Raw genomic sequence first — 143,236 nt, forward strand, 5'->3', positions numbered from 1 at the left:
GGGGGCTTTGCCCACATAGTAGGCATTAAGTCACCAAGCAGCCTAACTTAGGCAACTAAAAACCCCAATAGAAACCCTGACATCTTCCTGCCTGGAAGAAAGAGAGAAAGGATTCTTGGCAACCATGGCCACCACTAGAATGAGTAGAGAATTCCAGAAGGGAGAAACAAGAAAAGGATGCCTTAATTTTGTGAGTGAACATCAAGTATCTCATACTGATCTCTCCCTGGATGATACCCATGGAGAACAGACTCAGAGCAGTATAGAAAAGCCTGAAAGAACTGAACTGAAACATGAAGTACAACCCACACGTAGCACAGCTTACAGGTAAGTGTATCACAGGACTCAGGGCCTAGACAATGCAACATTCACCATATTCAGGATATAATCCAAATTACTCACTGTACAAAGAATCAGGAGGATATGACCCATTTTCAAGGGAAAAGACTCTCAACAGAAAATAGTCTCAAATTAACAAAAATATTGAAGTATTCAGACATAACCAACAGAATACAGAAATAGAACCACACATACATGTTCAACTGATTTTCAACAATAAAGCCAAAGTATTTCAATGGGGAAAAGATACTTCTTTTCAACACAGGCTGCTGGATATTCAAATGGGGGAAAAAAACCCTTGACCCTTATATCATACAGTATTGATACAAGAATCAACTTTGAATTGGTCCCAGACCTAAATATAAGAGTGAAAACTATGATGCAGTCACTTTGGCGCAAAGTCTGGCATTTTCTCAAAAGGTTAAACATAAGAGTTACCATATGACCTGGTAATTCCATTTCCACGTAATATCCAAGAGAAATGAAAATACATATCCACATAAAAAACTGTACATACGGGCTCAAAACAGCATTATTCTTACAGCCAAAACGTAGAAATAAGCCAAACGTCTCTCAACTGAAGAACAGATAAGTTAAATATGGCATATCCGGACAATGGAATGTTATTTGGCTGATATGCACCACAACACGGATAAACCCTGGGAACATATCTGATTTCATTTACATGGAGTGTCCAGAAGAAGCAAATCCAGAGAGACAGAAAATAGAGCAGATGGCCAGTTTGGAGGATGGTGGCTAAAAGGTAGAGGGTTTCTTTCTGAGGTGAGGAAAATGTTCCAGAACTGTGGTGATGGCTGCATGGCTCTGTGGTCATACTGTGAACCATTGCATTATATACACTGAAGGTGTACAACTGAGGTATGGGAATCATACTTCAATAAAGTTATTACAGAAACAGAGAGCTAAAACTATAAGACTTTTTCAAGAAAACATAAAAGATATATATCATCCTTGGGTTAGGCAGATTACTAATAACATGATCCGTAAATGAAAAAAAAAGACAAACTGGACTTCATCAAAATGTAAAACTTCTGTTCTTTGAAAGACACTGTTAAAAATAAAATAAAAAGGCAAGCCATAGCCTCGGCGCAATATTTCACAAATATCTGATAAAGGAGTCCGAATACATAAAGAATATTAACAACAAAAGAAGATAATCCAAGTTTTAAAATGGGAAAAAAAGTTGAACTCTTCACCAGTGAAAATATAAGAATAGCCACTTAAATACATGAAAATAAAGTTTCCATCATGAGTCATTAGGCAAATGCAATTAAAACCAGATAGAGATACCCCTAGTATGCCTAGAATTTTAAAAACTGATAATACCAAGTGCTGAAGAGATTATGGAGCAACTGGAACTCTCCGCTGCAGATGAGAATGCAAAAACGGTACATCCTCTTTGGAAAACAGTTAGACAATTATTTATAAGGTTAAACTTTTACCATATGGCCCTGCAATTCCACTTCTAGTTACTCAAGAGAAATGAAAACATGTATCTCCATGAAGCCCTGGACATTAATGTTATTTCATGGCAGCTTTAGTCATAATGCCCCCAAAATGGAAGCAACCCAAACGTGTACCAAGTCACTGGATAAACACATTGCAATGAATTTATCCAATTAAAAAGTAATTGCAATTAAAAGAAACAAACTAATGGGGCGCCTGGGTGGTTCAGTCGGTTGGGCATCTGGCTTCGGCTCAGGTCATGATCTCACGGTTCATGGGTTCAAGCCCCACGCTGGGTTCTGTGCTGACAGCTAGCTCAGAGCCTGGAGCCTGCTTCAGATTCTGTGTCTCCCTCTGTCTCTGACCCTCCCCTGCTCATGCTCTCTCTCTCTGTCTCTCAAAAATAAATAAAAAATATTAAAAAAAAAAAGGAACAAACTACTGACATACACAACAACATGCATAAATCTTAAAAGCACTACACTAAGTGAACAAAGCCAGACATAAAAAAACTAATTATATGATTCTGTTGATTTGACATTCTAGAAATGGCAAAACAGACTAACAGAAGGATGATCAGTGGTCCACCGGGGTGGTGCTACAAGGAAGGGACTGACTGCAAAAGGTCACGAGGGACCTTTCTGGCGTGCTGAAAGTGTTCCTCTACCTTGATTGTGACGGTGGTGATTATAAAACTATGTACATTTATACAAACTTATGAAACTGGATATTTAACATGGGTGAACGTTAATGCAGGTAAATTATGCTCATAATGTTGATTTTCTTAAAAGGGACAATTAGTTTCATTCCTTTCCTCAAGTCTACAAAGGTTCTCAAGGTCTAAGGTAATTCCCAAAAGGTTTCAACCTCCATTCTGCTCTAATTTTATGACCTGACCTTGATTTCTACTTTTTACATGCATTATGATTCAATGTATAGCACCTATGAAACACAAACTCTAAACTCTGTGTATATGGCTCTGCAATTCCATAGACCAGGCCAACCTAAACCGTGCTATATGCTATCATTACCAGCTAAATTACAGACGCCGTCGAACATTATTTGATCCTTCTCAACTTTTCTGGCTTACTTGCTTGCTTTTCTCATCTCCTCACTAAAAAGAATTTACCACAAGTGTCTTGCAGTTCATTCCTACATGGGGGATAAATCTCAGTTTCAGAGACTTCGACTTAAGTCAGTAGTTCCCAGCTTGAAACGCGTGTAGTCTATCTGCTGAGTCTACCAGAACTCACTGCACTTTCTACAAAGAATAATGAATTTCTCATTATATCAATACTCCCCAAATAATCGAAGGCAAATAAAGCATACCACAATCAAAAGAAAAAGTAAGGAGACTGGGCTATCAGCAGCAACTGGGTTTTGAGGAACAAGCAAAGGCACTCAGAAGAGCGGGGGGACCCAGAACTCAAGGTGGACTCTCCCACACATCTACAACGGCAGTCCACTGGAAATGTGATAGAGCAGTTCATGTGAACTGTATTCAGAAGATAATTAGGACCTTGGGAAAAGCCCATGTTAATCATTCACACAGACAGCTCCAAAGAAAAAGAACAAGGTATGGAGAGGAGGGCAGGCCAGGGCAGCTGCAGGTTCCAATGTGGACAAACCCTGTATCACCCAAATGTTTCAGAAGACGCCACCTTTTAAAATCAGTCTGGCTCTATAGCTCAGCAGAGTCAACGAGAGACTGCTAGTAGCAGAGAGAGATGGCAACTAATTAGAGAACAAACAAAACCAACTCACAAGTGTTTACAACAGACCACAATACAAATGTAAAACTGTCTGGAAATAAAATGGAATTGCACTTAAGCAGAAATAGAAATCTTCTTCATTACAGTAGCTCACCTTCTGCAAAACCATCATGGTCAGTGTCTTTTACTTATATGTGAACCCATCTTCCTGGCAGGCAAACTGACCTGGTTGCAGCGATTACTTCTAGTGCTCTAGTATAAATATAAATGGTAAGACCGGGGGAAACAAAAGCTGCATGTGTTGAGGATTCAGTTGGGCCGACACTCACCACAAACTTCTCACCATTCTGCTCCACATGTTTGTATGTGGGGACCGATATGGGCACTGCTTGCTTTTCTGTGTAATCATAAAACGATTGTCCCAACGAGTCGTCACTGGGATCTAGGTTATCTGCCTCATGTGGAGGCACAGATAACACTGTCAAGATCAACTCCTTCTCGCCTGCTCGGATCAGGTCCACCACCTGCTTGTGTGTCGCCCCCTCAACATTCACGCCGTTCCTAAGGGGAAAAAGGGAAAAAGACAATCCCATAAACGAGAAGGGTCCACACACCTTGCATCTCCACCCTCTTGCCCCACTCCAGGGTCATGCAGTATGAACCATAAAAACAAATTTTATTTGGCTCCAGGAAGGCTGTTTATATGTTTATAGATCATAATGTGAAACACTGTTTGTGAACTTATGGCAGGGAGCAAAAATGGAAGCACCTGAGAGGACCTGCCCCTCCTCTAGGCTTCAAGGAAGCACATGGCAAAGAGGACAAAGCTGGGGAGGAAACAAAAGCTAATTTCCTCATCCTAACCAAGCACGTACACTATACAGTCAACAGAGCCTTGAACAATCCTGCCATTTGATCTTTACTTATCCTTTTGGGTTTTTTTTTTAATTAAAAAAAATGTTTATGTCTTTATTTTGAGAGACAGAGAGTGAGCAGGGGAGGGGCAGAGAGCGAGGGAGACACAAAATCTGAAGCAGGCCCAGGCTCTGAGCTGTCAGCACAGAGCCCAACGCGGGGCTCAAACCCACGAACCGTGAGGCCGAAGTCGGACACTTAACCGAATAAGCCACCCCAGTGTCCCTACTTAACCCTTCTGCAACCTTTTGAAATTTCTGTTATCAGAATTTTTTTTACAAAATGCATTCCTTTAATTTGTAGAGACTCGAAAAGGATGACTTAGGATAATCTGTATATGTATACTTGTTTTCACCCCATATCTTCAAATCAGTCAACTAATTTTCCTTTATACGGAGTTTCATCACCTTGAGAGTTAAATGGTATAGATCTTTGCACACACTAGCCTCTTCTACCACTTCGTTTTTAAAAAAGGCAAGGAGATGGGGTGCCTGGGTGACTCAGCTGGTTAAGTGTCCAACTATGGATTCCAGTTCAGGTCGTGATCGCATGGTTTGAGATGGAGCCCCATGTTGGGCTCTGCGCTGCCAGCATGGAGCCTTCCTGGGACTCTCTCTCTCTGTCTCTCTACCCCTCCCCCGCTCACACTCTCTCTCAAAGTAGAAAAATAACACTAAAATAAAGGGAAGGAGATAACCTAAATTTTCATTATCTTAACCAAGTTCTTTGTCCTCCCAATCATGTCCATTAATGTCTTAGCACTCTTCTTTCTGTGCTATCTCACTTAAAGTTCTATATAATCGATTCAAACTAAAAAAAATGTATAGCTAAAGTTATACAGCAAATCAACCTACTCATTCTACTCCCCGTTTCACTGTACATAAAAAGGCTGCAACTAGGAAAAGTACAAGGTTTGGAAGAACAATAATTTTGTCAAGAAAGATGCTGAGCCTCACAAAACTCACTCAGCAAACTGAACTATCTTCCCAGGATGCTGACTGTGCCTGCCATCTCTGCAAAAACCAAGAGGCGGCTCGCTGACCAAAGGGTCCCTCCATGGATGTCCCATGGGAGTTAGAGAGACACACCTGGCCTTCAGTCAATTTGATAAAAGCTTATCTACCCTTTAAGGTTAAGCTCTTTTTCAGTTCCAAGCCATTAGGATTTTTCCTTCCTGAAAATGACGCTAAGTTTGGTAACAAGCCTTCCACAAATGTTTCAGTCCCTGGAATGGTCTGTCAAGACTCTGGTATCTGAAACATCCATTTACATAAACAGAAAAGGCAGATCTTCCAGCTAAGGCTCTTTCCTTTTGGGTCTAACAATCTAGTCAGTAAATCAGCACGCTACACATTTCACAACCTGAAGTCTAACTTATACACACAAACTTCAATAATTTTACAATTGGCTACCTATAGAAGAAAATAAAAGCACCCTTACCACTGATGGGGATTTGGGCTTTTAAAATCTGTATCAGGTCAAACTAGTAATCAGGAAAAAATGATCAACCCTGATCCCAGAGCCAGATGGTAAAACAGAGAGAAAATGGACATTGACGCTAGATCTACATGGGTTCAAATCCGAGCCTTGCCTCTCGTACAGACACTGGTCTTACAACGTCATTTAACCTTTCTTAGCATTGTTTTCTGCACCTGTAAAGTGGGGATAATAATAAGTCCCAAACAAGGTTATTGTGAGGATTCATGTAATGAAACATGTAACCTGCTGGGGACAATACCAAAACACTCGTGTCAGAAGGTATAAGGAAAATACTGTGTTTTGGTTGGTCACCAAGAAATTCTGGTTGAAAAAGAAATGGAAACCTAAAGTTGGGAATTGCCAAAGGATTTCACCTAAATCTTAGCCTTATTAGTAGTTCTGAGAAAACGTTTTGCAGGTAGAAGAAAAATAAAATGGCAAAAGCAAAAGTTAGAAATCAACAGAAGTCTTCATTTGCCCTTAGGAGTTGTAGCTTACTTATGAACGACCTTAATTTTTATTGTTGTTGTTATTTTGTTTTTTAATAAAGTTTATTTATTTTGAGAGAGAGGGAGAGTGTGCGTGTATGGGGGAGGGGCAGAGAGAGAGGGAGAGAGAGTGAGTCCACACAGAGAGCACGGAGCCTGATGTGGGGCTCGAACTCACGAAGGAGATCTTGACCTGAGCCCAAATCAAGAATTAGACAATTAACTGAGCCACCCAGGTGCCCCATCCTTAATTTTTTTTTTAACAAAATGGGAAAAACTTGCAACTTAGAGACTGAATAAAACATCTTAGATACTAAGACAAGATTTTTATGTTAGTAAAATCAATCTTATGAGATGCACATTTATGAAAAAACATTTAACAACTATGCTCAAATCTTATTTTTCCACTCTCTCATTTTTTTCCCTTAATGGATCTTTAACCTGGGGTAGAGCTGTCTATACAGACTTTGGGGTCAGTGAACACTATAGCACTTGTATGTAAAACTGTATTTGTGTGCATATATGCATTTTTCCCAGAGGAAAGGGTCCACAGCTTCCCTAGGCTTCAAAAGGGAGCAATGTGACGTCCAGAAAGGTTAAGAACTACTGCTCTCAATACACGCTTGCTCTACCCGTTCAGTTTTCAAGTTAGAATACATTTTCTGGGTCACTCACAAAACAAGCCCCCAAAGTCATCAAAGAAACTGAAGTAAGGCTTACTCCAAGAGCCAGGGAGCTTGCTTATTTTCACTTCTTTATCAGAAAGACCAAGCTTCAAACTGGCTATCATCCCAAAAACCTCATTAAAAATAAATAAAAAAATAAAGACAGGAACGAACTACCAGTCTCACACTCTAAACACACTTGCTAATGTTTATTTGGTTCAACTATAAAAGGAATGCTATACATTCCACAATTTAATACAAGGCTGGAAATTCCTTCATTCTTCAGAGAATGAAATGAAGTTAATAAAAATGCTAGACAGCTAATTTCAAAAAGGGCCCTCCTTCCTCAAGAATTAAGAGGCCTTTACAATCATGAAAAACTTTATATGCTATCCTCTTTTCCAAGAGAACGCCACTATAACCAAGCTCAAATTAAGTGTGGCCCATTTTGGACAATTCTAAAGGCATAAATGAATGTAAACTATATATTCTGCAATAAAGGGAACTTTCAGCAGGAGGCTCTGGTCCGCAGCCCAAGTTTTAGAATCAGACTTAAGCCTGAGTATCACCTGTGCCATTTAACAGTTGAGAAATTAAGTTATTCAATTTCCCTAAACCTCAGTTCCCTAATTCATAAGATAGCACTAATAATACCTATAGCTAAGAGTGAGAACTAAAATGAGATAAAGCCTTAGCACACGGTAACCACTCAATAAATGATAGTTATTAATGTGATAGTGTTTGTGTCAGTTGGGTAAACAGCTTAGTAGCATGGTGGCCTCCCGATGACACAACAACCCTTTCCACTGCCAATTTCCCTTGCCTTTCTTCTGTCTTTAAAACATAATCTAGGGGCACCTGGATAGCTCAGCAGTTGAGTGTCTGACTTCGACTCAGGTCATGATCTCGCAGTTCTCGAGTTTGAGCCGTGCATCAGGCTCACTGCTGTGAGCACAGAGCCTGCTGTATCACAGAGATCTGTCTCCCTCTCTCTCTGCCCCTACCCCACTAGAACGCTAAAAAATAAATAAATAAATAAATAAAAAATAAAAAAAACTATTATAATCCAGCTGGAATTCATTTGAAAATAAATGACTGAGCTCTCAACCTATGCTGGTGCTTGATTCACAAGAAGAGAATCATCTTCCTAAGACCACTGCATCAGAGAACCACCTAGTCCTACACCACACAGAAGTAACTGCCCAATGGGGTCTTACTCATCTCTGTTCTTCCTCAGAGAGAGGCAATGGCTTAAACACACTATCAAAACGTTTCCAACAGATAGTGATTAAACAAATATAGCTAAATGTTAATTATAAAATCTAGGTGGTCCATATGCAGAGGTATTCACTGTGCATTGCCTTCAACTTTTCTGTTTGAAATTTTTCAGAATGTGAGGGAACAAAAGGCTACCAAAAAACTCCCAACAATCCACAAATAAGACCAAATTTTGTTTCCTTAGGTAACTAGGTGATACTCAAAATTTCCTGTGTCTTTAGCACTATAAAGATATACTTACTAATTTTATTTTTTTATGATTTTTATTATTTTTGAGAGACATAGAGAGCACTAGTGGGGGAGAAGCACAGAGAGGGAGACACAGAATCCCAAGCAGGCTCCAAGCGGTCAGTACAGAGCCCAACACAGGGTTCAAACTCACAATCTGTGAGATCATGACCTGAGCTGAAGTTGGCGCTCAACCAACTGAGACACCAGGTGCCCCAATTACACAAAGGTTTTTAAACAACCTCCCTATTTTCTCTACAATATATCTTCTTGGAAACTGGGCGAAGACTCACAAGTTGGAGAAAAACAGACTCCTCACACAGGAGATGAGGGACACTTCCTTTGACTTTTGACTGCTTAATTGCCCAGTTAGTGGGTACAGCAATACTAGACACTAGACTATAAAAACAAGGAACTACTCTACTGAAATTTGAAGATCTGTCCTAATTTTGCAGTTCAGTCATTTGATTGGCTATGTTTTTTAAAATTACTTAATTAATTTTGAGAGAGACAGAGAAATAGAAAGGGAGCAGAGAGAAAGAGGGAGAGAGAATCCCAAGCAGTTTCAGTGCTGTCAGTGCAGAGCTAGGTGCGGGGCTCACGAACCGTGAGATCATGACCTGAGTCAGAGTCAAAGTCAAGTCAGACGCCTAACCAACTGGGCCACCCAGGCGTGCCTCTTTTTTTTTTTTTTTTTTTTTTTTTTTTTAGTGACCTCTACACCCAATGTGGGGCTGGAACTTATAACCCTGTGATCATCTGACACCCGACTGAGCCAGCGAGGCTCCCTAATTGGCTCTTTTTCATTGAACTCTGCCTCCTTACTATCTTAGGCCAGAAATATTTTTATTGACTATCTTTAACAATCATGCTGTACTTTGCCTTTAAACTCTTGAGATAAGAGATTCAAACACGCATAAGCCATGAACATAGCCACCGGAAGTGTAGCTTGGATGTGTCTACACAAAATTACTATTCTGAATGACTAAGTATCAAGAAATTTTTGGAATTTTGTTTCAGAAATAAGTTTTCACCTTATATTTTATTATAATTTATTTATCCTAATTTATTGATTGGAAAAGAAAAGTATAACTAAGGAAAGTAAACGGCCAAAGGTTTCTAAAATGTTTGAGCTTTTTCTGTTTTATTTTTTATTTTATAAAGAGAAGGAATGCGAGCTGGGGAGAGGTGCAAAGGGAGACAAAGAATCTTAAGCAGGAGCCCAATGTGGGGCTTGATCCATGATCTTGGGATCATGACCTAAACAGAAATCAAGTCAGATGCTCAACTGACTGAGCCACCAGGTGTCCATAGATTTTTCTAACAGTAAATCTTGTCAACAACTTAAAAAGTGCAAAATTATTATTTCAATTACTTTTAATGTTAACTGGCATGGAAAATGAGATAATGACTATGTAAATAGGTAAAATCCTGCTGGAAAGAAATTTCACTGGTAATATGCATCTAAAGTGATAAAAATGCTCTATTTTTTCAACTAAAATGGCATTACTAAAAATTTATCCTAAGGAAAACATCAGAATGAGAGCTCCAAGAGGGCAAGAACTTTACCATGGCATGCAGACCACTCTCAAGTCTATGTTGAAAGAAAGAAGTGCAATAATCCTGAACAATGAAAAAGGATGTTTCCAAATTTCTGTTCTTATAAAAAGTTCTTATAAAAAGAGGGATGGATGATTAAGAAAATTATAGCACAAATTAAATATAAATGTTATTTAAAATTACAGATAGGAAGAAAATAATCTAGAAACATGTTTGAGCTGATGTTAAAAAGTAGATTATAAAATGCAATTTCTAAAAGGTAAAAGGAGAAAATCTCGGGTATGGCAAAGAGATTTTAAATAAAACAACAAAAACATGATCCACGAAAGAAAAAATTATAGGCTGACCTTTATTAAAATTAAAAACTTTGGGGGCACTGGGTGGCTTAGTCAGTTAAATGTCTGACTTCTGCTCAGGTCATGATCTTGCCATAGACAAGTTCGAGCCGCATGTTGGGCTCCATGCTGACACCTCAGAGCCTGGAGCCTGCTTCAGATTCTGTGTCTCCCTCTCTCTGCCCCTCTCCCACTCACATTGTGTGTGTGTGTGTGTGTGCGCGCGCGCGTGTGTCTGTCTTAAAAAAAGCTAAACATAGTCTTAACCATAAGATCCAGCAATCACACTACCAGGTATCCACCCAACTGAATTGAAAGCTTATATTTACACAAGAAACCTGCAAATAAGTGTTTATCCCAGCTTTATTCATAACTGCCCAAAACTGAAAGCGACCAAGATATCCTTTATAAGTGAGTGGATAAACAAAACTGTGGTACATCTAGGCGGCGCCTGGGTGGCTCAGTCGGTTAAGCGGCCGGCTTCGGCTCAGGTCATGATCTCGCAGTTTGTGGGTTCGATCCCCGCATCGGGCTCTGTGCTGACAGCTAGCTCAGAGCCTGGAGCCTGCTTCAGATTCTGTGTCTCCCTCTCTCTCTGACCCTCCCCTGCTCACACTGTCTCTCTCTGTTTCTCAAAAATAAATAAAAGACATAAAAAATTTTTTTTTTTTTAAACTGTGGTACATCTAGACAATGGAATATTATTCAGGTATAAAACGAAAGGAACTATCAAGTCACAGAAAGACATGGTGTGGGAGGAGAGGCCTTAAATGTATATTGCTAAGGGAATAAAGGCAATCTGAGAAGGCTACTTTTAATGATAACTTAATCATATATATAGGATTCCAATTACATGACATTCTGGAAAAAGCAAAGATCAGTGTGTTACCAAGGGCTGCGGGTAGGGGGGAGAATGAATAAGTGAAGTGCAGGGGATACTCAGGGCAGTAAAACTGTTTTGCAAGACACTGTAACAGCACATACATGACACTATACATTTGTCAAAACCTATGGAACTTCACAACACAAAGAGTAAACCTTAGCGCATGCAATTTTTTTTTGCAGAAATCAGCTAGTAAGGTGGGAGAATCCCAAATGGTGACAAGAGAATCTAATTGTATCTCAAATATATTTCAAACAACCTCACCGAAGCGGGTAGGGGATGAATGAATTCTATAAGATAAAGTCTAGTCAGTCAAACTGCTTCCCCAGGGTAGAAGTTAACAACTGCTATACATATATACAGAAGTTGAGCAATTAAGTAAATGAATGGTGAATGTGGGGGAGCCAAATTTCTCACAGTTGTGGAAATGTACAGATCTGCAAGGGGAGGGTAACAAAAGATCCATATGGTAATGAAATAAAGCTAGAGGCATCAGTAAGAACTCACGTTGAACTTAATATAGATAAAGACGGTTACATACAGAAATACTTATAGACGAGTATGTATATACAAGAGTTAATATACACAGCTTTTTTTTTTTTTTGGCTGCTTTCAGCTGACAGGAAACAAGAAGCTGAGAAAAGCCACACCCAGCACAACGACCATATCTACTGCCCAGATCTTGGTTTCTCACACCATTCCCCAATAAAAAGAACTAGGACCCACTTGGAGAAATGGTTGATTCAGGACTGAGGCAGGAAATAGCAGATGAGCTAGAGCCTTTGGTAGCAAGAGAAAGTAAAGAAGTACTCAAATACAAAACAAAAAACACTGCACATTAATGGGGGTAGGGAAGAGTGCAAAGGACTCAAGTGAAAGAGCTATCAATGGCCAAAGCTGGAACAATTAGAATGACAAAACAGAGAAGTATGGGATTCTATAACCCATTTTTTATAAAGTAAGTCTCCAGGAGCCCATAATGATATAAATGAGTGAATAAATACATGGCGGAGAACAGATATCCTTCTCCTGTGCAGGAGGATTCTAAATACATTATATAGACACTATACTATAAAGGAGGGAAGCATCACCCCCGCTTATGCGTAGACTGCACATAGTGTGACTGCTACCCAAAGAGTACAGTAGGGCAGAGGGGATAAGAATACGTTACAGTATAGAAACTGAACACAATTTTAGCCAGATGATCAACATCACAAATCATTATGACAGTACGTACTTTTTTTTAAATAAAAAATATTTTTAATGCTTTATTTATTTTTGAGAGAGAGAGACAGTCTGAGCAGGGGAGGGTCAGAGAGAGGGAGACAGACTCTGAAGACAGGCTCCAGGCTCTGAGCTAGCCGTCAGCACAGAGTCTGATGCAGGGCTGGAACCCACGAACCACGAGATCATGACCTGAGCCGCCGCCGGATGTTCAACCAACTGAGCCACCCAGGTGCCCCAACAGTATGTACTCTTAATGTGAACTGATGAAAATGGTACTTTACCTCTGTAATATTCCTCCCCCAAAAAACAAAACCCCAGTCTAATGGTGAAAAAATTAAAAAATCAGACAAATTCCAAGTCAGGCATTCTATAATATACCTCACCAATACTCCTCAAAACTGTCAAGGTCACCAAAAACAGAAAAACTGAGAAACTGTTGCAGCTATAACAATCCTAAAAAGACATGATGACTAAATATAATAGATGGATCCTGGAAAAGAAAGACATTCAGTAAAAACTAAAGAAATCTGAATAAACTACGAGCTCCAGTTAGCAATAACATATCAACATTGGTTCATTAACTTAAACAAATGGACCATACTCATGTAAGATGTTCATAAAAGGAGAAACTATATGCCGGGGGTGGGGAAGGATACTGTTTGATTTTTCTGTAAATAACACTGTCTCGAAAATACAGTATTGGGGGCGCCTGGGTGGCTCAGTCGGTTAAGCCTTCGACCTCGGCTCAGGTCAGATCTCACGTTCGTGGGTTCGAGCCCCGCGTCAGGCTCTGTGCTGACAGCTAGCTCAGAGCCTGGAGCCTGCTTCTGGTTCTGTGTCTCCTTCTCTCTCTGCCCCTCCCCCTCTCATGTTCTGTCTCTCTCTGTATCAAAAATAAATAAAACATTTAAAAAAATTAAAAAAAAAAAAAGAATCCCTATTTCTTTCCCTGCCCACCAATCAGGACAACAAACAAACAGCTCCTACTTCCTTGCCTCTCCACAGTTATGATTTAATGTAACCACTTTCCAGCCTAAACAACTGCTGAATGTAACTGAGCAGAAACCCACATCAGGGTCTCAAAATTACAATCAATTTGCATTTTCCTCTTGACTTTTAAGACCATTATCATGTAATGCAATAATTCTGACAAATTATCCGTTACTAAGAAAAGAAAATATAAAAGTAAAATGTCTGGACTCAAACTATAGCCAAAACAACAACGACAACAACAACAACCCAAAAACAAACAAACAAAAAACCTCACCACTGGGGCACCTGGGTGGCTCAGTCAGTTGAGCATCCAGACTCTTGATTCTGGATCAGGTCATCTCATGGTTCATGGGATGGAGCCCCTTGTCGGGTTCCATACTGGCAGCAGGAAGCCTGCTTGCGATTCTCTCTCTCCCTCTCTCTTTTGCTCCTGCCTCCCTCCCTCTCTCTTCTCTCTCCCTCAATAAATAAATAAACATTAAAAACAAACACAACAAAAAACCTCTCATCTTGTTCTAAGCTTATCTTTGTTTAGTGAGGGGAAAAGCAAAAAATGTCAACTACATGTAAACCAAATTAAATAATTTCCAATATTCTGTGCAAAGTCCTAGCTCACAAATTCTTTGGTGTATTTTTTAAGTATCAAAAGCAAAAGTCAATATTTTTACCAACATTCTAAAGCACCTATATCCAGGAATTTAACACTGGGCAAAAGAGAGTATGAATAACAATAAAATATGGCTCTGGCAGAGTTGAGAAACTGAGAAGTGTGTCAATTATCACCTGATCTCCCCAAAGAGAAAAAAAATAACTTGTCCAATAAAGCTGCTTAACATCAATCGAACTCCTCCTCACCCTTAGCTGGGTGTTCTACTCACAGAGAGGACTGCCTGAGGCAGGAAAGGTACAAATAAGGCTTACCTGTATTTCAACCTTAATACCTCCTGCCAGAAGTAACTAGGGCTTATTACTTGAGAAGTTAATTGATTCCTCAAACTTTCTAATTCGAGGCAATTCCACATATACAAATATTATCTATTCAGGTAGATTTATTTCTGAAAAAAGTATAGAAAGGTTTTAAGATATTTTTTAAATAAATATAAAATTACAATCAAGCTACTTGAAAAAAGCTCATTGTTATTCGATAATTACAGGTAAGGCCAATGTAACCACTAGTCTCCCAGAATACAAACAAACTTGTTCATTTCCCTCCTTAACAGAATACAAAATCCTAGTCTAAGAATTTTAAAGCAGCCTTCCAGGGGTGCCTGAGTGGCTCAGTCAGTTAAGCATCGATCTCACAGTTTGTGAGTTCAAGCCCCATGTAGGGCTCTCTGCTGTGAATGCAGAGTCTGCTTCAGATCCTCTGTCTCCCTCTCCCTACTCCTCCACCCTATCCTCTCTCTTTCTCTCTCTCAAAAACAAACCAACCAACCAACGAGCCTCCTATATTTAAAGCATTTAGGCCATTAAACCTGTGTTCTAGGTTGCTAAGACACACGTAGTTTATGTCAGTTGTCCTGGCATAATTAAGTTCCCTTCTATTTTCAAGTGTTTTGGTTTCGGTGATAAATTATACAATCCTTGCAGTTTTAGTACATTTTGTCTAGGAGACTTTTGCTGAAATGCACGTGGTTGCAGGGCACTCACATTTACTAATTTAGGTAACTACGGGAAGAAAAGTACCTATGTAGATTCAAGGAAACAGGGTTGTTCATCCCATTGGGAAACCCAGAGAGGAGAAGAGGGCTGAGACTTCGGTCAACTGGGCTTAAGAAATGACCTGAGGCTTCTATCCTTCGTCCCCTGCCAAACCCAGTCCAGGCAGGTGCCATCTTTACTTCTTTGACCTCCTCATGGTTTATTCCAAAAACAAACTGTCTATTACTCTTCCCATTCCCCACCATACCACACATCTCCTATGGGCAAGGACAACATGTTATTCAGCTTTCTTTTTTTTTTTTTAACTTTTTTTTTAATGTCTCATTTATTTTGATACAAAGAGAGACAGAGCATGAGAGGGGGAGGGGCAGAGAGAGAGAAGGAAACACAGAACCGGAAGCAGGCTCCAGGCTCTGAGCTAGCTGTCAGCACAGAGCCTGATGCAGAGCTCGAACCCACGAACGTGAGATCTGACCTGAGCCGAAGTCGGAGGCTTAACCGACTGAGCCACCCAGGCGCCCCTGTTATTCAGTTTTCTATCCCCAGTGTCTAATCCCATGTTCATGAGATAGTAAGCACTCATTAACATTTTTCCCCTGAATGAATGAAAAACAATTAAGGCTAGCGCGCACACGTGCGCACATACATACACACACACACACACACACACACACACACACACAAAACAAACATTCAATAATGGTTTTACTTCATGCACTCCTTATTTTCAACTTTTACATTGATTTCACTATTCGGGGGGAAGTACTAAAACCATTATGAAAGCTCTATATTTTTCAAATTTTAGTGTAAGTGATCATTTTGCTTTCTATTACAGGAAGTAATAAAAATAATGCTTACAAGTAAAATATGGCATTCAATTATGTAAACAATTTCAAAGTGCAGCTATGTTTTCTTTTATTCAAATATGTTGAAAATAAAAGTAACTAAATTGTTCTTATTTTTTAAAATATAAACACTGACTCTAAGGATAGCAAATGAGGTAAGGAGTAAGAAATAAACATGTTGACATTTAAAAAGCAAGTCTTTATTTCTTATGAATTCTGGGAATAATCTATTGTAATTACACTGTTTCATCTCATGAAAACTAAATGCATGACACTTGGTATGAGAAAATTTAAGCACAATGGGTTCCTTCACATGACAGATGTGAATTACCAATAAGGAATTGAAGAAAGTTCTGATGCTAAAACTATATACAACACTGACTTGTTTTGATAGGATTTTGTTTTCAATTTTTCTCTTTAAACATATGATCAGCATGTAGCAATTCATGGTTCTCTTGAAATGTAAGGCTGGATGTGAAAATGGGCTACTTTACACAGTGGGATGGTGAATGTTAGGGTAAGAGAGCTGCTCATTCCTCTAGCCTGACAGCCTCCTGGGCACACTGTTGCTGAGACCTCCTTCCTCCCTCAGTTATTCATCAGAAAACAAACATAATCAGTCCTAAATCATTTCCAACACCAACTCAAGAGTTTGAGATCTGCTATATTTTGAACCATTGCCTACATGGCCAATTTAAATGTGCCCTCAGATGTTTTTAATTTGGTATACTGGTCACAATGAAAGTTAATTAAAGAATAAAATCCACCAGCTTTATCAACAACCTTAGCTTGCAAGTAACATAAATTACCAAAGAAGAAATCTTAATTTTCTTAAAGTTCTATTTCACTACTACGTCTGGATTTCTATGTAATGTGTTTAAAAGCATGATTCGGGGCACCTGGGTGGCTGTTGGTTAAGCGTCTGACTTCGGCTCAAGTGATGATCTCACGGTTCGTGGGTTCAAGCCCCGCGTCAGGCTCTGTGCTGACAGCTAGCTCAGAGCCTGGAGACTGCTTCAGATTCTGTGTCTCCCTCTCTCTCTGACCGCACTCCCCCCACTCGCACGGCCTCTCTCCATCTCTCAAAAATAAATAAAAACATAAATAAATAAATAAAAGCAAGATTCCTCCCGTAATCTGTTCTAGGATAATAGCCTGCACCCTGAATCCCAATTCTTATCTCCTAATATTCAATTACTCTCAAGAGGTACTATCTATACATAAGTGTACACACAAAGGTGTAAACCTATCACTATTGGGAAAAAAAAGCTCAAAATACCTTCATCTATGACAGACTTTAAAAATTAGTAACAACGGGGTGGGGGGGAAAATTAGTACAACAGCACAACAACAAAATTTAGTTAACAAAAGATATATTTTTGAAGGGATATAACCCTTTAGCAGTCAAATACCACTCTTAAATTCAAATTAAATGTGGGCAATTTCTTTTCGAAGCTGAGGAACAGAGACTACAGCTTCTGTAAATTGTGGTCTATTTCAACACATTGAACAAGAAGAAAGATGCAGTAAGACCCTTCCTGAATCAGCAATATAAAGGACAACTGGGTATGGCAGATGAATCTAAAATAAACTATCAGCACCTAATTCCTAAAAGTGTCACATTTCCTTGGATTCAAAATACCAGCTACAGAACAAAACTCACTGCTGTTTCCAAGTAAAGACAGAGACAGGTTACATACACTGAGAAAACAGATCCAGAAAGTAGTTTTTAATCCTCCCAAAATACTGGGTGAAACACATTCCGGTAACCCATGGTGCATTCAGCAGACGAACTACACACTTTGCAAGTTACAAACTGTATAGATGATTAAGCTGATCAGCAAAAGAAGCAGAAGTTTCCAAAACTTTTACATTTTCCAAGATCACCAGCAATTAACTTAATCAATCTCCCAATGAAAATAGTTTTAATAGACCTAAAAATATAAAAGCACTGCAGCCCTGGCGGGGCGGCGGGGAGACAACTTCCTGGTTTGTCTTGGTGAACGGTTCTCTAGGAGTAATCAGCTGCTTGCGCACAGCTGGGAGGATATCCACGCGCAGCTGACTCTCTGCAGACATTCTGTACTTTTCCGAAGAGAAGTAAACTCATTCCTTGTGTTTCAAGTCCACAGAATACATAGATCTGTCATTCTAGTTTTGCTCTAACGTCTGATGGTTTGAGCAAAAATAAATCATTTTTTAAAAGATGCTTTCATAACAACGGAAGTTCGTAGAAGGAAGTACACATAAGAATACGCAAATACAGCTCCTTACTCTGCAACTTTGATACCTTGTAAACGTGTGTATTTTCTCAACTATCTCAACCCTTACTTGGTTAGCCAGCAGCACTGAGTAATAAACAAGAGACTGCACACATACTACCTAGCATTTGACTAATACAGTATCACACAATTTAATCCTGAAGTACCCCTCACATCACTGACAGAAAGCAAAAAGGCACTTTGTGCTCATCACCAATTCTTATTTTCTCCCCCACCCCCCTTACCCACTGCTTAAAAATAAACTTTAAAAAAAGATCTTTGTATCACTTTTCATTCTGAAGGTAGACAACAGGTATAAGCCTTAGTATCATATTAAGTTGCCTGTCTGTCTTCAGTCCCCTCAACTCCCAACGATCTGCTGTAAGCAGAAACAAAAGACTCAAAGGAGGTATCTTCCAATCAGAGAAACAGACTTGAAGGCAACAGTGAAAGCAGAACAGCACAGATAGGGCAGAGCACATTGGACCCGCAGCATATAAGGCTCACTAATCACTATAAACACAACAGTATGTATACTCACTTAAAACTTAGAGGTGGATATCTGAGAAGCTAGCTTGTGAGGTAAAAACATGCACAAATTAAAGGCAGCCCGCTCCTCACCAGCTGTTCCAGCTCTGAGTGTTAAGAGCTTAGTTGTTCTTTGTTCCCTTCTTTATATAGTAAAGACAGCCCAAGAGACTAGATGCTCTGAAATTCTTCTAATTCTAACAATAATTTTCCTCTTTGGCCTTGGAAAAGTTAGTCAACCTCTTCAGGTATATAATTAAATAAAAAGTAAATTCACAGGGAGTCCTAAATACTAACACACGTTATATTCTGACCTCAAAAATGGAACAGAATCCAAACTTCGTAGCATTGCATTCAAAGCCCTTTTTATTTTTTAAATTTTTTCTTAATGTTTATTCATTTTTGAGATGGAGAGAGAAAGAGCATGAGTGGGGGAGGGTCAGAGAGTGATGGAGACACAGAATCCCAAGCAGACTCCAGGCTCTGAGCTGTCAGCACACGGCCCAATAAGAGGCCCGAACCTACAGACGTCAAGATCATGACCTGAGCTGAAGTCAGATGCTTAACGGAGTGAGCCATGCAGGTGTCCCTCAAAGCCCTTTTTATAGGTTTATTAGAGAGGGAGAAAAAACACACATGCACAAAGATGGGCACAGAGAGGAGACAGAGAATTCCAAGCAGGCTCCCCACTGTCAACACAGCGCCTGACTTGGGGCTCGAACTCATGAACACAAGACCATGACCCAAGTGGAAATCAAGAGTGAGACGCTCAACTGACTCAGCCATCCAGGCACCCCCAAAGCCCTTTTTTTTGTTTTTAACATTTATTTAGGAGCGCCTGGGTGGCATCCGGCTTCGGCTCAGGTCAGATCTCACGGTTCGTGGGTTCGAGCCCCGCGTCGGGCTCTGTGCTGACAGCTAGCTCAGAGCCTGGAGCCTGTTTCGGATTCTGTGTCTCCCTCTCTCTCTGACCCTCCCCTGCTCCAGCTGTCTCTCTCTGTCTCTCAAAAATAAAATAAAAAGCAATAAAAAAAAATTAAAAAAAAAATAAATAAAACATTTATTTATTTTTGAGAGACAGATCACGATCAGGGGAGAGGCAGAGAGAAAGGGACACACAGAATCGGAAGCAGGCTCCACGCTCTGAGCTAGCTGTCAGCACAGAGCTTGACGTGGGGCTCGAACCCACGAACCGTGAGATCATGACCTGGGCCGAAATCAGACACTCAACGTACTGAGCCACCCAGGTGCCCCCCAAAGCCCTTTTTGATCTAACTTCAAGCATAACTGCCTATAGATAAACAACTTATCTTATTATCCAAAGAACTTCTCGTATCTTCCTCCCTTTGGTCACAGTTTCCTCAGCCTATGAAATCCTTCCCCATTTTCTGCCTACTGAAATTATACTTGTCCTTCAATCGCCATTTAAAAGGCTCCTATGACCTATCTATCCACCAATCATCTCAAGCATATTCACTTTTTCCTTTAAACTACCATTGTGTTTTTCCTTTATCTCCATTAGTTCATTTTGCTTTACACACAGTAAATTGTTTATATATACCTTCTCCACTGCAGGGAACTCAGGGACTCTGCAACTCATACATACAAGTCTAATGGTAATTTACACATAGTTTGTGCTCTATTATGGAACCAGACTGAATATAAGCTGGTATTAGTGGGCCAACACCAGAAAAATGGTGCCCAAATGATTGTTTTTCAAACAGTGGATCATAACCTAATAGTCATGAAATTCATGTAGATCACCATCAGCATTCAAAAATAAAAAATTCCAGGGGGGGCATGATACCAGTAAATACAGTTTGTTTCATATGGATTTTTTTTTTATTATTTAAATTGGGTTCTAATATAAAACGTATCTCTTACAGAGTTCCAAGTTATTAAATATAATATATAGTTATTATTATAACAATATATTACTATATATTATATATATTGTCTTATATATTAAATATAATGTTATTTTTTAAAGAGGGGGGGGCGCCTGGGTGGCTCAGCCAGTTAAGCCTCCGACTTTGGCTCAGGTCAGATCTCACGTTCGTGGGTTCAAGCCCTGCTCTGTGCTGACAGCTAGCTCAGATCATGGGTTCAAGCCCTGCATCAGGCTCTGTGCTGACAGCTAGCTCAGAGCCTGGAGCCTGCTTCTGGTTCTGTGTCTCCTTCTCTCTCTGCCCCTCCCCCGCTCATGCTCTGTATCAAAAATAAATAAAACATTTAAAAAAATTTTTTAAGAGAGAGAGAGAAAGAGCATGAGCAAGGGATGGGCAGAGAAAGAGGGAGACAAAGAATCTGAAGCAGGTTCCATCCAGCCTCCAGCCTCCAGGCTCTGAGCTGTCAGCACAGAGCCTGACATGGGGCTTGAACCCACGAACCATGAGATCATGATCTGAGCTGAAGTCAGATGCTTAATTATACTAAGCCACCCAGGCACTCCAAAAAAGTTCCAAGTTTTTAAAACAAACATTTTAAAACTGTGGGTTAAGCGTCCAAATCTTGCTTTTGGCTCAGGTCACCATCTCACAGCCCTTCAGTTCATACAGAGCCTGCTGGGGATTCTCTCCCTGTCTCTCTCACCCTTTTTCTCAAAATAAATTAAGTTAAGAAAAACTGCCTATACATTTTTCCCACACATGAAGCTAAAATCATACCACCTGTACACAGGTTTTTTACAGGACGGCCCGAGAAGCACAGAAATTGTCTACCTAGCTGAGAGTCAAAAAGAACGATCCTAACCGCCTCTAACCTTAAACCACCACAATATCCAGTGTGTCAGGAATGCCATCACGTGACAAACTCACCGCAGATCATGCCCCCAAAGCATCGTGCAGTGATCATAAATTGCAAGTGTCTGCTTGTCAAGTGAGCCTCTGCTTATCCTAAGAATTACTCCCAACGGAACTTATCTTAAAAAATAATTACCCCTGAGAGAGGGCACAGTAACAAACCCTCACCCGGACCAAACTAGTCAGTGGGGGATGAAGAGCACCCTTCTGCACAATAATTTATGTGACCGAGACACATCTTCATGGTATTAGACAACAGATCTGCTCCTGGTGACAGCAATGCTGTGGAAGCGACTCCGAGGGGAAGATGATAGTTTTTTCAAATTTAGTGTTTTTGTTTGCCGCCTCAACTACCTAGGGAATTAAAAGCATTTCCTGGGACTGCAATTACGATTATGTCAGGCTCTCCTCACTGATTACCAATAAAGACAGTAACAAACAAGGACAAAGAACAACCACTTGGTTCCCGTCACCCACCCAATTTAACAACCAGACAGATGGTAAATAAAGATATAAGACAGTTACATTTCATAATAGAACCAAGTTCAAGTTACTACCCAAGTTTATAAGGATGTGACTGAATTTTAAGAATTTTAAGTGACTATTCAGTCAAGAATAGTTGACTATTAAGAACCAAAAATAGCTCAGAAAACAGGGATGCCTTGGTGGCTCAGTTGTTTTAAGCGGCCAACTCTTAATTTCAGCTCCAGTCATGATCTCACAGTTGTGAGACCAAGTCTCTGGTTGGGCCCCACACTGAGCATGGAACCTGCTTGGGATTCTCTCCCCACCGCCCCTCACCCACTCACACTTGCTCTCAAAATAAATAAGCTTAAAAAAAAAACTTTTAAAAACTTGCTGAGAGGGGCGCCTGGGTGGCTCAGTCGGTTGAGCAGCCAGCTTCGGCTCAGGTCATGATCTCATGGTTGTGGGTTCGAGCCCCGCTTCGGGCTCTGTGCTGACAGTTCAGAGCCTGGAGCCTGTTTCTGATTCTGTCTCCCTCTCTCTCTGACCCTCCTCTGCTCGCGCGCTCTCTCTCTCTCTGTCCCTCAAAAACAAATAAAAGACATAAAAAAAAATTGCTGAGAAAACAAAGAAATGAAAATATACTGGATTTAAAATCCAAAGACCTGGGTTTAACTCTGGTTAACATCCATTAGTGCAACACCCAGTTTCCTCTCATAAAAAAAGTACAAATAATGCTCATACATTCATTCAGCAAGTATTTATTGAACACTACCCTCTATGTGGCACTAGACGTTTGGCTGGGGAAACAACACAGATGAATGTAGTCCTCATCCTCAAGGAATTTCTATTTTTCCTATCTCACAAGGATATTGTTAAGATACAATGTACACACACTATGCAAACCGTAACACACCACATAATGTGCAAAGTGATATAATGATTTTATTAACTTGTTTTACCTCTTCACCACCCATCTTTATTATGACATTTAGAAAGATTCAATAAAGTCTAGATGAGCAGATGTAATAGCCCAGTCTCTTGCTGAATTGATTTTCTAAGGGCTGTAATTCAGGAGCCTAACAAATCACTATTAGTACAGTCTTAGTTCATAACTCTCAATATAACCACGAAAATAAAGTGAACTGAGAATTCATTCTGGGCCTAGAACCTGCAGTGTCACTCCAAGCATGGGCTGGCAATGTGGGTTGTATTACCCACACCTGCCTGGCAAAGGGAGTAAAAAAAACTTCTAGGCCCCATGGAAGACTTACTGAATCATACATAACCCTTAAAGGTGAGCCCGAGAATCAATGCTTTTGACAAGCACACCTAGGGACTCCTATGCTCACTAGAGCTTAAGAACCACTACCACATTTTCCTTCCATTAGTAACCATGATTTCAGGGGCGCCTGGGTGGTTCAGTCAGCTGAGCATCTGACTTCGGCTCAAGTCATGATCTCGTGGTTGATGAGTTCGAGCTCCGCATTCAGACTCTGTGCTGACAGCTCAGAGCCTGGAGCCTGTTTCGGATTCTGTGTCTCCGTCTCTCTCTGACCCTCCCCCGCTCATGCTCTGTCTCTCTCTGTCTCAAAAATAAAAAATAAACATTCAAAAAAATTAAAAAATAACCATCATTTCAAATATCATTTCCAAAATCTACCCAGAAGCTCTGGGCCAAACAGAAGTCAGATATAGATAAGAAAGCAGCTCCTGAGAAGGCACTTAGCAGTCAACGTTAAATGACTCACACTTAACTCATAAAAAATACTTCTGGTGGCACTAACCTCTTTTCATTCCAAACTTTCACATAAATGAAGTCCCCGCCCACCAAAAAAAAAAGGAAAAAGAATGCCCATGAGATATTCCTATATTATTAAAATGAACTCCAAATAAACAAATTTATATAGATTAATACAGCTTCATTTTTTTATCTTTTTTTTTTTTGAGAGGGGAGGGGTAGAGGAAGCAGGAGAGAGAATCTTAAGCAAGCTCCACCCCCAGCCTGGACTCCTACTCAGGGCTTGATCCCAGGACCCTAGGATCACAACCCAAGCTGAAATCAGGAGTCAGACGCTCAAGCAACCAAGCCACCCAGGCGCCCCTATAGCTTCAATTTTTCTTACAGTTTACCTTTAACAAGGGAAAGGTGATGGGCATATTATCTTGTAGCTATCAAGAAGGAAGACCTATACTCTACCCAGCATGAATATAATCACGACTTTGAACGCGTGCAAACCAATCTTAGGGGTCCATGCTTATTAAAGAGCACACTACCTAAATACCAAACTAGCCAAAAGACAAACGTTAATTCCTCAAAAATATGAAGGTACCACAACCATATCCACTTAAACTCTCTTAAGGACAGCTCTCAAGAAATCAATCAGGAGTCTTTGGAAGTACTCTAATGTTAAGAAAATTAACCTGAAGTCAAATGTTACTTCACATAACTATATAATTAGTGCAAAGATGTATTTATTTTGGTTCTATTTATTGAAAGCATCCCTCCAGGTATATACAGATCAAAGGGAAGACATTCAATATATGTTACACAGGGGAAAATTACAAGGTGGATACATTGCTGGTAGAAATCTTTCCATCTGCAATAAAGTTTAGAGCCCACAGGGCTTGTTCATACTCTAGTACCAAGACTTGCAACAGGACTCCTTCCAAAACCAGTTAGAATCCAGTCAGTTTTGAAGGGAGAAAGGACAAACTGAACCATACTGAACTTAGTTTAATGACTGTTCCAAGATTCACTGAGGAAAGGGCCTCAGGAAGCAGTCTTTAAAAGAAATAGAAAGAAATTGATATTCTTACTTTTGTCCAAGCTCTTAGTCCCTTAAATCTCAAAGTTACTCTTTTTTCACACCTCTATCCGTTGTCCAAACAACTGTAACATATGAAAATTAGAATAATCTATGTGTAGGAGGAAAACACCTAAAATAGGGACAAATCTTAAACAGCAATTATCAAGATCCAGACGTGCACCGATGACTTCTTACAAACGACGTCTACACAATAATAATCTACCTGTACCTAACCCAGCCCGGAACTTCAACATGCAAACTTTCCAGGAAAACAAAAGAGGTTAACTGAACGAACTTGTGTGAGAGACAAGAGAAAAGCTCTAAAAAGTGTTGCTGCCTAAAGAACGAGTTAGGAAAATTAGCATCAACCTAACCAAAATCAAAACAAAAGCAGGCACACATATCCCTCAAGAATCATGTCTGTTTGCTCTCTGCTTTTTTCTTCTCACCTGAAAACCTAAGGAGATAACGCAGACTGGAGAAGGGATTAGCTGAGATCTCAGAGAACTTGCTACCTTGTGTGACTCCCTGTCGAAACTCTTACCCTTTCCACTACAGTAGGAGAGAAGCTTCACTGAATTTGGACGTCAAAATACAGGTGGAAGATTAGAAACCTCGGCCAGGAAAAGGTCTGGCTGTCACCATCTTCCAAAGAAAGGTTCTCTAAGCAAAGCAGATTATTTGGCCCTGCCCACTTTCTTGTCTCTTTTAAGACAAAGTTCTCTTGTCACCACCACGATGTGCCAAAATTTAATGTTTTCTCCCTAGAAGGAGGGATGGGCCTGAACAGGAACCTGGGCCTGAGGCAAGTCCTTCTTCCTGTCCGAGCGGATCTTCCGAGGTGTCCCTGACATTACTCACTTAGACCCAGACTCTGCTACGGACTCATCATAAAGGCACAGAGCTACACATGACTGACCACATGAGCTGTAGCCTTCCTCAGATTTATTTATTTTGGTTTAGGGTAAATACAAATAAATATATATTTATATATAATAAATTCTATTTATAAAGAGTAAATGACTTTGAACTGTAGAAAAAAATTTATAATCTTGAATAAAATCTTCAACTTTAAATTTAAAAATAAACAAACAGCTGAATCCAAAGTTAGCTTCCAAAGGGAAATGAAATTGACAATTTCAAGAGCTTCTATCAGAAGGAAACATCAGCCACAGACTTTGAGTTATTTAGAAAGAAAAGAATAAGATGCCTGAGTATAAAGCAAAAGGTCACCACCGCATTCTATGTCCGAACGCCCGGAACCCCGAAGATTAAGGATATACTCCCAGAGAATAAGATCAGGTAGCTCGCTGATGGAAAAAGGAGGCATAAACAGAAGCTCCCAATACTTACTTCAGTGAGCTGCTCTGTCTTCAGAAGAGGAAACAATGACCGTAAGAATGTCAAGGATATGGGCAGGGGGCACAAGGTAAATACAAAGGGGTGGATTCCTCTTTAGTCCAGATCTTCAAGATATTAACCTCTTGGAAATCCTAACTGAGCAAACCGATGATTTTACGGGAGGAGGGGCTGAAGGTTGTAGAGATTGTAACTAAAATAACAGTTATAAAAAAATGAGACGGGCTTCAGGAGGGCGAACCCAAGCCCGGGGGGAGGAGGGCCAAAGTCTGAAAAAAACAAGGTTCAGTAAAAAGGCCAGAGAGATTGAGGCCTGTGACTGCGGAGGGGAATGGAGATACGGCGAGTGGACACCACCCACCAGGCAGGCAGCGATCACTATACACGTTTTAGGGCGAAGTGCGAAGGGAACCTGGATAAAGGGGCGGCAAGACCAGGAAGCAGCACCCTGCTAGTGCTCCAAAGGGATGCAGGGGAGAAGTGAAGCCGGAGTGTGGCGGGGGAGGGACTGCAGCGGCGAAGAGAAGGGGCTGCAGCAGCAGAAGGGGCCTAAAAAGAGAAGGGGCAGAACAGGATAAGGTCCAGCGCGGGATCACTGGAGGGCGGAGCAGGAGGGAGGCTGCACAGGGCAGGCCAGGGCAAAGTGAGGAGCTCGAAGAGCCCGGAGAAGGGTTCAGCCTGGGGGAAGTGAGAAGGAAGGAAAGCTCCACCTAAACCTGGCTGAAAGGAAGCCGGAGCACGGTGCAGGGGTGAAGGGACGCTCTCGGAGCGACGGGGGGGTGGGGGGGTGGACTCCAGATTCGAAATCCTGGTGTAAGACGGAAAAGAAACTACCGTGTCCAAGACACCCTCCCCCACAACCACAACCACGACCACGAAAAAGACATGCGAGCCAGGGTCAGGAGGGAAGGTACACTCTTGGGAGCATGACTCCCAAAGGAGGGGAGGAAAAGGACACACAGCAGGCAGAAAAATGCAGGGGTGCTTAACCAAAGGAGAGGGTAACTAAGGAAGGAAACAGGATTGCAGTGGAGGGAGGATGTTCCCGGGGGGTAGAGAGAGGGGAGTGGGAGCCGATTAGAGGTCCTGCCTACTGGCTCTAGGGGACAGAGGGGAGGTCCACAGGGGCGGACGGCAGCACTGGAGAACAAGAAACTATGATGCTAGAAAACTTGGGGAGGACACGACGAGGAGCCGGGTCAGACAAGGCGATGCAGGCAGCGAGGGGCCGAGAGCAGCATGCCTAGGGAGGGGGAAGCAAAGGGGCAGAAAAGAAGGCAGAAGAATCGGGGGGGGGGGCCGCAGGGACGGAGGTGGGGGTCGCGGGAACCCAGGGTGCGGGGAGATGAGAGGGTCAACTCCCAAGGAGGTGCGGTGTCTGAGGGGGACGGGGTGGCGAAGGCCGATGCAGGGGCTGGGGGGACGGTGCGGCCTGAGGGCAGGAGTAAAGGGAGATGCAGGGACTGGCGGAGACGGGGCGGGGTGGGGCGGCGGGCAGCCAGGATACTCACACCTCCAGGATGCGGTCCCCCTTGCGCACCCCGGCCCGGTCGGCCGCCCCCCCGGGCAGCACGGCGCTCACATGCTGCAGCGGCGCGTACAGCTCCCCGTTGATGCTCCGCAGTTGCCCGCCCTCGCTCACTTGGCCCCGCACGTTGAAGCCGTAGCCGGACTCCGACTTGACGATGCGCACGACCCGCGGGCCGCCGCCTCCCCCGCCGCCGTTCCCCGCGCAGTGGAGCCCGGAGCCCCCACCGCCGCCGCCGCCACCTCCGTTCCTATGAGGGGCTGAGGGGTGAATCCCTTCCCCGTCCTCGTCCGCCATCTTGCAAGCGAGCAAGCTGTACCCCCGCCCCCCTACGCCTCCACTCCCTCCCCGCGCGCACTCGCCCTTCTCAGCAGCCGCGCGACCCCCGGCGCGCGCGCCCGCCCCGCCACTCGCGGGACCCGAGTCGGCCACAGAGCTGCCGGCGGAGGTAAAGGGGAGGCCGGGGGCGGGAGGGAAAAACGGACGATTGAGACCCGTGGAGCCTCCTGGGAGTTGTAGTTTCTGGGCAGTGGGGGTGGCGGAGGGGAGAGCAGGGGCCCGACGCGAGCGGAGATTATGTGACGCAGTTGGGGAACAAAGCCTACCGGGAGTTGTAGTTTGAACAGCTCACCCAGCGCGGAGTCTGGCGGACTGAGCTGTTCACGTGGGGCGGGCTTTTTCTTTCATTTCGTAATTCATTTTGTAGTCTTTAAAGCAGTAATATTATGATGGACGTTTGTGATTCAATAGGCTTAAGTTACCGTCTTAAATGATAATGACTTATTTTTTCAGTGCCATCTATATTCACTTAACGCTATTTTATTCCACGGCCCCAACAAACTTGTGAGCTGACTAGATCAGGAATTCGTTTGTCTATTTCACTTATTAGGAAGCTGAACCATAGAGAGCCCAAAGTCATCCAGCTAGTAGGTAATTGGAACTAAGGCCCGGTTATTTTTCGCAACTTTTTTTTCATGTGTTGCAACTGCATAAAAACAATGCCCCAACTGCACCAATGGCATATGTAGAGGAAACTGTCTCGCGATTTACAACTGGGTATCAGAGGGGCCGAGTAATAATTTAAGTTGCCAATGATTTTGAAGTTACTGTAATTTCTAGTTCATTTTGTTCCCTCCAACAGCACAGTAGAATTCTTTGCAATTAAGGCAAATAAGAGGAGCAAGAGAAAAAATAATGAAAATAGCTTACTCAAGCAGTTAGTACTCAAGACTCTTACTTGGTTTTACCGTTCTGATGGGGCTAAGTCTGTTACTGTTTCCGGATGCTAACATGAGACACAGAATTCCTGGGTAGGAGACAAACGACTTAATAGGAAACAGGAAGTAACAGGAGCTTCAGCATGTTAGTGTCAAACCCTCTTCCCCCATTCTTACTGGGATGGCATGAATGGCTCAGGTGTTCATTTATTCGGAGGAACACTGAACTTGGGGAACCTGTCATTTTATAGGAAGCAGTGAGTAAAACCTATTCTTTATGCCGGAGGGAGACATTATTTCATTCCTTACAATTGCTCGTTATAAACACAGCCCTGAGAAATGACCCTGGTAAAGAGCAGAGTCTTGCATTTTTGGCATACCCAGGAAGATGGGTAGAAGCATGACAGACTCCTGAAGGCCAGTCTCTCTCAACATTACTGTTTCAGACACTTCTAAGCACTTTACACCTGTACTATAATTTGATCTTCACAACCGTGTTATGTGCCCTATTTTATAAATGACTAAACAGGCATAGAGAGGCCACACAGCTAATGAACAATCCAGGAGAGAGGGGCACCTGGGTGGCTCAGTCAGTTGTGTGTCTGACTCTTGGTTTCAACTCAGGTCATGATCTGATGGTTGGTGGGATGGAGCCCCACTGGGATCAGCCCTGTGCTGACATGTGGAACCTGCTTGGGATTCTCTCCCCCCAACCCTCTGCCCCTCTCCCACTCTCTCGCTGTCTCTCCCTCCCTCTCTCAAAAATAAATGAATAAACTAAAAAAAAAAAGAAAAAAAGAAAGAAAAACCCAAGAGAAGCAAAAGAGATGCATAGTTTAAAGAAAACACAGTAAGGGACACCTGGGTGGCTTAGCCGGTTAAGCATCTGACTTTGGCTCAGGTCATGATCTCACGGTTGGTGGAATCAGGCCCTGCGTCAGGCTGACAGCTCAGACGCTGGAGCTGTTGTGCCCAAGTTTGTAAAATCGCCCCAAATCACCCCAAAACAAGCACCAGAGACTGCTAGGGAGACCTAGTCACGCCTGCAAAAGCAAAGGGCCTTTATTACAAGCTTAAGCTCGGGCTCACGGTCTCCAGCCAACCCGCTGGCCACGTGGAGAGAGCCCTGAACAAAGGCAGGGCAGGGCCTTTTATGCCTTTGGGAGGGGGCGTTACAGGAAATGATGACAGGAGTACAGTGATCCAGTCCCTGCCCTTCCCATCAACCCTGGCAGTTGTGGGAGCCAATCACACCATCCGGAGCAGTGACCAATCAGGGTGGGCCCAGGATGCCCCACGTGGGGCATGTGACTAGGCCCGCCTCTAGAAAGGTCAAAGGTATCAGCGGGCCTCCCCCGATTGGGCTCCGCAGGAGTTGTCCCTCCTTAAGGTGCCCCCTTTCAGGAGAAGCCAGCGCCTTCCCCTTTAAGTACAGGGGAAGGCTGGATCGGACCTGAGGCGGTCGGGGGAACGCCCCCCTCCAGGCCATCTCCACCGCGGAGGTGTGCTAAGGCTCCGGGAAGGCTGGGATGGCCCGGTGGTGAGGGCCGAATCTGACCTGCATCCTTACAGAGCCTGCTTCAGATTCTATGTCTCCCGCTCTCTCAAAAATAAATAAATGTAAAAAATAAAAATAAAAACAACAACACAGTAAAAGTTAACTTGCGGAGATAGGTCTGACAACTCATAAAAGCAACAGGTGGACGCCTGGGTGGCTCAATCAGTTAAGTGTCCAAGTTTAGCCCAGGTCATGATCTCCTAGTTTGTGGGTTTGAGCCCCTCGACAGGCTCTGTGCTGATAGTGCAGAATCTGGAGCCTGCTTCAAATTCTGTGTCTCCCTCCCTCTGTCCCTCCGCCTCCCCGGCTTACGCGCTCTCTCTCTCTTCCTCAAAAATAAGTAAACATTTAAAAAGATTTAAAAAAAAAAAAAGCAACAGGCAACCCCCTGAAAGAATTTGTGTACAGGTTTCCAGTAATTGCTCAGGATATGGGGGAGGGGAATACCAGAATAATTAAGACTCCACAAAAATGTAGGATGAGGATTCAGTTATTAGAACATAGAAGTTAGTATGACCTTATTTTATGACCAAGCTAATGAAGAAGGGTCTCAATAGTTACACGAATAGGGAAATTAATAAAAGTTGGAATAAGAATTTTTCTCTACAATAATTATGGCATTTGGATTGAACAGGAATCATTTGGTTTGACCTAAGCTGTGGATGGGAAGGAATTTATCTGCTTAAATGCATCAGAGAAAGGGAAAAGGGAGCTTCCGCTAAAAGAGCTGTTTTTTTATTTGTTTATTTGATGAAAAATGTACTGAACACCTGTTCTGTTCTAGACTCTGTAATAGTGGGGAGGGATACAAAAATAAATAAGATGGTATCTATAAACTCCATGAAGGGCAAGATGACATGGTGAAACTCTCAAATGCACATATGCCTTGATCAGCAGCTCCACTTCTAGGAATTCATTCTACTGTCAAACTTCTACGTGTGTCAAGTGACATTTTTGTAAAGATGGTCATTGCACTATTATCTGTATTTGCAAAAGACTGGAAATAACCTAATGTTCGTGTGTTAACTTAGGATACAACCACCAATGGAAAACTGAAAACTGTAAATAAAGAATAAGGAAGTTCTAGGTAGTGAAAGGATCGCATGGATACAGTACATGAGTGGAAACAAGCTACAACACAGTCTGTAGAACACGATGCCATTTTGGCATACAAGGGGAACTATAGGTGTGTTTTTATCTCGGGAAGCATTTATATCTCTAGAAATATTCACCAGAAACTGCTAATATTGATTGCCTCTGGGGAGGGGGACTGGGCAGCTGGGGTGGAAACCTCTGGGGAGGGAGACTTTTCATTATATAGTTTTTCTTTGTAACTTCTGAATTTTTAGATTAATTTGTTGCCTCTTCAAAAAATAAAGACATGAAATATGTAGAAAGGATGAGATCGGAAGAAAAGGTGATCAGAGCATTGTAAGGATGCAGGTCTAAACCAAACAGACTCCATTGACAAGCTTTAAGTTTCCCCTCTAAACTGGAAGGACTAGGTTTCAGTTCCCCGAAACTATCAGGCAGTTAGTTACACATTGCCCAAGGCAGGAGAGACCACCCTGGTAACACCCAATCAGGAAAGGCCAGCTAACACCCTTAACCTTCCTAAGGACAGGCCTGTAGATGGAAATCTTAGATGGTTACCTGTTGTTTAATACAAGATTAACCAGTTACTCACCCCACGTGGGGGTCCTCGGCCCACCCTGTAATTGGTTATTTTCAAGGAAACACTAAATATTGTGATTGGATCCCGCTAAAAGTAACAAATACTCTAGACAATGTGAATGGTTAAACTCATTGTCAATAATGTTGTATAATTATGATTGGATCACTGTACCTATGTCTCAATTTCCTGTAACTCCCGCTTCCCAAACTCCATAGAAACCCTGCTCAGCCCCCGTTCGGGGCTCTCAGCACAGGTCCACTGCGCTGGTGAGGTCAGAGAGCCCGAGCTCGAGACTGTAATAAAGCCCTTTGCCTTTGCATGCGTGCCTCGGTCTCCCTGGTGGTCTCTGGTCGTTGAGGATGCTGCGTTCTGGGCACAACAGCATCAAAACAAGAACTGAAGACACCATTACTGCTCTCAAGAACTCACCCTCTAGCAAGAGAGACAACTAAAGAAAAAATTACAACCCAGGGTTTGGGTGTCCGGAGTAATGAGAGCTGTTCTAGAGACCTGCACAAGCTGGCAAGCAGGGCTTTCCAAATGGAGCAGCTGAACCGAGTAATCATTGAGAAGAAGGGTTAGTAAGGCAGAGGAGGGTGGCGTGGAAGGGCACCTCTGACCAGGGGAACAGTGCGTTCCAACCCAGGGATTTGAAAGAACACCATGCAGCGTGAGAGTCACAGCAGTTCAGTAGGACAGGGGTGGAGGGCACAGGGGCGGTGGGTGAGAATCAGATACGGGAGGAACTCAGATATTAAATATCGTGTCCAAGAGTTTGAATTTCACTCCCAAGTATTTAAGGGGCCTCTGAATACTTTTAAGCAGAGCAGACATCTTACTAACTTTGGGCTTCAGAAAGTTCCTCCTGCCGGAGCGTGGAAAACAAAGGGAGACAGCATCAACCAGGAAGTTGGTGCCTTGGCTCCAGAGAGAATTGACGAGATTAGGGCTTGGGCAGTGGCGATGGGAGGGGCCTCCCAGGGTGGAGGGCTCTTGGCTACACTTGGTTGTGAGGGTGGGGCAGGAAAGAATGGCCCCAGGGCCTTGGCTTGGTGGTGTGATTGTGCAAGACCAGACGGAAGAGGAAGAGGCTGTGGGGAGGACAATGCGTTTAGTTCCGGGTGTGGATTTGAGGGGTTTGGGGCAGAGCCAGGGGGATGGATGCGTGGACCTGGCACCTGGGAAGGGGTCTGGACTGACTGTGGATTGGTGAGCGTGGGTGTCAGGTGGTAGGTGTTGGTGGATGAGCTCACCAAGATAGAGCGGGTAACAAAGTGAGAGGGGTGCCAAGTCCCAGACCTGGAATAGTGCCCTCTAGCCGAGCAGAAGACTTAAAGAGGAAAGAGACAGAAAGAGGCTTCCCAGAGTAGGGGGTAGGGGGTTCAGGGGAGTGAGGTCTTGGAACTCACCTTTGGAAATGGGACCCAGGCGATTTGCAGAGCACTTCCAACCCAAGAGCATGTGTGGCCCTGACAGGAGCAACGTAAATAGTAGTGCCCAGTGGACACTAGGCTCAGCCAACCAGCAGGGGCCAGTCACACTGCGAGAGTTTATAGCAGAACTGAACCACCAACCCACATTTTCTCAGACTGGGCCTGGATGCTCTTCACTACCCAGCTTTCTTTTGATTAAAGGGAAAAAAAGTTTATCCTACCCTTTGTGATGGACAGCAGGTTTCCCTTAGGTTTATTGTTGGCATTAACTTAAGTGAGAACCCCACCTACAAACCGTTGCTGGTGTATCGTCCTTGGATCCTAGATCCACCTCTTTTCCTCTTTGCTGGTCTAAATTCTACTCGTCCTTCAATCTCTTGCTTAAGTCCCTCCCTAAAGCCTCCCCTGAGGATTCCAGTTCACTCTGACTTCTCTTTTTTAAAATTCTTGTGGCAGATACACCTTCCAGTGACACCACACACACACACCCCTTCCAGTGAGTCACACGCTTGTATAAACTCCCATTGCTGGCAGGCAGGACCTGTGGCTTGCTTCTAGGCAATGGAACATGACAAAGGTGATACGTATCACTCCCATGATGACAGTTACATTATATAACACTTCTTAGCAGACGGGTCAGAGAGTCTCGTGCTGGCTCTGAGGAAGAAAGTGGCCGTGTTCCGATCTGCTTATGGAGAAGGCTGAGGGCAGGGAGCTGAGGAGCCTATAAGAGCCGAGACTCGACCCTAGCTGACAGAAAGGAAACAGGACCGTCAGTCCAGGGTCAGCAAGCTGTAATGACGCAGGTCTGAATCAAACTGACTCCATGACAGGCTTCAAGTTTCCCCTCTGACCTTGGAGGCCTAGGTGTCCGTTTCTCAGAATCATTAGACAATAAAAGGGCACACATTGCCCAAGGCAGGAGGGACCACCCTTGTAACACCCAATCAGGAAAGGCCAGCTGACACCTTTAACATTTCTAAGGGCAGGCCTAGAGACAGAAACTATAGATAATCACTTATTGCTTAAGGCTAGCTACACCCTACGTGAGGGTCCTGGGTCCTGGGTCCACTCTAATTGGTTAACACTCTAAATGTTGTGATTGGGTCCCGCCAAAAGTAACGAACACTATGTGTATGGTTAAAGTGTCACAATTTCCTGTAACTCCCCCTTTCCCAAGCCCATAAAGGCCCTGCCCCGCCTTTGTTCGGGGCTCTCAGCACGGATCCACTGCGCTGGTGAAGTCTGTGAGCCCGAGCTTAGGTCCGGCCAGCCTAAGCCCGTAATAAAGCCCTTTGCTTTTGCATGCGTGACTCGTCTCCCTGGCGGTCTCTGGCTTTTGGGGACGATGTTGAAATCTTGGGCTTAACAAAGCAATTCTGCCAATGCCCACGTACACTTGGAGGAGTGTCCTGGGCTGCACTAAGAAACACGACCAAGCCAGCACCTTGACTGCAGGCTTGTGAGACGCCACAGAGGACTCGGCTACAATGTGCCCAGACGCCTAACCCACAAAAACTAGGAACTAACAAATGTGTGTTGTTTTAAGCTGCCAAAGTTGCTGTCATTTGCTACATGGCCGTTAGCAACAAACGACGCCCCTGTCGCATTACAGTGCGCCCCTCAGTTTAGACCACAGTAATTTAATGTCTGGTCTAGCTTTACCTTCTTTTCCGATCTGAACAGAAGCTTCTTGAAAACAAGGAACTTGTCCCACGTGACTTGTGTTCTCAGAGGGTAGGAGAGAGGCACAAGAGAAAGTATTGATGGACTCTTAGTCCAGGAAAGGGCCATATGGTGGCTGATAACATCTGCTGCATAGGGATGTGGTGGGGCAAAATGAGGGATATGTGGGAGATACCTCAGTCATGGCTCCTACCGGGTAATCATTAGATATATTAACAAATACCGCATCTAGCCCCATTCCCTCTTGTGCTCGTGAAGGAATAGCCCCTCACTGCCTCCCTCCAAAAAAAGAAAAAAAGACTCAGCCACCTGCCATGACTTGTCAAAGGTCACTCAGCAGATCAGTGCCCAGAACTTACCACTCAGAAGAAATATTAAATGGCATAAATGAGGCACTAAGCCATGTTATTACCCATGAATTCATGGGCTGAGGAAAGAAAATAAAAAGAGGGCTCATTTTCTTAGACCCTTTCCCTAATTCTGACCCTTCTATCCTCCTCACTATTCTTCCTGTCCTTTTTCCATGAAGACCACATGAAAAATTACTTTTTGTGGTCGATTGAGTAACTGATACACACTAGTTGATAATATGTACAGACTAGAGGTCTTGATCAAGATTCCTTTAGTTGCAAGTGACAGAAACTCCATTCAAACTAGCTTGAGCGAAAAGGAGAATCTGTTCACATAGCTCAGAATGACACTGCATATCCATGTTAACTATAGCCATGTAACAAATCATCCCAAAACTTAGCAGCATGAAACAATCATTTTATTACATTTACAGACCCTACAGGTCAGGAATGCAGACAGGACACTCAGAGATGACTGATCTCTGTCCTGCGGTACCTAGGGCCTCAGTTGGGAAGACTCGAAAGCTAAGGGTGACTTGGTGGCTGAGGGCATCTAGGAACATCTTAGTCCTGGCAGTTGAGGCGGGTCGTCTGCTGAGTCTTCAGCCGGGGCTTTTGGCTTGATCTCCATACGTGGCCTCCATGAAACTGCTTCAAGCATGGCCAAGGTTACCAGGACGTTTCTCCCTAGTCCTCTTTTGCTACAGCTGGAACTCCCCACATCCATGCCAAGAGCCTTTGAGAAAAGGAGGCTGAGAGGAAGACTCGGAGCCAAAGAGAAGCACGAGCACTTAGCACCAGCAGGTGTTGGCAGCTCTCACAAAGTCTATTTACTGACAACACGTATCTACTAATATTTACTAATCCCTTGATGTTTGCAAATGAGGCAAAGCTGTGAGGAGCTGTGTGGAGAAGTGGCAGCTGTGTGGCCGACCCTAGCACCGTTCACGGAGGGCCACATCTTCCACCAGAAGCTACTGAAGCCCGGGCCCCATGTCCAATGTCCAGAGCTGAGCAGTTCTTTTACATAACTTGGAATCAGCAGTCTCCGTTCATACTTAATCTACTCCCTTCCATCTTTTCAAAAAAAAATATACAGAGATTATGAAGATCTTTAACAGGGAGCACCCACCATTCCCTTAAACTCATGTCCCGGGGCTCAATCACATGATCAGAACATTTCTCCTTACATGTCATCTTCCGTAATTAACATAGATTCTAAGCAAATGGCCTCCATCAAGCTTGGAATGCTGCGTGCCCTTCACAGCACAGACATGGAGCATTAGCCATCAGTTTTCTGCATTTAGCTCCTGATACCCGGCCAGTGGCTCCACGGCTCCCTTCAGGAACGATTTTCTTTTCTCCCGTGATCCTAGTCAGTCACCTCGCAAAGCACTCTGTTCATTACAGGAATGAGAATACATGTCTGTTCAGCTGGCATTGACTGAGTATCCACAATGTGCCAGGCACTGGGCCAGGGCTGGGGACACAGAGAGCAGTCATCAGCCCTGCCCTTTAGGAATTCTCAGGTCAGGTGGGAGAGGCAGACATGAAAACAAGCAATTACTGCAGAGTGCAGGAAGTGGTGTACCAGCTGCTATGGGGACACTGATGAGGGATGATTAATTGTCTGGGGATTCTCTGTGAAGTCAGGGAAGACTTCACCAGTGTCATTGGAGTGGGGTTTTGAAGGGTGAATAAAAGCTTATTAGGATAAGGCCAGTGAAAGAATGCCAGGCAGAGGGAGCCACATATGCAAAAGCACAGAGGTGGGGAAGGACATGGAGTGCTTTGGAAACTCATGAGATAGCAGAGGTCCAGAAAGGAGGCAGCAGGCAGCTTAATCCCTCCCCTCACCCCTCCGTGGCCCCGAGGTGGGGGCAACAAGAAATTGAAGCACTGGCTCTGTTGCTGGTAAGTAAGCAAGATTTTCTTTTTTCTTTATTTAAATTTTTTTAAAAAGTTTTAAGTTTATTTATGAGAGAGAGAGAGAGAGAGAGAGAGAGAGAGACAGCATAGTGGGGGAAGGGCAGAGAGAGGGGGAGACACAGAATCCCAAACAGGCTCCAGGCTCTGTGCTGCCAGCCAGAGCCTGATGCAGAGCTCAGACTCACTATCTGTGAGGTCATGACCTGAGCTGAAGTCAGATGCTTAACCGACTGAGCCACCCAGACACCCCATTATCTTTCTATATAAAGCTCATATGTCTCAAAGTTTAAAGTCTTGCTTCTGTGAGTGTTCTAGAACTTTTGCAAGATTATAATCGACTATTGGGAACTGGCTTCTCAAGGAATCAAGGTCCCATATATTTTTTAAAATTTTTTTCATGTTTTATTTATTTTTGATACAGAGAGAGACAGAGCATGAGAGGGGGAGGGGCAGAGAGAGAAGGAGACACAGAACTGGAAGCAGGCTCCAGGCTCTGAGCTAGCCGTCAGCCCAGAGCCTGATGTGGGGCTCGAACCCACGAACCTGAGATCTGACCTAGGCCAAAGCCGGAGACTTAACCAATGAGCCACCCGGGCGCCCCAAGGTCTCATATATTTGAAAAGCCCTTGGACACATCATCTGGACTCTTGTGGGCTTTTGTGATGATCGGAAGTGTGATTATTGCCGATTGGAACTCTGGAGAGGGTGAGCCAGGCCGGCGCCCAGCTCTCCTCACCGCCCTCACCCAGCTGCCTCTCCTTGCTGGTACTCTTCATGCTATAGACACACGATCCTTTGGGTTCTTTTAACCTCTCAAAACAAAACAAAATAGTGTTGGCATTTTGGAAACTTCCAGAACCAATTCTTTCCTGAGTAAGGGCTTGCTCAGCATAAGCAAAATAAACTGACACTTCTTAAGCAGCTCTAGGAAATCCTGGTCTAACACATAGCCTTACAAATGAGTTTCTAAAATCACCTTTTAACCTGCCGAACTGTTTACCCGCCTGTCAAATGCTCCCGGCTCGTCTCAAAGTTCTGCCTCTGATAATGTGAGCTGTAGGCAACTTAAACGCGGACAGGGATGCATTTTCAGTTTCTCATAAAAGTTTACCTTCCTAGGCTTGGTCTTTTATCTTTTTGGTGCTAGACTTAATTTGCCACACTGCTTCCTCGTCTCACCCCAATCTGGCTGGCTGCCTTTTGCTAAAGAAGTGTTTGGCATTCACAACAGGAAAACCCCAGGGCCCCAGGCGAGGTTTGAGGAGAAAGGCTGCTTCTCTTCCTGTGCCCCGCCCCCCGCCATGGCCACCTGCCCAGGTGCTCAAGGTGCTGCTGCTGCCCTCTTGTGGCCGCAACGTAGGGAGTGGCGGGACCTCATTTGGCAAATAAAAAATCCTCTAATTATCAGGTTTGCTAGTTGAGTAGAGAGAGCATTCCCAAGGCCCATGTCATTAAATTTTTTTTAATGTTTATTTTTGAGAGAGCATGTCCGCCCACGCTGAGTGGGAGACGGGCAGAGTGAGCAAGAGACAGAGACTCTGAAGTAGGCTCTGGGCTGTCAGCGCAAAGGCGGCCGTGGGGCTCGAACCCATGAATGGTGAGACCATGACCTGAGCTGGAGTCAGATGTTCAACCAACTGAGCCACCCACGTGTCCCAGATCCATGTCATTTTAGAGCTGAAAGGGACCTTAGTCCAACCCCCATTTTTTTGGCTTTTTTTTTTTTTTTTTAAGAAAAGGACCCCCAAAATGAGAGAGATTCCATCATTTAGCCAAGGACACGTCCATCCTAGTGAGAAAAGTAGCTTGGAATGGAACCTCCATCCTCCCTGGAAGTCAAGGAGGGAAGAGGAAGTTGCCATCTGAAGTTGAGAAAGACACAATGATACTGAAGAGTTGCAGACTTGGGGAGCCAGAGGAGCAGAGAAAATGTGTTGGGCTTCTCTCCACCTGCCAGTGACCCCCCCACACCCCATCTGCTGCTCCCCGAGGAAAGCTGCTTTGTAAGTACACACAGGCCTTGGATAAGGACCATCTCCTGACTTTTTGGAGCACTTTCTTACACCTAGGACACAGCATTCCAGTGTAGGAGATCTAGATTCTGGGTTTTTATTTTTTTAATGTTTATATTTTGAGAGAGAGAGTGACAGGGATAGAGCGTGAGTGGGGGAGAGTCAGAGAGGGAGGGAGACATGGGATCTGAAGCAGGCTCCAGGCTCTGAGCTGTCAGCACAGAGCTCGACACTGGGCTCAAACCCACAGACCACGAGATCACGACTTTATGACTTTAGCTGAAGCCCAGCCGACAGAGCCCCCGGCACCCCCAGATCTGGATTCTCGTCCAAGCCTCCACCTTGAGTCACTCACCCCCACCCCCACCTTTGGGCCCCGATTTTCTCACTCGTAAAGTGAGGGGGTGCTCTGCTCTCTGTGGTTTCTTTTAGCAGTGCTACTTTCTGATTGTCTGTTTGCCTCTTGGCCCAAAATATCTGGTGGGACTAATGGACTGGGAGCAACTTGTGGGCAGAGTCTGTATCTTTTTCTGTTCATCCCCAAAGCTTAACTCTTATACTTTTGACATTTTAGATTTTCAAAAATATTTGTAATAATTAGCGTGTTCAGGGACTGCTGGGTACCAGACACACCACATGTGATCCTTGCGTATGGCTTCGTGCTGACGGTCACTGTGAGGTCAGGAAGCAGCTCTAAGCCAAGAGCCATGGGATCAGATTGCTTATGACTGCCTCCTGGTTCTATACTTCCTGCCTTACGCACCCCTACTCTCTGTATCCATTTCCTCATCTGTAAAATGGGATTTAAATGGCAATGCCTGGCACATTGTAAACACTAGGCAAATGTTAGTAGGTAGGCATTATCATCTTCATTTTATGGATGAGCGAATTAAAACTAAGAGATTAAATAACTTTTCCAAACCAGCATGGCCAGTGACTGATCTAAGATTATAAACAAGATCCAAAGCCCATGCTGAGTTTAGGCTCTATGCTGGACTATTGCCCTCTGACTAACCGACCTCAGAACAAATGAATGAATGAAAGCCTTCATTGCTCGTGGCCGTGCCAATAGTTGGCACTTGAATTTTCCATGGGGAAGGTATTCGTACTAGGGGTGTGTCTCCTCCTCACTCCCTGTAACCAATGAAGACAGAAGATGAAAACAATTAAACAAAACAGAAGTAAAGCGCCCTCTTCAGCACAGAAGAGAATACAGATTTCTTCTATGTCAGTGAGGACTTACTGAGCATGTACTACGTGGCCGTAGTAGGGCCAGGTCTGTGGGCATTGGAGACACCTCTGACGTTCAAAAACTTGCAGTCTAGTTGGGGAAACAAACCTATGCAAAGTTTGGATTATCCTGTTTACACCCCAAAATGGGGTAATACAGATTATTTGTGTGGAGTTCAGAAAGGGAACAGAGAATTCTGGGAAGACTTTCTGGAAGAGGAACTCAGGCTGCATCTTGAAGCATGAGTGACTTTCCCTGATGTTATCTCAGATTCCTTTCTATGTCTTGTGTTCAGTTGGTCGGTCACCAAGACATATGTGTTCTTTCCAAAGTGACTCATACCAGTCCCTTACCTTTCAGTTCTGTGGCCGCATCCCCAGGTCAGTAGCTCATTACTTCGTGCCTGGAGGTGCCCTAACAGTCGGCTAACCTGTCTCTTTGCCGCCAGCCTTTACCTTTTCAATCTGCATCATCTACCTCTTTGGGATTGGCCTTCATTCCAAGTTCCCTTGAACCAATATTTTTTGAGCAGCTACTGGGTCAGGTGCCACTCCTCTCGCACTAGGGATTCCGTGTAGAACCAGACAGGCAAGAAGGTCCCTGCCCCCACAAGAACCCACATGCTAGTTTAAAAAAAAACAACTCCTGGAGTGTGGGGAGCGGCAAAGACTCCGGGGCGGGACACGGCACTGGAGAACTGTGGCTGTAAAGATGAGAGCCCAGACCCTCGGGGCAGGGCCCAGCCTGTTGGTTTCCCCTCCCCCTCCTCCCCCATTACTTTCCAACCACCAGCCCCACACCGGCTGATTATTTCCAGCTCAGGCTTTCTTCTCGCCCTTTCTCCTACTTGCCCAGATCCTTTAGGGCCTGCTTCTAAGCCCACATCCCCCACCCTTCTCTCACAGCACTACTCCTCTCTTGGGAGAGCCCTCCACATGATTATAAGCTTCTGGAAGCTACAGTTCTGTTGTGGATGTATCCGTTCTGCTCTGCCTTAGCCCCTGCAAATAATAGGGATTTTATTCTTCCCCCTCCTCTTCTTTTTAACTCCTAACAGTAAAAACTAACATCTGTAAAGCACTTTACAAAGTGTTGTCATGTAGGGCATCTGGGTGGCTCAGTCGGTTAGGCGTCCGACTTCAGCTTGTCGTGGTCTCGCGGTTCCTGAGTTCGAGCCCCGAGTCGGGCCTGACAGCCTGCCACCTGCTTCAGATTCTGTGTCTTCTTCTCTTTCTGCTCCTCCCCCACTTGGGCAGTCTTTCTCCTTCTCAAAAATAAACGTTAAAAAACAAAGTGTTTTCATGTACATCATCTTCTATGAACTGCACAATATCTTTGTAGCAATTATCAGCCAATATCAAATGGGTTAATAGGTCAAAAGAGAAAGGCACTCTGGGTGACAGAAATAACAACAACAATGTACAAGGACAGGAATGATCCCCGCCTGAGTGGAAGGCAGTGTGGGAAGCAGCCTTGCTGGAAAGAAAAGAACGAAAACCAGAGGAGACTTGGGAAATGAAGGGTCAAGGTAACAAAAAACAAAAACCAATTGCATGGCACTGGCATGGTAAGTGGTGCAGAGTATTTATTTCTAGCCTTTTTAGGGACATTTTTTTCTTTTGCAAAGCTGTCGCAAGTGTCCATATAATTTTGTGTCCTAGTTTTTGTCACTTAACATTCTAAGCACTGTTCCCTGATGCGACATCATCTTCGTAAAGGCCATTTGTAGTGAATACAGAATGTTCCAAGGTAGCTGCACCCTCACGTCCTTAACCTGTCTCTCTGTTGTTGGCCACGTTGCTTCCTATTCTGCACAGTTTCTTTCTTTTTTTTTTTTTAATTTTTTTTTAATGTTGTATTTATTTTTGATACAGAGAGAGACAGAGCATGAGAGGGGGAGGGGCAGAGAGAGAGGGAGACACAGAACCGGAAGCAGGCTCCAGGCTCTGAGCTAGCTGTCTGCACAGAGCCCGACGCGGGGCTCGAACCCACAAACGTGAGATGTGACCTGAGCCGAAGCCGGAGGCTTAACCGACTGAGCCACCCAGGCGCTCCTGCACAGTTTCAAGAATGGCCGCAACACAACTTGTGCAGAGAGAAGAAACAGAGTGAAGTCGGAAAGACTGACCTGTGTTACCCCATTTTCAGTGCTCACCCCTGTCACCACTCCTGAATCTGCAGCCCAGGGCTCCGGGCTTACACACAGTAGGAGCTCAATACGTACATGGCGGGGGGCGTCTGGGTGGCTTAGTCAGTTAAGCGACCAACTTTGGCTCAGATCATGATCTCATGGTTCATGAGTTCGAGCCCCACATGGGGATCTCTGCTGTCTCCCCCTCTCACTGAACCTCCCCTGCTCACCCTCTCTCGCTCTCAAAAATAAACATTTTTTTTAAAGTTTTACATTTTTGTGAATTAAATTTTTTATTGAGGGACAGTTGACATATTCCTTCATGACCTAGAGTACTAAAATTCTAAATTGATATCTTAGAGTTGATATTAAATTCTATTTTTTCTAGCTTTTCTACAGTTAACTTATCATCTTTAATTCACTTGGAATTTATTTAGGTGTACCATTTAAGGAGAGAGCCCTTCCACCCCAAATTTTAACCAGCTGTTCAAATGCCTTTCTCCCCATTGTCCTTTTTTTGGGCAGGGGTGAAGGGGGGTAGAGGGAGAGAGAGAGAATCTTAAGCAGGCTCCATGCTCAGTGGGGAGTCCAACACAGGGCTCAATCCCACGATCCTCCTAGGATTGTGGCCTGAGCCAAAATCAAGAGTCAGGAGGCTGAATCAACTAAGCCACCCAAGGGCCTCTCCCAATTGTCCTTTTTAAATGCTAACCTAAAATTGGGTCTATTTTTGCCTAGCCAGTCTGTTAAATTGATGTACGAGATATAGAATGATTTACTGTCTGCCAAGGCTAATACTCTTCCCAATTAAACACTGTCTTCAACGTTTTCTTTGCCATCTCCCCTGTTTATTCTTCCAGATAATTTGTAAAATAAGTATATCCAATTCTAAAAGTACTCTTGGGATTCTCACTGTAATTACACAAAGCCCAAAAATACATTAAGAGAGAATTGACATCTTTACCATTTTACTTTTGCCATCCAGGGAGGTTTTTCTTCGTTACCTTTTCCCATATTTTTCTCAACAAAATTTGGTCATTGTCTTTACGTCGATCACTGACATTTCCAAAAAAGGTGATTCCTAGGCTGTTACCAGTGTCTACAGGGGAAATTTGCTGACAGGATCTAACAATCCAGTCAACTCTCTCCTCGTCAATACATTCTCTCTGTTCCTTGGCTGTCCGCCCATCAAAGCTACCCACATATTTGAGTTCTGTCTGCCCTTTGGAGCCAGATGGAGAAAAACTGCCCCTCCTCCAGGACAGATTTTACTGTCTGGAGACTGTCCTGTTTCCCACCAGCCTTTTTTTGGGGGGTGGGGTGGGGAGCTGGCCAAATAACCCCAGCTGATAGGATAAAACTAGTATTTGGGAAAGATTCAAATGATGGTGGTCAGGAGGACAGGCTTGGGGTAGATTAGACTAGAAGGTAGGGAAGCAGCAGGCGCTGCCCTCTGCAGAGACCCAGACTTCAAGACTGGCTGAGACAAGGTTGTGGACACGGCAAGGGGGAAGTCTGAGGGATTTTTCAAACAAGGGAACATCAGGACACGTTGACCAACAGGACACAAGGGACAAATGGAAACAAAGAGTCAAACATGGCTTTCAAGCCTCGAGCTTGAATCACCTAAGAGAGGGACGCTCTTTACAAAGAGAAAGTGAATAAGGGAGAGATTTTGGAAGGGAGTCTATTTCCGTCCTCCTGACCCCGAGATTACAATATATCCAAGGAAAGAGGTCTGTGCTTTAGATTGGTTGTGACACACACACACCCCAGTTCTTGGCACAGAGCTCCTAAAACCCTTGTAATTTCTTTTTAATTTTTTTGTTATGTCTTAAGTAAAAATATTTTTAAAAACATTTTAAAAAGTGGGGGTGCCTGGGTGGCTCAGTTAGTTAAGTATCTGACTGGCTCAGGTCACGATCTCATGTTCATGCGTTCGAGCCCCGCATCGGGTTCTGTGCTGACAGCTGCAGCCTGTCTTCAGATTCTGTGTCTCCCTCTCTCTCTGACCCTCCCCTGCTCATGCTGTCTCTCTCTCTCAAAAATAAAAGTAAACTCATTAAAAAAATTTAAATTTTGTTATGTCATTATTATTTTGTTTTGAGAGACAGCAAGCAGGGGAGGGGCAGAAAGAGAGGGAGACACAGAATCGGAAGCAGGCTCCAGGCTCTGAGCTGTCAGCACAGAGCCTGACACAGGGCTGGAACCCACGGATTGTGAGATCGTGACCTGAGCCGAAGTTGGACGCTGAGCTGACTGAGCCACTAAGGTGCCCCTAAAACTCTTGTAATTTCTTAAGTGATAAGAACATCAGGAACATTTCTTGTTCTAAAATTTGCCTTTGGCCCTGGTTCCTAATGCAGGGCTCCTGAAATGTTTGTGAATTCCTAGGTGATAAAAGAACATCCAGGGCATCTTTGGTCCAGGAAGGCGACTCTGGGCGGGCTTCTGGGTCAGCGCTGGTGCCCAGAAAGTTCCCGCCATGTTTAGAAGATTGGCATTTTCAGCCTCATCCCCCCTTCTGCAGAGAGGGGAGGGCCTGGAAATGGAGTTAATACTTGATCAAGGCTAGGTGAGAGAGCGTCCATGAAATCCCAAGAATATGGCATTCCCAGAGCTGCCGGGCTGACAAATGCAGGCACACCGGAGGGTGACGCACCCCAGCTCCATGGGGACAGATGCTTCTGCACCCAGGGCCTTCCCACACCCCTCCCCAGGTATCTCTTCATCATCTGTATCCTTGACCATGTCCTGTGGTCAACTGGGAAACTTCAATGTTTCCCTGAGTTCTGTGATCCACTCCAGCAAAGTGCTGAAAGACAAGGAAGGGGCTGTGGGAACCTCCAATTTGTATCCAGGCCAGACAGAAGTCGTGGGAGCCTGGGGGCCAGCTCCTTGTGATTGGCATCTGAAGTGGGGGGCGGGCTTGTGGCTGGAGCCCTTACCCGGTCTGCAGGGAGGCGGTGTTGGAATGGAGTTACATCGCAGGACACCCAGCTGGTGCCCTCAGTGGCCTGCTGTGGGGAGGGCTTCACGCTCTGGAGGCCAGCAGCATCAGAGGTGAGGTGTCCTGTCGGCAGCACAGCGGAAACACAGATGGAAAACGGCGTTTTTCCTAAACAGCAGTGTTCTCCAAACTCCCCCCTCCCCAACAATAGTATGTTTTGGATAGGCCAACTCACACAAACACAGAGACATAAAATAGGCATAAGGGTCCCCAAACTACTGCAGACACAGTACCCAGAATACTAATGAGAGGGAGGAAAGGCCTAGGCGTGTAGGCAGCACCGAACAGGTAGATTAAGCGATGAGCATGAATGACTTCTCTGAGATCCTGTGGTCTACAACCCGGCAACCAGCACCCTGTCAGGAAATTAATTATCCTGTCACCATCTTAGCCTCAGCCCCATGTCCCAGAAGGCTCCAGGGAAAGAGAGATTCCAGAAGAAAGGCCAGACTCGTTTTAGAGTTCAAAAAAGGTCTCGCCACCAACCTGCAGAGTGCAGGGAGCTAGAAATGACTCCCCTGTAAAACACATCTCCTTTGTCCTCAGCCCAGAGGAAGGGGGTCTAGAGAATATTTAGGTTTCCAACTTCAAGGCCATGGTGCTTAGAACTGGGACAGGGAAGATAGGACACGATTTCTCCTTGTAAAGCCAGAGTGCTAAATCGAAGCGTGGAAAAGAGGCCAAGGGCCCTAGGCTAACACCTGCTGTTGGGTCAGAGCCTGAACAGGCAGGGCTTGGCTTGGAGGAATGAGGGAGCCCAGGGGCTCATTAGAGGTCCCACACAAAGCAACCCACGCTGAAGGGGTCATTAAAGAGGGAAAGCTGCTTTGGTATTCCAAGGACATCACCCTCTTCAGACAAATCACGTTGCTTTCAGCCATATCATAGCAGAGCATCTTTCCAGGGTAAATGTTAGAGCAGTTTTGTAGGGAAAGATTCTTTTGAAAAACAATTTTTTTTAATTTTTTAATGTTTATTTATTTTTGAGAGAGAGACACAGCGTCTGAGCAGGGGAGGGGGCAGAGAGAGAAAGGGAGACACAGAATCCGAAGCAGGCTCCAGGCTCTGAGCTGTCAGCACAGAGCCTGATGTGGGGCTCAGACTCACAAACCGTGAGATCATGACCTGAGCCGAAGTCGGCCGCCTAACCAACTGAGCTACCCAGACGCCCCTGAAAAAAATTTTTTAATGTTCATTATTTATTTTTGAGAGAGAGAGATGGAGTGCAAGCAGGGGAGGGGCAGAGAGAGAGGGAGACACAGCATTGGACGCTTAACCAATTGAGCCACCCAGGTGCCCCAAAAGATTCTTTTAAAGAGAGACGAAAGTGTGCAATCAAATTTGGTCTTTAGAAATTTAGTTTTAGGGGTGCCTGGGTGTCTTTTTTTTTTTTTTAATTTTATTTGAGAGTGATGAGGGGAGAGGTGGAGAGAGGATCCCAAGCAGGCTCTGTGGTGTCAGCAGAGCCCGATGTGGGGCTCAGTCTCACCAACCGTGAAATCATGACCTTTATTTGACAATCAGCAATCCGTTCTCATCCACGTTAACGGTCTGCAGATTTTTGAAAGTGGTGATAGGTACACAGGTAACCAACGTATAGAGCTTGTTTGGTGACTCTTCATCCTCGTCACGTTTTCTGGACAACCGCACGCGGATACGGATGGAACATTCCTTATTCCTTCGGCCCAGACGGCTTTGTTGAGCCTGGTGTCAGTGCGCACGTCTGGGGTTCCCATCTCCTTCACAGCACATTTCCGGATCTCTTTGAGTGCCCGAGGGGCGCGCTGCTTGAACCCCGCTCCGCGGATGCGCTTGTGAGTGTTGACGGTGGATTCTCTGGTCACCACCTCGCCGATGGCAGAACGGCCCTCTTCTCGCCACCCTTCTTTGCGGGAGCCATTTTGCCCGGCCCGGCTTGGAAAGGCGTGCCTGGGTGTCTTATCGGTTAAGTGTCTGACTCTTGATTTCAGCCCAGGTCAATGATTTCAAGGTTCATGAGTTTGAGCCCCACATTGGGGTCCGCTCTGACATCTTGGAGCCTGCTTGGGATTCTGTCTCCCTCCCTCTGGAAGAATTTTAAAAATAAACTTAGTTATTAAAGTTGCCGTGAGCAGGGGGATAGGGGAAATAGGTGATGGGGATTAAGGAGGGCACTTGTTACGATGAGCACCGGGTGTTGTAGGGAAGTGTTGAATCACTATTGTACACCTGAAACTAATATGACACTGTATGTTCACTAACTAGAATTTCAATAAAAACTATATCTAACTGGGGCACCTGGGTGGCGCAGTCAGTTGAGTGTCTGACTTCAGCCCAGGTCACGATCTCACGGTTGATGAGTTTGAGCCCTGCATTCAGATTCTGTGCTGACAGCTCTGAGCCTGGAAACTGCTTTGGATTCTGTGACTCCCTCTCTCTCTCTCTCTCTCTCTCTCTGCCCCTCCCCTGTTCATGTTCTTGCGCACTCTATCAAAAATAAATAAAAACTTAAAAAAAAAACCCTATAACTATTTAGAGTAGCCATGCACCTCTTGGTGGAAATGCCATGGGCCTCTCAGACTTCTCTGTTTGCAGAAAGGGCACATGAAGAGAGGCAGGAGCAGGGGCCCTGATTTGAGAGGTAGGGAAAGCTCCTACGAGCTTCTTTTCCCGAGATGGGGCCGACACTCCAGGTCTGCAAGAAGCTGGTGCCTAAAGCTGCGTGTCTGGGTGGCTCTAGGCACCCAGCTCAAAGACACAGGCCTTCGTGGTAAAGGTCCCAGGCAGGCTGACTCTATCCTCCTTCCTCAAAACATTCAAGAGGCACAGAGCTGGCTTCCAAGCAGTGGAACAGGCAGTAAACAGGCTCTGGGCTCTGCCTTCTCCTGCAGTCCCTGCTCTTCATCAAAAAGGTTGCTAAGACAAAAATGTTTCCCTCCACTACTTCCTCTTCCCATAGACCCTCCTTAGCCTTGGAACAAGTCCCCCCCACCCTCACCGCTCCTTTCAGAGATGATACTACTCAGACCCTGGCAAACACACAGCAAGGGCATGTTTCCGTCCAAGGACTTAGAGCCCTGCTTTCATCTCCAGACCCACTTCATCATCTCCAACCCGAATCTCTGCTCACCCCACCAAGCCCTCGGGCCCCGGCTGAGAGCCTCCCTTTCCGGTGTGGCAGGGGCACACTCAGCCCTGCCTTCCAGCCGTGCAAGTCTCGGCGCCATGAGCAGCCCCACCCTGCGCTCACCCTCTTCCCAGTCTGGGAACAGGCAGTGTATGTACGGCCCTGCCGCCCTGCCAAGGGAAGCTGCCAAAGACCGATGAGAACCCTGGGCTGCCTTCTGGCAGCCCTGGGCCTGGAATGGAAGGCTTTCAGTGTATTCCGAAACCTGGGGTGTGAATTAGCTGATGAGCAGAAAGGTGAAGGCATGTCCCAAGAGAAAAATGTCCATTCTTCCCATTGAAGGAGAAAGGGAAGCTAGAAGGAAATGGCCAGGGACAGAGGCAGGCTGCATGTCCAGTTGTTTTGGTCTAGAAAAGACTCCTGTAAATTCAGTTCTGCCCCAGGGGTTATACACTCACCTGCATTCTTAGCATAAAGGAAAAAAAAAAAGATTCTTGGACTAATTGAACAGAGCACGCCCAAAGCAAGCCAGCCCTCTGACAGCTGCCATCAGCATTTCCAGCGTGCCTGTCATTTCTGCAAAGGACCTGGACTTGCTCCCTGCCTTCGGCGCCGACTGGTGAAGCTCCAAGCAGTGTCAGGGCCTCTGCTGTGGTCAGCTCTTCTCCAGTCAAGGAGTATACACACTCGCCGAGCCCAGGGGGCCCCATGAGGCCACCGCCCCAGACAGGGCCAAAGTCAGGGGCCACCTCCTACAATGAGGACCCAGACGGTGAAGCTGAACTGCTTAATTAAGGGGGACGTTCTAACTCCTCTGAGAGCTGCAAAGCCCTTCAGTGTTTGCACCGTCCCCACCACACCTTCCGGATGTGGACAACAGGATGCCCATCTTTAACGGGCACTAAAATCATGTTCTTTCACCCTCTGAGAAAGTGTTGGGGTGGGGGGGGATAGACCGGCAGCTCTAAGAGACACATGAACACATTTTATTAAATCCGCCAAACAAAGCATATGCCGTATGGGAAGGAAACGTCAGAACTGGACGGGCCCACAGAGCCCACCTGATCTGACCCCCCTCAGTTTTACACCTGAGGAGAGTGAGAACACGTGCACGGCGCCAGGACACCGGCCTGGTCCTGATGCGCAGAAACACACAGGAGCCCAGGCTTCTGGGTTGGGGCCAGGTCGAACCTAAAGACTTGGTCCATGGTTATCATTCATGTTTCTGTGCCCAAAGCACCAGCTCCCTCGTGAGGCTGCGGGAAGAGCCATGAGGAAGATACGGTGAGTGTCAGGGTCACTCAGGGCCAGGCAAATGGACCAACTGTGGAGCAGAGGATTCAGAGGGTTTTTAGGGGAATAATTCAATCCCTCCCCCAAAAGAGTTCTGATCACCCTTTCTCCCACCCTTTCTCCCAAGCGGCAGGCACAAGACTCTTAACGCCTTAGAGCAAACTCACTTGCCTTTCTGAGATTCGGATCATGTTTGGAGGAAGAAGGGAAAGAAGCAGGTAGAAGAAGAAAGAGGACAAGATGTCATTCTGAAACTAACAAGGCCAGGGGGAACACATTCTTCCCAGCATGGAACAAATCCAAACACTGCAAGAGAAGGCTGTGAACCTCTGGTATTAAATCAATTGTGAGATGTAAAGAGAAAAACACCAATAACTTAGCAAAATAAATACAATAAGAGTTTCGCTGAGATGGATATAACCCAGTGAACACAGTTTGTAGGCTCCTGAGCCCAGAAGGCAGAGGTCACCCTTGCCTGGCGCCTTCGGGAGAAACCCTAAGACATGCTGGACATCTTCCCAGCAGACAGACGTCACTTGCAGCTCTCTGCGGTCCTACAGAATCTTTACACTAAAAGCCACTCCCGGAATGTACATTTCCTTCTCCCAGGAAGATGAGGCTCGCGGACTCTGCCTGGGCCGTGACAGGCCACCCGTGTGCGTCTGTAGGAGGCCCGGGCCAGCAGGGGCTGAAGAGAGAAACCACCAGTGTGTTGCTAAGAATGGAGCCGTGTTTGCAGAGGGAACCGCACTCCCCCGGACCCCCCTCCAGTCTCGGTGACATCGGTGCCTCCGGCTTGGAGGGCTGAGACACATCTGGTCACTCCCCTGAGCCAGTGAGGGCCTGGACTCCAGGGCCAGCCGACCCCCGTCTACGAGAGCAGAGAGGTCCTGCTGCAGAGACATCATAAATACAGGAATAAGGACACTGCCCTGGCTCTCGCCCACAGGCCAGCGGACGTCCTCCAAGGGGCTGCAGGGTCCCGAAGAGGTGCTTATCCTAGGTCCACCCAGCATCCAGGGGTCAGGAGTTTAGAAACAACAGGACACATGAGCCAGCCCCAAGCCTCGAGTGCAGCCGGGGGTCAGTCAGGAAGTCAAGGTTGGGCCTGACAGCCTACAGGGGAGGTGGGCTTGTCCGCAGGTGAGAGGCAACAGCGATGGCAGTGTCCAGCTCCTTCTGCTCATGTTTCCACCACTCGGATAAGGGGCATGGGCTTGCTGGGGGGCTTGGATATCCTCACGCTGAAAGAGAGTAGGAAACACTGAGCCCTCCCTGCCACCTGCCCTGCACACAACCACCCCCCATGTTCGCCCCTCGGGGTCCACACTTCAGTGCCAGCTGATCTCATCCTTCTAGTGCCTTGAAACGTTAACAGTCAGCGACGTCTAAGGGAGAAGAGGAAGGGAGTGGAAAGGCTGCCTGGGGGCAGGGGTGAGGAGAAAACAGGGAGCAGTCAAATGGCTGAGTGGGCACAGCTGAGAGTCTTGCTTTGCCCGAAGTCTGCGATCTTTTTGTGACTCTCTTGGAAACAAAAGTCCCTCTCCCTGGAAATACGTACTTACTACACACCCATGACCTTGACAGTTTCAGGGGGTCCATACACCTCTAGAGGCTGTTCGTGGACCTCCTTGGGGCAGTGCTATCAGGCTCTCCTCTGATCCGGATGGAAGATGGCTCCGGTGAGGTTCCAGCCTGAGAGCTCGAGAAGGATTTGCAAGAGGTTCGCCCTGGCCTCAGCCCTAGAGATCTCCTTCCCACAGCACTGTCCCCACTGGCCTGCTTCCCACAGGGCCCCCCACTGCATGCACGCCTACTCACCTGCCCGGGCTCTCCGTCTTGGCCCAGGTCTGGGTGCTGAAGTTGCCATGACTGACCTGCTTTTCGATCAGGTGCTCCATCCGGTCATGCATCTCTAAATTCTGTAATTTGAGTTGTGCAATCAGAGTTGGCCATTTTCAGGCTTGCACGGGTGACGTTTAACTAGATCATTCTGGTCTCTCCACTTGTTTGTGCTACTGTCTTGGCGGCCCTGACCATGTGTGCCCCCTCCCTGCCAATCTTCACCACTCCCGGATCACCCTCATCCTGCAGTTCCTCAGGGACTGTGTGCAGCATTGAGCGTCCCCTGCTGTCCTCTTATACGTTTCCTGTATAAATCTCTTACGGTCCAGAGAGATAGTCGCTCGCCTTTGTTGATATGCTTTTATATAAATATCCTTAGGTCTTTGTTTTTTCCCTATTGCAGTATAGTTGATACACAAGGCCGCCTTAGTTTTAGGTGTAAAACAGTGATTCCATAACCCTACATGTTACATTATGGTCATCACACAAAACTATCACAGTAACACTGACTACATTCCTTATTCTATAAGGTGTGTGCTTGTTTAACATATTTTATCTCTAAATCTAGAGTGCAAAAACTGGAGAGATACAACCCAGTATCCCATTTCCAGTGCCTGGAAAGCAGCCTTCAGGGGATCCGTGGGCAGGAAGGGCTCTGAGGAAAGGTGGACATTAGATGGAGAACTTAGGAGCTGATCAAGGCTGTCACCCTAGGCATGGAGAAGACCCCTCCTCCGGAAGGCTGTCTTCTTTGCAGCTCAGCTCTGCTAGCAGCCCCTCTGCTCAGCCCTGGGCACAGGACTCAGGCCGTGATGATGTGCCCCTCTGGGGGAGGGACAGGTCTTACCAGTGTAACTCCCTGGCCGTTCTGGGAAAACACTGGACTCAGCTGAACTGAACATCAAGGGTCGTCCCAGATACTCACATCCGAGTGGCAGCCAGACAGGACGAAGACCCCCCAGGGTCCCTCCCTCCCTGGGCACAGTCCTGTCTCCAAGAGCCTGCCCCCTTCCCAGGGCTGCTTGGGGAAAGCACCTCTGCCTCCAGGTAGGCGATTTTCTCCTTGAGCTCCTGGATGGTGTTGTCCTTCGACTGGACCACAGCTTTTGAATTCTGGAGCTGCAAAGAGGGGGAGGACAACGGGGCTCCTTTTGAAATGACTTCATGCACATGCATCACACTTCACACTGCTACTGGGAGCCAGCAGAGACACAGGCTGACTTCTGCACCCTCCCATGACTTGTTTAGCTTTCTTTTTCTTTTTTTAATGTTTATTTTATTTTTGAGAAAGAGAGTACAGGCAGGGAAGGGGCAGAGGGAGGGGACTAGAGGATGTCAGCCGGGCTAGGCACTGACGTCTGAGAGCCCGATGTGGGGCTTGACCTCGTAAACTGCCAAGACCAGGACCCGAGCCGAAGTCGGACGCTTAACTAACCAACTGAATCCCCCAGGTGCCGCTTGTATAAAAGCCTCATTTCAATCAAGCGAGGTCTTGATTACCCCAGGTGTGGGGAGGGGGGTGAGAACACCATTCTGATGATCCAAAATAATAAAGGGCTCAAAACCCACCCCATTTGATGTTGGGAAATACAAATTAATTATTCATTTAAGAAATATTTGGGGGATCCTGGGGGTGGCTCAGTGGGCTAAGAGTCTGACTCTTGATCTCGGCTCAGGTTTTGATCTCAGGGCCGTGAGTTCAAGCCCTGTGTCGGGCTCCACACTGAGCGTGAAGCCTACGTAAGGAAATTTTTTGTTGAGGGCTTACCATGTGACAAGCTCTGTTCTAGACACTGGAAACAGTAATGAACTGACCAGGAAAATCCTGGCCATCATGGAGCTGACACGCAGCAACCACGTCCTCCCAGTTAGGAGGTTTTAAGTTCTCAAAACAATTCTGCAAAATGGCGTGTCCTGACTCTGCTACCCTAATGCTCGGGCAGGGGAAGACAGGAAATCTGCCACGAGGTACAAAGGTGAAGCCACACACAGGTAAGTGAGTATCCTGTGACTTAATTACTCATTTACTGGCACTCTTCAAAGCGTAAGAGAGGCAAACCTCTTCCTTTTTCCCCCATTGGAAAGCAGAAGGCAAATGGCCAAGACAAAAGGGGAACAATGTGAGAAGAGTGAAGCCTGATCACCCAGACCTAGTGATCAGCGGCCTTGAGTGTTTTATGGGTCCCTCGGGAACAGAAGCCAAGCTCCCCAGGAAAGTGAATGGCAAAAGCATGGACATGACAGGAAGGAGGGCTGGGCTCAATGTGGCGGCCCCCCGGGGGGCGGGTCCCACAGACCACCTGGCCCCGCTCACCTGCTCTATCATCTGCCGGACTTTCCGCTGCTGGCTCTTGAGCATGTCATCCAAGTGGTGGATCTTCTCCCGCAAGCCGGCCACCTCCTTCTCCAGGTGAGCCACCCTAGGCATTAAGACCAGAAGCTGAGGCAGAGGGAGAGGGCACTTTCTCTCTATCCAGTCACAGGAAGACCCCTAGGCTGGGGGCTTGCGTGAGCCAGATTCCCTCTGCCCGACTCCCCAGTGGTCTGCCAGGAGGAGGAAGTGCCAGGACAGTGTGGCACAGCCCAGCAGAAGCACCACGAGAGATTAGTGAGCTCAGCGAGGGGGAGTCACACAGGAAAGCTCCAGACAGACCACCTAGAACTGGCAGGAGGCAGTCCTCATGCTAACCCAGGACGGATTTTCTCAGCATGAAAGCTGCCGGAAAGTGGACTGCCTTCTGTGTGATGAGCTCCTCACTCCTGGAAAGATGCAGGTGGGAGCCAGAGTGTGATATCTAATGCCATTTGGCTGTTGGAAAGGACTTTATGTCAACAGAGAGGTAAGATTTGGGTGACTCAGTTGGTTAAGCGTCTGATTTCAACTCAGGTCATGATCTCACAGTTCGTGGGTTTGAACCCTGCATCAGGCTCTGTGCTGACAGCTCAGAACCTGGAGCCTGCTTCAGATTCTGTGTGTGTGTCTCTCTCTCTGCCCCTCCCACTCTCATGCTCTGTCTCTCAAAACTGAATAAACATTAAAAGAGAGAGAGAGAGAGAGAGAGAGAGAGAGAGAGAGAGAGAGAAGATTTAAGGATTCTGAAAGCCCCTTCACATAAGTGTGTTCCTAAGTCCTATGATTCCCAGATAGAGCTATTTGCTCTGCCTCTTCTAAACTGGCCCAAGATGCCCAGGGGTCAGGGTGGCTGAGTGGGGGTGTCCAGGAAGTTCAGATCTCTGAGGGTTGGGGGGTACCATACAATCCGAGCCCCCCAACACCTCCCTATGCCTCAAACAACCTAAGGGTCCACTGTCAGTCAGCCCTCCAGTGCCCTATTTCTCAGGCTCCTTTTATTGATAAAATCAGCCTTTAAGATGCACAGCTATTGCTGCCGTTCCCAAACCTCCGTTTTGGATTATCTGGGTCTTTTTTTAATTCCTGTTTCTTCCCAAACCTCCGTTTTGGATGATCTGGGTCTTTTTTTTTATTCCTGCTGCTTCCTCTCAGCTGCCTGTCACGAGCACCACGGAGAAAGACAGAGTGCTGAATAACTGAAAGCAATTCTATGACGTTGAGCCCAAAAGGAGGCCACTGTAAAACGTCTGGACGTTCCACACCTAGACAGTTAACCTAGAGGTTATGCCAGAGAAGAGAAGATGCCCCCAGCTGGCTGAGGGCCCAAGGTGAGAGTCATGTCTTCACAGACCTGGGGTTCCTTAGAAGGCCTTCCAAATGGCTGTTGAGCTTTCAAAGATGCAACTCATACCAGGGAGAGCAGAGCCGATGTGCTGGCGGTAACTTTGATTTACCATCCAAGATCTTACTTATCAATTGCCAGCAACATCAAGAATTTCCAAATTCTGGAAGGTCCAGAACAACCTAGTCTTTGCTCTGTACATTTCACTGGCCTGGAGCCTCGGATCTCCTGTGATCAGAGGGAATTTGGAAAACCCTCTAACTTGGAGTGGAAGATCCCAGAGACCCCTACAGGGCACTGCTCACAGGCAGATCTCGGTGCAAGCAGCTTCAAGTGACAGGACGTTCTGCCTCTCTTCATGAGGCTGCTCACTGTATTTCTCAATGGAATGCAGAGTGAGGAAGTTATTTGGCTTTTCCCTCCAATAATGTACCCTCATCCTCTAGCCTGGGGGCAGGGAACTATGGCACGGTGACACCACGTCCACATCCAGGTGGAATAATGTGCCATGGCGAACAGCAGGTGCCAGATCAGCTCTCACCTGACCTTGGCTCTGACACTGAAAGCATTTTCTTTGGTTCTAAGTCTATGGAAAGGGAGCTCCCCAGAGGTGGCAGGCTCCCCACCAGCATTGCCCTGGGTGGGGCCGCACCCTTAGCAGTTGCACCATGACTCACAGCTGGAAGGCCTGATGTCAGCGCCAGCTCCCTCCCCGGCTCTGGCTGCATGGCCTGCCCTCCACCACCTGCACCCCTACTTCAAGGTGAATAGGGCCCTTACTTTTCTCGTTCTGCTTGGCAGTCTGTGCTCTTGATCTGAAGTTCCTCCAAGGCCGTCTCCCCTTCCCTAAGCTTCACCAGTAAGGCCTGGTGCTCCTAGATGGCCGGAGGGAAGAAAATCTAGGTTGAGTTGGTGGCAGCGGCTTCTGTTTGGGGTGAGAGGGGCCCAAGGGCTCGAGCTCAGCCCCTGCCGGGCCTGGGACAGCAGCCAAGGAGCAGCAGGCCAAGCTGGTTGGATGGGGTGCCCTCCCCTGTCAGGGACAACCCTTCCCACCCTCAGCGCATGGAAACTTCCCAGCCCCACCCAGCTGCCTGGATAGGGAGCCTGGCTGTGGCCGCCGGTCCCTGGGAACCCAGGCCCCGTGGCTCTGTAACTACAGTCTTCAAAAGCCCATAAAGGGCAACTGTACAAGGACCCAACTGAATGGAAATGAGTTCAACTGTCATTGGCTGGGGCTGAGCTGAGCGTAGAGAAAGACCTCTTGCTCCTTAAAGGCTGAAAGGTTCTTTTTTTTTTTTTTTTTTTTTTTTAGTTTAAAAAAAAATTTTTTTTTAATGCTTTTTATTTATTTTTGAGAGACAGAGAGAGACAGCTGGAGCAGGGGAGGGTCAAAGAGAGAGATACATAATCTGAAACAGGCTCCAGGCTCTGAGCTAGCTGTCAGCACAGAGCCTGACGCGGGGCTCGAACCCACGAACCGTGAGATCTGACCTGAGCCGAAGCCAGAGGCTTAACCGACTGAGCCACCCAGGCGCCCCCTGAAAGCTTCTTGAAGGGACTTGCTGGAGAAACCATGGGCATTTCTGGAGCTAGTTGGTCAGAAAAGGAGCCTGTGGCCACCTCAGTCAATCCCAGGGCCTGCCCCTCCCCTCAGCCCATGGGTGGGGGACCGGGGGCAGTCCCTGAAGAGAAGACTCCCATGGTCACCTCCTGCATGCCTAGCAAGCGCGTCTGCAGCTCCCCAACATCTGCCTCCTTCTGCCGCACTCTGTCCTTGGCTCTCTGAAGGGCCACTTGGTTCTGTTCTGCTTCTCTCTGGTACTGGCTGAGTGTGACCTGAGACAGGATGGGAATGGGGGGGTGGGGGTGGAGGAGAAAGAGCAAACATGAGTAAAAAACCTTAGGAGAGAGCTCAGGACCCCAGGCGCACTGATTGTCATAAGACGTGTGCCAGCCTACCCTAATGGGGGCAACAACCCAAAAGAGTACCTCCCACTGCAGGCAGGTGCTCCGGACCGAGGGCAGCCCCTTCTAAGAAGCTGTGGGTGGGGGCTACAGCCGTCAGGACTTTCTGGCCTCAAGCTTTTACTCAGGACACTTTTCCATTCAAGCTTTGAAACCCAGAGCTAACAAACCCTTCCATGTATGGCCGAGACCAAAAAGTACTTCACAATGGCTCTCAGGGGGAGAAATTTCTTTCCAAAATCTACAGTCTGGTCAGTACTACAGCCTCAACATCCCCTCCCTCCTGCTGTGTACCACGAAGGTAAGAACAGCCGGTCACCAAACTGGTACATCATCCACCAAATCATCCGAAGTGTGGAATCTGAAATCGATGCCGTGAACTCCTTTACCGCATGGCTACTTGGTTCTGAGACCAAACTAACCTGAGCACACCCTTAGTCCCAACCATTTAGGAAAGGAAAACCCACTTACTAAATTGATCACAGAAAAATACAGGGGATCTTATGTTTCTGAAACCCTTTCGAGTAACAAATATACTTACACAGCTTACCTTGCTTAATCCACACACCACACTGATGAGGTATACTCCATGCCCCTTTTTTACAAAAGTTGGAACCGATACTTAGGGAGGTTAAATTAATGGCTCAAATAATTGATCATCTCTAAAAGCAGCTGGTCACTCCCTGTTCTTCCACCTCCCCCTCAATATCTCTCTCAAAAATTCTCTTAGTCCCATGAAAGAGAAGCGTTCAGGCTGGCCTTCCTCCTCCCACCGACTCTTAGCATGCCTGGGCAGGGCATAATCCTATCATTACATATTTATGATACAGAAATGCTTTACATGCGGATGAACAATAGCAGATCATAACAGATGGTTAATTTTACACAGAAGCCTAGTGTTTGCCCACTGTACCTCATTTTATACTTCAAGAATTTTCTAGAAACTATGGCAGACCTCACATACTTTTTTTATTTATTTATTATTTAATTTTGAGAGAGAGAGAGAGAGAGAGAGAGAGAGAACACAAGCAGGGGAGGGGCAAAGAGAGAGAATTTTGTGCAGGCTCCATGCTCAGTGCAGAGCCCAATGCAGGGCTCCATCTCACCACTGTCAGATTGTGACCTGAGCCAAAATCAAGGGTCAGATGCTTCACCGACAGAGCCACCCAGGTGCCCCTTCTCACACTTTTTTTTTTTTTATAGTGGAGGACTTTCACTCTCCACAGACTTCTGTACTTTTTAAATCTTCCATCATAATAATTTAGCATTACTTTTGTAACCATAATTGAGATACTCATTCAAGATGAGTATCAAAATTCTTCAAAGTAAAGTTAAGACTTGACTTCAAGTCCTCTGACTGCATGGGTGCAGATCTTTCTTTTATATATATATATTTTTTTTTTAATTTTTTAATGTTTATTTATTATTGAGACAGAGAGAAACAGAGCATGAGTGGGAGAGGGTCAGAGAGAGAGGGAGACACAGACTCTGAAGCAGGCTCCAGGCTCTGAGCTGTCAGCACAGAGCCCGATGTGGGGTTTGAACCCACAAACCATAAGATCATGACCTGAGCTGAAGTCAAACACTTAACCAACTGAGCCACCCAGGCTCCGTGGGCACAGATCTTTCTACAACCACACTGTTCCATGCACTCCAGTCCACACTTTTTTTTAAAAAAAATTTTATGTTTAATTATTATTGAGACAGAGAGACAGAGCATGGGTGGGGGAGAGGCAGAGAGAGAGAGAGAGGGAGACCCAGAATCCAAAGCAGGCTCCAGGCTCTGAGCTGTCAGCAGCCCAAACCCATGAACTGTGAGATCACGACCTGAGCTGAAGTCAGACGCCCAGCCGACTAAGCCACCATACTTGAGAAGTGCCCACCACTTTATACCAGACATGGGGATGCAGTGTGACCTTGACTGCAACAGTCCTTGCCCACGTGGTCCTGGAGCCCAGGAATTCTTACTGTGGCACTCAGAGAAACGACTGAGTTTCCTGCTACTCCTGACCAGCACCTCCACCCAACTTCAATAGAAAACCAGTGCACAGACTTGAACAGCAAAACCAGTGAATGTCCAGGGACGGCAAAAGCAGACAGGAGAGTGCCCAGGCCTCAAAGCTTAGCCCTTTCCGTTGACGGCACCCAGCCAGAAACACATAAGGCCCATGCTAAGCCACCGGCACCTGTATCTAGTAGCCCAACCCTTGGGGCACCTTCTCCCCAAACCTCAAATCTGACCTCAAAAGCCACACGGTCTGACTGGTGCCGCTGCTCAGCCTCCTGCAGCTTGACAAGCAAGTCCCGCACGGTCTTCCTCAGGCTCTCGACATCTTCATTCACACAGGTGTCAACCTAGAGCCAGAACACGGAAGACAAGGTGAGCCACCGCGTCTGTGTGAGAGAAGACCCTCACGCACATACTGAGGCCTCTGGTTCAGACCAGCATCATATCACTCATTCAAGGGGAGGGTTAGTCTTAGGCACCTGGCGGGGAGTTAATCACACAAAATGCTCTTTCTTCATATTCTAAGGAACTCAACTAGCCTCAAATTATCTGAAGATCTTAGACACACTCAGTAGTTTTAATGCATGTATCAACTGATTAACAGGAATCCTCACATGCGTGTCCTGCTTCTGGCAGACCAGGGCTCTCTTGAGAGCAGGGACCTCCGTCCCCTTTTGATGACAGCACCCCAGGCAGGGACTGTGCCACACCCATCACAAGGGGCACTTCCCAAAGGCACCTCTTTTGCTCTTCTCTGCATCTAGCTTGGAGATCAGCACACGCAGGTCACTGATGAGAGCGCAGGTTTAGAGCAAGAACACCCAGTGAGTCCAGGAATCTCATTCGATATGGGAAACGGTTGCTATGAGTCTCTCCCCAGACACACCCGGTTGTGGGTTGGTGCTTGGCGCTGAGCTGGCATGTGGGGTCTTGCCCCCACCTCTGCCGCACAGGCGCCACACACCTCAGTTACCAGCTCCCGGCAAGTCTGAGGGAAACATCTCTGCCTGCCTCACACAGTGGGAGGCGGCAACCCCTGCAAACCCGGGCACGGAGCTCTCAGCCGGGAGCGGTGACAGGGTCCCAGGGGCTGCGCTATCACGGAGTCCGGGGGCCTTCATTTCTCTGTGCAGCAGGAGAAGACTCCTTACCAGAACCACATCCTGCCTTACAGGCTGCCACAAAAATATGACACTATCCCCAGAGCTTAGAGCTTGAGAGAAGAAAGAGTTGAACAAACAGTACCAGGTGTTATTATGGCCCAGTGCCAGAACACATCTGCCAAATATGGCGATTCAGGACAAGGGAAAAGATCCAAACTGCACATCTAAAGTGAGTGGCTAGCATCACAACCCACCAAAACCTAACCATCAAGTTATCTAGTCATCTCCCCTCTCTCTGTCCCTGAGCTGCTGGGCAGGAGAGAGTGATTTCAAGCCTCCTGGAAACATAACTACTATGTGTTTATTTCAGATGGTGTTCTTGGAAGACTATTTAATGACATGGAAAATGTTCATGGTGTGGTATGAAGAGAAAAAAGACAGTTATTAAAACTGGTAGAAGTTAGAAACCCACTAGATTTAAACTCAGAAATATGGATGGACCCTAGGAACATGGCGATGGCTTAAAAGGAAAAAAATATAGGACAAATCTATTTATGAAAACTGAAAACACACTTATAGGCATACTGAAATCATACACTGAATATATTAGAGTTTGGGAGGGGAGAGGCAAAAAAAAAAAAACAACCAGTGAGAGGCCTTTATGAGATCAAAGATGATAATGTACCCTGGATTTTAATAGATTATTTAGAAAATATAAAATCTTTAAAAAAGCAAGAAAGAAAAATACACTAGAACATTGGTACTCAGCGTTGGCTAAATATTAGAATTACTTGAAGGGTTTTTTTTTGGTTGTTGTTGTTGTTGTTAAGTACTTTCCATACCCAATGTGGGGCTCAAACTCACAACTCTGAGAAGAAAAGTTACAGGCTCTACTCACTGAACCAGCCAGGTGCCCCCTAAAGAGATTTCTAAAGTCCTGATGACCAACCCACATCTCGGATTGATTAAATTACTATCTCTAGGGAGGGCACCAGGCGTGTCTCCTTTAAAACTCTCAAGGCCAGGGAGCCCAGAGGCTTAATCGGTTAAGCGTCCAACTTTGGTTTAGGTCATGATCTTGTGGTTGGTTCGCTCAAGCCCTGCCTCAGGCTCTGTGCTGCTTCGGATCCTCTGTCCCAACCCCCTCTCTCTTGCCCCTCTTCTACTCGTTCTCGCTCTCTCAAAATAAATAAGTAAACTTAATAAAAACAATTTTTTAAAAAAAGCTTTCAAGCCCATTTCTTTTCTTTCTTTTTTTCCTCAATTTTTTTGTTTTATTTATTTTTGAGAGAGAGAGAGAGAGAGAGAGAGAGACAGTGTGAGCAGGAGAGGGTCAGAGAGAGAGGGAGACACAGAATCCGAAGACAGGCTCCAGGCTCTGAGCTGTCAGCACAGAGCCCAATGCAGGGCTCAAACCCGCAAACTGTGAGATCATGACCTGAGCCCAAGTCAGACACTTAACCCACTGAGCCACCCATGCGCGCTTCCAAGCCCATTTGGATCAGCAGTGAAGGCTAACAGCACTGTTCTAAAAGGATTCCACCCACTTCAACCTATTAACAGGGGATCCTTTGAAGGAGAAGGATTTTGATTTGTATGTTTCTGGTACTCTTCTATTTAGCACAAGAGAAAGAAGGATAATAAAGGCATCAGAGAGGACGATACCCTGCCTGGTGGTCAAGGAGCAGTGACCGCCATGTCCGGGTTACCCACCTCACTTCCCTCAGGTGGGCTGCTGTACAGTGCCGTGGGGCTTGGATTTAATCCATTTGGCTTTTCCAGCCCTGTCTGCTCAAAGAAAAAGAAAATTGGTAGTGCTAACAGCCCAAACAACCAACTTCAAAACATCAATTTCCTAAGATCTCCAATCTTTGGAGAAAAAAGAGGTGGGGGGGAGATAGAGCAAGAAGGAAGAAGAGGAGGAAGAGGTGATGTGGGAAGAGAAAGAAGAAAAGGAAGGAAGGAGAAAAGGAAGGCAGGAAGGGAAAGAAGACTTCAAGTGCTCTGTGGGAAGTGGAGAGGAGAGGTGTGGAGAGACGTGTGTGTGGCCACGGAGGGGGGAATGAAGGGAGACCTGGGCTGCAGCTTGCAGCAGACGATGGGAGCGCATGCAGGCGGGCTCTTGCAAGCCCAGATACGAGCCTGCCTGCCACCCGCACAGTCTCCCGGCCCCTTGGGGCGCTGACAGGGTTTGACAAAGTGTCAAGCAACAGGGGCCGCGGCATTTGCTGCACTTCTTTCCAACCTGAAGCCTGATTCTCCACCGTGCGACCACTGGGCTGTGCGAACCGGGCGCTGGACACTTGGGCCAGTCTCCGAGCATACTGGGGTTGAGCCACCTGACCAGGCACCTCCCAGCAGCCAGAGGTGAGCTCGTGGGGGTCCTACCTTCAGCCACAGCAAACTGAATTAGGGGGCTCATCAGAGGAGCCTGGCACATGCTCAACGCCAAAGAGGAACACTGCTGGGGTGCCGGGGGTCTCAGGTGGTTGAGCATCTGGCTTCGGCTCAGGTCATGATCTCACAGTTCGTGGGTTTGAGCCCTGCGTCGGGCTCTGTGCTGACAGCTAGCTCAGAGCCTGGAGCCTGCTTCAGATTCTGTGTCTCCCTCTCTCTCTGACCCTCCCCTGCTCTTAAAACTAAATAAAAAACATTTAAAAAAATTTTTTTAAAAACAGCTACTTATACAGGTAACAGACCAGGACTGAGAACTTCCGATTCCTAGCACGGGTGTCACCCCAATTATGCAAGACCAACTTAGGAGAAGTTTGGATTTATAGCTAACCATCCGCTCTGTAAGACGGCCCTGCAAAAATACTGATCACAGGATCCTTCCAGAGGTTTCGCCATAAAATTTGTTGTATGTGCATAGTTTCCACTTGTACACAGTGTCTGGGGACTAGGGTACCTTATACGTGGGCTGGCATGTCTGGACACCAGTGCCCACCTGCTAGGAGCCCTTGTGTGGCCATGAGCATTCCGAGGAGCCAGCACTGCCTTACTCTCTCCTCTCGGCCCTGCTGGGAGTCTTGGCCGCCACCGCGTGACTGGCGAAGGGGACTGGCCGGCATCCCGCAGACTACTCACTGTTACCTGTATCTCCTGTCCGTGGACGGGGTCCCCTGGATGTCTGTCAAGCTTGCTGCTTATGTCCTCCCGCAGCCTCTGCAGGCAGTTCCGGGCCTGGGAGGGGAGGGTGGGGACCTTAGCGCTGCGGCAAGGAAAGAGAGCATCCCACTCGCCCAGCGTTGTGCCCATCGCTGACCCTGGCTCCTGGGGGCCGTGCGTTGGCTGGGGGACCACAGCACAGTCCCCCCACGCACGGGAAAAACCCTGTCCTGCTGGAGCTGAATCGCTTGCTGTGGAGACACACAACACCAAAGGCAACCAAGGGAAATGTGTCACATAGCATGTGGTGACGAGTGCAGCAGGTAGCGTGAGGGTCAAGACGAGTTGGGGGAAAGAGACGGTCAGTTTTAGAGAGGATGGCTGGGGTACAATGGGTACAGAGGGCCCATGGTAGGGAGGGTCGGAGATGGTATCTGACTCAAGGGGTCACGGTGGCACCTTGGATGTGAAGGAAACAGATGGGAGAAGACCAGGCCCCACTGAAGAAGGGAGCCAAACAATGGGGGCATCCCACCAAGGGGAGGCACCCACCTCCTGGATGTACTGCACCTCACTCTTCAGCTGGTTGATATTCTTCTCATGGATCATCTTCTCTCCAGACCTCCCCTTCAGGTACACCTGCGAGGCGGAGAAGACCACCACCGAGTTAGGAAACCTCCTGTTAAGTTAATTCCGAGTAGGTAGGCTTGCCCACTGCTGGGAGGACAGGAAAACACCACCATCTTCCAGGAGGCACTTCAAGGCTTCAGATCAGAAGGCTCAAAACTCTGCCTACTCTTTGACCTATCAAATAAAACCTACTTCTGGAAATTTATCCTAATGAAATAAAGTTAGCCAAACTGACCTAAGCACTCACATATACATGTAAATTCATGCAAAGGGGGTTGTTAACAAGGGATTTACACATTTTCCTCTACATGTGCTTGAATCTTTTACAACCAAGAATATATTTATTGGGGCACCTGGGTGGCTCAGTTGGTTAAGTGTCAGCTCAGGTCATAAAAATCAAGCCCCACATTGGGCTTCTTACTGACAACATGGAGCCCGCTTGGAATGCTCTCTCCCCCTTTCTCCCTCTCCTTCTGCTCACACCTGCATGTGTGCTCACACGTGTACAGTTGCTCTCTCTCTCTCAAGCTTTAAAAAAGTTAAAAAATATTTATTACTTGTATTATAAAACACATACACAATTTAGTAACAGATGTTCAGCAAAATATTGTTTGACTGCAAAAGTGGAAACACGTATAATGTCCAACAATGAGGGATGACTTGCATAATTTCTGTATGTCTCTAACAGAGCACTGTGGAGTCGTGAGAACACCAGACATTTATATTTATGGACATGGAAGATTTATAAACTGACATTAAAGTATGGGGGACAATAAATTACACAATGGCGGGTATGTAATACAATTTAATTTTTGAAACAATACATATGTGTAGGAATATGTCCGAGAGGATACACAATAAGTATTAATAGCAATGATTACATTGATAGAATTATAGGGTAGTTTTGCTTTCTTTAAGGGCCATGATGAGTAAGAAACAGAAAGTAATTAAAGGCACTGGGTTGAAAAAAAAGAGGAAAAAACTACCTCCATTTGCAGAAGTGACCATGTACATAGAAATACCCTAAGGAATCCACTAAAAAATTATTAGAGGTTGTAGGAAGGATGTAGGTGGGATACAAATTCAATAAACAAAAAATAGCTGTATTTCTATGTACTAGCAATGAACAGTCCAAAATGAAATTTAAAAACATTTCTAATAGCAACGACAAAAAAACATTTAGAAATAAATTTAACAAAGTTCAAGACTTGAATTCTGAAAATTACAGAGCGTTGTTTAAAAAAATGAACAAACATCCTGTTTTTATGGATTGGAAAACTTAATATGTTACGATGGCAATACTCCCCAAATTGACCTATAGATACAACACAATTCCTATCAAAGTCTGTGTAGCTCCTCTATAGAAACTAAAAACTGATCCCAAAATTCATATGGAAATACAAAGGACCCCGAGTCCCTAAAAGAATCTGGAGAAATAAATCTCAACAAAATAGTAATAAAATGTTAACAAAAATAACAAAGCTACAGTCATTAATCAAGTCAGTATGGAACTGGCATAAGGACAGACACATAATTCAACAAGAATACAAATGAGTCCAGAAATAATAACAACACAATAAAAATACACTAATTTTTGACAGGGTGCCACGCCAATTCAATGGGGGAAAGAACAGTCTTTTCAACACATGATATTGGTATAAATGGATATCCACATGCAAAAGAATGAAACTGAATGCCTTCCTTATTCTGTACACAAAAATTAACCCAAAATGGATAATAGATCTATTTGTAAGAGCTAAAACTACAACTCTTTGAAGAAAATATAGATATAAATCTTTGTGACCTTGGGTTAGGCAAAACTCTCTTAGATATGACACTAAAAACACAACAAAAGAAAAAAATATATAAATTGGATTTCATCAAATTAAGAACTTTTGTTTCAAAGGACACTATTTAGAAAGTAAAACGCAAAACACAGAAAGGGCACAATTTAAAAAAATATTTCCAAATCATACATCTAATAGGGGTCTAATTACTATCCATAATATATAAGGAACACTTATATCTCAAAAATTAAAACATTGAATTATTTAACAAAAATGACAAAGTTTTATTCATAGTATTCATATGCCCAAACTCTTTTTGGTAAATTTAATTAATCATTAAGAGTAATTCTTTTGGGGCACCTGGGAGGCTCGGTTGGTTAAGTGTCTAACTTCAGCTCAGATCATGATCTTGTGGTCCGTGGGTTCGAGCCCCGCATTGGGCTCTGTGCTGACAGCTTCTGTGTCTCCCTCTCTCTCTGCCCCTCCCCTGCTCATGCTCAAATTTTTAAAAATACTTTTTAATGTTTTATTTTTGAGAGAGAGACAGCATGAGCAGGGGAGGGTCAGGGAGAGGGAGACACAGAATCTGAAGCAGGCTCCAGGCTCTGAGCTAGCTGTCAGCACATAGCCTGATGTGGGGCCTGAACCCATGAACCATGAGATCATGACCCGAGCCGAAGTCAGACGCTTAACCGACTGAGCCACCCAGGCGCACTGCCCCCCCAAAAAAAAATTTTTTTAAAGAAGAGTAATCCCTTTGGACTATTTACTGGTATTTTAAAATTCAAATATAGGGGTACCTGGGTGGCTCAGTTGGTTGAGCATCCAACTTCAGCTCAGGTCATGATCTCATGGCTTATGAATTCGAGCCCTGCATGGGGCTAGCTACTGTCAGCTCAGAGCCCACTTCAGTCCCCGTCTCACTCTACCCCTCCCCCTGCTTGTACTCTCTGTCTCAAAAATAAACAAATATTAAAAATTTTTTTAATTTTTAATTTTTCAAATATAGCAAAAATAACACCACAGAGAAAGTGTGGTTACATTCTTCCATTATACCTACAGATAAACTCTTAAACACAATTGAATTGAGCCCGACACAAGGCTCAATCTCACAAACCATGAGATCACTACCTAAGGTGAAATCAGGGGTCGGGCGCTTAACTGATTGAGCCACCAGGTGCCTTCCAAGAGCTTTTTAAAAAAGAAATAATGAGCATTCGTTTATTTACAAAAAGCTCCATAAACACACCTCCCACCTGACTCCACAACCTCGAGCAGCTAAACATGGCTAGTGGGACAGGCACCTAGAAAGGTCATCGCATCCGTCCTCCTGCACCAAAGTCACTACAGACTGACTGTGGTCGCGGGGCGCTAATTAAGGTCTCTCCAGGAAATGGGCAGGAGCTGGCATCACAGGTCGGGTTCTTCCAAGTCAAACCACAATCTCCCTGTGGCAGAGTCGGCGGCTGCCTCTCACGTGCCTGAAAGGAGACCGAGGAGAGGGAGGACAGTGGAGGGAGCTGAGCTTACCTTAAGGATCTCCTCGTGTCCATCATTGGACTCCACCAATTCTGATGCCAGCGAATGACTGGTTGAGCGGCCAGACACCATGGCAAAGGTCCTTGTACCTGCCTGTCAGAGAGAGAGAGAGACAGAGAGAAAGAGAGAGAAATGGCTCAGAAATCACGGCAAGCCCAGAACTTCTTCTGTCCCTTGACCAATGCAGAGCACCTGCTCCTCGAAAGCTGTAAAGGGTTAGTCTGCGTTTCCCTCCAAAAATTCATTTTAACCTCTACCAGAAGCCACACAGCAGCAACACCAGATGGGGAAAATCAGCAGAAACTGCAGATTAGTTTTCGTTTGAGTGGGGCCTCCCCGCCCCCAAAGCAGTGCACATGCTGAGGTCAGGTGTGTGTGGCCCTGGGCAGCGGCAGGGACACCCCCAGACAGCACTGGCACGAGGAGTGGGCAGCAAAGGAGGGAGGGCCGGGGGAGGGGAAGAGGCCTCACCCCAGCAGAAACCTCGATACCTGCTGGGCTATGTGTTCAAGTTCGTCTCCTGTCAGTTCACTCTGCAGAGTCAGCCTGAGAATGTCCACGCTCCCCTGGTAATGACAATGACAGTGACAGTCACCCCTTGCCTTTACAGTCTATGGCTGGTGCCGCTGCGCTTTTGCCAGCCCTGTGGAGTAGGCCTTGTGACCGTCACTTAGGACAAGAAAAGTTGACATCTGAAGAGGGGACAGTAGCTTGCCCAATACCAGTCACTCCTGGGTCCGCTAACCGTGTTCGCACTCCACAGAGACACACAGCAGGCAGAGGGGCTGGCTGCCCTGGTCCCCACACCATAGGAGGCTCACTGCATGGACTCCCCTTCCATGGATGCCCCCACCCCCCATCTAGGGTTCCTGCACCACACAGGCAGCCAGGAGTTACTGACGTACTTCACGAGACTAGGATATCCTTCCAAAACCAAACCAGGCCAGTACTTGAACCCAAACCCCTATTTCTATAAGGCCTACAGACATGACCCAAATGAAAAGAGGCAAGACAATAAGTACATACGCATAGATGAGCCTAATTTTGAAGGAAGAAGCACATTTTCTTTCCTAACTCAAAGAAGGGTTAAAAAAAACACATTGTGAGGGGCACCTGGGTGGCTCAGTCAGTTGAGTGTCCAACTTCGGCTCTGATCATGATCTCACAGTTCATTGGTAGAGCCCCACTTCAGGCTCTGTGCTGACAGCTCAGAGCCTGAAGCCTGCTTCGGATTCTGTGTCTCCTCCCACCCCCTACCCCTCTCCCTCTCGTGCTCTGTCTCTCTCTCTCTCAAAAATAAACAAAAAAATTTTAATTAAAATAATAAAAAATATACTGTGAAATGCACACACACAGTGGAAAAATAGAACACATTGAGGGAGAAATCATATGGTAAAAGGAAAAAGTGGGGGCTGGAGATTCGGGGAGACAACAACATTGAAAGAGGCAAATAGGACCAAACCTTGCCAATAACCTGTGTTATGTGTAGAGCCGGACGCGAGGTGTAGCTGCACGGAGCCCCGGGCTTGCACCAGAAGAACAATGGGCTGAACTAAGTGTCTCTAAGGCTCCTTCCAGTTTTAATACTATGAGAGCATGAAAAGGGAATACATGCTTCCCCAGGCAAGGATGGGAGATTGGATGCTGAGCTGCCCAAGGATAAATGTGACCTTGCGGTCCAGGGGTATAAATGCCATCTTACCCTTAACAGGTTTTAAGGAACCCTCCTAATATTCTAAATGCCTGATGGAAGGAAAGGAGGAAGAAAGAATGTGCCCCACCCAGGGAGTTCTGAGAAGATTCTCTGGGCTGGGAACAGTCCTTCCTAAATAAGGAAATGAATCCAGTCTCTGTGGTCAGATACTTAAGGCTCAATGATCGCCCTGTAAAATGGCAGCACTACCATCCAACATAGGGGTTTCCACTGAAGATGAACAGAAAGCGTGTGGAGCTCTCTGCCACATAAAAGAGAGATACTCAAATATTAGCCTCCTCCCACGTCTTGGAATTAACCCAAATTTGAAACAGGTAGAAGACACTCCCACATGGCCCTTCATCCTTCCTAATCCTGGCAATGTAGCTGGTGTTACAAAAACACTTATTTCCAACCAAATACAAGCCAGATCCTCAGCGGGGTCATTCAGACCCTCCAGAGTCTGGGTCAACCCACTTCTGTTACTGCTCCTCACTGCTCCCTGTCCAGTACTTCCTAGTTTTCCCACCTCAGCAACTTTGCTTGCACCATTTCTTTTGCCTTACATGTCCTTTCCTCCCATTGGGCATCTGAAGTTCACATGCAAGCGCCACATTTTCCATGACGTGTCCCTACATCCCCTGGGAAACACACCCTCCCCTCCTTGAGCTCTTGGCATCATGGGGCTTCCTACATCACCTGCCTCTTAGCAACTTAGGTTGTGTAAGGAACTGTCCTTTCTGTGAAGTCATGTGGGCTGCCGTGTGCCACGGCCCTCGACATGCACAAGTATCTTCTGAATGTGTACACATGCTCCGTGACATCTGGGTCAAGAGAACATCACACAAGAAAGAAGAGGAAACGATTTCAAAATAGCCAGAGCGGCTGCCAACGCTTTTCCCCAGGACACAGACATGCACTTTGGTTCAAGCCACATCTCCCCATACCTGGAGGCAGCTGGGAGACGCTGGGGCATCTCTCAGCCAAAACAAAGGACTTATAGCCAACAAAGGTCATCAGGTCTCGTTTATTGTATGGACCCGGGCCGGGCGCGGTGGCGCGCGCCTGTAGTCCCAGCGACTCGGGAGGCTGAGGCAGGAGGATCGCTTGAGCCCAGGAGTTCTGGGCTGTAGTGCGCTATGCCGATCGGGTGTCCGCACTAAGTTCGGCATCAATATGGTGACCTCCCGGGAGCGGGGGACCACCAGGTTGCCTAAGGAGGGGTGAACCGGCCCAGGTCGGAAACGGAGCAGGTCAAAACTCCCGTGCTGATCAGTATTGTATGGACCCAGGCATTCTAATTGGAAAAGCCTGGACACCCAGGCTAGATGGGGGCCATGAGGGGTCATTTCATCCACACATGTCATCAGAACCCCAGATGGAAGGGAGAAAATGGGAAACTTGCAAATGTACTCAAAGAAATAATGTCTGAAAACTTTCCAAATGTTACAAAAGACAAAAACCCACAGATTCAAGGAGCAAATCCCAAATAGGTTAAGCTGCCCAATCATGCCAAGACTCATAATTCAACGTCTGATAACTAAAAACAAAGAGGAAAATCTTTTCAAATCAGAGAAAAATGACACCTTACCTATATGGGGGAAGCACTGTGATTAAAGAGCAGATTTGCATCAGAAGCTAGGATGGCCAAGAGGAAATGGCATATTATTTTCAAGTGCTGGAAAAAACCCTCCTAATCAAGCATCCTATGACCAAAAAAAATTCTCCTTCAGGAATGAGGGGGAAATCAAGATGTTCTCATGTAAAGAAAAACTAAGAATCTCTTACCAATAAGCTACATTAAAAGGGCTGTAAAAGATCTTTAAACAGAAAGGAAACAATATGAAAGGAACCTTGGAACAATAAAAAGATAGAAACAACATGAACAGAGATTCCTGGGTGGCTCAGTCAGTTAAGTTTCTGACTTTTGATCTTGGCTCAGATAATGATCTCGGCTCAAGTCAGGATCTAAGATTTGTGAGAGTGAGCCCTGTGTTGGACTCTGCTCTGATGGCACGGAGCCTGTTTGGGATTCTCTCTCTCTCTCTCTCTCTCTCTCTCTCTCTCTCTCTGCCCCTCACCTGCTCATGCTTTCTCTCACTCTCAAAATAAATAAATAAACTTTAACAAGAAAAAGATAAAACAAAACATGGATAGCAAAAAATATCAATAAATAGGCTTTCCCTCTACTCTTGGGTTATCTAAATTATGTTTGATGGTTGAAGCTAAAATTAATTACTGCCTAATTTAGTTCTAAGTATACACAGAGAAAATTTTTCACTTATTTATTTATTTATTTATTTGTGAGAAAGAGACACTATGTGCCCAAGTGGGGAGGATCAGAGAAAGAAGGAGACACAGAATCTGAAGCAGTTTCCAGGCTCTGAGCTACTACTGCAGAGCCCAATGTGGGGCTCTCACTAACTCTGAGCTGAGCTCATGACTTGAGCCAAAGTCACATACTAACTGACCTGAGCCACCAGGTGCCTTGGAAATATTTAATTATATTATGACTGGGAGAGGATAAAGAGATATAAAGGAAAGTAAGATTTCTATATTTCATTCAAACTGGTAAAATGACAATACTGGAAGACTGTGATAAGTTACATTTATACAAATGTAATACCTAGAGCAATCACTAAAAAGTCTATACAAAGAGATAACATTCAAACAAACAGATGAATCAAAATGGAATCGTAAAAAGCTTTCAAGTAAGTTACAGGAAGACAGAGAAAACAGATTAATGAAAAAATAGAGAAAACCAAAAATAAAATGGCAGACTTACCACACCAATAATCGCATTAAATGTAAGTGGTCTAAATATACTAATTAAAAACCAGATATTGGCAGAGTTGATTAAAGAACATGAATCAGGGGAGCCTGGGCGGCTTAGTCAGTTGAGCATCTGACTGTTGATTTTGGCTCCTGTCATGGGATCATGTTCCAGGCAGGGCATGGAGCCTGCTTAAGATTCATTCTCTTTTTCTCTCCCCGCCCCACCCCCCGCCCCTGTACCTCATTTATGTGCTCTCTTTCTAAAAAAGAAACATATTTAAACATAACCATATAGGCAAGTTCAAAATAAAAGGATGGGAAAAGATACATCATACAAACAATAATTAAAGGAAAGCAAGAGTGGCTATATTAATATCAGATAAAGTAAACTTCAGAACAAAGAGAATTACCAGAGACAGAGAGGGACATTATATAATGTAAAAGGCTCAATCCACAAAGAAGACATAGCAACCCCAAAAGGATATGCTCCAAACAACAGAGCTGCAAAATACGTGAAGCAAAAACTGAAGAACTAGCTGGGAGTGCCTGGCTGGCTCAGTCAGAATAATGTGTAACTCTTGATCTCAGGTGAGTTTGAGCCCCACATCAGGTGTAGAGATTACTTAAAAATAAAATTTTATTAAAAAAAAAACCAAAGAACTGAAAGGCGAATACACAAATCCACAACTAAATATATTTTTTAAATTTTATTACTTTTTTTATTTGAGAGAGAGAGGGAGAGAGTGCACAAGAGCAGAGGGGGCTGGGCGGGGGGGAGAGAGAGAGAGAGAGAGAGAGAGAGAGAGAGAGAGAGACGGAGAGGGAGAGGGAGAGAGAGAGAGAGAGAGACGGAGAGGGAGAGAATCCTAAGCAGGCTCCATGCTCAGCACAGAGCCCAATGTGGGGCTTGATCCCACAACCCTGGGATCATGAACTGAGCTGGAATCAAGAGTCAGACACTCAACTGACTGAGTCTCCCAGGCATTCCCCCTTCTCCTTCCCTTTTTTTTTTTTTTTAATTTAACAAATCCACAATGTTACTTGGAGACTTTTTCAACACCTATCTCTGAGCAATAAATAAAACTAGACAAAAGTCCAGGAGGATCTAATCAAGAGTTAGGAACACCCCCTGGACAGCAGAGTGTACATTCCTTGCATGCACCTATAGAACATAAAGATAGACAATAATTTGCACCATAAAACAAACCAACAAACTTGAAAGAATGGAAATCATTTAGAGCACATTGTCTGACCACAATGTAATCAAAGTAGAAATAATAGAAAGAGGGGCGCCTGGGTGGCTCAGTTGGTTGAACATCTGACTTCACCTCAGGTCGTGATCTGAGGGTTCATAAGTTTGAGCCCCATATTTGGCTCACTGCTGCAGCGAGGAGCCTGCTTCTGATACTCTGTTCCCTCGTCTCTCTGCCCCTCTCCTGTTCACGCACGCATGCGTGCTCTCTCTCTCGCTCTCTTTCAAAACTAAATAAAACATTAAAAAACAGAAATAACAAAGATAAAAGAAAAATTTCTAACCACTAGGAAACTAAACAACATCTAAATAATTCTTGGGTCAACAAGGAAGTATCAAGGGAAATTTTATTTTTATTTTTAATTTTTCTTAAGCTTTTATTTTATTCTTTAATGTTTTATTTATTTTTGAGAGAGAGAGAGAGAGAGACAGACAGACAGACAGCATGAGCAGGGGAGGGTCAGATAGGGAGGGAGATACAGAATCTGAAGACGGGCTCCAGGCTCTGAGCTAGCTGTCAGCACAGAGCCCAATACAGGGCCCAAACCAATGAACTGTGAGATCATGACCTGAGCTGAAGCCGATGCTTAACCGACTGAGCCACCCCGGCACCCCAACATTTTATTTTTTGAGAGAGAAAGAGCACAAGCAGGAGACGGACACAGAGAGAGGGAGACAGGATCTGAAGGAGGCTCCAGGCTCTGAGCTGTCCAAACAGATCCCAACACCAGGCTTGAACCCATAAACTGTGAGATCATGATCTGAGCCGAAGCCAGACACTCAACCAATTGAGCCACCCAGGTGCCCTTCAAGGGAAATTTTATTTATTTATTTATTTTAAAATTTATTTATTTATTTTGAGAGAGAGTGAGCACAAGCTGGAGAGGGGCAGAGAGAATCTCAAGCAGTTTCCGTACCATGGTGCAGAGACTGATGCAGGCTTGAACTCACAAACTGTGAGATTATGAGCTCAAGAGTTGGATGCTTAACCAACTGCGCCACCCAGATGCCCCTAGGGAAAATTTTAAAAAATCACTGAACTGAATAAAAGTGAAAACACAAAAGGTCAAACTTTGTGCAAAAGATCTAAAGCAGTTCTGAGAGGGAAATTCATAACAGCAAATGCATGTATTAAAGGGATGCCTGGCTGGCTCAATTGGTAGAGCCTGTGACTCTTTATTTCAAGGTCAGGAGTTCAAGCCCCTTGGAGCACACAGATTACTTTAAAAAAATAAGACACGTACATTAGAAAAGAAGAAAGTCTCAGACCAACAATTTAGGCTTCTCACTTCTAGAAAAAGAAGAATGAATTAGACCCAAAGTGGGATAGGAGGAAGAAATTAATAAAGAGAAGAAATGAATAAAATTTAACACAGTAAAGTAGAAAAAAAAAAAATCAATGAAATGAAGAGCTGGTTCTTTGAAAAGATCGTTGAAATTGATAAACCTTTAGCATGATATCCAAAGCATAAGATAGCCCTATGAACAACTCTATGAACATAAATTTGACAATTTAGACAAAAGGGTCCAATTCCTCAAAAAACACAAACTACCACAAATTACCTAATATAAAACAGGTAATAGGAGTAGCCTTATAACTTTAAGGAAATTAAATTCACCATTTTACATCTCTCTAAGAAAAAGAAATATCCAGGCCCCGGTGATTCCACTAGAGAATTCTACCAAATGTTTAAAAAATTAGCACGAATTCCACATAATCTCTTTTCAGATTAAAAAAGACGTTTTTATTTAAAAGTGTATTTATCTAGAGCGAGAGTGCACACGCATGTGTAAGAGTGAAAGGAGCAGAGAGACAGAGAGAACCCCAAGCAGGCTCTGTGTTGCCAGCTCACAGCCTGACATGGGGCGCAGCCCCCTGGACTGTAAGATGACCTGAGCCAGAATCAGGGGTTGGATGCTCAACCACCTGAGCCACCCAGGCGCCCAAAATCTCAACCAGAAAACACAAGAGGAGAAAACACTTTCCAATTCATTTCCTGAAGCTAGCCTTACTCTGGTGCCAAAACCAGATGAAGACCATTTTATTATTGTTTCTTTGTTTTATTCAGTTTGAGAGAGACGGAGAGTGTACATGTGAGCAGGGGGAAAGGATGGCGGGGGAGGGAGGAGGAGAGAGAGGGCGAGAGAGAACCTCAAGCAGGCTTCATGCGGAGCCTGGCACAGGGCTTGATTCCAGGACCCCGGGATCATGACCTGAACCAAAATCAAGCGTTGACACTCGACTGACCGACCCACCCAGGCGGTTCAACAATTTTTCTTTTTTTTTTTTAAAGACAGAAAAAAACCCACTACAGACTAATATCTCTCATGAACATAAAAGATTCTAGTTCCTTTTTTTTTAATGTCTATTTCCTTTTGAGAGAGAGAAACCGAATGTGAGCAGACGAGGGGCAGAGGGAGACAGAGACTCTTTTTCCCTTTAATATTTCATCTTTAATTTCCATCACACTAAACAGTCTTCAAAATTGGCTTTTAATGGCCACGAAGCCTGCCACTGAGTAGATTAAATTAATTAAACTTAGGTATTCAACCTAAGCCCCCATCCCTGCCCTCCCCTTTTGTAGATTACTGTCAAATTCTCTTTTTATTTCTTGTATGTTTATTTTTTATTTTAGAAAATGTATTTATTTTGACAGAATGAGAATGATACACAACAGGGCCTAGGTCACCATCACATTTACCGCCTGGTCCCTAACCCTCGAGCCCAGTTGACTGTTTCTCTTCTTTGCAGAAAAAGAATTGCATTTGGAACAGTTAGATCTGAGCTCAAACACTGACTCTGGCTTTTCCTTGTTGTGTGTAGTGATTTATTCTCCCTCAACCTTAGTGTATTAATTGGTAAGATGGGCAGTATGATGCTTAAGTGAAAACCCAGTCACTACAACGTGTAGATAAAAGTGCCAGTTCCTCAAAATTTGACGTGATGCTCCTCTTCAAACTATCTTTCATAAGAATATGCTTAGGGGCGCCTGGGTGGCTCAGTCGGTTAAGCATCCGGCTTCGGCTCAGGGCATGATCTCACGGTTCGTGGGTTCCAGCCCTGCATCGGGCTCTGTGCTGACAGCTAGCTCAGAGCCTGGAGTCTGTCTTTGGGTTCTGTGTCTCCCTCTCTCTCTGACCCTCCCCTGCTCACGCTGTCTCTCTTTCAAAAATAAATAAAACATTAAAAAAACCTGAATATGCTTAGAAGTTCAAGTAAAAATGCCTTGTTGGAAAAAGATGCATAATAACTTCTACCTTGTGCTGTATACAAATACAAGTTTCAAGCGGATTGCGGATTTAAATGTAAAGAGCAAAAGTTTTTAATTTTTTTAAACGTTATTTATTTTGGAGAGAGAGAAGGAAGGAGCATGAGCAGGGGAGGGGCAGAGAGAAAGGGAGACACAGAATCTGAAGCAGGCTCCAGGCTCTGAGCTGTCAGCACAGAGCCCGATGCAGAGCTTGAACCACGAACTGTGAGATCACGACCTGAGCCAAAGTCAGCTGCTTCACCAACTGAGCCACCCAGGCGCCCCCAAGGCAAAACTTTTCTTAAACACAGCATAAAAATATTCTCCCCGTTAAAAATTGATAATTGATATATTTTATTAAAGTTTTGAAGTTTTGTTCATCAAAAGAGAGTACATGGCAATCTACAGAACAGAAGATATTACTCTCTATATATCTGATAAAGGATATTCAGAATACATCAAGAATTCCTATAAAACAAAATGAGTAAATACAGCATGGTATTCTGGACTGGATCCTGGATCAGAAAAAGTACATTAGTGGAAAAACTGGTGAAATCTGAATACAGTCTATATTTTAGTTAACAGTCTTGTATCAACATTAACTTTCTTAGTTATGACAAACATACATGGTTATGTGAGATGTTACCATTGGGGGAAATGGGATGAAGAGTATATGAGTATTCTCTGTAATATCTTTGCAACTTTCCTATAAATCTAAAATTATTCCAAAATAAAAAGTATATATTTTTAAAAGTTTATTTTGAGAGAGACAGAGAGCACACAAGAGGGGCAGGGAGAGAGAGACAGAATTCCAAGCAGGCCCCACACTGTCAATGCAGAGCTTGATGTGGGGCTTGAACTCACAGACCATGCGATCATGACCTGAACCAAAATCAAGAGTTGGTTGCTTAACCAGCTGAGTCACCCAGGCGCCCCAAAAGTATATTAAAAGAGAGAAGAGGGCAAGGAGGAAAAGGGAGGAAAAGAAAGTTGGTGCCCAACGGAAAAATGGGCAAAAGACTTCAACAGACACTGGATAAGAGGATATCCAAATGGTCAATAAACATATGAAAAGGGTCAGTCTCACCAGTCATCAAAAACGAACTAGAAATTAAAATCACAAGGCAGGGGCGCCTGGGTGGCTCAGTCGGTTAAACCTCCGACTTCGGCTCAGGTCAGATCTCACATCCGTGGGTTCGAGCCCTGCATCAGGCTCTGTGCTGACAGCTAGCTCAGAGCCTGGAGCCTGCTTCCGGGTCTGTGTCTCCTTCTCTCTCTGCCCCTCCCCCTCTCATGCTCTGTCTCTCTCTGTATCAAAAATAAATAAAACATTAAAAAATTAAAAAAAAACGCAAGGCAATACTACAAAATACCCATCAGAATGACTACAAATGAAAATAAGAAACAAACAATGTGGGCAAGGAACGGAACTTATACACTGATGGCAGGATTGCTCATTACCATAATCCCTTTGGAAATATCTAGCAAAGATGAACATCAGCAAACCCTATAATTCCTGGTTATCTACCCAACAGAAATGCATACCTGTTTCCCTGGCCCCATCCAAAAATAAAATCTCCTCGTATAAAAATGTTAGAATGTTCACAGTAGCATTTTTCATAATACCCCAAAATTAGAAATCATCCAAATGTTCAAGAATAGAATGGATAGGAGCACCTAGTAAGTAGGGCATGCAACCTTTTTTTTTTTTTTTTGAGAGAGCGCACACAAGCTAGCGAGTGAGAAAAGGGAGCACAGGAGGGGCTGAGTGAGGGAGAGAGAGAGAATCTTAAGCAGTGTCCAGGCTCAGCACAGAGACTAACACACATAGGGCTTCATGGTGGGAGTACAGGGTAGAGGCTCCATCTCACAGCCAAGAGATCATGACCTGAGATGAAATCAAGAGTAAGTCACTCAGGCACCCCAGGGCATACAGCTCTTAATCTGAGGATTGTTGAGTTTAAATCCCATGAAGGTATAGAGATTACATACACACATACGTATATAAAACCACATTTTATTTTTAAGATTTTCTTTTTTTTTTAATTTTTTAAATGTTTTATTTATTTTTGAGAGAGAGAGAGAGAGAGACAGCGTGAATAGGAGAGAGTCAGAGTCTGAAGCAGGCTCCAGGCTAGCTGTCAGCACAGAGCCTGACGCGGGGCTCAAACCCACAAACTGCGAGATCATGACCTGAGCCAAAACCAGACGCTCAACCGACTGAGCCACCCAGGTGCCCCCCTCCTTTTTTTTTTTTTTTTTTTTGAGAGAGAGAGCCCACATGTGCGTAGGGGAAAGGCAGAGAGAAAGGGAGAGAGAAGCTCAGGCAGGCTCCAGGAAGAGCCCAAGGCAGAAATTGATCCCACAACTCTGGAATCATGACCTGAGCAAAAATCAAAAGTCAGATGCTTAATCAACTGAGCCACCCTGGCACCCCTAAAGATTTTAAAGTAATCCCTACACCCAAAGTGGGGCTCAAACTCACAACCCTGAGATCAAGAGTCACATGCTCTTCTGATAAAGTTGGCCAGAGGACCCCTAAAACCATATTTTACAAATTTTTTTAATGTTTTTTATTTATTTTTGAGAGACCCAGAGAGACAGTGCGAGCAGGGGAGGGTCAGAGAGAGGGAGACAGAGAATCTGAAGCAGGCTCCAGGCTCTGAGCTAGCTGTTAGCACAGAGCCTGATGAGGGGCTTGAACCCACGAACCGTGAGATCATGACCTGAGCCAAAGCCGGATGCTTAACCAACGGAGCCACCCAGGCACCCCTAAAATCGTATTTTTTAAAGAAAAGAGGAGAAAGGATAAATTAATTGCAATATAGTGGTGCAATGGAACAGTATACGGCCATTAAAAAGAATGAAACATGCAACATGGATAAACGTCATAAAAATGTTAAGCAAAACAATTCCAACACAAAAGTATACTCAATGATCCCACTTATACATAAAAAAGTATCAAAACAAAATATGTTTTAGAGGCTGCAGCAGTGGCCACCCCCAAAGGACGGGGGTGGGTAACGGCTAGAAGGGGAAAATGACTAGAAGCAGGAACTTCTGCGGTGCTGGTAATGATTTGTTTCTTGATCTGGATGTTGGGTAGAGGAATGTGTCCAGTTTATGAAATTACTTGACTGTATACTTATGATCCATGCACGTTTCTGTACATATGTCATCGTTAAAAAGAATCTATTAAAAAAACTAAAAACTTCTCATGGTATGAAATTCCCTCAGGATCAGGACCATCGTTATCTATACCGCCTAACGTGTGGACATCTCCCACTACCATCCCTGTACCCTACACTCTAAGCATCCCAGACGTTCCTGATCCAGCTGTAGGAAGGTACCCAAATCTACATTTCTTTCATTGATGAGTCTTCATGTAAATACATGTTTCACCTCCCCATAAATGCACGGGTGGTTTTCTCTTTCTAGGTCCCTTGACTTCCCTTTCCCTCTTTGGAGAATTCCCAGCTCTGGTATCCTTTCTCTAAGGGTCTTACCCCAGGATTCCTCAGTCAGAGCCTGCTCCTGCACCCACTGCGTCCTACACTACACTGTAACACTGATCTCATTTCTTTATAACTATTTTATGCAACTTCCCCAGTAAAATCATAAGCTCCTTGAAGGCGACTAGCTTATTTAGCACAATGCCTGGCTTAGAATAGGTTCTCAAAAAATATGCACTGAAGGGTGCCTGGGTGGCTCAGTCAGTTAATCATCTGACTTGATTTCAGCTCAGGTCATGATCTCATGGTTCATGAAATCGAGTCCTGCATCAGGCTCTGTGCTGATGACGTGAAGCCTGCTTGGGATTCTCTCTCTGTCTCTCTGCACACCCCCATCTCTCTCTCTTTCCAAAAATAAATAAACATTAAAAAAAATACACACTGCATCAATTCCAGGTGATGAGATCAAGGATTTCTCCATTCCCATTGTTTTGAGAAACTCATACTTCTCAGTTTAGAGAGGTAGTATGGAATACTGGAAAAAGTATACACAAAAAGAGGGGAAACAAAAAAAATTGAGCAAAGACTGAAAAAGGTAACTCTAAGGAGAAATATAAGTAGCCAAGAGATATATGAACGCAGCTCAGCGTGGAGACGGACGGCAGCTACACTTGTGGTGGGTGCACAGTTTGAAGACTCGTCCAATCACTATGCCGCACTGTGGAGAGCTGCCAGGAGAGCTGCCAGGGGAAGAGATGTGTGCCCTGACCTAAGATCAGCCACCTGCAGGGCTGGACAGTGTTATCACTCCCAGCTCAAGGCCGGAGACAGCTTGGCTGGGCTTTCTTATCGGCTCCTCAGACGCTGTGCTAAAACTGCGGCTTTTGTTTTTTCTTTACCCTAGCCCCTTCACGTGACCCTGTTTCTTAGCAACTGACCTGTGCTTTTGCTCTTTATAAGATGAATGTTTTCTCTCAATAAACTGAGGCTTGATCAGAAACTTCGTCTTGCCTCCATTCTCTGTGCCCCCTGCCCCCCAATTCTCACTCCCTCCCTCAGGACCTGCATTGATTGACCTGCGGGCCGGGTCACCACACACTTAACACTAATGTCACCTTGTGTGTCAACTATACTTCAATTAAAAAATAATAAAATAAAATGTTTAATGCACAAACAAATCAGTTGATAGATGGACATATGGATTGATAGACAATGTAGAGGCTTAATCTGAATATAGGGAGTTGGGTCAGTGAAGGTCAAGTCCTTCACTATCAAGAACTATACTGTCCAATGTGGTAGCCATTACCACATGTGGCTACTGATCGCTTGAAACGTGACCAGTCCAGGGGGACCAGGGTGGCTCAGTCAGTTAAGCATCTGACTCTTGATTTTAGCTCAGGTCATGATTCATGGTTTGAGACTTTGTTTGGGATTCTCTCTCTACCTCTCTCTCTCTGCCCCTTCCCCACTCTCTCTCTCTCTCTCAAAATAAACAAACATTAAAAACATGCACCCAATCCAAATAGAGATGTTCTGTACAAAGATATAGTACAAAAAATCTAATCATTTCTTTTTATGCTGATCATTTGTTGGAAGGATAACCTTTGCATATACTGGGTTAAATAAAATCTATTATTTGGAAAAAAAATTTTTAACATAAAATTTAAAAATATAGGAAAGATGCTCAACCTCACCAATAATCAGGGAAATGCAAGTTAAGACAATGAGTTATCATTTGGAGGGAACTTCATTAAACTTACATATTTAGGAAGTGTAAGAGGAAACATGCAGATGTCTGTTCATACCAGCATTGTTCGTAACGGCTAGCCACTGACAACAGCCCAGACGGTCCGCTGATAACAAAATGGATGAATAAATTCTGGCGTATTAGTACAATCAACTACTGTTCATACGGCTTCATGTTTTGACATGAATGAATGATGCATGAATCTCCAAATTAATGGTAAGTTTTAAAATTAAGCCAAAGAGGGAACACCTGACTGGCTCAGTCAGGAACGCATGAGTCTTGATCTCAGAGTTGTGAGGTCAAGCCCCACGCTGGGTGTAGAGATTACTTAAATAAATAACCTTCAAGGGTGCCTGGGTGGCTCAGGTGGTTAAGCAATCGATTCTTGATTTCGGCTCAGGTCATGATCTCACCGTTGATGAGACTGAGCCCTGTGAGGGGCTCTGTGCTGACAGCGTGGAGCCTGCTTGGGATTCTGTCTCTCTCTCTCTCTGCCCCTCCCCTGCTCACGCTCTTTCTCTCTCAATAAATAAATAAATAAACTTAAAAAATAAACTATAGAACATAGATAATACCATGAATATGAAGTTCAAAACATGCCAGGTCAAGCACTATATCACTTGTGCATGTAGGAAAAGTATAACAAAAGGCAAGGAAATAAATACAAATTCAAGACAGTGATCACTTCTGTGGAGGAAGCTGAGGGTTATGAAGTAGGAGGGGCTTCAAAAATATTGTCAACGTTCTATTTATTGAGTGTTCCCTCCACAGCTGTCCATTTTATTGCTCTTCTTTAAAGCTTCCCATATGTACAAGCCTTCTTTTCTTGCTTTTCAGTAAAGCAATGTACTTTTCTTCGTGTAAATCCTGCAGAAATAGCATATTTAGACCATCAGATTGGCAAATATTAAAGGTCTTCATAATATCCAGGATTGGTGAGGGTACAGGGAAAAAAGTACTCTCATATGTTGTTAGAGAGAACATAAGTTTATACAAGTATTTCTGGAACTTAACTTGGCAATATTAATAAAAAGTGTTTGTATATTTTGCAAACCCCTTGACCCAGTAATTCCACTTGTAGGAATATGCTCTATGAGGGACACCTGGGGGGCTCACTTGGTTAAGCGTCCGGCTCATGATCTCACAGTTCATGGGATCAAATCCCGGGCTCCCGCACTGACATCACAGAGCCTGCTTGCGATTCTCTCCCTCTTCTCTCTCTGCTCTTCCCTCACTTGTTCTCTCTCTCTCCTCAAATCAATACATAATCATTAAAAAAAAAAAGAATATGCTCTATGGAAATCCATGCACATGTGTCCCAAGATATATGTGTAAACCTGCTGACTATGATACTGTTTACAAATAGTTACAAACCGGAAACAGCGTAACTATCCTCTAGTAGGTGAGTGGAAAAAGTATGGAGTCATCCACACTACGGAACACTATGCTGCTAAGCAAACTTCTACGAACTGACAGAAAATGATCTTCAAGATATACAGAAAAAAAGCAAGTCACCGATGCATAAAAAAATGACTTCTTATTTAACTACATAATATGCACGTTCATAGTAATTGCCGATCGCCATATACAGCAACTACGAAGTACTAAGCCCTACTGGGCTCTGTTCTAAGTGCTTGATATATATTAACGCATGTAATCCTCACTATAAAATTATATGGTAAATATTCTTATCAACATTCTCCTTTTATAGACAAGAAAACTGAGAAAACTGAAGCACACATATTAGGTATCTTGCCCAAGACCATCTATCTAGTAAGGGACAGAGCCAGGATCCAAACCCAGGCCCTGTGGCTCTGGACTCCTTTCCCCAGCCACCAGGCCACAGAGCATTCTAGAATACACTGAATTTATACACATTAAACAAGAGAAGGACAGAGGAGTAAAGGGACATTCAGTCCATACTTCCACAGTGTTTTAAATTTTAACAACAAAAATGTATTTGAGCAGCACCAGTCCAATATATAAATAAAGAGATGGCAAGAAAAAGTGCTAAACTTGGAGTTGGACGTGGGGTCTGAGTCCAACTGACACCTATTAATCCTTGAATAAGTCACTTTATCTCTCAGGGCCTCAATTTTCTGTCTGCATAATGGGAGGGATAATGCCCTACGTTCAAGGTGGGGTAGCTAGATAGGTAAGATAGTGTGAAAGTGCTTTCCGAATCATAAATCACTTTGCAAAAGTGAGGCGGCGTTACTTTCCCGAGGAGCTCTGGGAAGACTGCGGGGAGGGGGGGCGGGCAATTGTCTAAATGAAGCCTGCGAACAGATCTAGATTTCTCTGTGGCACCTCAGCCTCCAGAACCAGAGAATCCAGTCTGCGAGGCCACAAACCTCAACCCACAACCCCAGCCCGGAGGTGAGGAGGAAAGCCGGGCCCTCTCTCTGCTTGGCGCCGTTGGCTGTTTTCCGGAGCCGGGGTAATCTCAGGGCCGCGAGCAGGCTCTGGGGGTGTTAGCGGCTCTCCCAAATGTGTAGCAGGGCAGCCCCACTGAGGACCCCCTGAGAGTCCCGATAAGAAGGGGAGCCTTCTTCGCTAGGGGGAAAGAAACAGCTAATCACAGGGTAAGCAGCCATGAACCTCATAAACATTCTTGGGGAGAAGCCCGGCCACCTCCAAATTACAGGCAGCCTCTCGCCTCTGTTCAAACAAATCTCGTGCCGTGAGTCACTCCTCAGCGCGGGGAGGGGGTGAACACAGAGCTGGGGGTTAGAGATCAGGATGCTGAGGAGAAATGGCAGGGGACAGAGAGGGAGGCCCCGGAGGCTCTCACACTCCAGGCTCACATGGAAAGGGGACAGATCTGTGGATCTACGGGGAAGTACGGCTCCCGGCTCCCACTCCCAGGCTGCTCTGACAGCTCTGAGTGAGGGTCAGGGTCTTTCTAGGAGGAAGTGAGCGCAGTGGAGATCGTCTCTGAGCTGGAGACAGGCATCCTTACTCCACCTTCACTCCACAACCCACTCTTCCATCCCTCTGTCCTTCAGTCCTGTCCCCTCTCCTACCTGACATGTGGTCTCTCCAACTGCTGCAGCAGTCACCTCAGGTTTCCCCTCTGAGAAATGGGAACAGCCAGCCACTTGAAACATGGGCTCCCAAGAGGCCGGGACAAAGAAAGACCCAAAATGCCCAAGTGGGCCAGATGGGGTGGTTGGGGCCTCCCCTCTCTCAGCAGAGACTCCCAGGCCACTCCACTCCGAGGTTCTGGGCAGCCGTGGTCCTGCCTTACATAGGGCTCTCAAGCCCAGAGCCGCCCTTCTTTTGAGTGTGACACAAAGAATTATGCCCGCTCCTCCCCACAGATTAGCCAACAAAATAGGTGTCTGCCTTTTGTCTGGCTACCTGCCCAGAGGCATGGGCCGGACAGGCACAGCACAGAGGGCTGATGGGTGATTGCGAGGTGAACCGAGAAAAAGGATTTAGGGTGGTACCTGAACCAGGGCAGCCCTTCTCACCACCTGGAGAACTGGCACAGGGCACCGCGGGGTATACGAGGCCAGACAGGGAGTGTATGCAGGAAGGAGGTGGGCTGCTGAATGCTCAGCTCTGAAAAAGACACCCTTTTCCTCTTTCCAGGAAACCGTGAGGCGCTCAGCCTGCGTGGAATGAAGGGGCAGTTTCTCACGCCCCTTCCCCTCACTTTTTATTTTGTCATTTTTTGCTTTTGTGCCCCCAGACCCAGGGAACCATTTCCTTTCTCTTCCTTCCTCTGCCCATCCTCATCATAGCCCATCTTTTCTTCTCTTCCTGCTATGGATGGCCAGGCTGAAATCTAGGCCACCAGCCTCCCTGGCACATACCTATTCCCCTAACTAAACCTCCCCACCCCTAGCTAGGAGACAAAGGCATTTCACAAGACTCTGCTTTGTGACCAAAGAGGCATGTGCCATAATTACCAGCAGGCGGGGAAGCTCGCCTCAGTGTCTGAGCACATGTGTCGGGAGCCGAAACTATCTGGGTGAACACCCCACCTCCCACCCCAGAAAAATATGGGCAGATGCTGGTGCAAAATGCCAGGTGCCTGGGTAAGCCTCCTATTCCCATCCTCTGGCAGAGTTCTGGATTCCCCAGATTCCTGGCAGGCCTGGAGACATGAGGTACAGTATTCTGGACAGTAAGAATCTAGCAATGAATGGGGGAGATGGAATGGTGTGAGGAAGAATTTATGGGCTGAGCTTGGGGCGGGTGTCAGGAGTGGAAGCAACAGGCAGTCACTAAACTTGAAAGGTTCCTCTGCCCAGGAGTTTCTTCCCCACCCTGGTGTCACAGAGCCAGCTTTCACCATTTTAAAATTTGTTCATTCCTCTGGAGTAAGCATCAATGACTCCAGTGGAATCCTCTTTCAAAATGCAAATATTCTTTTTTTTAAATAATTTTTTATGTGTATTCATTTGCGGGGGGTGGACAGAGAGAGTTAGGAAGACATAGAATCAGAAGCAGGCTCCAAAATCTGAGTTGTCAGCACAGAGCCAGACGCGGGGCTCGAACCCATAAACCACGAGACCATGACCTGGCTGAAGTCAGACACTTAACAGACTGAGCCATCCAGGTACCCCTCAAAATGCAAATACTCTGACCCAGTAATTCCACTCCTAGGTATGTCTCTCCAAAAGAAATTAAAGTATCTGTTCACACAAACACTTGTAAATAAATGTTCATAACAGCATTAGTCATAATAGACAAAAAGTAGAAACTACCCAAATGTCCACCAACACTTATCCATGATGAACATATGTGGTAATATATCCACACACAGGAATATTATTTAGCTATAAAAAGGAAGTACTGAATCATGTTACAACACGGATTGACCATAAAAACATTATGCTAATTGAAAGACACCAGTCACAAAGGATCACACATTATATGATCACATTTACGTAAATACCTAGAATAAGAAATCTCGGACAAAGAAAGTAGACTAGGGATGAGGGGTTGGGAGAAAATGGAGATTGACTGCTAATGGTAACTTCTTCTTTATAGGTAAAGAAAATGTTCCAAACTTGATTGTATTGATGACTGTATAACTCAGTAAATATATGAAAAGTACTGACTTATACATTTTAAATACGTTATGTGTGCAGTCCATGAATTATACCTAGTTAAAGCAGTTACAGAAAAATTGGGCCCATAATAAGCCTTCGATAAATCATAACTTTAATTAAAAAACAAAAAACTTTTTTTTTAAAAGGAACGGAGCTCAGGAAAGACTTTGGTATTAAACTAACTCAGCTTCTGAGATCCTAAAGGAATAACACTTAATCCAGAGTAAAGACAAAGGTTCAGACTGCAGCTGAAGAAAAAGTTCCAAATCCACGCAGGTGTTGAGAAAAACTCTCTGGCCAAGATTGATCAAGACAAAAAACTAGAGAAGATGAAAAAAATGCAAATATTCTAAGAAAGGGGAAAACTGATAGACTACTTAAAGGGAATCATCCTACTAAAGGGCCCACAGCATCATGGGACACCAGCTGCCTGAGCCATGAGTCAGAAAGAGGAAGAGGAAAGGGGCCTAGGGCGAGATGCCTTCATGCAGACCATCAGTCTCGTCTGAGACCTCTCCTGGCTGAGTTGGTACTAGCAAAGGTTACTCTGGGCCCCCACAGGCCCCTTCTCATCCTTAGGACCCTCCACTGGTACAAGAAAGAGGAAAGGAACAGATAAGAATAAATATTAATGTAATCAGAAGAAGTAAACCTTGACCAGACCAGAGAGTTCTCAGACTCTTCCTCCATCCCTTGGGTGGGGGGGTCTCATGAGAGGTTAATACAGTCTCATCTAAGCCAGTAAGTAGAGCCAGCAGAAGATGACAGCCAACATCTGAGCAATTACCATGTGTCATGCATCGTGCTTAAAGTTTCACATGCATTATCTTATTTAAACCTTATAACAAAAAACCTTATGAAGAGGGTGAAATTATTATCCCCATTTTACAGATGAAGAAACTAAGATCCAAAAGATTAAGTAACTTACTGAAGTGACCTTGGACAAAACAAACACGGAAGCCAGCCCACTATAGGGTCAGATTCCCAGGACCAGGCTCTTAAGCACCATGCTAGTAACAGAAATCATAGTTCAGCTGAAATTGATATGTAAATACACTGGGAGGCTGGGAGAAGGGAAAGGGACCGGGTAAGGAGTGGGAGTGTAAACTTTTCTATAATTCCTACGCAGGAAGTCAACAGATGTCTAAAACTGACAAATCAAAAAGTATCACTATAAGCATTTTATTTAGAAACGGGGTAAACACCAACAAAAGAGCTGAGAGTTGAAAGTGGCTACTTCCATGGAGCAGGGCTTGGGGTAGGAAATTGCCTGCTATTTTTTTTAATGGTTTTTTTTTTTTTATTTATTTTTGAGAGAGAGAGAAAGAAAGAGGGAGAGGGAGAGAGAGAGACAGCATGAGCAGGGGAGGGTCAGAAAGAGAAGGAGTTACAGGGTCTGAAGCAGGCTCCAGGCTCTGAGCTGTCAGCACAGACCCTGACTCGGGGCTCAAACCCACAAACTGTGAGATCATGACCTGAGCTGAAGTTGGATGCTTAACCGACTGAGCCACCCAGGTGTCCCTACCTGCTATTTTCTTTTAAAAAGCCTTTTGATATTATTCGATCTTTTAGAAATCATGAATATATACTCCTTTGATTGCAAAATAAGTGAAAAAGGAAAAGAAAGAAACAGAGATCACTTGAACCGAAGTCTAACATGGGGAACATCTGCTGGTTTTGCCACACGGCTTCCATTCTCCTCTACCCGGAACAGCACTTGGGTTTTGCTTCGGGGGGTCTCTCTCCTTTCCTGGGGAATCTGGTGGGCCTGCCAATCAAGGACCTCTGCAATGCCCTTGCCACAGTGGGTGAGCGGCCAGTGACACCCTCTCCTTGGAAGACCTGGAACCATTTCCCCCACATGTAGAAACCCTCCATTAGTTTCTCCCACTTAAACGGATCCAGATCCAAGTTCACATTTTTTTTAATTGAAGTATAGTCGACACACAATGTTATATTAGTTTCGGGTATACAACATCGTGATTTGACAACTCCACAGTTACGCTGTGCTCACCACAAGTGCGGCGGCCATGTCACCATCCAATGCTATCATGATACCACCAGACAATAAACACTTCGCGAATCTGCACGTCACACTTGCACAGGGGCCATGCCAATCTTCTCTGTATCGTCCCAATTTTAGGATGTGTGCTGTCAGTGCGAGCACATTTGGTGCATACTTTTTTAATGTTTGTTTATTTTGCGGGGGGGTGGGAGGGCAGAGAGAGAGGGAGACACAGAATCCAAAGCAGGCTGCAGGCTCCAGGCTCTGATCTGTCCACACAGAGCCTGAGGCGGGGCTCAAACTCACTAACAGTGAGATCATGAGATCAGGACCTGAGCTGAAGTCAGACACTTAACCCACTGAGCCACCCAGGCGCCCCAGTTCGCGCTTTTTAAGCTTTCCTTTAAATTCTGTGAGGTGCCCATTTCCTTTTAATAAATTCCTCTTCTGCTTAAGTGAGTTGAACAGTCTCTGTGGTTTATAACCAAAGGCACTTACTGGAATGTCTAATAAAAATGACTGAGGTCTGTTTGTGCTTCTATTTGTCAGAATAACTAACTTACTATAGTGGCTTGCAAGTTTCTCTGACCTAAAACAAATTTTACCTGAAGATCTCATAGGCAGACACACATACATATATTGTGTATACATACATATAACTGAAACAAAACTTTTGCCAAAAATGTCCACTGTAACACTCACATAGCGCTAATTTTGTTTTTCTTAAGACTTTATTTTGTTTAGAGAATTTTTAGATTTATGACAAAATCAACTGGAACATACAGAGATTTTTCATATACCCCTTGCCCCCACATATGCATAGCTTCCTCCATTATCTGTATCATTCACCAGATGGTTTTTTGGTTTTTGTGTTGTTGTTGTTTTAACAAGGATGAACCTACACTGACATAATGTAATCCCCAAAAGTCCACTGTTCCCCTCAGGGCTCACTCAAGTAAAGTGAATAATGTACATTCCATGGGTTAGGACAAAAGGATTTTGACTTCTTATCACCCAGAGTATTTGCACTGACCCCCCCAAAAAAAAGCCACGCTCTATGCTCTGTCTATTCATCTCCCCTCCATCCTCAACCCTCCTGGCAACAAGAGTGATCTTTTTCTTTTTGTTGTCTCCACTCTTTTGCCTATTCCAGAATGTCACATGATTGGAATCTATTTATTTTCTAAGGCTGGGGTCTAGCCCCCTACGTGGATTTCAGACCCACTAGTAGTAGTGACAATCTGCAGTTTGAAAAACACTGGCTCACTGTACCTGCTCCATCCGCCCCCAACAAAAAAAAACAATCCAGAGAGTGTATGAGCCATGCTTCCAAGCCCAAGTATGATGCGCCAAAGCACATGGCCAGGCTGGTAGGGAAACACCGACAGAGTCCCAAAGTCCAGACTCGCACAAGCACACACCAGGTGGTTAAGTTAGTCTACACTGGTGACACAAGAAGAAACACCTCTTCATTTATATGTTCGTTCACTTTGCACAAGCACTGAACACTCGCTCTATGGTGTGAGTATATATTGCAGCTTCCTGGTACAGAGCTGTAAATTCTGTCCTCCAGCTGGCTCAGAGGAGAGGAATCCCAGACAAAGCCTGACCCTGACCGACTGTTGGCCACCCCCACCCCCTCCTTAAGAAGCTCAGGAATGTCTCCAAGAACAGAAACAGGCAATGCTTGTTTCATTCACACCTTTGAAGTAAAATACCTCTCAAGTCCAGTCTAGAAAAAAGGAATAAAGGGAATTTCTGTCTCCCCTTGTTCTAGAAGTCTCTGATCAGCTTCAAACTAATCCATGGCTGGCACCTGGCTAAATTTCTTGCTCACTGTTTTTTTTTTCCTACTGACTCTTTCTACCCCTCGAGGCAAGCAAGAAAATATCAAAGGACAAAAAGGTGTCAAAATCATTCTCAACTGTACCAATACCTCAGTCTTAAGACCTTTCTGGATCTCTTTTTCACAGCAAGCAAAAAAAAAAAAAAAAAAAAAAAGAAAGAAAGAAAAAAAAGAAAAGCCTTTCCTTTATTTTCCTCATACTCTTTTCTCCTCAACCATTCCAAAACAGTAAGCAAGAGAATGGAGTAGGATCTGGGGCAGACACAATAGATGGATTTCTTCCATATCTTCTGAGCTCCATAGCTGGGGGAGTAAGACTACAGAGAATGAGAGATTGAGGCAGCAGCAAGACCTGCAATGGGGTAGAAATACTAATCGACTGTACAGAAATGGAGAGGGGACTGTGAATGGAACTGATCATCTGTACTTGAGATGAAAACTATTCTTGGTTGTTATTTTGTGAGGAATCCAGGTGCCGCTGCCTCAGCTCCCCCAGGGGGCATGCTGAGAGAGGACAAGGGGAAGGGAATCAGGCACACCATGCAGGGAGGGGAAATGGAGGGTTACAAACTCCCCATCACCTGGGCTCCCATTTCACTCTCATCCACAATAGCTGGAAAAATGGGTGAAACAGTACACACTCTTTCTGGGTCAAGTTCCCTAGCAAAGCCTAGAAACATTCAGCCACAAGTTACCCTCTTCTGCCTCTGAAGAGGAAAAATCACATGGTGGGGTGGGGTGGGGTGGGGGGTGAGGACAAGAATAGGGACCAGGAGACAGCGAGAGCCAAGAGAGTGAGGGGAGCAGGGCAGGTGTGTTAGCCCTGGAGAACACCCCTCTGTCCCCCACCCTCACTTTGTCCGGAAGCTCTCGCGTGGGTCACTACTCTTCCCTTTTCAGCCTAGGTTCTGGGATCCCCTTCATTTCGCGGCTTGGACACTGGACACGGAAACAACGTGAATAAAACAGTCCCAGGAAGCTACCGATCGGCCGATGGGGGATGGGAGCCAGGAGAACCGCAAGGGGAAAGAGAAACCCTAGCAGAGAGGTGACCCCCTCAAGCGGACAGCTCTAAATCCCTCCTAGCGAAACGTGGCGTTCCTGGCCAATCTCGGCGTGCCTGGAGTCCTATCACCCCACCCTCTGGCCCAAGCCCTAGGCTTCACTTTGTCTCCTCACTCATCACCCAAAGCACCAGTAAGTTCTTTGAAGGACCTCTGCGGCCACCAGGACCCACAGAAAAGCCGAACCCCCCTCGTCGGGGATCCAAAGTCCAAAGGGCGCAGAGATCCCGTCCAAGGAGCTCATTTCTCCTCCGACCCAATCTACTGCCCAGAGGACGCCTGAGTAGCGCGCAATGGAAATCCGTGCGGAGTCCCCGGCAGGAGTCGCAGTGTCTGTTCTCCCATAGGGCAGGTACGCCCCGAGTCTCCGAACAGCCTTCCTCCCGAGACCCCTCAGCCCGGACCCCCGCTGCCCGCCACGGGACGGTAGAAAAAAATGAAAAGAGAGAGCGGCGAGGAGCCGACGGCCCCAAGCCGGTCGCAGGTGATGTCAGCGACCTCCGCACGGGGCACGGGAGGGGCGCAACTGGAAACAGAGAATACCGGGCGCGGGGAGGCGGCGCGGCCGCTCTCTCTTACCGCGGTCTGCTCCTCCGGGTGCACGTCCACCAGAGTACACCAGTTCCGGGTCCCGTTCATCTTACTCCCGCGGCGATCCCAGCGCAGAGAGCGACTCCCGCCCGGAGGTCCGGCTCCTACTAGGCAGGCGCGCGCGGAACCGTCCTCTTGTATAGGCGCGTCGGGGGCGGGGACTGCTAGTTGGATACGCCCCTCAGGTGCCGTTCGCCAATGTGAACGAAAGAGCAGGGTGGGCGTTACCGAGAGTCATCGGGACACGCCCATCTGCTCTCGCTCACATTTACATAAAGGTGGGGCTTGGAGGCTACCTGAGGCTGCTTGGCCGAAATTTTGTCCAGCGTTACGTGGCTGTACCTCAAACATTCTTCTTGCTGTTCCTTCCTTTCAACTCCAAGGTCAGTGCTGGTGAAAGAGAATCACCCTGCCTGCCCCTCAGAGGATGAGTTGGAAAAAAGCTTCCCTACATTCTCCTCTCCCCATAAGGCCAGCTTTGGGGAGCTGAGCAAACGTTTCCTCCATCACCGTAGAAATGCAGGCACCAAAAGGCCAACTCACTCAGACTGGCCTAAGCCAGTCTGGCAGGTGCCCTGCCCTGGCAGGAGGCCCAGGCCAAAGTCAAAGCCAGCTTGGCTCTGGGTGGGGCTTGTTTTGTAGAAGCTATTATACTAAAGCTGCCCTTATATGGTCAGGAGAGGCGGGACACATTGCCTTAAAAGAATTTTGTATTCTTGAGAAAGGAAGAACCTCAACTTCTCCAGTGGTATTTGCTCCGAGGCCCAGATTAGCATTTTAAGGACCTAGGGGAGAGGATTGCCAAGGGTGGAGTCTCTTCCAGCCCAACATCTCTCCAGGTTGGCTGCTGTCCACATGGGCTGGGCTGTGGTCTACATGGGAAGCACACAGGTCTGACCCACTCTTGGGTGGGCAGTGCCCCTGAATTTGGCAACAGGCTTTGAAGAGCTCCCTCTTCAAGGCAACACAAAAGCAGGAATGACAGAAACTTTGCTACCTCCCAGGTAAGGACTGAGCCCCATACTAGGTGGGAAGGGATGAATATCTTTGTTCCTGGGAGGTGAATGGTGGGAATATCCCTGGGCCCCAAGGGAATAAAACCCAATCCTAGTCTGTCTCTTTTAACCTTCAGAAATGGCATTTACTGGCTTTCTATTCCCAGAAGGCTGTTAAGGAGAGAAGGGAGGTGCTAGAAACAGGCTCCCTGGGCTCCATCTGACCTGTTGTAAAGGGCCTCTAAAAAGTGAGGTAAAGAAAACCCCAGCTTCAGCTTCTAAGTTCTATAATTAAAATGGTTTCTTCATAAAACAGACTTCCAAATAAACCAGGAAAAATAACAAGAAGTCAGAATTTTGGTATAGATGTATCATTTTAATATTTAATTTAAAATAAAATCAAGGCTGGATTCGTTTGGGGGAAAATAATTTGCAGAATAGAGGATTTTTTTTTAATCATGAAATTACAAGTCATTGGTGAAAACAGCCTTCTCCCTCCCCCAGGCTCCTTACAGAGCCTGCTTAGGAAATAAGAGAGGTGAATCATCTCCCTTACCTATTCCTCACCAGGGGCTGGGCTCTCCCCAAAACCCAAGGGAGGAATAAATCCTCCACTGCCTCTTCCCATTTCTACCAAGAGTCAGTCTTTAGCCCTGGGCAGGAAGCCCTGTATCAGGTTCAAGCTCCTGAGATAATGAGGGTCCCTTGGTTCCCTACTAAGGTTGGCCACATCTGGGTCAGAGAAACCCCAAGGAAGACCTTTGCTTTTCAAACTCGTGTAGGCAGTTAATAGGGTTCCCAGATGCCACCCGCTTATGAACATATCCAGAGTCACAGAGGGAAAGGAGGAAGGACGGAAACCCTGAGCAGAACCAAGCCCAGTGCCTTAGCATGGCCTTCCAAAGTCCCTCCTCCCCCAGGGCTCATCAGAAGAGGACCCCATAGCTCTCTAGACCATTCACTGGGGCAGCAGAGAAGTCTGAGGGCCCTGTTTTGGGAAAGGATGGTCCTTGGAGAGGTATGAATGTGCAGGTGTAGAAGGCAAGGAGAGCATGCTCCTCTCCTCACCCTGGCTAAGGCACCAAAAGGAAAGAAGGAAGGTAGGACTGGGGAATATGGGAAGGGAGAACAGACCCGTGGATCCACTGGCTTAGGGAAGACAAAAATACATAGGAGCAGAGAGAGGTGGGGACTACCATATGGGTCCCACAACTGTGCAAAGAGAAGCATCCAAGAACTGGATAGAGCCACATTAGTATGTACATTATCCAGAACGTGCCTTCCACCCTGCTCCAGAGTTGGAGGGAAACATGTTGCAGGAGTCAAGGGAACAGAATCACAAAGGGTATTTTTCCCTGAGCCTGAAGGTTAAGGGCTTAAGAAATAAAGCTTTACATATATGGCAATATCTGTTCCTTCCTATCCTGCTCAATCCACTTCAGCCTCTATGCTGCCCATCCTATTGCTATGAGGGAGAAGAGGAAGGATCGGCACTTAAGGGAAGGGCTCAGTTGGCCTAAAACAACCCCTCCTCCAGAGGGAAGGGAAAGCCCATCCACAGCTTAGTGCTAACGCCTTTTTTATCACCATCACTCACACCCCTCCCAGTCTTAGGGTTGGATAATTGGGTGTCCCCCTTTCTCCCCCCAGGAATGAGGAATCTGAGGCTTGGCAGGGCAGAGCAGGATGGCCAGGGAGGCCTCAAGTGTGGTGTCTGCTCCCTCGTGGACCCACGCTAACAGGAACTGGTCTGCAGGTTGCTCTCCGTAAGCAATGATGCGATGGAGGAGGGGTCGTAAACGTTGTCAAATTCCTCATCTGAGCTCAGCCCTTCGTGTTGGGTTGACTCAGCAGCTGACCGGGAGGCTTTGCGCCTGACTCGGAGAGAGGAATACTTATAAGGGAGGGAGACAAAGATTGAGACAGCCCCACTTATCATGCTAAGGAAATTCCCAGTTGTGCTAAGGCCTCTAGGTACTCACAAGATCGCCACCAATCTGAGATCTGGAGAGATGGGATTAGACTAGGGGCTAAGATACTAAAGACTAATCATGCAGGCTTCTATCCAGGAAGGCGTGACTGCCAAGTGCCATCTTAGGGACCCTCCTCCCTATCCAGCTCAGGAGAGCCCATCCCCTTCTTGCACAACCATCCCAATCAAGCCGGGTCCAAAGTGCAGCCATTACCAGGCATCCTTCTCTAGGGCTTTGATCCGGGCTTGGAGCTGCTCGTTGACCTCGTGCTGCTCCTCCAGCTCACGCTGGGCCTTCTTCCTTAGGCCATCGAGTCGCTCGATCTCCTCTTCCGCTTCATCTACCTGCCGCTTCAAAGCCTTCACCCTCAGGCTTAGCTGGGCAGGACACCAAGTCCCCACATTAGAAAAGCATCTGCTTCTACGGTGGACTGGGACCCTCCCCTATAGCAATTTCGAGAAGGGATCGTTGCCATAGAGAAACAGGGTGACCAGGGGCCTAACTCCACAGGTTTGTTTCGGGGATTAAATGAGCTCTTACGTGTATAACACTTAGAGAGAGAACCTAGCACATCACAGCCACTCGACGCATGTGCTTGCTCTGGCTGCTCTAACCCCATCCCTCCAGGCTCATCTCCATCCATATACAAGGAAGGTTGAAGCTGGGAAGAGGTCTGAGATAGGTGCTCTGGTGGCCTTCCAGCAAATGCTCAGGACATGCTTACCATGGGGTTGCTTGGCCCCGGCTACCATCCTTACCTGGTCCTTCTGGTCATTGACATGCTGCCGCTCATCATCGATCTGGATGGACAGCTCTTTAACCCTCCGCTCCAGTTTTCGGTTGTTGGACTGCAAAGCTGTCTTCTCCCTAAGAGGGTGTGGAAGGGGGGTGTCTCTAGCTACTGCCATTGCTAAAGGCCCCCTCCAGCCTCCATGAACTCCACTCAGTCACATCACACTGGGAAGGATCCAGGGTAGAACCAAAGAACCAGGGAGAGAAGAAGTCATTCCTGTTTCAGAAGGTCTATAACTCTCTCTGCTCTTTACCAAGAAAAAAGGTCCCCCTAAAAATGAGGCCCTGTTGACCATGTGTGAGGTGCAAGATGGAGGGGACCTCAGAGGAGAAGAGCCCAGAGGGAGTGAGGGAGGGCTCCCGTCACCTCTCTTCAGCTTGTAGCCGCTCCTGCAACTCTCGATTCTGGGACTCAAGCTGCGAGAGGCTGGCGTTGGGCTTCTGGAAACCTTCTGAGCTGGCCAACCGGCTCTTCAAGTCCTTGTTCTGGAAGGGACAGAAAGTCTTCACAGTCACACTCCACTTCCAACCCCTCCTATGGTCCTTTCACCTACCTTCGGGGGTCTGTCCCTAAGACTCTCCACTCAACTCACCTGTCTCTCCAGGGAGATTTTGTCACACTCCAGGTCCTGCCGAGCTGACCTCTCCTGCATGAGCTCTGTCCTCAGCTGGTCCACCTGGTGGGAAGGAGTGAGAGGAGCCAGATTCGGGGAGGGCTGACACTGAACCAGCCAGCTGAACCACACGAGGCAGAGTGAACCGTAAGATGTTCCCTGAATCCCCACAATTTTCAGGCAACTAAGAAATCAGCCTATTCAACTGGGAGGAGCCACAGAATTTAAACTAGGCCTCCTCCATCTCACCAGGAGTTAGCATCCCTTCTGAATAGAAGTAGCCTGGATTCAGGTCTGGGAGTAATCCCAGGCCACCAGGACTCCTTCTTCCACTCAAACCCCTGCTTTCTTTCCACTCGCCCTGAAGCAGAGGGGACCCCAGAGTAATGCCAGCCGTGAATGGATTCTGTAGCACAGGGGGTGGGGGTGTGTCTGAGAGGGCAGCAAGGCCTGGAGTCAGGGTGCAGCAGGACTTGCCTGGTCCCGGCCACGGTTCACACGCTCTGTCAGCAGCTCCACGGTGGTCCTCTCCTCATCCAACTCCACTTCCAGCCGCGAGACCTTTTCCTAGGCAGAAGAGCAACAGGTTCTTTCTGCCCCACGTGCTGGACCCCAGAATGCCAAACCCCAACCAGGGTGCTCTCAAAGCCCCGCCTCCACAGACCTGTCTCACTCATCCCCACAAGCAGCCGGTCCTCACAGCTGCCCGGGGCCACCATGGAGCCACACCCTCTGCTGACCAGGCACAGCATAGAGGGAAAGGGTGAAGGGGCACCTGCTTTCTGCTCTAGCCTTGGTCCCCTGGCAGGATGACAAACCCCAGAACCTATCCCTCACTGGGGCAGCCCTGTTTCCCTAATACAAAAGCAGACAGAAATCAAAGTGCCCGAGCCAAGGCTGGGATAGAAAGAGTCAGAAACCGACGTGCTAGGGCCCAGACCAAGGAAGCACGCTGAGGCCAGGCACTCCCAAGGAGAGACTAAGCATCTCATCTCTGGAGCCACACTGCCTGGCTCAGAAAAGCGGATTCCTAGCAGAGGGGCCATGGCTAAGTTGCTTAACCTCTCAGGGTGTCAGTTTTCCTCAACAATAAAATGGAGAAAACAAGACCACCTTTCCCACAGGATTATTGTCAGGATTAAATAAGCACATGGTGTAATATGTGTTTGCTGCTGTTATCATCTTGTTATCATGATTATGGTCAAATATAGAAGACTGAAGGGCACTGTTGACCCTGAAGAGGAAATGTCACCGCTTATGCCCAGCCAACTGTTGCCATGCAGGTCACTCAGGATTAGAAGCTCGGCATTACCGCATTTTCCAAATGTACAATAGAAGCCAGAAATCAGAACTTTCATGTGACATGTATAAATTCCCAAACACTGGCAATTAATTCAAAGCTATTTAAAACACCACAGTCAGGGGCACCTGGCTGGCCCTTGATCTCAGGAGTTGTGAGGTTGAGCCCCATGTTGGGTGTAGAGACTACTTAAAAATAAAAAAATACTTGGAGCATCTGGGTAGCTCATTTGGTTAGGCATCCAACTTTGGCTCAGGTCGTGATCTCAGGGTTTGTGGGTTTGAGCTCCACATTGGGTTCTGTGCTGACAGCTCAGAGTCTGGAGCCCGCGTCAGATTTTGGGTCTCCCTCTCTTTCTGCCCCTCCCCCATTTGTACTCTGTCTCTCTCTCAAAAATAAATAAACATTAAAAAATAAATTTAAAAAATGTATATGAATATAAAAATATTTAACAAGAACAACAACAAAAAACATAAAACAAAACAAATACCCCTGCAGTCAAACCCCACCAGTACCAGCTTCTGACCCCTAGCACGGTGTGGCCTGGCTCCGCACAGAAGTCCCACCTGGGCCAGGACCTGGACTCCCGTCCCCCTTCCTCCCATCCCCCCATCCCACACCCTCTGAGTCCTTACCTCAAGGCCCTTGAGTTGCCGTGTCCTGTCATCCCGGGAGCGCTTTTTGTTCTCCGCCTCTTGCTCCAGCCCCTGCACTTTCTGGGCCAGCAGCTCTTTGTCTAGCTGGGCCGTGTCTCGGTCAGCCTGGGACGCCTGCAGGGCCTGCCGCAGCCTCTGGGTCTGCGCAGAAGGAAACATGCAGCAGCCTGGGCTGGGGGTGGAGGGCCGCCCCCGTGGGGACAGGTGTTTCATCACTGACGTTTTTTAGAACCACCAGAGCACGGTGATAATAAAAAGCAGGCTGATGTTTAGTTTGTTTTCTTTTCTTTGAAGATCCAGTTAGCTTAATTCAACCATTGGGGCATCCAGGTGGCATCCTATCTACCAGCAGAAAGGAGCTCCCAGTCCATTTTCTTTACTGTTTTAAAATGTCCTACACAAATTAGAATCACCTAAGTAGTTTTCTGAACGCTGCCCCTGGGTCCGGGCCCCAGGGTTATGATTTAAGTGATACGGGCTGCAGCTTGGTATTGGGGGTTCTGGTTTTTTAATAAGGTTTAGTGTAATCACAAAACACAAGTTAATAACACATTGTTACTGGTAAAGACTGTGAAGCATTAAAACTAGCAATCATATTTTTAAAATGTTTTTACTGTTTATTTATGTTTGAGAGAGACAGAGACAGAGCACAAGTGGGGAAGGGGCAGAGAGAGAGGGAGACACAGAATCCAAAGCAGGCTCCAGGCTCTGAGCTGTCCGCACAGAGCCCCATGCAGGGCTCGAACCCACAGACTTGATCATGACCTGAGCTGAAGTTGGACGCTCACCGGCTGAACCACCCAGGCCCCCCTAAAACTAGCATTCGTATTTAAAGCATCTATTGTATGTCAAACATGACTCTGTATTGATACCATACTTGTACTAACAGTGCAGTATTGACATTTTTTTGGTACTGGTATTTTTTTTTTAATCTCCCCAAGTCATTCTAACATGCAGCAGTTTAAATACGGCTCTACAGGGGTGCCCAGGTGGCTGCTGGTTGAGAGTCCGACTCTTGATTTCAGCTCAGGCCATGATCCCAGGGTCATAGGATCAAGTCCCATGTTGGACGCCTCATGGAGCATGGAGCCTGCTTGAGATTCTCTCTCTCCCTCTGCCCCTCTCCCCCCTCACTCTCTCCCTCACACTCTAAAATAAAAAATTTTTTTTTAAAAAGCCACCATTCTACAGACAAGGGACCTCCTGCCATCGGTACCTAGAGTGGACAACTCCCCTACCTTACTGTGTCCTAAGTGGACAGACCTCAATCTGGGTCCCATGATCCCTTGGCCCCAGGTTTAGTTAAGAGGCAATGACCTTCAAACCAAGGACGTTGGGAGGGCTCCCACCCCCCTGCCATTTCTGCTCCTACCTCATCCTGAAGCCGGCTCAGCCCCCCAGAGCTCTTCTCGGCCTCACTGGCCCACTCCTTGGCCTGGCGCTGGGCGTCTGCCACCTCCCGCCGGGCCTTCTCCTTATAATCCTCCAGCTGGGCCTGGAGCTGCTGCAGGGCCTGCTTCGAGTCATTCCCGATCTGCTCCAGCTGGGATACAAAGAGCCTTTTCAGCACTGCACCTCTGTCCCTTCTCTGGGCCTGACACCCCAGACTGTCCTTTGTGCCAAAGCAGCCCTTCATTCTCTCCCCTGGGCCTAGGTCCCCAGTATGGCCAGTTGTAATAGACTCTGGTTTCAAATCCTTACTAGCTGTGTGATCACAGCTTGTCCTCTCTGGGCCTCAGTTCCCCATCTGTAAAATGGGAAAATAACAGTACCTACATCATGGAGCTGTTGTGAGAAATATGATAGTTAATTACATAAAGTACTGAAGACAGTGTCTGATATACAGTAAACCTAACCAAGATGCCAATGACTGCAAGATGTACCACTAAGAAAGAAAAATGTCACTTGAACTGTAACATCCCATCAAAATTATAAGACACAAATCAACTTCAGAGTGCATTTTAGAACTGATGAAATATATAAGGTGTTTGCTCTAGCTTTAGAAAGAGATTAGAAGAACCTTACTTGAAAAAAAGCAATTTACTTCCTTTTTTTCTTTCTTCCCTGCCCTCCCCCAAATACAAAATCCCACCCACAAAAATCCCGTATTTAGGTCTTAACAGACATCTAGGGAGGGATTATAGATCTTTCCTTTCCTTACCCTAAGGAAAATTTGACTAATGAAGATTTTTCTGTTCAGGCCTTATTGATGTCCAAGGGAGAATCCCAGGAGACCTTCTCCAAGGATCAAGACCACAGTGTAATGGGATATAGGGCAGGGGCCGGGAGCACGGAGGAGGAGTAGAAAGGACACCATCCCTGAAGATTTGGGCAATGAACTTGAGGGAAGCAGACACCACTCATTCCGAGCTCCCCAGCCCTCCCTTCTCCCCTCGGGCAGGCTCCCCAAAGAGCCGGCCTGGCTGGTGCCCACCTCCTTGTTCAGCTGGCACACAGTCTTATCCAGCAGCCGCTTCTGCTCCTCCAGCTCGGCCTTGCCCCTCCGGAGCGCCTCCCGCTGCTTTGCTTCCTCCTCCAAGGCCCGGTTCAGTGCCTGCTGCTCCTGTGCCAGGCGGGCCAGCCCTCGCTGGGCCTCCTCCAGGCGGGCCTCCAGTGCCCGCTTGGCAGCTGCCAGGCTCCCCTCCTCTTCCTGAGCTGTGTTCAGGGCCTCCTCAAGCCGCTTTTTCTCTGCCTGGGAGAGGGAAGATGTAAGGCATTTGGAGAGGGGCAAATAGGGAAGAAAAAAAGAGGCTTACGAAAAAGGTGAGCATGAAAACAGGCTCAGAGGAACCAGCAAAGGAATCCAGACACAGGGGACAAGCACGGGGTGAGAGATAAGAGACAAAAATGCCAGTGCAAAGGCCAAGACGTTCATGCCAGAGCCACACTCCAGAGAATAAACCCAAGTTTAAACAGAGGGCCGGGAAGGCAAAGAGCAACACACTTGGGGCCAGATAACACTGGTGGCCAAGGAGCTGGCTGAGTATTCAGCCAGGAGGACAGGCGAGGCGGGTGGGGAGGAAGCAGGAGGCTGGCGCAGGCACTGACCTCCAGCCGCTGCACCCTGTCCCGCAGCCTCGCCTCCGCCACTTCCCCGCCCTCCGCCAGGCCTCGGGCCTCCTTCAGCTGCTGCTCCAGACCCAGGATGCGCCGCCGGAAGTCGTCGTTTTCCTCCTGGGTCTCCCGAAGTGTTGTTTCCACGGCGGCCCGCCGCTGCCCCAGCACCGCCACCTCTGCCTCCGCCGCCATCTGAGCCTGCGGCCAGTCAGGGAGCGGCAGCTCAGACCCCAGGGCCCAAGGCCGCCGGCCGCTGCCAAGGAGGCAGCCCCAACAATCCCAGCCCTATGAGGCGGCAGGGCACTCCCCTGCCACCCACCACCCCCGGGCTGCTCTGAACCACACACAGAGGACCGCAGATCTGGTCTGTACGTACCCGCGGCAGGGAACCTCCACGCCCGCCAGACCCCTCCGCCTGCACCTCCTGAGCCCTGTGCCCACTCCCCTTGCCTTAGAAGCCTCTTCACAGTCCTGTCTCAGCTGCTGCAGCGTCTTTTGTAGCTGGAGGTTCTGCTGTTCCAGCCCCCGGCCTCGGTCGGCCTCTGCCCGAAGCTGCTTCTCCAACTCCCGCTCCCGGTGGCGCCCGGCAACCTGCTGGCTTTGCTGCTCCTCCTTCAGCTCTGTAAGTTCCTGCTGTGTCCGGCGCAGCTCCTACAAGGGACGGAGACAGTGACAGGGAACAGGGAGACAACCTGGAATAGGAAACTGTGTAGCAACGGGAACTCTCACACGTCGCTAGTGGGACGGAAGATGGTGTGGCTGGCGGGGCGGAGGGGGTGGGGTAGGGCTCAGATGGTTGAGCGTCCGACTTCGTCTCAGGTCGAGATCTCGAGGGTCTGAGTTTGAGCCCCGCATTGGGCTCTGTGTGACAGCTCAGAGCTTGGAGCCTGCTTCAGATTCTGTGTCTCCCTCTCTCTCTGCCCCTCCCCCACTCACATTCTGTCCTCCCCCCTTCAAATATAAACAAACATCAGAAAAAACAAATTAAAAAAAAAGATGATGTGGCTACTTGCACAAGTGGTTTGGCAGTTTCTCAAAAAGTTGACCCATTAAAATTTCATTCCTAGGTATATATCCAAGAGCATTGAAAGCATTTTTTGGGAAAACCTGTCACATGAATGTTCACAACAGTATTATTTCATGAGAGCTAAAATATAGAAATAACCTAAATGTCCACCAGTTGGTAAACAGATAAACAAAATGTGGTATACCCATATAGAATATTATTCAGCCGTAAAAAGTAAAAAGTATTGAAGTACCGATACTTGCTACAACATGTGTAAACCTTAAAAAACATTATGCTAGGTGAAAGGAACCAGACATGCAAGCCCATATGTTATTGGAGACCGGTTCTATGAGATGTGGCTATGAATAGGCAAACGCATAGAGGGGTTGCCAAGGACTGAGGAAAGTGACTGGATATGGGGTTCTTTCTTGGGGTGATGAAAATGTTCTGTAATTAGATAGGAATGATGGTTGTACAACCTTGTGTACATACTAAAAACCACTACATTGTACACTTTAAAAGGGTGAATTCCATGGTATGTGAAATAAATCTCCATTTTAAAAAATTACATGGAGGAGCACCTGGGTGACTCAGTCAGTTAAGCAACCGGCTTTGGCTCAAGTCATGATCTCACGGTTTGTGGGTTCGAGCCCCGCCTCAGGCTCTGTGCTGACAGCTAGCTCAGAGCCTGGAGCCTGCTTCAGATTTTGTCTCCCTCTCTCTCTGACCCTCCCCTGCTCATGCTGTCTCTCTCTGTCTCTCAAAAATAAATAAAAAACATTAAAAAATTAAAAATAAATAAATAAAGTTTATTTATTTTGAGAGAGAGAGAGAGCACAAGAGGGGGGTCAGGGAGTGGAGAGAGAAAGAATCCCAAGAAGGCTCCATGCTGTCAGCGCAGAGCCCAATGTGGGGTTCAATCTCATAAACTGTGAGATTGTGACCTGATACGAAACCAAGACTCAGACACTTAACCAAGTGAGCCATCCAGGCGCCCTATTTCTTTTTTAAAAAATTAAAACACTGGGACACCTGGCTGGCTTAGTCAGCAAAGCGTGTGACTCTTGATCTTGGGGTTGTAAGTTTGAGCCCCACAGTGGGTATAGAGATTATTTCAAAATTAAAAAATTTTTTAATTAGGAGGGGTGGGAGAAAAAATTAAAATATGAACTCTGGTCCTAGTTCTTCAGCTACTAGCTACTTCTAAAATTCAGAAAGTACTATAATTAGGTTGAAAGGTTATATATTATATTGTGAGTTTTCAATGTAAGACACTAACAAAACTACAAAGAGAAAGAAAAATAAAGGCGTCTGGGTGGCTCGGGTGGTTTCAGTTCAGGTCATGAACTTGCAGGTTGTGGGTTCAAGCCCTGCATCAGCCTCTTTATTGACAGTGCACAGCCTGCTTGGGATTCTCTCTCTCCCTTTCTCTCTGCCCCTCCCCTACTCGCTCTCTTTGTCTCTCTCTCTCTCAAAGTAAATAAACTTTAAAAAAGAAAAAAAAAAGAAAAAAACAGCACAATGTATAGTCTACATTGGACAAGGTCCATTTTCCAAATGAATACTTTGTTATTGAGTAAGTATTGATAAAACGTACTTCATTTATGAGCAAATGAAATGTTATGTATTACTTTATAGTTTTTGAGCTTTATCTAGCATAATCAATCAACTGAGATTGTCCACAGGAATTATGTAGACTAATATAGTAAATAATTCAGACTATCCTTGATAATTGTTAACTTCATATTAATATAGTAAAAATTTAAGAGCCCTTTTCATTTCATGGCCACTGAAGTATATTTGGTTTAGGTTCATTATGTTTTTCTCCACCACATATGTGTGTAAGCCCAGACTTTTATTTATCTGGAAAATCATCACTTAGAACTATACTTCTTTACTCATTTAATAAATACGGTTACTTTGGTTAATATTAGGCAGTTTTATGGTAAAAGCATGTTAAACAAGCATTGATCAATTAATACTTGTTAAGTAAGCACCAACTACATATCCAGTGGAGTGAATCAAAAAATTATAAACCCAGAAGAATCCTCAGGAGGCCAAAAGTGCCAATTCTCTACACTAACAAAAATATTTTCTAAGTGTCTAAATTATCCAAAATAATTACTTGCTTTCTTGTCCTTCATAAAGTAATACAAGGAATATGAAGAAAGTATTTATATTTACTCCAACGTGATGAGTTTATCATTTATAAAACATCTGTGCATGATAAAAGATTTAATTCCCTAGCTGCTATGATCTCTAAGCAGCCTTCTAATTACAGTTCAGCTTCCCAAATTGGTGAGCCTGCCAGGCAAATACGGGTATTCCAGTCTGTGAGACAATACTTCACATTACAAGTTGCTACACTGGCATTCTAACTGTAAATGTTTGTTTCGTAGATGCGGGTAAGAGAGTCCATATTGCCACCCCAAGATAGAGCAATGCTCGCTATGCTGACTGAACTCCAAGCTTGCAAAAATGACCCTGGAGTTTCAGAAATCCACCTAAATGCTGCTCCCCACAAGGTCTCTGGAGAGGTGGCCAGCAGCCTCTAGCTAGAACCTGGTCTGGCCACCAAAAGTCCTTTACATCAGAAACCTGCATGTTCAATGACAACAGCCTAAGCTGGATGAGAACCTGTGGGGGGAGATACGGCCGAACAGGTCCTGAAAACCAAGCACACGGGAGGCCGCCCCAACGGTGTAGAAGCCCGGTCAGTGTCCATCACCCCGACCTGCCCTCCACACTCCAATTCCAAGCATCTCCTTCCTTCTTTCCTTCCTTCCTTCCCTTCCTTCCCTTCCTTCCCTTTCTTCCCTTTCTTCCCTTCTTTCCTTCCCCTTCCTTCCTTCCCTTCTTTCCTTCCCTTTCCTTCCTTCCTTCCCTCCCTTCTTTCCTTCCTTCCTTCTTTAAAAGTTATCTCTACACCCAATATGGGGCTCAAACTCACAATCCTAAGATCAAGAATCCCATGCTCCACCAACGAAGTGACCCAGGCGCCCCTCCAAGTACCTTCTTGAGCTCCTCCATTTGGCGAGTATCCACGGCACCAGCTCGGGCCTGCCCTAATTCCCTTTGCAAGACCTCCACCTTTTCCCCGAGCTCCTCTTCCATCTCCTCCTTCTCCATCCGCAGCTGCAGGAGTCTGAGCCCAGCGAGGTGAATGAAGAGGGAAAGGGAACATGGTCAGACCACCTGCCTGGGAGAAGTTAGCAGGACAATGCAAACCACCACCACAGAGGCCACTAGCCCAGGCACCCACTCTCCGCACAGCAAAGGGCACAGCATGGGTGGGAAGGAAGCAGGATGTAGGAATCATGGATAAGCATTGCTGGGAAAGATGCAAAGTCCTCACTCCTGCTTGGTGGCTCTAAGCTCCTCCTTATTCTTCTGGAACATGCTTTGCCAATGCCCTGTCTCCTCTGAGGTCTCCTCCAGCTCTCTCTGCAGCTCCCGCACGAGGGTTGACATCTTCTGCCTTTCAGCCTCTAATGCAGCATGGTCCTAGGGAAAGGGACAGTTGGGGGCCAGGAGGCTCAGATCGAAGTATCAGTGTATAGAAGCAGATGCATGGGCCCACAGGACACCATGCCAGCTGCAAGCCCTCATCCCCCAGCAGTGCCTCATGCGCAAGCTCTTCCCAAGCCATGGTCCACCCCCCAGTGATTTCTCCATGGCACTCTGGTCACACAGCCTACGGTGCCCCTGGCCTGCACTCCCTCTCTCTGCCCTTGCAGGTTCCCTGGCCAAGGTTTTCATTACGTCTCACATGTGCCCTTTAGAAGGAGTTGCAGTGACAACTAGAAAAGTCTCAAAATACCACAGCCTCTCCGCAGCCCCTCTGGGGGCGGGGGGCACCTGCCTCTGGCAGCCCCTGCTCCGTCACGTGCCTGGGTTGCCTCCTGCACACTCCGGCGGAGCTGCTCTGCGTCATGCTGGTACTGCTGCCGGACCTGTTCCACCTCCTGGTCGCGGGAGGCCACCTCCTCCTTCAGGGCCCCCTTCAGGGCTGTCAGCTCCCGCTCCCGCAGTCGCAGCTGCTCCTCTACCCGCTGCTTCCCCTCCAAGACCTCTTCTAGAAGCTCCCGGGTCTCTAACAGGTCCTGGGCAAAAGAGGATGGATGGTATAGGGGTGACGATGATAGGATCCGCCTATCTATTCATTCAGGCAGCCAACCAACCAAAACTACTTCCTGAGCACCTCGTACCTGTCAGACTCCGTACCAGGTGCGCTCTCCCCTGAGATGCCGACTTAGGAAAGAGGAAATTCACCATTCTGGGCTCTAACCCCCTCCACCCGTGAATCTGTCTGAAAGCACGATAAGGGGTGCCCGTAATCAGCTACTTACTGCCCAAACTTTGGGGCAGCCAGTGGTGAACAGAGGTGAAGGTGCTCTAGCAGACAGCCAGAGGAGGCTGGGGCCGCCCCTACCTTCATCACCGCCTCCTTAGCAGACTCAGGCCCCTGGGCCCGTTTCAGCTTGTCCTGCAGCTCCATCACTTGGGTCTCCAGCCTGTGTCGTTCCCTTTCACCCTGGTCCACAAGGAGCTTCATGTTCTGGAGCCTAATAACAGTAGGTAATGTTACCAAGTTCTAAGTGTCAGGCAGCTTTCTACATACTTTACCTGTATCATCCATTTAAACCTCCTTCAAGTCTTTGTTCAAATCTTAACGAGGTCTCCACAGTTCCTCCACTGATCTGCTTTAACCTACCCTACTTATCACCTTCTCCTATGCTACAGGTTTACTTACCTAATATGTTCTTTCTTTATGGTCTCCCTGCCCCCGCCCCCACTAGAAATTCTGCTTCTGGAGAACGGTGCTCTGCATCTGAACGGTTCAGTGATGTACCCTGGGAATCTAGATCACTGCCTGCCACATGGGATTCACTGCAAAAACATCTGCCAAATGAATAATCCTGTGAGGTAGGTACTGTTTTTAACCCGTTTTATAGATTGAGAGCCTGAAGCAGAGAGGCAAATCCAAGTAAGTCAACTCAGGCACTATCACCATAAGCCATAAAGAGAAAGGGCCTATCTTTAAGCTGTTTCTGTCTGCCCCTTCTAGCTTCTAGATTATCTCCCCAGTCTCTCTCACCCAGGGGGCAACCTCCCACTCTGGCCCCCCACATGCACCACTGGCAGCACTCACTCTTTGGTGCTCTGCTGGGCCTCCCCCTTCCTCCTCTCCAGCAGCTCCTGTAGTCGGCTGCACTCTTCTGTCTTCTCCTCCAGCTGCCGCTCCAGCCCGACCTGGGATGGCTCTCGCTTCTGCTGCTTCTGGAAAAGCAGGTGGAGAGTAAAGTAGGTGAATAGGAAAAACCTCTCCGAAGGACCAGGAGTAATGGGAATGTCTAACAGGTAATGACACTCACTAAATACAGGCACTGTACTAGGGACCCTGTGCTTATTATCTGCCCTTACTACTTCTCACAAGCCTTGGGACTTGTGACAGTTTAAAGCACGTCCACTTATTCTCTGACATTCCTTTCAAAAGGTGAAGCCTTTCGCTGGAGTATGGGCTGGACTTAAGGACTGTCTTCTAACAAAGAGAAAAAGGAAGAAGTGATGTGTAGCTTCTGAGACTAGGTCCTAAAAAGGCATTGCAGCTTCCAATCCTTACTTTCTCTCCAGATCAGTCACTCTGACTGTGTGACTGTGTGGACGCCCAACGGCCCTGTGAAGAGGTCCACATGGCAAGGAGGTGAGCCCTCCAACCAACCCACTATGTTCTCATGACCAGCCCCAGCCAATACCTTGCCTGGAAATTCATAACAGACCCTGAAGCAGAATTACTCAGCTTAGGGGGCGCCTGAGGGCTCAAGTCAGTTGAGCTTCCAACTTCAGCTCAGGTCATGATCTCACAGTTTGGGAGTTCGAGCCCTGCATCGGGCTCTGTGCTGACAATTCAGAGCCTGGAGCCTGCTTCGGATTCTGTGTCTCTCCCTCGCTCTGCCCCTCCCCCACTTGTGCTCTGTCTCTGTCTCTCAAAAATACATAAATGTTAAACAATAAATAAAAGAAATTTTTTTAAAAAGAACTACCCAGCTCAGCTGCCTCCAGATTCTGGGCCCTCAGATACCAGCAGACGACTGTTTCATGCTGTTAAGTTTTGAGGTAACTTGTTATAGTCATAGATAAATAACCGAGTCCAATTATTAACCCCACTTTACAGTTAAGGAAACAGTAGCTTGGAACACTTAAAGAATGTGCCTCAGGTCAGTTACACAGCCAACAAGTTAGGGTACCAGGATTTGAACTCACTTTGATTTCACAGCTGACCACTTAACCAGGACACTAGACTGCCTTCCAGGAAATAAGGGGTCTTAGAATCCAACACTTACCGAGTGCCAACTCCATGCAGGGCCCTACCAGGAGAGGTGGAAGCAGTATGTATTTTTTTAGTACATGAACTTTAGCACAAGAGTGATGTGAATTTTCAGATTCTTCTCTGCAACTTACTGCCTTGAACAGTTCACTTCACCTCTCTGATCGTCAGTTTTCTCATCATGAAAGGGTTCGCAACACCCACCTTACAAGATTCCTGTAACTACGGCACATCACCCAGGATGGCACCTCTTACAGGAAGTCATCCTCAACAAATGACAGCTACTACATATTGCCATGGTTGTAATGTCAATGAAAAAGATCAAGGGAAGGAATCTGCTCAAGGTGTTCACAGCCAGGGAGCAGCAAAGCTGGGATAGGAACTTCCAAAGGAAATGGAGGGAGAGTGGTCAGAGCCCGGATGAATGCGCTCCTCTCTCTAAGCTCCAGAGAACCCCAGATACCCTTGGTGGGACGGGCACACACTCTTGGCTCTTGTGTCACAGAACACACAAGTGTTTGGCCCGTTGCTGAGAAAAGCAGCCCAGGCCACAGCTCCTCCCCTGTGTCCTGTGTGCCTCCTGCACTTGGACACCCCTCACCTTCACCTCTTCATCCAGCTTTTGCTGCAGCTCCTCCACTTTTCGGGCGAGCTCCCCCTGCCCGGCCAGGGTCTTAGCAGAACCCGAAGTCATCTGCCAGAGATACGGCAGGAAAGGATGAATCCACATCTGGATCCCGGCCCCGAAGACCCGAGCCCTGCCCAGTGCCTTCACCAGGAGGCAGCCACTCACCACCAGAGGCTGCATCTGTTCCAGCACCAAGCTGACCTTCCTCTTCACAGAGGTCTCGCTCTCTGAGCTCCTGGAGGATAAAAGGACAGAAGCAAAGCTGAAGGGAGGGAAGACGTAGCAGAGGGGAGGGAAGGGAGCACTGAGGGCAAGGAAGATGGGGAATGAAACTAGAAGGAAAAGGAGGGAGGTATGTGACTGCGCTGTTGGGAGGGCCCCCACGCACCCCTCCCTCAGGATGCTGTAGATGGTGGCCTTCACATGGTCCACACTGCCTGGTGGGGCAGCCTCCTGCTGGTCTCGGAGCAGGTCTGGTGTCGATTTGAACTGCAAAACATAAACCCAGAGAAAGAGGAAGATTCAGCCAGAGGCTTGCATGGCGTTGCGATGGCATAGCAACGGCAGGGGGGAGACGCATCCGCCCATGACGAACATGCCTGAAGCGGGGAGAAGAGGAACTGCTGAGACCAGAGCGGCAGGCCCAGGAGACGTGCAAGCAGGGTACACCTCTCACTACTGCCGCAAGCCAGATTTTCCTTGACGAGCAGACCTCAGCTGGCGGTGAGCTGTTTTGCGAGTTACCTGTCACTGCTGACAGTCAGCATACTCGAATTTGTAAATGATTTACTTTTAAAACAGGCTTAACATGGGCATCTAGATAGCTCAGTCAGTTGAGTGTCTGACATCGGCTCAGGTCATGATCTCACGGTTCATGGGTTCAAGCCCCACATCCGGCTCTGTGCTGACAGCTCATGAACCTGGAGCCTGTCTTCAGATTCTCCCTCTGACCCTCCCATGCTCATGCTGTGTCTCTCTCTCTCTCTCTCTCTCTCTCAAAAATAAATAAAACATTAAAAAAAATTAAAACAGACTTAACCTCATCTCCAAGAAGCTGCTCCCCGACTCACTCGCACTCCCAAGTAGTAGACAAAGCCGGGAGTTTGAGCGGCTTAGATTACCAGGCCTGCCTTACTTAGGTTGCCAGTTAACTGCCAGGCAGGAAGAAGTAACGCTCATGCTCTCAAAGGCTGACTTCATAGCTCGTCCCATTTCTGTGGAAGTATCTTGTGCATGAGAGTATCATCTATAAGTAGAAGGAGATAGTGGAGGACACGAGAGGAGGCCATCTGCCTTTGGTTACTGGAATCAGCAAGGGGTCCTGCGGCTAGCAGGTCAGGGCTCAGGAGCTGTGGAGGGCTAGGGTCTGACCTGCAGCATGCCAGGGTCCTGGGCTCTCCCCTGCAGCTCCTCCGAACTCTGAAGAAGCCAGTCCTGGGTCTGACGGGAACGGCTAAAGCCCCCAGGAGGGCTCTGGCTCTGGACAGACTGTTTGGAGCTGCCCACGTGGCCGTCGTGCCTTGTGCTAGGGGCCCAGCGGCTGGGGGACCGACGCTCCCGTTCCTCAAGGGTGTCCCGTGGGAGCCGGTTGTCCAGGCTTTGGCTCCGCTTGCGCTGCTCGGGGGCCAATGTCCGCGTGCGCCGGCCAGTCCGGCCCCGGCTCTGCCCACCGTGACGACTGTCAAACTTGTTGATGAGAGAGTCCACAGAAGACAGGGGAGCGGTGTCGATGGTGCTCCCTGCTGCGGCTCCTTGTGGGGCCAGCTCCAGCAGGCTGGTGCTCCTGGTGCTTGGACTCAGGGAGGCAGGGCCTGTCAGGGAAGCCTGGGACCGGGACCGGAGGAGCCTTCCATTCCAGTGGGCCCCGGGCTCGTCATCAGACAGGCTGCCCTGTGAGCATGCAGGAAATTCTGTGGCCTGAGAGCAGGAGCGCTCAGGGAGTTCCAAGTCAGAGCTCAGAGCGCCCAGAACCCCTCTCTCATGAGCCCCCTTGATCTGGACTCCAAAGGAGTCACTGCCTTGCTCCCCACTGTTGAGCACCACAAAGGGCTGCCCAGCAATGCCCTGCACACGCACGGCAACCCCATAGGTACTAGCTCTCGCATCCTTAGCTGGACGTCGCCCACCACGACGTAGGGTGCCCATCTCTGCATCACCCGCTGGCTCTGTGATGAAGCGAATCTGGACTCCATGGTCTACAGGGCCCCGGGGCTCAGCCATGGTGGACACCAGCTCCATGAACAAGAGGGTTCCTAGAAAATTAGGAAAAGAGTTTAGGCTGAGAGACGGGAAGTAGAAGCCCAGAAACCTCCACCTGTCCAGCTTTTGTGTGGCTCGCTGTCTTACCATTTCTTCTCCGTAGAACAGTGGTTCTCACATTTCCCCTGAACAGCACAAAGCACCTCAATGGCCTATGAAGACACAGACTATTGGACCCTGTCCCCAGAGTTTCTGATTCGGTAGGTCTGGATCTGCATTTCTAACAAGTTCCCAGATGATACTGATACTTCTGGTCCAGATTCCAGATTTTGAGACCCACTGACTGAGAAGAATCCATTTCCTCTAATATCCCAGTGGGCCTGGCTTTGTCAAGAGTTAAAAAAAATTTTTTTTAATGTTTATTTTTGAAAGAGACAAAGTGTGAACCAGGAAGGGGCAGAGAGAGAGAGTCAGGGAGACCCAGAATCCAAAGCAGGCTCCAGGCTCTGAGATGTCAGCGCAGAGCCCAACACGGGGCTTGAACTCAGGAATGGTGAGATCAGGACCTAGGCCAAAGTCAGATCTTAACCGACTGAGCCGCCCAGGTGCCCCAGCTTTGTCAAGAGTTTAATGATTTGGGGCCGCCTGGGTGGCTCAGTTGGTTAAGTGTCCAACTTCAGCTCAGGTCACGATCTCATAGTTTATGAGTTTGAGCCCCACATCAGGCCCAATGCTATCAGCTTGGAGCCTGGAGCTTGCTTTGGATTCTGTCTCTCTCTCTGCTCCTTCCCTGCCTGTCTCTTTCTCTCTCAAAAATAAATAAACATTAAAAATATTAAAAAAAAAGAGTTTCACAATTTTCCTTGATCTTCGCACATACACACACACCATGATATGTTTCCTCCAACCCCAAATCCTACCGAACAGATACCTCTATCGCAATGGATGAAAGGGGCTGTCCACTCCCAGAGCTCATTCAAAATACAGAAGACCCACAACGCCATCCCGTTTCTGATTGGGGAAACTGAGGGCTGAGTGAGGAAAGAGGTGGGAGAGAAACTAAGTTTCTATGTTTATCTTTTTGTCCCTCTCAAATCTGGAACCATGTAAATGAATTGCTTATTCAAAAAAAGATTTAAATAACATTTAAGAGTGCAGTCCAAGGGGCCCTACATTAGGCAGACTTGTCCCACCAGAGGGCCAGTGTGAAGACTACCCGTGGGCCAACCCCTCAGGGTGCTTTAGCATAAGATTAGTCTCAGCAAATGGAATGTATTCTAGGTCTGCTCTGGCTCCAGGTTCTCCTCCGGGCAAATAAACACCCCAGCTTCCCCAGCCCTGCAAGTAATCTCCCTCAGAGACTGGCCCCAGTCTGGGAGGCGGAGCATCTAATGTGCCAGACACACAAATGTAACCCAGCCCAACCTCCCATGGGGCCTTGGGCCAAGGAAAGTTGGCAGACTCCCTTAAGGGACTGCAGGTATGCTAAGAAGCCCTGGAAACTGGGGGTGAGGGGGGAAGGGAGTAGCCTCCCTCCAGGTGAGAAAGGGCTTGGTGGGAAGAACATTCCTAGCATTCTCAGCCCTTCCCCTCCAGAGAAAGGAACAGAGACGGAGGAGCCCTTATTGACAATGGTTCTTCCCCTTTTTAGTTTTGAGACGCGATTGGAGGGAACAATGAAAGTAATGCACCTCCACTGCCCACCCCACCCCACCCAGGAAACAGTCCACAAAATTTCAAGAGTTTCATGAACACCTCAAAGCTACTCTGAACTAAAGGACCCACTCAGGCATTGGGGAGGACTTTAACCAACTTAAGATACTCCAAACAGAAGGACATTTAGTTGGCAGGGTCCTTTGTTAGAATTGAGTAAGAGGTGAGACCAGAAAAGAAGCTACAGGGCAAAGGGGCCAGTTCTCCAAACGGTTCATCTAGTACAAAAGGAACCGAGCCCTGCTCTTCATTTGATGTATATACAGTATAACCTTGAGCAAATCACAATTTTTCTGAGCCTCAGTTACCTCATCTGTAAAACAGGTATAATAATAATGCCTCATAAGTTAGTATCTGTGAGCATTAAACAATAATTACATGTACAAAAAGTTTATCAAGTTTGGGGCACCTGGGTGGTTCAGTCAGTTAAGTGCCTGCCTTTGATTTTGGCTTGAATCATGATTTCTCGGTTCATTGGTTCGAGTCCCACATTGGGCTCTGTGCTCAGTGGGAGCCTGCTTGGGATTCTCTCTCTCTCTCATTCTTTCTGTTCTGCCTTGTGTGCTCTCTCTCTCTCAAAATAAATGAATGGGAAAACAATTTTTTATCAAGTTCTATACTTCAGATTTTTGCATTTTATTTGCTTAGATTCCACGTTAATAAAAAGAGGGAAAATGACAAGATATGAAACATGAGGGGCACTTGGGTGGCTCAGTCAGTTAGCGTCCAACTTCTGCTCAGGTTCGTGAGTTGGTGCCCAACATCGGGCTCTGTGCTGACAGCTCGGAGCCTGGAGCCTGCTTTGAATTCTGGGTCTCCCTCTCTCTCTGCCCCTCCCCCATGTCTGTCTCTCTCTCAAAAAATGAATAAACATTTTTAAAAATTTAAAAAAAGAAAAGAAAAGAAACATGAAACATCCCTCTCCAGCAGTGTATGGCTGTCACAAAGCTGACAACAAATGTTACCCTGCATACATGCCCTTCCATCCAACAGGACCTTCCTGACCTCACCTGCTTCACAGAAGAATGTCACTTCCTCAGAGCCTTTCCCAAGCAGACCCTCCCACAAACTAGGTCAGAACCATGCTATATGCTCTATAGTTGTCCTTCGATGAATTTGCCTGTTTATTTTAAGTTTATTTATTTATTTTGGAGAGAGAGAGAGAATGAATGAGAGCATGAGTGGGGAAGGAGGAGAAAGAGAGGGAAAGAGAATCCCAAGCAGGCTCCACTGACAGGGCAGAGTCCCATCTCATGAACTGTGAGACCATGACCTGAGCCAAAATCAAATATCAGACGCTTAACTGACTGAGCCACCCAGGTGCCCAACAGTTGTTTTTTGGTTTGTTCGTTTGTTTGAAGATTTATTTTTAGGGTACCTGAGTGGCTCAGTCAGTTGAGCGTAAAAAAAAAAAAAAAAATGATAGTGATTCTCTTTCTCTCTGCTCCTCTCTCTTTAAAATAAAAAAATTTTAATTAATTTAAAAAATATTTTATTTTTAAGTAATCACCACACTCAAAGTGGGGCTGAAACTTATGACCCAAGATCAAGAGTTGCATGCTCTACTGGCTGAGCCAGCCAGGTGCCCCTGCCTCAGTTTATTTTTATATATTTATTAGGGTGATGAATGGTTTCCAGTCTGTCTCCTCCACTCGATTATAAACTCCTGGAGGGCAAAGATCATGACTCTCAGCTGACTCCAGTGGCCCCAGGACCAGGTGACATGGTATGCATCAATAAATATTTGTTAAAGGTTGGATCCTGAGCCAAAGCAGACTCTCTGCAGTAGGGAGATTTGCCCAATGATTCCTCACAGCCATTTCTCATTCGCCCTGGTAAGGAGACCTGTTCCTGGCCCAGACTCCCTCCCCCATTCAGTTGTAATTTTGGAACCAGATGTGCCTAGACTGCTGGCTCTCAGAAGTCACATGACTTATTCATAATGCCGCTCAGCTCTGTCAGTATCTACTGATCCTCCAGATCAAGGAGCTCCAGGGTTTGGCACGGCAGCGTGCACAGCCCACCACCCACAGGAGAGCACCAAGTTGTCCAGAGACAGTGCTGAACCTGCCCCTAGTCTCGGTGACTCCTTAACCTCAACCACTGTTAGACCCAGGACAGGCGGGTCAGGGGCCAGCAAGACTGAGGTGATCTTTGGGGTGGGTCAAAAAGCAGAGCTCTAAATGATTCAATGTGGAAAACCCGAAACCTATCCGCCTTCAGTTACAGAAGCTGGGGGGGCGTGGCCGGGGAGCCCCAGAGGCAGTAAACAGCCATCTAGTGCCAAGCAACATGGAGTACAGAGCCTTCCCTCTCGCTGCCTGCCCCTGTTTTTCCCTGCTCTGGCATGTACCCAGGCCACTCCTCACCAAATGTACTCTGGGAAGAGCCCAAGCCATGAGTGAAGTCAGTTTCATCTGTCTGCCTCTGCCATTCCTGCATGAAAGGAGGGGGAGGGGACTCTGCACCTGTACCTGACAGCCACTTCTCCCCCAGTTACTCATTAGCCTGCCCTGCCCCAAATCCGTCACCTCTGGCCCAGCCATAAGCATCTGGCTTCCAACTAGGAGTGACAGTCTAGAAGTGGGGGTGGGGAGGTTTGGGGTGTGCAGAGGAAGAACTGATACACGTAGAGCCAAGCCACATTGCTAGATGCTCTGTAACTGGCAGATTTAGAAAATGGAGAAAAGGTAGAGAGATGAGACTCTCCTCGGAGGTAAAGGGAAGCAAATGATCAAAACAGAAGAGGACAGCTCAGTGACCTTGATCAATCGGGGCTATTTTCTCAGAAGGAGTTACAAAGACAAGAAGGTTCCCCGTGGATTAACAAGAACCACCTCAAGTGGACTCCTGGTTCAGTCCACTGAGAGAGCCGAAACCTGAGAGCCAGGCTAGGGGAGGTTGGCCAGTGGAGGAAAAACACAATGAGGAACTGGGCCCTGCAAACTGGCTGGACTGGTTTGAGAGGCAAGGGGAAGGGGAGGGCCAGGAAGGCTCCACTGGCAGCTCGTAAAGCAGACCAGAGCACCTCCATGCTACAGAGGACAAGGGGCAAAACTATGGGCAGAAACTGTGTGGCCTTGGTGCCAAGGCCAAGGCTCTGAAGGAGGAGGCATGAGCTAGAAGACGGAACGGGAAGGAGCAGAGGCACGAAGAACCTGGTCCATGACAGACCAGTGTGTGATGAGAAGACTCTGTCCCCTACCCCTCCCTCTCAAGTTCCCAAAGTTGCATTCCTGATCCCACATTTGCCTTGGCCAACTCCCTGGCCCTTAGTTCTCCCCTCCCCTCCTTTCACCTCACACAGGGCTGCTGGCATGGAGGTCCGCCTGCGGAAAGACAGGGTCCTAGGAAGCCAGAATCCTCTTAGGGCCAGGCAAATCTCTGGATTAGCAGTCCCCTAGAACTAGCCCCCCACTCCCAAATATCAAAGATGAAAGAAGAAGTGCAGAGGCACGTGCAGGCAGCCTGTAGACAACATAGCAGTTACTAATTATTTCCCAATTATATCTTTCCTTGGGCAGGGCATCAAAGGGGCCAACCTAAGATTGGCTCTGGCTCCTTTACCTGCCTAAGGCAAGGAAATCTGCCTCAGAAGTCCTGTCTGGGCCCCAAGGTGCAGCTCTCATCCAGCCTGAAGACCCAGAAGTGCTAACTCCCCTAGTCTTGTGGTTTCCTAAGAAGTTTTGCCTAGTCCCACACCACTGGTGCCTACTGCCAGTCTGACAGCCATCACAGTCAGGGAGTCAGGGATGCGCAGCGGGGCTTCGAGGAGTAACGGGGCTTCGTGGAAATTGGTGAGGTTCCCAAACGTCACCCAATGGCCCCATCTAGAATCGCAGAAGAAAGTATGCTGCTTCGGGGAGGGTTTGACATTAGTCCTCCGCAAGAGGCCTTGTTAGAAAGCATTTCTACAAATTGTGTAGGCCTAGGGATCTAGGCCTCCGCATATGCCTCTCTTGGAGAGCACTCTCGAGAAGACAAAATTCTCCCAGGCATGAAAGCAAAGGGGGATTAAAACGGAAGAGCTGGGGCACCTGAGTGGCTCAGTCGGTTGAGCCTCTGGCTTTGGCTCAGGTCATGATCTCGAGGTTAGCGGGTTCGAGCCCCTCAGCGGGCTCTGTGCTGACAGCCCAGAGCCTGGAGCCCATCTTCAGATTCGATGTCTCCCCCTCTCTCTGACCCTCCCCTGCTCAAGCTGATTATCTCTCTCTCTCAAAAAAAAAATTTTTTTTTTAATTTAGAAACGGAAAAGCTTCGCTTCACACCTAGCAGATGTGGGTGCCTTCTTGCGCCCCCGCTCAGCATGTTCACCTGTAGGTAAATGGTCACAGCGAGATGGCACACTTCAGAGGCATCTCAAAGCCAGCAGAGAGGGGTCAGCGCCAGCTCAGAACAGCAGTGGGGGTGAGGGGGGTGGAGAGCACCTCTGGATACCTTCCCCCTGACATCTCTGAGCCCAAGCAGCCATTCCCCTTCCCACCAGAGACGAGCTCCTTCCCCAGAGCACCGCGGGGGGGGGGGGGGGGGGGGGGGGGAGGGTCTGTCCGAAAGTCTGTCCCCAGGACAGCGTCTGACCTCCAGAGAGAACCAGGCCCTGCAACTCTCTCAAGTCCCGGGATCAGGCTTGGGCTCAGGTGACCCTCCCCTGGCACAGTCCCAGGCACCTGCCCCTAGGACCTTCAGGCAGCAGCCAGCTCGTCATCAGTACCCCCACCCTGCTTCGCGTCCCCTCCTCCGCTCTCCGTCCTGCACCTGTACCCTGGAAGAGGAGCTCTCAGGTCGCCTCGGGCCCCGCCCCTCGCCCCGCAGACGCACACCTGAACTCCCGGTGGCCCCTCGGCTTCCACTCACCGCAGCCGCGCTCGGCGCTCCCGGGCTCGGGCTCGGGCTTGGGCTCGCGCTCGGTCAGAGCTGCACGCGCGGCTGGCGGGCCCTCCCCCTCAGGCCCTGTGCGCTCCCTCCGTCCTCCCCCCCAGCACCCCGCGCCGCCAACCTGTTACTCCCCTACGGAGCTCCGCCCCCATTGGCCGTCACCACCGCCCCGCCCTCCCCTTCCTCTAATTGGTCCTTTTCCCGAGGGGGCGGGGTCTTTCGCCCTAGGGACCTGGCCCGGGGGTCGCGGGCCGCGGTGGGCGCGCCAGGTCACGTGGGCCGACGGACCGGGGTTGGGGGGAGGGGGCCGCGGGAGGCCATTTTGGGGGCGTCGCGGTTGGTGGGGCGCGCGTGGCCGCCTCCGCGCGGCTCGGCCCCGGGGACCGCGCGCAGGAGCATCTTATGGCCTCAGCCTCCGCCCTGCTCTGCGGGGATCGCCGTCTACACCGCCTTCTGCCCTCAACTGTCTCCGTAGAGACCGGATTGCTCTGCTGTCCCTTTGCAGAGGGTTTCTCCCCGCCACTGCTCGCCGGCGCTCCGCGACTTGGGCTTGGGTCGCCTCTCCCCGGCCTGAACCGCAGCCCCCCCTCTCGTGGCCTCCACAAATCATTGTCCAGCCTGGTACCTTCCTCTCCGCAGTATTTTATCATTTTCCAAATTACGTAATTTAATTTTTTTAATTTTACTTGTCGTTTGTTTCTCGTCCTGCCGTAAGCTCCACCAGAGGAAGGAACGCTGATTTTGTTCGCTGCCACCCCAGATGCCTACAACAGGGACCGGCACACAGTAGGCGCTTAATTTGTAGAATGAATGGGAGCTGGGTACGCTTAAACATAAGCTTACGTTGAAGGGGATGTAAGTTTACAATGAATAGGAACGACCTTCACTCAAAACAAAAGGGGACTCGACCTCAGATTGTGAATCCACTTTAGAGCTGAGCTTTCCCAAGAGATGGAGGAATTGATCCCAGACCCCGAAGAGTAGAGTGAGGTCGGGGGTGCCCAGCAAACTATGGGCCCCCCACTAATTCGCTAGTTGTAATTAAACAGCATTGAAGCTGGCTGCCTAGATTTTAAACGTTGAGATATGTAGAAAGGAGCTTAGCTTACGTTGCTGGGCTCTGGGTATTGTTCTCACTCAACAGATATTTATTCTGTACCTAGTTTGGCTTGAAGAGGAATCCTAAATGCTGCTGACAGTCTGGGGCACTCGCCGGCGCTCATTTCCTTTCCCTCCCCCACCTCATCTGAGCCGAGCTAGGTCCGGGAGGGTAAAGTCCACCTACCAGTTCCTAGGCCGGGACGCAGTCTCAGCATTCCAAGGGAAGCCTTTACTGGGATTAGAGTCCTCAAACCGGCCAGTGCCCAGGGGAAGGAACAGCAAAAAGTGTGGGGGTGGGGAACCAAAGAGGAAATACCCGACCCAGCTGTATTATCTCCAGACCAGTGGGAAGATTTAAAACATGTACATATATATATATATATATGTATATATATATATAAATGGGAGATTGTTAATTGATCCAGATACTGGAAAAGGGGAAATGCCTAAAGCCTCATGGGTAACACCTTAATAATTAGGATACTTAGTGTATTTGTAGTAAATACAAAGCTAGGGTGGTAAAAGGAAACACCCACCCCAGCACTCTGGACACAGATTACAAGGAAAACCCAGGAGGTCTCAGATTTACCATAAGTGTCATCTGTTCCTCAAAGAAGCACTCAGAGGGACATCTCCATCAGGCACAAGTCGTAAAGGTGAGACCAAGGTCATTGTCCAAAGTTTGTGGTCTCTTCTGCATAAGAAATATTACAATTTGAAAAATCGGTTAGTGTACAGATATGGCAAAGGTAGGAAATCCAATATTCAGAAAGAAGGAATAAATTGTATTGGTATATGTTCATGTGGGTGATTGTACTTTTTGTGAAGTAGTACAAAAAGAAGGTTCTAGGTAAATTGGAGACATTTTCACCAAGAAGTGAATTTGGAGCCAAATTCTCTCCTCTGCTGTTTCCTGGGTTTCCCAGGCCATCACCCCTACCACTAACAACTCTACTGAAGTTGTTGTCTTCAAGATAACCTGTTAGGGGCGCCTGGGTGGCTCAGTGGGTTAAGCATCTGACTTGGGCTCAGGTCATGATCTCATGATTAATGAGTTCGAGACCCACATGGGGCTCTCTGCTGTCAGCACAGAGCCTACTTTGGATCCTGTGTCTCTCCCTCTCTCTCTGTGCCCCTCGGTGTGCTCTCTCGCTCTCTCAAAAATAAATTAGGGGCGCCTGGGTGGCTCAGTCGGTTGAGTGTCCGGCTTCAGCTCAGGTCATGATCTTGCGGTTCCTGGGTTTGAGCCCCGCATCGGGCTCTGTGCTGATAGCTTGGAGCCTGGAGCCTGCTTCGGGTTCTGTATTTCCCTCTCTCTGTCCCTCCCCTGCTCAAGCTGTCTCTCTCTCTCAAAAAAAAAATTAGAAAAAAATTTTTAATAAAAACAAACAAATAAGTAAACATTAAAAATAATCACCTGTTAAATCTGTGGCCAGTTCCTAAGGAGCAGCAGAGAAGACTGCATAGGAAGAGTAACTAAAGATTCCAACTGGAAAAAGGTGAGCCTGGCTAAGACTGAAGGGACAGGAGTCAGAAGGGAGTTGGGGAGAACCCAGAAGAGGAAGAATATAATAAATTAGCATTGGAACTTGCCATGTTGGAAAAGCAGGTGGACATACACACACACGCATACACACACACAAGTCTAGCAAACAACTGAAAACTGGAAATGAAGCTTAGAAGTTAGGACTAGAAACAGATCCAAGAATCATCCTCAGAGAGATGCAAGTTTGCAAAGAGGACCAAAGAACGAACCTTCAGAAATGGGGAGCTGATGGGAGAGACACAGAAATCACTGAGGGAGGACTCAGAGAGGTAGGTGAAAGTCTGTGAAAGAGAAAGAGAGGGGTTGGAGTAGAAGAAGCAATGGGAATTTGACACTTTGCATTTATGGTTGATTTCCCAGATGTGAGTCTCAGTCATAGGCAGACTCTCAGCTCAGACTTCAACAGAAGGATTATATGTCAAGAGAAGGAAAAGGGTACCTTGACTTAAAGAAAAACAGGGTGAAATAAAAGGGACATTTTATGTTTGTTTTATTTTGTTTTTAGGAAAGAGAGACTTGGTTATATTTTGGGAATAAGCCAGAAGAGTGAGCAAGAGTCAAGAAATAAGGGAGAGAGTATGTGAGCAAACAGTCAAAGCCTGGTTCCAAAGGAAAAGGAAAAGTCTGTGGAACTTAAATTGGAAGCCCAGGTAAGGGGTAGGGAGTTGAAATTGAGTCGGATCTCTTTAATTCACTACATTGTTCTATGTGCCAGTGAGAAGGGTGATTCTGAGAGCTGGGGACTTTGTAAACCAGTTTTGGAACTGTTCTATGGAAGAATACAGTAAGTGCAAATAAATAGTTCAAATGAAATGCTACCAGGAAAGCCTCCCTTTCAACTAGAAGAGGGTAGTATTTAATCTGAGTGTTAAGTAAACAGGTATGTGAAGGAGGAGGAAGAATGAGGGCCAGGTATTATGCAAAGGCCCTGGGGCAGGAAAGCATAAATGTTTTTTGTGGGAATTGGAAGGAGACCCTACAGGCTGATCAAAGAGACAGGGACATAGTGGGAAATAAGACTAGAGAGGTAGATTCTGGGAGAGATTATACAAGGCCTTGAGCAACTGACTCTTGATTTTGGCTCAGGTCATGATCCCAGGGTCATGGGATCAAGCCCCATGTTGGACTCTGTACTGAGCCTGGAGCCTGCTTTGGATTCTCTGTCTCTGTCTCTGTCTCCCTCTCAAAAAAAAAAAAAAAAAGTTAATCTAGGTCAAGGTCAATATCAAGAATGCAATGGCAAGACTTGGTTGAGGTGGCAAGATTTCATTGAGGGAGAGAAAGAGACCACTCACCCTGATATCCTTTAGCACACTACTCATCTTGTCTTCCTGGAGCTTTGTTTACAAATATTTTGCTCTCCAAGAGCAATAATAACATGTAATTAAACTAACGCTCAAGGCTTTTCCTGGTTGAGTAAAATTTATGTTGTGAGTGTTAGGAGAGATAATAAGAAAGGGTCATTCTTTCAGCCTTTGGGCTCAGGATCTCCCAAGAGTCCCCCAGAGATATTTCATTATGACTCATGTGTTCCGCTCTTTCCACAGAGATTTTATGAGTGCACATCATTGAGACACAGCACTGAGTCAGGAGTCCAAGACTCCTCACAATTTACCTCTGGGAAATCTCTAGTATTAGCCACGCCTCCTAAACTCTCTCAGACTCGGTTTGCTCTGAAAAATTAAGATGTTCTGTCCTCCCACCCCTCTTTTATCCTGGGCTGGGAACATGAGTAAGTGTAACCATATCTGATGTATATTATAACAAGGTAACCATTTGGGACAAAAAATTCCAAGCAACTTTTTCCGCCTAAGGCCTAATCAGAGTCACTCCCTAACAAGGGAGAGCCAGGTCCCCAAGCTCTGCCTGTCACCCTACACTTGCTCACCCGATTGTCCTCCCTGCTGCTCCACCTCGAACACTGAGCCGCCAAATTCCAGTATGTCCCAAGTCCCCACTGTACATTCAAAGTAAGAGTATTCTTTCAAAGGGGGGAGAAAAGAGCAAGAAGGTTAGCTATTTCCAATTCCAAGGGAAACTAGAAGGAACCGATTCCTTCTGCATAATTTTTCTTCTGAGTTGTTAAGATGCCGCTCTGATGAGAGAGCCAGTTGCTCCACACACCCAGACAAGAGCTGATTGCTCCTCCTAGCTCGCTTTCCTCTCCTCGTCCGTGACGGAGGCCAAAGCTTGGCTGCCTGAACCAGCACATGTTCCAACGCCCCAAGTCCCTTCCCAGTCCACTGTGGCAGAGAGTTTGAGCAGAGTCCCGCCAACTACTGGGTTTGCTTAGATTCTTTATGTGAACTTTGTTTGAATGCTTATCTCAAATACAGAGAGAGGGAAGGTGATCTGTGGACATGGCACTGAATCCAAGGACAAAATACCTGGTGTGGCAGACATGGAGACTGTGTGGCTCAGATCTCCCTTTGAGAAAGAATCTGCCATTCAACTACCAGTGTGCAATTAGCTGTCAGCTTCCAGCTACATCACGTTTGGGATCCATTAGGGCGTCAGAGGCAAGGTCCCCCTCTCCAGGCAGCCCCTTGTCTGTGACTAGGCATGGCATGGGGATTAGGGCTTGGCCATTTCTGCTATTAGACTTCTCTATCAGACACTCTTTGCTCTGGAGCTTTCCACTGGGTTGACTGGAGCTTGGAGGGATCTGCATCATGGCTTGAGGCTCTCCTTCCCCAGTTTTGCTTCCTACATCCTTTCCTTTCAGGGGGACTAGATCCGCATCCCATCTGAAGGCTTTCTGTACCCCTTTCCTGCTTCCTTCCCCTTCTTCATTCGTAGGCACTGATACCCAATAAACATCTTGCACTCTGACTTTTGCCTCAGCATCTGCTTCCCAGAGCACCTGAATTGACTCAAGTTGGTTCCAGGAGTGGTCTGAAAAAGCAGGCAGTCAGATGGGGTTTGAGAACTGCATTCCTCACTGCCTGGCAGTAAGACCCTCTCCCAGATAGTATGTGGGCTAGATAGTCTGAGACAAGATGGCGGCCCAGTTGGTTTCACTGATAGTAAAGTGGGAAAATGTTCCTGAGTGTAACAATTAGGGCATAAGGGGAAGGCAGTAGTGAACACAGGGACAATGGAAGTGGCTGGCTGTTATTAAGTTGCACTGAACCCTGCCAAGAAATAATGAAAAGCTGAGAGCAGTAACCAAACATTGAAAATTAACTGTGAAGGCCAAACAGCGTTTTTGATGGGTTACAAAGAAGCCCTTATCTGAGGCAGCTGGAGAGCAAAAAAAAAAAAAAAAAAACAAAAAAAACAACTGAAGAGCAAACTCAGGATTTAATAGCATTCCAGGAGGCAGATCAGGGCCTTGGTTGGGAAAACCCAGAATTCTGTAACATGGAATTGGAGGTGTGTAAGTGGCGCACCCCAAAAGTTTTGGCTCTCACATTCCTCTAAACCCTCAGAGCCTTAAGAAGGGGCCCACCCCTCCCTATGAGGACCCAGCACTCCCTCCTTGTGAAAAGACACCACAGAGGCCTCTTCCCTGCCGGAGTCTGCCCCACCTCCACTCCTGACTGCCGAGATCTTACTGGGGTTAACTTGCAGCGGAGTCTAATGGGAGCATGCTGGTTCCGGCAAGGGAAGGAAGGGCCTGTCCCCCCAGGACCACACGTGCTGCATGACAACTTATGCACCCATAACCACTAGCCAGCATATACTGGTAAGATTTGGGGGTATCCAGGGATTGGTGTTTAATCAAGTGGCTGAGATGCAAGACTAGATAGGGACAGTTCATTCACTGGGGCCCACTCTCTTAGGATAGAAGTCAACTTGCTGGTAAGGACCTGCCCTGTGGCTCCTAGAAACACGGCGGAACTTTTGGTGAGTGAAGTTCATGCCTGGATTGCATGGCAGTTGGGGGAAGAGAGGAGTACGTGGCTCAGTGTCTGGAGGAACTCACTTACCAAAGCTGTCAGGAACGCGCTGGTGAGGGCACGGCCAGCATCACCATGAGGCTCTGCGTGACTTTCTTCTGCAAGCCAGAGCTAAGAGGAGGTGCTGTCACAGCTTGGCTCTTCTACAGCAAGAGATAAAGGAGTCCCAACACAATAGAGGCCAAGTGGCAGCACTTAACTTCCAGAAGCCTGGAAGGGGTTACGGTTATCCTAATGACTGGCAAGGTTAGAGTGACAGCCCCAGGAGCGTGACACAGAACTGTGAAGATGGTTAATAGAACATGGCATCCCCAGGGGCAAGATAGACGGTAGTCAAAGCACGGGTATAACTGAATAGGTGTAACTGAAAGAAATAGATAGGCAGGAACCTAAGGAAGGAAGTCCCAGTAAAAAAAATCATGATCCCTTTTCTAGCTCCCCAACCTGAGTCAGTTTTCAGACCCAAAATTCATCGGTTAAAGAGGTGGCCATGCCTCCAAGACTGGCAATCCCATGGTAAGTATGTACTACAATGATTGCCCAGCCCTTCCCCAAAGGCATTGATGGCTATTTGCTCAGGTGACTATAAACAGAGGAGAGGGAAGGGCCAGGCATCTGGAAGGCTGCTGGTCACAGGACCTGAGTTGACATTGATATCTGGAGACACAAAGCGTCATGTCACCCACCCTGTCACGTAGAGCTTATAAGGACCAGGTAATAAATAGAAGCCTGACAAATGTCCAGCTTACAATGGATTCACCTCCTCCCATCAGAAACAGGCTGGACTGTCGGCGAACCCTGCAGAACGTCCCTCTGATGTGTGGATGATGTCGTGCCGAACAGTCACATTTCCAGAGCAGTGTGGCAGATGATCGCTACAAAGATTCGGGGGCCCGCCACATCAGAACCATGGCGAAGTTTTCAGGAGCCCAGTGTTCAAGGGATATGCGGGACATCTCCAAAGTAAAGGACAAATCGTTGCATCTCGTATCTCTTGCGACAAAGAAGGAATCCCGGCACTTCAGACATCTCTTCACATTGTGCGGGCAATGCGTTTTATTCTAGAAACACTGCCCTGGCCCACACGTCAGGTGACACCAAGGATGGTGGGTCCTGCGTAGGGCCTGGAGCAGGGAAGAGCGGCCCCGCTGCCATAGCTCCTGCTGTGAAGACAAAATAACACCAGTGGGTCGCTTATAAACAATAAACTCTGACTTCTCACAGTTCTAGAGACTAGGAGACCCAGGATTGTGGTGCTGGTAAGTCTGGTGATTGGTCACAGCTTCCTGGCACAGAGATGGCTGTCTTTCCCCTGTGGTCTCCCATGGCAGAAGGAGGAAGGGGACTTCACCTGGCCCTCTTCTTAGAGGGACACTGGTCCCACTCATGCAGCCTCTGCCCTCATGACCTAATTAGCTTCCAAAGCTAACACCATTACATCGGGCAGTAAGACCAGCAGACAAGTTTTGGAGGGACACAAACATTCAGACCATAGCACCCACTCACCATCACTCTGTGACCCACGGAGGGACTTTGCATTTCCTGTTCCTGCAACTTTGAGTGCTGTAGGATTAGAACTTCTAACTCATAAAGGAGCATACGCTTTCCAAAAGGACAACATTAAATTACATACCATGGCTGCCCTCATGGGCCCTCTGGACTTCATATCTGTGTACACAGAGCATCAGGTAGGGCAAGAAACTACTGTGTTGTCCGGGGTAACTGACCCCCTTCAGGGAAGAGGTAGGACCACTCTTGCAAATCTGGGATGGGATCGGGGCACCTGGGTGGCTCAGTAGGCTGAACGTCCAACTTTGGCTCAAGTCATGATCTCACAGTTTGTGAGTTCGAGCCCTGCATTGGGCTCTGCGCTGCCAGTGCAGAGCCTGCCTCAGATTGCCTGTCCCCCTCTCTGTCTCTGCCCCTTCCCCAGTCACGCTCACTCTCTCCCTCTCTCTCAAAAATACATATTCAAATACTTTTTAATTAAACAAACAAAGCTGGGGCAGGATGGAGGTCCTGGTAACTTAGTGTCCCAGTAAAGTGTGTGGTGACTCACCTGGACACCTCTTGGTCCTCCCTCGCCTATTTATGACCATGCATGAAAAATTACAGCAACCCTGACCTGTGAAGGGGCCTCAGACCCCTCTGGAATCAGGGTTTGGGCACCAGCTGGCTACACCACTGAGACCAGTAGAGATGATGGCTGAGGCGAGGAAGATTTAGAGAGGGGAGGAAGGAAACAAGGAGTACCCGTAGCAGCCCTGAGACTCACAGCAGCAATGGGGACAGTAGTTTATAACAGCAGGCTCCGAGCCCCTCTTCAGGAGGGGAGGCCCAGGGAGCACTCACCAGACGAGCGGGGAGAAGCAAAGCCCGCACAAGGGGTGGGCCTCAGCGGCCAGGGTGCTGAAATCGAGGTGTCTCCCAACCGCCCTCCAGCGGCAGCACCTTCAGGATTCACCTTTACGTTCCAGTTTCGAGCATTCTTCCCTGGCACCCCAGCCAATGGCTGAGCGTGACTGGGTACTAGCAGCTGGCCATCTCTGTTCACCGTGGAACACCTGTGACTGGCAGGCTTGGCCCGGTCTCTGCACTGGGCGTGGTGAGAGTCTGTCACATGTGCTTGATGACAGGAGGCTCTCCCACCCCCTGCCCCTTTCACAGGTGTTATCCTTAATAAACTCCTACATCCTTAGCTCTGTCTCCGTATCCTTCCCAAAGGACCCAAACTGACACACTCAGGCAATAAAATAATGTTAAACAGAAAAATGAACACTACATGTATATGTATGTATACACACATATATTACAATCATAAAGATTTTTTTAATGTTTATTTTTGAGGCAGGGAGGGGCAGAGAGCAAGGGAGACAGAGGATCCAAAGTGGGCTCCCTATTGGGGCACCTGGGTGGCTCAGTTGGTTAAGCATCCGACTGCAACTCAGGTCATGATCTTGCAGTTTGTGAATTGAAGCCCTGATCAGACTCTGTGCTGACAGCTCAAAGCCTGGAGCCTGCTTCAGATTCTGTGTCTACCTCTCTCTCTGGTCCTCCCCTGCTCACACTCTGTCTCTCTGTCTCTGTCTTTCAAAAATAAAATAAACACTTAAAAAAAAAAAAGTGTGCTCCCGTGCTGACAGCAGAGAGCCTGATATGGGGCTTGAACTCATGAACCTTGAGATCATGACCTGAGCTGAAGTCACATGCTTAATCAACTGAGTGGTGCTCCCAATCACAAAATTTTGATTAACAGGATTATAAATGATTTTTATTTGTCCTTTATTATTTATATCATGATAATTATACATTATACAAAATAAGGAGAAGAGAAATATATTGGTTCTGCATCTATGTTCTGGCTCTTGAAAGCTATGGGACTTTGGGCAAGTGAGTTTTTGTTTCCTTGTCTATAAGGATAAGAATTGTGAAAATACAATGAGATTAAGAATATGAACACATTTTGCTATTGTATAACACTATAAAGTTGCAAGGTATCTTTTTAAGTTGATTTATTTTTTTTAAGTAATCTCTAAACCCAATGTGGGGCTCAACCTCAATGACCCCAAGATCAAGAGTCACATGGTCCCTCCGATGGAGCCAGCCAGGCACCTGGTATGTTTTTATTAGAAGCTGGGGTCCTTGGGGCGCCTGGGTGGCTCAGTCGGTTGAGAAGCTGGGGTCCTTGATATAAGGAAGCTGGTTGATCAGCATGTTCACTGAGCATCTACTGTGAATCAGGTTCCACATGCATGGGTTTTCCTGCCTGTTGTAACCAGTTACCACAACTTCAGTGGCTTTAAACACAAATTTATCATCTTACAGTCTGGAGTCAGATATCTCAAGATCAAGTTGTCAGCAGAGCTGCATGCCTTCTAGGGGCTCTGGGAGAGAATCTGTGTCCTTGTCTTTTCCAGCTTCTAGAAGCTTCTATACTCCTTGGCTCACGGCCCCTCCCTCATCTTCAGAGCCAACAACGCAGCACGTTCAAATCTGTCTCCCTCCTTCTGACTGCTTGCTGTCACATCTCCTTCACTGACCCTGATTCTCCTTCCTCCAGTTTAGAAGGACACTGTGACAACATGGGGCCCTCCTGGATAATCCAGATGCTTCCCTGTTTTTGAGTCCACATCCCTAACTTCATCACATCTGCAAAGTCCCTTTTGCCATGCAAGGGAACATATTAGGAGTTCCTGGGATGATGACGTGACCACCTTCAGGAAGCCATTACTCTGCATCATTGCAGGACACGGGGCTGAACACAGGAGGTGACGCCCCTGTTCCCATGGAGTCTCTGCTAGTGGAGGAGAGACAGAAACTAATTGATAAGATGCTGATACATGCCATGAAGAAAATTTTATTAATTTTTTTTAAATTTTTTAAAATGTTTTATCTATTTTTGATACAGAGAGAGACAGAGCATGAGAGGGGTGGGGCAGAGAGAGAAGGAGACCTAGAATCGGAAGCAGGCTCCAGGCTCTGAGCTAGCTGTCAGCACAGAGCCTGACGCGGGGCTCGAACCCACAAACGTGAGATCTGACCTGGGCTGAAGCCGGAGGCTTAACCGACTGAGCCACCCAGGCGCCCCAAATGAAGAAAATTTTAAACAGGCACCATAATGGCGACTGGGCATGGAGAATGGTTGGAGAAGTCTCTCAGAAAGTGGCTTTTGAGGCAAAACCTGAAGGATTAGGAAGCAATGACTGGCACCCTTGCCTGCGTGGTCTCCCGGGAATCGCTCGGAGAGTTTTCCGATTTGGGACCTGTTCAGGAAATGAGTTGATTACTTAGGAATGTAGCAGTTCCAACTCACCAAGTAAATACTGATCTGGCACCCCTGCCCCGGGGACGTTCGTCTCTAGGCTTTCTGAATTTCAAGCCGAGATCAAGAACCAACCCTGTCTCTTTAGGGTTAAGAATCAAGCAGTGTTCCATGCATATTGTCCGGCACTAAAGCCCTAAGACTACACTGCAATGGCAGAGACCAGTTGGGAGTAATTTAAGTCTTTAATCGCTTAAATTTGATTCCCATGAACATAATTTACAAAACCTTTTCAGAGAAGTTGAAAGTGGATGGGCTTAGCAAGGGTCTCATTCCTCACTGAATCCTGGGGACAGGGATGCCGGTCCTGGACCCATCCATTCAGTGAATTGTACTGGTGTCCCTCGAGTTCTGTGATGCCTCAGGAGAACTGAGAGATGAGACCTTAGGCCCAGCAGAGAAGCAGAGCAACTGCTTCCCGAGGGAAAAAACATCTTTCTTTCTAGGCTGTCAAAGGGGAGGTTTGCTATATATCGATGGAGACCAGGAGAGCCTTGTCTCAAGGGGAGAGTCAGCCAGTTAACTAAAGAATTACAGAAAGAACACAATGTCCTCACCCCAGCAAACCGAAGACTTTCTCCTCCAGTTCTCTACCTCTTCCCTCCTCCCCCACTAGAAAGTAGCTACTTTATCCTGGTGTGTGGCTGGAACTCCTACAATCACACTCTTCATATCTTGCGTCCCTGGTTGCCTTTTGTTTTCTCCAAAATAATTATTTTATTTCAAAATGACTTTCGCTTTGGGGCGCTTGGGTGGCTCAGTCAAATGAGGTCGGACTTTGGATCAGGTCATGATCTCAGGGTGAGTTCGAGCCCCATGTTGGGCTCTGTGCTGACAGCTCAGAGCCTGGAGCCCGCTTCAGATTCTGTGCCTCCCTCTCTCTCTGCCCCTCCCCTGCTCACGCTCGCTCTCTCTCTCTCTCTCTCTCTCTCTCTCAAAAATAAATAAACATTAAATTTTAAATAAATAAATAAAAATTTTTAAAAATCACTTTCTCTTTGATTGCAACGATAAATTAGATGAATTGATATATACGAGCAAGCGTGCACAAATTAAATACACAAATATAATTATAAAAATTTTTATATGAGATGTTTCCTTTTTCTAAACAGCTTTATGAAGGATAATTGACATACAGTAAACTGCATAAATTAAATGTACAATTTGATAGTTTTGAGATATATATATGTGTCTATATACATATATATCTCTATCTCCATAAAATCTTTACTGCAGTCAAGATAGTGAACATATCCATCCACCAGAAATTGGTGGTGGGGGGTGGGAGTGGGGATGGAGATGTTCTCCCTGGGTTTTAATCTCTTGTTATCAGCTCACAAATTTGTACTCTGCGTAATGAGATGAGATGAACCATTCATAAAACTTTTTTTTCTACAGAAGTGGGCAGAAAGAAAAACAACTTCCCACCCTCTTGGCGGGTGGCCAGTGGTTCATTAACCTAAATCATGTCACTGCTCTGGCAGTACCCTTTCTTTTTTGTGCACAGGGCTCCGCTGGAATGCAAGGGGCTGGGAAGAGCGCCCAGCTGGTGTCCCAGGCTAGCTCTTGGCTGCCCTGGCTGGGAGCGGGAGACTTTCGGCCTCAGTGCCCCGCCAAGCCTGGCCTCCTGTGGTCCGTCTTCACTGGGCCCCACCATATCTTTCAGCCCAGGAGCTTCAGGCATGAGTTCCTCACCTACCTCCAGCTCCTCAGTCTTTCCTGTGGTTTAACAGGAAGAAATACATATATTCATTTATCCTTCATTCTAAACCAGCCTCTCCAGTATCTAGACAATGTTTCCTCTTCTTCTCAGCTCTTCAGACCTACCAGGTGCCAGGCAGTGTTCTAGGCTCCTGGAATATTGCAGAAATCAAAACAGATTTCTGGGGCGCCTGGGTGTCTCAGTCGGTTAAGTATACCAAATCCATGTTTCTAACTTTCTCTAGAACTTCTGCCCTTGTGCGTCTCACTTTTATTTCAGACACATGCAGTTAAGGTGCCTTAACTTCCCCAGTCCACCAACTCTCCTTCTCAACGTCCTTGTCTTTACCAATTGTAGTCCTCAGTCTCTCCTTCCAGTATTGCTCAGAACCCTACCAGAGATCAGCTACCAAGAAAGCCTGCCAGCTAGGCTAATTAAGGGTGGAAACACACAAACACACAAACAAATAAACACATTTATGGGACTATGTGGGGGGGATCCCAACCTCTGCTGTCTCTAGAAAGCAGCCTTTTACTTTAAAGGAAGACTTGCTTTCAATACCTTGACGTCAGTGGGCAAAGGAGGATGTGCAGGGCACTGGAGTGAATGTTGGGGAGACAGGAACACCTGAGAGCCTCAGGGAAGCGGGCTTGAGGCACAAGAGAGAGCAGAGATGAGGATCTGCGGGGGGTGTTTGCTGATTCTGTATCCTGGGCAGAGCTGGCTCCAAGAGGGCTTTGCTCCCATTAGTCAGTGAGTTGATGTGGGATGACAATGATAAAAAGCAGGAAACTCAACTGTCACGGCCAAGGGGAGCCTAAGCAGACATTACGAATAAGTATGATACGGTATCCTGCAAGGGGTCCTGGAGCTGAAGCAGAATGTGAGATTAAACGCTAAGGAGATCTGAGTAAAGCACAGACTTCGGTTAATAATAATGCAGCGACGTTGGCTCATCAATTGTGATAAATATACCATACACTAGAAGATGTTAATAATAGGGGGCACCTGAGTAGCTCGGCCTGTTAAGCGTCCGACTCTTGGTTTCAGCTCAGGTCATGATCTCTCAGTTTGTGAGTTCAAACCCTGTGTCAGCTCCCAGGCTGTCCGTGCAGAGCCCTCTTTGGATCCTCTATCTCCCTCTCTCTGTGTCTCTCTCTCTGTCTCTCTGTGTCTCTCTCTCTCTCTCTCTCAAATAAAAAAAAACATTAAAAAAGAAAAAGAAAAATCTTTAAAAAATAGAGGGTAATAATAGGGAAAACTGGGCTTAGGGCATGTAATAAGAACACTTACTCTTATAGTATTTACTATTTTTGCAATGTTTCTATAAATCTGAAACAATTCTTAAATTGTTTATTTAAAAAAATAAAACAGTGGCACCTGGCTGGCTCAGTCAGTAAAGCAATGTGACTCTTGATCTCGCTATCATGATTTTGAGCCCTATGTTGAGGGTAGAGTTTATTTAAAAGAATAAATAATAAAAATACATGTTCACGCTCTCTCTCTCTCTCTCTTGCTCTCTCTCTCTCTCTCTCTCTCAAAATATAGAAGGTGGAGGAACCACCTGGGTGGCTCAGTTGGTTAAGCATTGGCCTCTTGATTTCTGCTCAGTTCATAATCTCACAGTTTGTGGGATCAAGCGCTGCCTCGGGCCCCACACTGACAGCAAAGAGCCTGCTTGGGATTCTCTGTCTCCTTTTTTCTCTGCCTCTCCCCTAATCTCCTTCTCTCTCTCTCTCTCTCTCTGTCTCTCTCTCTCTCTCTCTCAAAATAAAGTAAAATAAAATAAAAGCAGTAGGGGCGGCTGGGTGGCTCAGTCGGTTAAGCCTCCGACTTTGGCTCAGGTCAGATCTCACATTCGTGGGTTCGAGCCCTGCATCAGGCTCTGTGCTGACAGCTAGCTCAGAGCCTGGAGCCTGCTTCCGGTTCTATGTCACCTTCTCTCTCTGCCCCTCCCCCTCTCATGCTCTGTCTCTCTCTGTATCAAAAATAAGTAAAACATTAAAAATTTTTTAAAAAGAACAGAAATGTTAAAAAAAAATAAAAACAGTAAACTCTAATAAATTTTTGATTTTGAAACTTTGGCTTCATATGCTTATGGGGAAAGGCCTATTTCTTGGAGACCCCCCACCGGAAAAGCCTGGAAGGACATTATTACTAGTGTCCAAAACTGGGAACACCTGTCTTCATCTTCCAGGCTCTCTACATCAAAATTGTCATCAGGGCGCCTGGGTGGCTCAGTTAAGCATCTGATTTTGGCTCATGGTTCATGAGTTCAAGCCCAGCGTCAGGCTGTGTACTGACAGCTCAAAGCCTAGGAGCCTGCTTCAGATTCTGTGTCTCCCTCTCTCTATGCCCCTCCCCTGCTTGCCCTCTGTCTCTCTCTCTCTCTCTCTCTCTCTCTCAGAAATAAATAATAATAATAAAACATTTTTTATTTATTTTTTTAATTTTCTGTAATGTTTTATTTATTTTTGATACAGAGAGAGACAGAGCATGAGAGGGGGAGGGGCAGAGAGAGAAGGAGACACAACTGGAAGCAGGCTCCAGGCTCTGAGCTAGCCGTCAGCACAGAGCCCGACACGGGGCTCGAACCCACGAACGTGAGATCTGACCTGAGCCGAAGTCGGAGGCTTAGCTGACTGAGCCACCCAGGCGCCCAATAAAACATTTTTTAAAACATTTAAAAAACTTTAAAAAAAGAGAAAAAGAAAGATGACTAATACATAAAGAAATAGAAACCATGTTCAGCTTCACACATGATTAAATAAATGCAAATTAAAACAACTACAACAATCAGATTGGCAAATTTTTTTTTATTTGGAAATTTAAGGTTGGCAAGCTGTGAGAAAATATACATTCCAGATAGTCTTGCTAGGAGTGAAAATCAGTACAAACTTTTTGGAGAGCAAGAAGGCAATAATGAGTATTATTTGAAATACAATGTCTCTTTGGCTTAGCAGCCTACTACTGCTGAGAGTGTCTGAATGTAATTTCAGAATACGGCAAAGTGTCCATGGTCATATATAGTAGAGAGGTATATATACGCACAGTGACTGCAGCTCTGTGTGACTGTACAGGTCATAGGGCCGCGGAGCTGGTCCTTTCTCTAAACGTGGTCTATCCTCATTATTTGTGGGTTCTATATTTGTCAATTTGCCTACTCGATGAAAGTTACTTGTAACCCCCAATCCATACTCCTGACACTTTCGTGGTCCCCCACAGACGTGTGCAGTGCAGCAAACACTTGGAGTCACAGGACAGGTTCATTCCCAGCTGGATCCAAAAAAGCAACACTCCGCCGTCTTCTGGTTCTGATGCAACAAACAAGTGTCCCTTCACAGTCTTCATAGTATCACGTTTTTCACATGTTTTTGGTGGCTTTTTTTAATGGTGATTTCACTGTTTAAAATGAGCCCCTCCAACTGTTGTGCTGAAGCTTCGATGTACCTCACAGAAAAACTATGCATTAGATAAACTCCTTTAGCAGGCAGGAGTCTGTCGGGAACCACCAAGGTTTCTGGCTGACTCAGGCAAGGATATTCGCTCTCCAGGGAGCAACCAAAAAACAAGATTTGCATTCTGGAGGCTGGAGATTGCCATTACCTGGTCCAAAATAATTTTTGGCGACTGTCTTGCTGCGCCAGACGTAGATTAGGCCAAGGTGCACAAAAGATCAAACCTGCATTCGGGTATGCAGCGTCAAGCTTCCCCTGCCCAGCACTGCAGACGCTAGTCTGCGCGCTTCCCTTTGATGCTGTGTCCGGAATTTCAGTTCGTTTTACCCCTTTCTCTAAAATTCTGTTACCTGGCAACTAATCTGGGTCAGTTCCCCGCCCCAAACGCTATATAAGAGATTGTTTTTCTTAATAAAGAACGAAGAAGCTAGAGGCTTGATCAGAAACCGTGTGCAGTCTTCACTCTCTGCGCTCCCCTCTCCTGCCCTGTTTTCTCTCCCTCCCTCAGGAAAAGAACCCGCGAGGATTTTCCGCCCTGCTGGCCAGGGCGGGACACGACATGAGTCAGAGTGCCGTTGGTCCTGAGTCAATATTAATGAATCAACAATACATATTAAATAAGGTGTCTTTAAGCAGAAACATACAAATAACAAAGTTATGTATTGATCTGTTGTAAATGTTATGATCAGGGACTCGCAAGAACCTACCCCGTATTTTCCCCAGGAGCAATGGTTTAGTATTTGCTAATTCAGTGTTGGAGGCAACTTTATAGAACGTAACCAGCAGGAAAGATAGTTAACTGTTTATATACAGGTATGTGCTAAAAGCTTATTTGAAGTACACAAGAAACCTTTAAGAGTGGTTATCTTTCTAAAGCCAGACTCAGGGTGGCAATGACAAGGGAGACTTTTGTTTTTCACTTTATAGCTTAATGTACTATTCCTTTTTTTTTTTTAACTCAAAGCATATATCACATTTTTTACTGTCTGAAAATAAATTTAAAACAAATGTTTCACAAACTCCCCTTGTCTCCTCATGTCGAGTGCAATATTAAGTCGGGTCTTCACCACCTCGAGCCAGAATTACTAGAACTACCTCCTCACTATCCTTTCTTCTCTTGATCTTTTTCTCCAGTCTTTCCAGAAAACCACTGCCACATGAATCTTCCCCAAACACCACTTTCATCGTGTCCTTTCCCTCCGAAAAAAATGCCAACAGAGATCCACTGCCTCTTACAGAGTCTGTGAGAATCCTGTAGGATCAGGCGTCAGGCTCACCTCTCCCTGCCCCCCAGGTCCGCTCTGAGGCCCTGCCATCACCTCTGTCGAACTCCCCACCACCTGCCCCTGCACCGGGCCACTTCTGGCCACGCCTCCTCTTCCCAAATCCTGCCCACCCCACTCCTTATAGTCTTACTACCTCACTGAAGCCCTTCTTCATTTCTTCTTTTCTACAATTTTCCCATTTCTGAATTCTTACAGAGCTAAGACACACAATGAGTGTTTTATTTATGTTACCTAGAAATCTCTAATTTCATATGTTTATTTCTTCAAAAAGCACCGAAGCACTTATTCTACACCTGACACTATTTGAATTACCCGAGACATATTACCTCATTTAATCTTCATGATGATCCTATGAGGTAGGTAGCATTATCACGCCATTTTAAGCATAGAAACGGAAGCACAGAGAAGTTAAATGAGTTACCCAAAGGTCACACAGTAAAAGAACCAGCATTCATACCCACAGAGCTTGACTCTCTAGTCAAGCCCCAAAAGCCATTGTATATGCTCTTAACCATATACACTTCTGCCTGCTGATTGTTCAAATGGATGTATTATATGATGAATTCCTTGAGGGAAGGGACTACATTTTCCATTTTGTCTCTTGAGAGACACTTATCATACTTAAGAAAGTCTTATCAACTTCCTGGAGTTTTCTGGGCCTCATTTTTTATGGTAGGCTGACACGCCTTGCTCTGGGGATGGACTTGGGACTTAGGAATTGAGCTAAGTATGATTCCTGTGAACTTGTTAACTGCCTTCCTTCTCCCTGACTCCCCCATCTTTCTCCCACAGATGGGCTAAGCTAAGCCCTCTCGTGAGCTTCCTCCCCACTCTCGTCAAAGCTCAGAGAGAGTCCTGTGGCCACAAGAGGGCAAGACCGATGTTGGCTCCTTTGGGAAGACTCCAGGAGTCACACAAGAGTAAACGGCAGGATTTCATTCATCCATCTGGCTGGGAGATGAGGCCTAGTAGGCAGGAAGGGACTGGAATGTGAATGGCCTTGTGGGAGTTTTGTGATAAAAGCCTAACTCAAGCCTGTAAGTAACGGGGAATCATGGAAGAGTAATATGGTGAGGTTCACATTAGACGAGGGACGTGCGGCAGCAAGCAGAGACTTCCGTTAGGAGGCTATTTGAAAGAACGAACTAAGGCATGACGGGGAGAATGGAAGGAAAAGAGCACGAGAGAAATGAGCACAGTAAGTAAAGATAACCCTTCTCCTCTGGCCTTCACAGCCAAATCCTTCTGAATTGTAAGTAATTCCAATGGCTGGCAATGGACACAAGGAAGACAATACACCTCCAGGTACTCAGCCTCACCGGACTTCCATCTCTCTTCCATCTCACACTTTAGGCTGTTCCCGGGTATGTGAGCAAAGTGTGCCAGAGACTTCTAGTGCTCACCAACATCTCTGCCCTCCCTTTTTCTTGTTGCATATAACTAGGCGACATTTCTATCCTTTGCTTTGGTTAGACATGACCATGAGGCTAAGTCCTAGCTGAAAGGAATATGAAAGGAAGTATTGTATACTCATGCTTCTCAGACCATATGTTTTTTTTCCTTCTGATTCATTGTAGACCAAAACCTTTGTAAAATATACTATAAACGGTTACTGGAAAAAATGAAATTTTAAAACAAAAGCATTTTATTTTTATTTATTTATTTAAAATTTTTGTTTTTATTTATTTTTGAGACAGAGAGAGACAGAGCATGAGCGGGGAGGGGCAGAGAGAGAGGGAGACACAGAATCGGAAGCAGGCTCCAGGCTCTGAGCTGTCAGCACAGAGCCCGACGCAGGGCTCAAACCCATGAACGTGAGATCATAACCTGAGCCGAAGTCAGAGGCTTAACTAACTGAGCCACCCAGGCACCCCAGAACAAAAACATTTTATAATTTTTTTAATGTTTATTTAGTTTTGAGAGAGAAAGAGACACAGAGTATGAGTGGGGGAGGGGTAGAGAGAGAGGGAAACACAGAATCCTAAGCAACCTCCAGGCTCTGAGCTGTCAGCACAGAGCCGAATGTGGGGCTCCAACTCACTGATGGTGAGATCATGACCTAAGCTGAAGTCGGCCACTTAACTGACTGATCCACACAAGTGCCCCTAAAACAAGGATATTTAAAAAGACATACATTGAGCCCAATTCAGCAGACATAAAATCATTCTATCAAAACATTTATAAAACTTTCTAAAAGGCTGACTTTCCATTTCTGTACTTATCTTGTCACAACCCAGTATGAACTAACACCAGTCCAAAAAGCCTATTTCGAGGGACAGACGGTACTTCCAGGCCCACGAAAACCTGCCCTGGGTGTGCTTCCAAGCCTTTTGCAGGCCTTCATTAATCTGGGTTCCTATCTGCATATCGGAGGGCTGCTCTGACATCCAAGGAACAAGAAATGAACAACTGGGGGCGTCTGGCTGGCTCAGTTGGTAGAGTGTCAACTCTTGATCTCAGGGCTGTGGGTTTGAGCCCCATGTTGGGTGTAGAGATTACTTAAAAATGAAAATCTTTAGAAAGAAAGAAAGAGAGAGAGAAAGCGAAAAAGAAAGGGAGGGAGGCAGGAGAGATAAAGAAAAAAACTATTGTATTTGAGCCATTTCCTTATTTGGATCTATTTATTGCACTGATTACCCTGACACATGCTTCTACTGCTGCTCTCATGAGAGTAATTCTGTTCAGAAAGACATTCTCAGTACATCTTTGCAGCGAGAAGTTAAGAACAATTTGCTAGGATGGAATGTGGTACACAGTGTTTCTATGTCCATAGCGCAATAGTCAAAGGTCGGAAAATTTGTTTCAGGTTGCAGAGGTGCCTTAATACTAAAGGTTTTTGATTTGGAGTTTTTCAAAATCGAGTGTAGTTGACCCCCAATGAATACTAAAGTATTCCTGTAGTAATTCCTCACTCTGCAGAATCTCATTTTGGAAAAAGTTGAAGAGTTTCTCTTAGATTCAAATATTAAAATGGCATAATTTTTAAAATCTGTTATTTATTTTTGAGAGTGTGAGCAGAAGTAGGGGAGGGGCAGAAAGAAAGGGAAACAGAGGATCTGAAGTGGGCTCTGTGCTGACAACAGTGAGCCCAACAGGGGGCTCAAACTCGCAAACCACTGTTAGATCATGACCTGAGCCAAACTGACTGTGCTGCTCAGGTGCCCCTAAAATGGTATAATTTAAAAATGTGTTTTTTTACTTATTTAAGTAATCCCTACACCCATCATGGGGCTCAAACTTACAACCCCATGATCAAGAGCTGCACTCTTGGGGCACCTGGGCAGTTCATTCAGTTGAGTCCAACTTAGCCTCAGGTCATGATCTCCAGGTCTGTGAATTCGAACACTGTGTCAGGCTCTGTGCTGACAGCTCAGAGCCTGGAACCTGCTTCTGATTCTGTGTCTCCCTCTCTCTGCCCCTCCCCTGCTCCCACTCTGTCTCTCTTTCTCAAAAATAAACATTAAAAAAAAAGTCACACACTCCTCTGAGCCACCCAGGCGCCCCATTAAAATGGTACAGTAAGTAGAAAGATGTGCCTTGTATGTATTCAATAAATGTTTGCTGATTCTGAATCTGAACACCCAACCCTTTTGGGGGGCGGGGTCTTTTCTATACAGAAACATCTTTCCTTGGATGAGATCCTCCGTCATTCCTCTTATGTTGCTGTCTACCATGGCTCTGCTGCTGGAAGTGCTTCTTGAATGATAACGTCTTTCTTCTGTAGTTACAGGACACCTGTGAGAGGGGTGTGGGCACCCGGCAGAGCTGTCAGCATCAGAGACACAAATTCACTTTCCCAGGAGTTAACAGGGACAGCCCATATGCCTGGGTTGGCTTCCTTCAAACTAGAGAACTGGTCCTCCAAAGAAAGTGTGCAAAGGTAAGGAAACTATAAGCTCTCGGCACCCTGAAGGTTTCTTTAATTAGGGATTTCACTTACTTATTGACCTCCGAAGACACTCAATAATTGATTTACCTCACTATCCTTACTGCCAGGAGGCAATGGCAATCCACCTCAAAGAGGTACCGTTGTGGGCAAGCACTGGGTTCTTCTGGCTTGTCTTAAATTACCTGATGATCCTGTGTAGTAGCTGCACCATGTTCTCCTTTACAAAATGTGAAAGGGGAGGGGTGCCTGGGTGGCTCAGTCGGTTAAGCATTAAGTGTCAGACATCTGGCTTCCGGCTTCGGCTAAGGGCATGATCTCACGGTTCGTGGGTTTGAGCCCTGCATCAGGCTCTATGCTGACAGCTAGCTCAGAGCCTGGAGTCTGTCTTTGGATTCTGTATCTCCCTCTCTCCCTCTCTCTCGGACCCTCCCCTGCTCGTGTATTTTGTCTCTCAAAAATAAATTAAAAACATTTAAAAAATTACAAAAAAAAACACACCAAAATGCAAAAGGAGAGTGTGCTCTTCCCAGGAGAAGGTAACGCATATCTTTCTAGAGACATCTCTAATCTACAAGAAGAGTCCACTGAAGACCATGCTGAAATAAAAAGCACTTGAATTTAATCACATACAGGGCCAAGCTCTTTTAATTCTGAAGTGAGAACTTGAACCACAGATGTAAATAACTCTAGCACAACACTTTAATCCCATTTAAATTTTATCTAAACCCCTTTAAATTCTACTAAAGCAAGAAGAAGAGGGGTGCCTGGCTGGCTCAGTCAGTAGAGCATTAGACTCTTGATCTCGGGGAGTTGAGTTCAAGTTCCACATTCCGTGTGGAGCCTATGTAAATAAATAAATAAAACAGGACCGAGAAAAATAAAGAAGGAAGAGAAGAAAATGGAAAGAAAGTACAAGGCAAGAAAAAAAAAGAAATTCAGATGGTAAGAGATTGTTGGGTAATAAAAAGAGGGAGGAAGGAGGGGGGCTGAGAGGCAGATGAAAAAAAGGAACCAGAGAGAGAAGAAAGAGGCAGAAGCAGAGTGAAAGGGAGAAGCAGGGAGAGCTGAACTTAGTGAGCAGAATTTGTGTGCTGGGTGCTTCACACCTGTCATTTCACAATTGTTCACCCTGCATCCATGTATTGAAGGTTTTGAGCACGGAAGTGACATGATCACGTGCACATGTTTAAAAGTTCACTCTGGCTGCAGAGAGGGACATGAGTGGGTTTGGGTGGACAATTTTTGAGACTGTTGTGGAAATTGGGGGAAGAGAGGATGCTGACTTGGCTTAAAGCGGGGTGTGGGAAGAAGGATGCAGAGAAGCACAGAGAATTGTGGGATTTGAGGACCTTTATACCTTATACTTGTCTCATCATGGCTTTTCTTACATTTAGCTGAAATCACCTGCTTCCTCACCTGTATTTCCCTCTAGACCTGGGCTGTACCATACGGTAACCATTAGTCACATATGAGTTTTGAGCACCTAACATGTGGCAAATGCAATGTTGTACGTGTAAAATACACAGCAAATTAGGAAAACTGGATTCCAAAGAACATATGCTGTTTTATTAATATTTTATATATAGGTAATGGGGCACCTGGCTAGCTCAGTCAGAAGGGCATGGAACTCTTGATTTCGGATGGGGAGTTTGAACCTCATATTGAATGTAGAGATTACTAAAAATAATAATAAGCTAGGGGCACCTGGGTGGCTCAGTCGGTCAAGCCTCCGACTTCGGCTCAGGTCAGATCTCACATTCATGGGTTCGAGCCCCGCGTCGGGCTCTGTGCTGACAACTAGCTCAGAGCCTGGAGCCTGCTTCCGGTTCTGTGTCTCCTTCTCTCTCTCTGCCCCTCCCCCTCTCAAGCTCTGTCTCTCTCTGTATCAAAAATAAATAAAAACATTTTAAAAAAACAGCTTTTTAAAAATAATAATAAGCTATTTTATTTTATATTTTACATTTTTTAATGTTTTTTATTTATTTTTGAGAGACAGAGAGACAGCGTGAACAGGGGAGTGTCAGAGAGAGAGGGAGATACAAAATTTGAAGCAGGCTCCAGGCTCTGAGCTAGCTGTCAGCACAGAGCCCGACCCGGGGCTCGAACCCATGAACCATAAGATGATGCCCTGAGCCAAAGGTGAACGCCCAACCAACTGAGCCACCCAGGTTCCCCTTTAATAAACTACTTTAAAAAATAATTTCTATATCGGTCACATACCAAAATAATATTTTAGCTATATTTGGTGAAATGAAATAGAGTATTAAAATTAATTTTGTTCCTTTTGCTTTTTTAATGTGGCTATTACAAGTTTTTTAATTATCTAAGTGACTCAAATTATATTCCTTTTTTCTTTACTTTTTTTAATGTTTTTTTTTTTGAGACAGAAACAGAACATGAGCCAGGGAGGGGTAGAGAGAGAGAGGGAGATGCAGAACCTGAAGCAGGCTCCAGGCTCTGAGCTGTCAACATAGAGCGCGATGTGGGGCTCGAACTCACGAACTGTGAGATCC

At 46.4% G+C, this 143,236-nt stretch overlaps 3 protein-coding genes, 1 non-coding gene and 1 pseudogene across 8 annotated transcripts in view; all 5 read right to left on the bottom strand.

Annotated features, from left to right (window-relative positions):
* Positions 1-28,291, bottom strand: part of SNX27 (sorting nexin 27) — a 61,902-nt gene extending 33,611 nt beyond the window's left edge. Inside the window, exons 1-3 of one of the 3 annotated variants that reach the window (XM_029946351.1) lie at positions 27,812-28,291; positions 26,295-26,312; positions 3,848-4,079 (exon numbers count right to left, since the gene is read on the bottom strand). In XM_029946351.1, coding sequence (XP_029802211.1) covers positions 3,848-4,079; positions 26,295-26,312; positions 27,812-28,125 — 564 coding nt within the window. In that variant the 5' untranslated portion in view covers positions 28,126-28,291. The remainder of the gene's footprint in view (positions 1-3,847; positions 4,080-26,294; positions 26,313-27,811) is intronic. The other 2 variants (XM_029946349.1, XM_029946350.1) reach the window with 2 other exon arrangements.
* A 19,259-nt stretch (positions 28,292-47,550) lies between these two features.
* On the bottom strand, positions 47,551-48,073 carry LOC115299485 (annotated as a pseudogene).
* Positions 48,074-50,129: 2,056 nt separating this feature from the next.
* TUFT1 (tuftelin 1) lies at positions 50,130-93,123 on the bottom strand. 3 transcript variants are annotated; one of them, XM_029948941.1, is made up of 13 exons: positions 92,870-93,123; positions 68,631-68,705; positions 68,131-68,232; positions 64,736-64,822; positions 64,169-64,258; positions 62,789-62,863; positions 60,206-60,319; positions 57,707-57,835; positions 56,780-56,874; positions 54,619-54,724; positions 53,340-53,423; positions 52,281-52,381; positions 50,130-51,703 (listed from the first exon to the last, which is right to left on the bottom strand). In XM_029948941.1, the coding sequence occupies exons 1-13, from the start codon at positions 92,927-92,929 to the stop codon at positions 51,643-51,645; spliced, it is 1,179 nt and encodes a 392-aa protein (XP_029804801.1). In that variant the 5' UTR covers positions 92,930-93,123; the 3' UTR covers positions 50,130-51,642. The 3 variants fall into 3 exon arrangements, with proteins under 3 accessions (XP_029804801.1, XP_029804802.1, XP_029804804.1); XM_029948942.1 differs by lacking the exon at positions 68,631-68,705 and having other exon boundaries at positions 92,870-93,121; XM_029948944.1 differs by lacking the exon at positions 62,789-62,863 and having other exon boundaries at positions 92,870-93,121.
* On the bottom strand, positions 89,436-89,542 carry LOC115300524. The gene has a single exon (XR_003912695.1). It is a non-coding gene; the product is annotated as a U6 spliceosomal RNA (small nuclear RNA).
* Positions 93,124-94,302: 1,179 nt separating the features above from the next.
* On the bottom strand, positions 94,303-119,079 carry CGN (cingulin). The gene is made up of 21 exons (XM_029949665.1): positions 118,997-119,079; positions 111,602-112,482; positions 110,619-110,719; positions 110,396-110,465; positions 110,204-110,296; positions 108,427-108,554; positions 107,707-107,839; positions 107,165-107,377; positions 106,630-106,778; positions 106,287-106,419; positions 102,719-102,919; positions 102,260-102,466; positions 101,646-101,903; positions 100,584-100,754; positions 99,191-99,352; positions 97,733-97,822; positions 97,235-97,318; positions 97,009-97,127; positions 96,608-96,716; positions 96,063-96,226; positions 94,303-95,750 (listed from the first exon to the last, which is right to left on the bottom strand). Exons 2-21 carry the CDS (start codon positions 112,466-112,468, stop codon positions 95,612-95,614), a joined length of 3,591 nt encoding a protein of 1,196 aa, XP_029805525.1. The 5' UTR covers positions 112,469-112,482; positions 118,997-119,079; the 3' UTR covers positions 94,303-95,611.
* Positions 119,080-143,236: the final 24,157 nt, after the last annotated feature.

The sequence above is a fragment of the Suricata suricatta genome, chromosome 8, assembly GCF_006229205.1.
Source record: "Suricata suricatta isolate VVHF042 chromosome 8, meerkat_22Aug2017_6uvM2_HiC, whole genome shotgun sequence".
Lineage (NCBI taxonomy): Eukaryota > Metazoa > Chordata > Mammalia > Carnivora > Herpestidae > Suricata > Suricata suricatta.

Coding starts and splice junctions, on each gene's coding strand:
- TUFT1 (XM_029948941.1), bottom strand. CDS start 92,929: ATGAACGGGACCCGGAACTGGTGTACTCTGGTGGACGTGCACCCGGAG. Junction 52,382..53,339: donor TCGCCTACCTGGAGGCAGAG/GTGCTTTCCCCA, acceptor CTCAAATTACAG/AATTTAGAGATGCATGACCG. Junction 51,704..52,280: donor AAGACGGAGAGCCCGGGCAG/GTGAGTAGGCGT, acceptor ACTCTCTTTCAG/CGTGAGGATATCCAAGCCCC.
- CGN (XM_029949665.1), bottom strand. CDS start 112,468: ATGGAGCTGGTGTCCACCATGGCTGAGCCCCGGGGCCCTGTAGACCAT. Junction 107,840..108,426: donor GCCCAGCAGAGCACCAAAGA/GTGAGTGCTGCC, acceptor TACTGTTATTAG/GCTCCAGAACATGAAGCTCC. Junction 95,751..96,062: donor GCCCTAGAGAAGGATGCCTG/GTAATGGCTGCA, acceptor TCTCCGAGTCAG/GCGCAAAGCCTCCCGGTCAG.